General features: G+C 39.8%; 1 protein-coding gene and 1 long non-coding RNA gene across 2 annotated transcripts; one reads left to right on the forward strand and one right to left on the reverse strand.

Moving 5' to 3' along the window:
- Positions 1 to 13,059: 13,059 nt before the first annotated feature.
- Positions 13,060 to 36,624, reverse strand: LOC146372323 (uncharacterized). The gene is made up of 2 exons (XR_014802676.1): positions 36,542 to 36,624; positions 13,060 to 19,418 (listed from the first exon to the last, which is right to left on the reverse strand). It is a non-coding gene; the product is annotated as an uncharacterized LOC146372323 (long non-coding RNA).
- Positions 36,475 to 96,815, forward strand: ptchd4 (patched domain containing 4). Its single transcript, XM_084952525.1, has 3 exons — positions 36,475 to 37,528; positions 58,989 to 59,484; positions 84,788 to 96,815. The coding sequence occupies exons 1-3, from the start codon at positions 36,929 to 36,931 to the stop codon at positions 86,461 to 86,463; spliced, it is 2,772 nt and encodes a 923-aa protein (XP_084808651.1). The 5' UTR covers positions 36,475 to 36,928; the 3' UTR covers positions 86,464 to 96,815.
- The last annotated feature ends 29,504 nt before the right edge of the window (positions 96,816 to 126,319 follow it).

Below are 126,319 nucleotides of genomic sequence, written 5' to 3' on the forward strand. Positions count from 1 at the left end.
TGAATTTCCACATTCCACATTACTAAAACTTTATCCATGTTGCATAAATGATGATGTCAGGGCTCCAACTTCAGTGTTGACTCATGCCTCATGAATATCCGTGCTTCAGAGTAACCTGTGCATTTGTGCTGATGAAGGCATTTACAGAAAGCTTCTGGTGGTGTCAAGGTTGTTGGCAATGTACTGGCTGCATTGTGCTGATGCATACACTTAATGCACTACTATTATTGGCTCCTTGGGCATCACGACGAGTGAGTGAGCACATATGCACTGTTAAAGGGTACTATGCTTATGTTTAACGCATAATAAGACTATTCCAAAACCCTGATCAAAATTTGGAAGTCGAGTTGTATCAACAATCACTGGTACAATGTTGCCAAGCAGCATTCCAACTGTGTACCAAACCTGAAACCAGTAAGGTTATATGTCTGTCTGTCCATCCCTTATCTGAACCCCTTATTTAACTAAGGGTTGTGAGTTAAATATACTTGCAAATTTGAGGAGAATAGATTGCTTACATCATCATCTCCATCTACAGACTATTTGTTATTTGGACTCCACCACTTCTTCATTGACAGTCTGGACTTTCAGTATGGTGACTGGCACATTGCCTATAAACATTCCTTCAATATGAAGAGTGAAAATAAACTCATTTAATTAAAGATAATTATTTTTGAATGCTCGGGCACCATGTGAAGTTCTTGGAAAACATGCAAAAATGACATTATAGATAGTGAAGAAAATGACAAAGTCATTGTTTTTTATTACTGTATATACCATACAGTGCTTTTACTCTCACAAACATGCTACTGACTTGGCTGTAACAATGTATCTATGTATTTTTTTTTCCTAATATTATAGTTTTCTCCGTTTTTTGTAAAATATTCTGCTCTGCTGCCATGTTGGTGAGTCATCATATGCTGCCAACACCACCTCTTCTTATGTAAACATGCTTCTAAAATGGGAAAACACTGGGTTGACTTACTGAGTTGACAACACCTTCACATAGCATCAACTGTTTTCCCAAGTTTTGGCAATCAGGTCGCTCTATAATGACTTAGACATTACATAGTTAGTATGTCACAGTGTAGAGCACTCAAACAGCCATCTGTTGCCATATTTTGCCATATCTGACTTTTTAAACTTAATGCATCATATTCATACAGCCTTGAAAAAATAAACTGCGCTAGGCATTGTTTTAATTTATAGATGGGATGGTTTTGACATGTCTTATATTTGGAGAATATAATCACAGACAGATACACACTAAAGCAGACACACACACACACACACACACACACACAGTGCCTCTAAGGATGGTAGGAAACATGAAGCATCACGTCTGAGTCACAAACAAATCGATTACTGTGTCCTCTTCACTTTTCCTCACGGTGCTCAGGGGCCGGACGGCAGTGGGGAACCCTGTAGGAGTCAATAAGCTCAGATATCTGACACACACCGCTGACGACAACAATAGCAAGGCAAGCTGTGTGTGTGTTTTTAGGAAAGATGGAAATAAATAATAGTCAAGGAGTCAAATCCTTAACAGAGACCTCCAATAAACTGGTTTTAGGCTAGCACAGACTGTTTATGGGCTAATCTGAATATCAGTTAGGCCAATATTAGCTCAGTAAAATGGCCCTCAAATGACTTCACTTCCATCAAATGCCCCCCCGCCCCCCCTTTCTTTCCTCCATTGTTTTTCTCTCCCATTTACTCTCTAAGTGACTGCACCGCGACAAAATAAATGCTCTTCTGCAGACATAAAAAGTGACTTCATTTGCCCGAGTGATGTGCACATACTGCACTACAAGGCTTAATGGATACTCAGGGAATGACATACATTATACATTATGTGTGTGGTGAGGTTCATGTGAGGATCATGTGACCTGGGAATGTTTTTGAAACCTTGTTGGAGAAGGGTTTTAAAAACTGGAGCCAGATTTATGCACTGGAAGGGAAAATTATGTTGTGACACTTAAAATCAGAATCAGAATCAGAGAGACTTTATTTATCCCCAAGGGGCAATTAAGATATAACAGAGCAGCATGACGTTAAAAATAATATGTGACATAACCCTTAAGTGCGCCCATTAAAAGACATTTATTGGTGTTTAAACAGTGTAATTAAGGATTAAGCAATGCATTGTAATAAATTCTTATCTAAAACAGTGGCCAAGACCATCATTACACAAGTGAAGGCTATGGCTGGCCGCAAACACTTGACAGGGAGGTCAGTTTACCTGTAGGCATGTCCAGTGTCATTTCAGGGTCATATTCTCTTATTGTTTGTTCGTAATTTTTGCTTTAACATGTTTATAGTCTCATCCCAGTTATTTCTTCTTTGCCTCATATTTTACTGATGTTTGATGATCATCGAAATAAGGTTGCATTTCCTGTGGCCTGTTTCATATTAAAAGCTTTAAAAGGAATTCTGAGAAAAGTTTGAGTTTGTTAGGATGGTTGAAATAACTCAAAGTGAGCAGCAAAACTTTTTATTATGACTAGCAACCATAGACCGCATGTAAAAGATGGATGCCACAGTGACATCACCTAGTGGTTTTGTACCCTGGCTCTCACCCTATTGTAGCTAGGATAGGCTCCATCCCCCTGATAAGGATAAGCGGAAGAGAATGAATGAACTATTAAAAAAAAGGGTTACCAAAAGCAACCAAACTCAAGTGTCCAAGTTTGTGTATTCTTTAAATTCAATGTTATTTTGCTTGTTTTTTGAAAGGTCCATCCACAATTTGTCCGTAATTAATGCATGTAGGGTGTAAACTGTCTAGCAATATAAGCCACGTCACGAAAAGGAGTGTAATATCATGATTTATTGATGTATGAGGATCAGAAAAGGTTGTTTTTATTGCTTAAAGGGGAACACAGTACTTGTTTTTTGTTGTTGAATGAATTATTCATTTCCATAGTTCCACATAGTTCCATTTCCTACATTTAGGTACATTTACGTATTAGTACCACTTTGAGAGCAATGCATCACAGGCTGGACTTACTTGAAGCTTTTTGCTATTTTAGTCACTGCTTTTAGGCTATTCACTCATTCACATTTCACTATTACTTCTATTCATGACTCATGCAAAAGTCACTGAGCAAAAAGTCACCTTTCCCTACAGCTGTAGGGACGAGTAGGTGATGATGGCTTTTTGACTGGACCTTAATCTACCTTTGATTGGGTGGAGTGCACCATTAAGATAGGGGATTCCTGTTGATTTATTCCTCAACAGCAGTGTCCGTAAAAAACATCTGTCAGCACTATATTCCAAATGACCAGCCTATGAGACCAGGGAGAGACCAGCCAGCCTTTGAGGGAAGCTCATTCCTGTTGGTTTCTGCAGTGTCATTCTTTTTGTCACTACCCAGAGCTCATGGTCATAGCTGGTGCCCTCTGCTGGTCATTAGAAAGAATGGAGCACTTCAGTATCGTTGGGCTAACACATGAATTATACTCCTGCATTAGATCTGCGTCGTAACTTACACCATAACCGGAAAACAATTTTAGCACCACGCCGCAACCTTCTACGTAACCTGATGTGCATCTATGTGTCAGGTCAACACATACAACAATGACTTAAATGGTGTACAAGTTTCCAGTTACTACGTAAGTTAGGACATAAATTTCCCGCAAGTATAAATCAAGCTTAAATCAAGCATTAACACCAAGACTTAACACCCTTGTGAGATGTCCTACGAGATGTGTCCTCTTACACTTTGAGCTGGAATCCTATATTTGTTGACGCTGTTACCTACTGTCACAATATATGCTATATGATATAGCAGCAAGATGATTTCAGCTGTTTTAGCCTGCTTACACTTGTTGCAAGCTGTTTTACAACCCACCTCCATCACAGGTCTACCTTTCTGGCTTAATCAGTGTCATATCTGTTATCACTGATGCCTCCTCTATAATGTGATTTATTTAACATGTTTTTGGTAATATAGTGGCCTTGACTTAGCTTAAAAGCATTATGCAATAAACAAACAAACGAACAAAAGAACAACAAAATGACAGCAAAGACAACAATAACCTCAAGATAACAAAGAAAACAATACTTCTTTTAGATACACAAAAACTACAGAAAAATTTAGAGACCAGAAGAACAGGTTTAAAAAGAGAAGCAAAAACAGTTGCTTCAGTGTCTACAGTTTTCTTTGTTTTGTTTTTATTTTGGGTTTTCAAAATGAATGGAAAAAGGGATCAACATCGATACAACGAGACATAAATTAATCACTACCAAATACAAAGCAACCAATAAGTACTTCTTTTTAGTCATCATTTTTTATCATAATCATGTTACAGAAAAGATAACTGTTTGTATAAAGCCAGTGTGCTGCTAGATTCATGGTACAGATAAAAATACAGATCCTAAATGCAGATGACAATTATATTAAAGCAAGAATAAAAAAAATTAACAAAAAAACAAAAATGAGCTCTGTGTCAGCCTGGCATTCAGACTCTATGTCAGCATCACACGTTCTCAAATGTGCATCCGGTTGCAAATATCTAAACAGCCACCAACCACAAAAGGAGACATTTTTAGATATTTTTCAAGCTACGGTGCCATAATCAATTACCAGAGATATGAATGGTTGTCACGCACAGTCAAATTGCTGGTGACACATTGACAGCGTAGCTAGCAGCACCAACAGCAATTTTATCACATCCCTACTCCTCCCAATTACTCATTTTAAGCAACGACCCGCTCCCGGTAATCACAAGGTAGTTAGAAGGTACACTGTTATTTAATCTCAATGTGATCACATTAGTCCGTGCTTATCTGTGCTTGACACCATCCATCTTACCTAAATCCAACAAATTCTTACTGTGTTCTTTAAATATTGAGTGAATCTGACGTTAAGGCAATGGAACAGTGTGTTGTTACATTTGATACCTCAACATTTCTACGTATTATTCAGTTTAATGTGTCAAAACAGTGTTATGTCAGTAACTTTTGGCAGGCTGTAATAAAGTAATAAATCATACTTTCTGTCAAGGCGGTGTAGCTGACAGTTGGATTTATCACTGCACATGGTTCAACAATAAGACAAGGTCTTCTTGTGAGACACACATCTCTTTTGTATGGATGCTATTTAGCAATGATAGGTGGGTGCCTTGTTGATCTGGCCTGTGCAGCTGCAAATAAAGAAGGCTGGTAAATAAAAGATTTGCATGGGTGCAATGTAGGAATCCAAATCGTAACTAAATCTTTTCTTTATATTTTATAAAGTGTGTACTGAAACAAATAAAAAATCAGTTGCATGCAATAAAGTTTTATTTGCACAACATTCGTTTTCTAACTTATATGTACTGTGACGGAGTTACACTGTCCCAGGCCGCAGACAGCTGACCTGAGCGCATACACGCACCACCACCATTAGATTCTACACTGCAAAAATGACATTATAGATAGTGAAGAAAATGACAAAGTCATTGTTTTTTATTACTGTATATACCATACAGTGCTTTTACTGTGCTTTTACCCACCATATACATATATATATATATATATATATATATATATATATATATATATATATTAGGGGTGCAACAATACTCGTATCAATATTGAACCGTTCGATACAGTGCTTTCGGTTCGGTACGCATATGTATCGAACAATACAAAATTTTTAATTTATTTTATCAACTTTCCTTCTGATGATGCTGTCTGTGTTGAGCGCTCAGTGGATCTGCGCTCGACAGTGCAGCCTAGGCGGAGTAGTCGAACGCAGATTCACTGAGCGCAGGGCAAGCTAGCAAGACAGAAGTTAAGCTCTCGTTGCAACATGGCAAATTGAACCTCCCCCACCCTCATTCAGATGTGGCGTTTGGAACTATTTTGGTTTTCATGTAACGTATGACACTGAAGGTAAGCGCGTCATGGACAAAAGTAAAACAGTATGTTGGATGTGCCACGCAATGCTCAATTACATTGGTGGGAACTAGTGCGTTAGCTCGTTAACGTGTTGGCCGTCCAGCCCCACGCATGGGGCGATCCGCGGTAACTCGTTAACGGAGATTTGCCGTGTTGTGGCGTTAACGTCATTTCAACGAGATTAACGCTGACAGCACTAGTGGGAACACAACGAATATGACTGCACATTTACGCCAACATCATCCTAGTGCAAAGACAAGTGGAAGCAGACAAAAACAACAAGCACGCATGCTACAAACTTTACCCGAGTCATTTAGACAGCCGTTAGCACATGATTCTCCTTATGGGGACCTGATATGTTTAATATGCTGCTGAAAGTATAGCCCAGATGAGTGATTTCTCGATCAGATTTATTTATTTTTATTACTTTGTTGTTTCAGCAACATTAAATTTAAAAACTGTACTTTTGAGTTAAAATATATATTTATAATTTTAATAAATGACAAATTAAAAAGGCATGAAAATTTGTTTTTGTATCGAAAAAATATCGAACCGTGACACCAAAGTATCGAACCGAACCGAACCGTGAATTTTATGTATCGTTGCACCCCTAATATATATATATATATATATATATTGCTATATATATATATATAACATTTTTTCTCCTTCATTTCTGTCAAACAAAGGTGTATGTAACGTTTCCAGCGGTTAGTATCATGGTTGCTAGGCAACCTGAACAGCGCGACAAAGGCTAGACCGTCCCATTTCACAAGCCTCTCACTTCCGCACTTCTCGTACTTAGCGTGCAGACCCTGAATTGGGACACAGCCTGAGACCCCTGCCGTATGGTGTTCATGCAGTTTTCTACCCCACAGTTACAGCATGTCTGACTGCCTGTTCAGCATATGCAAAAATATATGAGGAGTTTAAGCATGTGATGACAAAGGCCTTCCATTATGGTGTTTGTCATCACATGTCACAGACATCTGGATGATCATTTGGAATAAACTAAAAACTTGTTACTTCATTTTTTATCTTTATTATTATTGTTGTTCTTATTTTACATTTTTCATTGTTAGGCATTAGCTTTATTTGTAGTAGTCCTTTCCAACTTCTTTCCCTCTTCCATGTTACTGTGACAGCTTGTCAGCATCTATTTGGGGTTGGGAGTGGAACAGAAAGTAAGGAAATCCAAAGTGCCATTAAAACCAGGAGAGATTCTTAATATTCAGAAGAAGGGATTAATTCAAAAGAAATGACCTCAATGCCATATTTTATTTAGGAACCCTATAGAGCACTTTGCAAAATAACACATTCTTATAATTTCACCCTCAGATGAGCCAAGCTACGACTGTCAGGGAAGGTGATGTAGGTACAGAGCATGTGAGAGTGGTTAAGTTAATGTCTCTTGTCTAGATGAAGGCACAAGAGGGATCAATGGCAAGGCGTAGAGATTCAGTATCTTCAGTCTTCAGTGGACACTCCATTTCTGGCACAAAACACCTGTAAAAGATGGTCGATTTAGGAGGTGACCTGACAACTTCAGCCTGTCAAACATAGCAATGGAGTAGTATGTTAAAAAAAAAAAATCTAATTAAGCATGCACTCAGTACCCCAAGAATTATTATGGTAGTTAAACACAGTGATAGTTATATATCATATTATATCACTTCAAACAGAGGTGATCCAGTAATGCTGTATTAATGAATTAGACTAACTATTCACTTTAGCTAAAGTTATTAAGTTAGCTAAAGAGTTGGGATGCTGTGTAAGACATAAATAAAGCTAAAATACAAAGGTTTGGACACTGTTTTGCATGTTTCCCTACTGTAGGGGTCTCTGCAAGCATACAGGGCTCTGAGAGGGTACAAGATGACAACTTTGGAATTCTACTAGAAACAGTCGATCGTATTTGTTTGTCAAAGCTGAATCCAGGGCAAACTACGCTAAATTAGCGTTTTCAGCTAACAGCTACAATAAGCATAAAAGTTACTGTACGGCTATCATTTGTTAACATGACGCTTGTTCTTATACATGTAATACATTTATTACCAACCTGAGAGTTCATCCGCTGGTCATTCGACATGACGAATGACTTCTGAAGTCTTAATTCAGCTCAAGATGCTGTAGATTCCCGTCAGTAACACTTTCGGTCCGCTAGTAAAACGTAGTTCTATTAATCTGCGCTTGAACCGGATGTAAGTCCCAAAAAACGGAATTTTGGAACTGAAATTGAATTGTAGAACTGAAACTGAATGGCGAGAAGTGAATCTGAAATCATTTGAGAGCTAAATTTTAAAGGATAAAATACGGTTTCAAAGCAAATTAATTCATTTTCAAAATATAAAATTCAATTTCAATTTAGTGATGATCATTTTCAAACCAGTAAATTGAATTTCAAATTAGGCTAATTCATATTCAGTTTGTAAAAGCATTTACTCAAGTTACAATTCAGATTCAATCCTAGTAATTCAAATTCGAATTTAACTTATTCAAATTCAGTTTCTGATGGCACCGATTTCTGCCCATATTTCAAGGCCTACCTGGGCATTCTGTGAGATGTTACAGTGAGAGTAACATGCAGACTGGCTCAGCCACTTCTGTTTTGTATATAGATTTTTGTGTTTTGTTTTGAATTAAGTCAGTTGTTTATTTTCTTTGTAAATAATCTTTTGTGCACCTGGGAGGCCGGGTGGGTGAAAACCTCTCTTCCCTTTTTGTTCAAACAAAAAGTGTACGTGGACTGACATATTAGTGGGATCATAAATTCCGCTTGAGTTGTCACACAATCAACATGAGCCATGTGAAAAAAGGAACAAGTTTTTACGTTAAGGGCCAAGGTCTGAAACTTCTGTAAGACAATGCCCAACCATCTGTCTTAGCTAATTATAGGCCAATCTCCAACCTTCCTTTCATTTCAGAAATCATTGAGAAAGTAGTTGTCAAACTGCCAGCAGATCATCAGCAGAGGAATGGCTTATTGCCTCTGACAGTGGACTCATCTCTGTGCTTGTCCTGCTAGACCTCAGTGCAGCGTTCGGTACTGTTGACCATGATATTCTATTAGAACGATTAGAGCACGCTGTAGGTATTACAGGTATTGCACTGCAGTGGTTTGTATCATATCTATCTAATAGATTCCAATTTGTTCATCTAAATGGAGAGTCCTCTTCACACACTATGGTCAATCATGGTGTTCCACAGGGTTCAGTGCTAGGACCAATTCTGTTTACATTATACATGCTTCCCTTAGGCAGTATCATTAGAAGACATAGTATACATTTTCACTGCTATGCAGATGACACCCAGCTCTATCTGTCCATGAAGCCAGATAACACACACCAATTAGTTAAACGGCAGGAATGTCTTAAAGATGTAAAGACCTGGATGGCCTCTAATTTTCTGCTTCTAAATTAAAATAAAGCTAAAGGTTATTGTACTCGGCCCTGAAAATTTTAGAAATATGGTATCTAACCAGATTCTTACTCTGGATGGCATTACCTTGGCCTCCAGTAACACTGTGAGGAACCTTGGAGTCATTTTTGACCAGGATATGTCCTTCAGTGCACATTAAACAAATATGTAAGACTGCTTTCTTCCATTTGCGTACTTACAGGGACTAGAAAGAGAGAGCAGATTTCTCCTGTTTTGGCTTCCCTTCATTGGCTTCCTGTTAAATCCAGAATTGAATTCAAAATCCTGCTCCTCACATACAAGGTCTTAAATAATCAGGCCCCATCTTATCTTAATGACCTTGTAGTACTATATCACCCTATTAGAGCACTTCGCTCTCGCACTGCAGGCTTACTTGTTGTTCCTAGAGTATTTAAAAATAGAATGGGAGGTAGAACCTTCAGTTTTCAGTCCCCTTTTCTGTGGAACCAGCTTCCAATTTGGATTCGGGAGACAGACACTATCTCTACTTTTAAAATTAGGCTTAAAACTTTCCTTTTTGGTAAAGCATATAGTTAGGGCTGGATCAGCTGACCCTGAATCCTCCCTTAGTTATGCTGCAATAGATGTAGGCTACCCGGGGATTCCCATGGTGCATTGAGTTTTTCTTTTCCAGTCACCTTTCTCACTCACTGTGTGTTTGTAGACCTCTCTGCACTGAATCATCCTTGTTATTAATCTCTGTCTCTCTTCCACAGCATGTCTTTCATCCTTTTTTCCTTCTCTTACCCCAACCGGTCGCAGCAGATGGCCGCCCCTCCCTGAGCCTGGTTCTGCCGGAGGTTTCTTCCTGTTAAAAGGGAGTTTTTCCTTCCCACTGTCGCCAAAGTGCTTGCTCATAGGGGGTCATATGACTGTTGGGGTTTTCTCTGTATGTATTATTGTAGGATCTACTGTACAATATAATGCGCCTTGAGGCGACTTTTGTTGTGATTTGGCGCTATATAAATAAAATTGAATTGAATTGAATTGAAATTGAATGTCAGCTTTTGAGGTTGCCTGACAGAAGGTATGAATGGGGATTCAAATTCAAATCCAATTTATTTATATCGCACGTTTAAAAACAGAAAGTTTAACCAAGGTACTGTACAGAAACAAAAACAAGGTATAAAACAAAAGATAAAACCACTCACATAAAATAAAACAAAGACAATAAAAAGAGCATATTAACTCACACCAGTCCAAATGCTATTGAAAAAAGACATGTTTTCAAAAGAGACTTAAAAACAGGAAGTGAAGATGCCTGTCGAATATTTAAAGGCAATGTATTCCAAAGTTTGTGAGTCACAATTGAAAAACCTTGTTCTCCTCTAAGCTTCTAGCAAAGTGGGTCTATTTTGCCAGTGATGCAGCAGCAGCTCATGAGTGAATGAACATGGTGCAATAAAAGTATTTTTAGAAGTACATTTTTCCAAACACTTACATTAACTTAAATTTACTTAAGTAGGGTTAGGGGTTGCCACTTCAGTATGCAGAGAAGTTATGTACTCTTGATAATGACCTACTAATTTTATTCAGGTGTGTTGCAACAGGGACACGTGGAAAAGTTTCAGGACACCGGCCCTCGAGGAGTTAAAGAGCCCTGATCTAGCAATCTATGCCATGATCAGGGGTTTTGTTGTTGGGCGATTGTGGCTCAAGAGTTGGGAGTTTGCTTTGTAAAAGGTTGCTGGTTCGAGCCCCGGCTTGGACAGTCTCGGTCGTTGTGTCCTTGGGCAGGACACTTCACCCATTGCCTACTGGTGGTGGTCAAAGGGCTCGGTGGCGCCAGTGTCCGGCAGCCTCGCCTCTGTCAGTGCACCCCAGGGTGGCTGTGGCTACAATGTAGCTTGCCAACACCAGTGTGTGAATGGGTGGGTGACTGGATGTGTGAAGTGCTTTGGGGTCCTTAGGGACTAGTAAAGCGCTATACAAATACAGGCCATTTACCATTTTGTTGTTTTTTGTACACAGGCTACTTTAAAATTTACAGCCATACCATAAATGTTGTCATATTTTTTGTAAACAGATGAAAAAAGTTTAGTTCATTATCTTAGATATCACAGAGCTGCACTGATGCTGCTTTCAAAGGCAGGTACTGAATAAAAAGTGCTGTTCTGCATAATTATAAGCATATTTTCATCAATACTAAGCTTTCATTTGTTTCATAATTCTCCATGTACTGCTTTCTGTTTCTGTGTCTGTTACCACACAAGCAATCAGCATGGTGCCGCTCACTGCTGCCAAACAGCCAGTGTCTGAGCAACACTATATTGATTCTCATCAAATTTCTATCTTTGCAGAGAGCTACCACGTCATTCTAAAGAACATGGGGGAAATGGGTGCAGGTTTAATGGAAAACCAGTCTGTCTTTGGCCAGAGCTTTTATGAAAAAGAAGTAATAATACTAATAATACTAATAATACTACTACTAATACTAATACTACTACTACTACTACTGATAATAATAATAATAATAATAATAATAATGTATACGTTATTGATCCCCGTGGGGAAATTCCTCTCTGCAAATAACCCATTCACTCAGTGAAGTTCATAAAATCACTGCTTCATGTGTCCTCAGACACATAAATTACCCTAAATGGGCAGTTTATTATACTTATATTAATCTTATCTAATAAAAACAAAAAATGAAAATCATTTTCTGGCTTGATATACTTCTATGTGGGTTTCACTTTTCAGACAAGCTACATCCATCTTTTATTCTATCTATGGCTATTATATGATTTGCTGATAGCTAAAATTTACAATATGCATAAGTGGGTATCATAAATCATGCTGGCTGGTTATATCATTCAGATAGTTAGCCAACTAGCTGTCACTTAGAATTAATATTGTTAGTGCACGATGTTAGCTGATGTATTGATGAATTTTATCTACCCAAGATTTTGTTATGTGTGATAGCTTGCTTTTGTACATGTAAGCAGACATGCTAGTTTAGAATGAGATTTGATCCCCAAATCCAAACAGTTGTTCCATATATCAAAAGGCTTGCTAATGTTGACTATTTTCCTCTGATGTCAAATTACATTTTGGCCAGACAAAGTATACAAAACTGTTATTCTTAATGTAAATGCCAGTAACACTGTGTTAAATTTAATTTTATATAGTGCTACTTTGGCAGCGTGGTGGCACGGTGGTTAGCACTATTGCCGCACAACAAGAAGGTCCCGAGTTCAATTCCACCATCAGGCTGGGGTCTTTCTATGTGTAGATTGCATGGGTTCTCCCCGGGTACTCTGCCTTCCTCCCCCAAAGACATCCAGTTAGTGGGAATAGATTAATTGATCAATCTAAATTGCCAATAGGTGCGAATGGTTGTCTGTCTCTGTGTGTTAGCCCTGTGACATACTGGTGATCTGTCCAGGGTGTACCCTGCCTCTGGCCCTATGACAGCTGGGATAAGCTCTGGCTTACGACTGAGTTAACATTAGCTAACATGGATAAATAAATCTAGTTGTTGTTGTTACAAGGAAAATATATCTGAATTTGTATCAGTATTCTTTTTGTTGTCCTTTTTTGTCTTCATGGTTGTTGTGCTAGAAGCTAGCAGTTTCCTAATCTTTGTAGTTAGCAGAATATACTCGCTATACCAACCAGCTATTATTGCTCATTGATAATAGTGAAGGTGGAAACAAGGAGAGAATCAAAAGTGAGCATAACTGGGATTGCCTTTTGATTTGTAATAGATCTCAAGCTGTTGGAGACACCCAAAATAACCTAAGAAAGTTTATTTTTGGAATTACATTCAAGTCATTTCACACATTGTTAATACAAAGTGCTAATACTTGAAAGGTTGCCTAATACATAGTTAAAATACTTAAAAATCATAATTATAATAAAAGAGTCACTGGCCTAATTTTAGAGCTTTACCTATCATTTCTGCCACTTTATTTCTCGGTTCATTTTCATGCATTCCCAGACGTTATATGCCCTACTTAACATTGCTGGTGAAGAGGCTCATTAGTAAAATTAGACTTGATTAGTTCCCCATCCAGTTCTTCATCAAAGCAGTCTTCTCTCAATTTGGTCAAATTTCATCTTCACTGCACAGAAAAGTTCCTGGCAGTTTCAACATCTGTGCGCAGTGCAGCTTCGCCATCAAGGCTGCCTCACATGTACCAATGGAACTGTAAAAGGCGGAAAACAGAAACAAAAAGTCAAGCAGAGAAACTAGGACAAAGCATGAAAACAGACAGACAGGGAGGGAGACATTATTCCCATATCTAGCATTTGAAAAGCTTTGATGAAATTCAATTCAATTCAATTCAATTCAATTCAATTCAATTCAATTTTATTTATATAGCGCCAAATCACAACAAAAGTCGCCTCAAGGCGCTTCATAGATACAGAGAAAAACCCAACAATCATATGACCCCCTATGAGCAAGCACTTTGGCGACAGTGGGAAGGAAAAACTCCCTTTTAACAGGAAGAAACCTCCGGCAGAACCAGGCTCAGGGAGGGGCGGCCATCTGCTGCGACCGGTTGGGGTGAGAGAAGGAAGACAGGATAAAAGACATGCTGTGGAAGACAGACAGAGGTTAATAACAGATATGATTCAATGCAGAGAGGTCTATTAATACATAGTGAGTGAGAAAGGTGACTGGAAAGGAAAAACTCAATGCATCTTGGGAATCCCCCGGCAGCCTACGTCTATTGCAGCATAACTAAGGGAGGATTCAGGGTCACCTGGTCCAGCCCTAACTATATGCTTTAGCAAAAAGGAAAGTTTTAAGCCTAATCTTAAAAGTAGAGATAGTTTCTGTCTCCCGAATCCAAACTGGAAGCTGGTTCCACAGAAGAGGGGCCTGAAAACTGAAGGCTCTGCCTCCCATTCTACTTTTAAATACTCTAGGAACAACAAGTAGGCCTGCAGAGCGAGAGCGAAGTGCTCTAATAGGGTGATATGGTACTACAAGGTCATTAAGATAAGATGGGGCCTGATTATTTAAGACCTTGTATGTGAGGAGCAGGATTTTGAATTCAATTCTGGATTTAACAGGAAGCCAATGAAGGGAAGCCAAAACAGGAGAAATATGCTCTCTCCTTCTAGTCCCTGTCAGTACTCTTGCTGCAGCATTTTGGATTAGCTGAAGGCTTTTCAGTGAGTGTTTTGGACATCCTGATAATAATTAATTACAGTAGTCCAGTCTGGAAGTAATAAATGCATGAACTAGTTTTTCAGCGTCACTCTGAGACAGGATATTTCTAATTTTAGAGATGTTGCGCAAATGGAAGAAAGCAGTCTTACATATTTGTTTAATATGTGCGTTGAAGGACATGTCCTGGTCAAAAATGACTCCAAGGTTCCTCACAGCGTTACTGGAGGCCAAGGTAATGCCATCCAGAGTATGAATCTGGTTAGATACCATATTTCTAAGATTTTCAGGGCCGAGTACAATAACCTCAGTTTTATCTGAATTAAGAAGCAGAAAGTTAGCGGCCATCCAGGTCTTTATGTCTTTAAGACATTCCTGCAGTTTAACTAATTGGTGTGTGTTATCTGGCTTCATGGACAGATAGAGCTGGGTGTCATCAGCATAGCAGTGAAAATGTATGCTATGTCTTCTAATGATGCTGCCTAAGGGAAGCATGTATAATGTAAACAGAATTGGTCCTAGCACTGAACCCTGTGGAACTCCATAATTAACCTCAGTGTGTGAAGAGGACTCTCCATTTACATGCACAAATTGGAGTCTATTAGATAGATATGATACAAACCACTGCAGTGCAGTACCTGTAATACCTACAGCATGTTCTAATCGCTCTAATAGGATATTATGGTCGACAGTATCGAACGCTGCACTGAGGTCTAGCAGGACAAGCACAGAGATGAGTCCACTGTCAGAGGCCATAAGAAGATCATTTGTAACCTTCACTAAAGCTGTTTCTGTGCTGTGATGAGCTCTGAAACCTGACTGAAACTCTTCAAATAAGCCATTCCTCTGCAGATGATCTGTTAGCTGTTTGACAACTACTCTTTCAAGGATTTTTGATATGAAAGGAAGGTTGGAGATTGGCCTATAATTAGCTAAGACTGCTGGGTCTAGAGATGGCTTTTTGAGTAAAGGTTTAACCACAGCCAGCTTGAAGGCCTGTGGTACATAGCCGACCATGATTACTGATATACAAGTCAAACGTGTCTGGGAAGGTTATTGATTTCACATCTGCTGTCAGACATTAAAAAGAGTCATAAAAAGCAGCTGCACAAACGTTTTGTCACTGAGTGGCATCATGAACAGAAAAATGTTTATTTATATAACCATGTTAAAAATGTATCAAAAAGTTTAGAAAGGTTATCAATCATATAAAAAGGAAATACTTATTCAGTAAATAAAATATAAATGAAGAAAAACAAAAGCCATGTCTAAATAAGAAGTTCTGTACTTCTATACTTCTGTACAGTGACCTTGCCCCCGGAGATAGGTGAGTCGTCTCCCTCATCCCCAGACTCTGTCTCCTCCACGGAAGATGTGCCAGTGGGATTAAGGAGCTTCTTGAAGTATTCCTTCCTATCAGCTGCCTCTGAAGTCCCACAGGTTAACTTCACCTCTGGTGTCCACCATTTGGTTCGGGGGTTACCACCACGACAGGCAGTACCTCGCAGCTGCAGCTGAGTGCAATGGCTTCGGCAATGGAGGTGCTGAACACAGTCCATTTGGACTCAGTGTCCCCAGTCTCCCTTGGAATGCTGTTGAAGCTCTGCTGGAGGTGTGCATTAAAGACCTCGTTGATCGGGGCCTCTGCTAGGCGTTCCCAGCACACCCTCACTATACATTTAGGTGTGCCAGGACCTGCTTTCTCCCATACTAATTAGAGGAAGAGAGGTGAGAGATACAGGTCTACCAATGATAATGATCTTTCAAAGGCATGTTAGGTTCCATTGGTTCACTGAAGGCCTTTCGGTGATTAAGGTCTATATGGCAGCCATTTAAGCCTGCCATGAGGACTACATAGATGGTTCAGTGAGTTAATACCTGCTAGTCTGTCATTTTATGAGAACAGTACATGGGCTCCTCCCAAGTTTCACAGTCACCATTTGAACCACTAAGTTAAGTGGTTGTAAAAAGTTGTCTTTAAAGATGGTCCTTTTCCTGGCTCTTACATAAGAAAAATACATCAGCAGTATTCAAGCACACAAATCACACAGGGTAATTCCAGGGTTACACTCAGGCCTTCAGGAGATCTAACCAGCTAACCACCATTTATTCCATGAGCTGATGTTTTCAGAGAACAGGGGTTATGAGATAAGTATTCTTAAGTTTTAATGACTTGTCACTAACACCAAGAATTTCTCCTCTACCACTTTTGACAGTGTTTATGTCCTAAAGCCCACCCAGTTTTGATTTTGACTGAGTGGTGAGAAAAGCAATAATGAAGAGTGCAGTGGTGTTCTATATGCTATATATATGCTTAATATTAAAAAGTGTTTTTATGTTTATTAAAAAGAAATCTAGGATAAGGCGGTACAGTTTCAATAATTGGCTGTTATCATCTGCAGCAACTTAAGGTTAGTAGTTTGCCCAGTATATTTGGCATGCGGACTGGAATAACCAGAGATCAAACAACCAAACCTCAAATAAGTAAATGACCACTTCTAAATGACAGCTTTACTAGAGCACATTCTGTGTGTTCTAGTAAACATACAGAACGTAGAACTGAATTGAATACATCAGCCTATTTCCAGTGATACCAATCTAGTTTTTCTAATCCAAAAATAGAATCTAGTCTTCCTAATCAAAGAGTGAAGTCAAGAGTGAAGTTAATATTGAGTCTGGTTTAGTGTTGTGATTTTATTATATTGCCCATAATATGACACTAAGACAATTAAACCATCAACCTTCCGATTAGTAACTGACCTGATCTACCTCCTGAAGTACAGCCACCCCTAAAAACTAATGCCACTTATTGTTTGCTAGAAGCGAACAAAACTGGCTCTTGCTTCCTGGCAATTTGATACCTATTACTCCGTGTCTTTCTGTCACTTTTGTTATTACATGTTACTTTTTTCATACAATTTGGTGTGAAGAAAAAGTGAAGTCCAAAGCAGGTCTACATGCTGACAACACTGTAGCTATACTTGAGTGTCTATAAAAACAATCATGTATATTTATTAGTATTTTTTTTCTGGTGTTCTGTAAAAGCCTCATTTACTGTGGTTTTGGTGTTTTGCTTGTGATTTTTGACACTTGACTAGTTTGTAATATGTATTTTTTTTTTCAAGCTCTGTAATCTGAGTTACTTTTGAAACCGTGGCGCTATAATTTAACTGTCTTGTCTTTGTCTCTGAATGCATGCATCAATGAGAGAATTCAGTCTGTGACTCTGGCAGGCACAGAACAGGAACTGAGTGGAAGAGTGTATGACAAACAATTTCAATTTATGAATGCAAATCACATCCCAGTTTCTCTGTCCTTGCTTATCGCTTCCTTTTTTGTGTATAAATATATGTTGCTTTGTGTATACACAATGCAGCTGTATTTTTTTTTTACTAAATTGGTGTCTTCATGCTTGTGTGCACAATCACACATACACATACAACAACCTGGGGAAACTGTGTGTTATTGCTCTCCCACAAGCTAAAAAGGGATTTGCACTGTTGATGACTTTAACAATTTAATCCAGAGCAGATGTAGGCTCAGTCTTCAAGTGCAGACACACACCTGTACATACAGTAGCTTGCAAAAGTATTCGGCCCCCTTGAACTTTTCCACATTTTGTCACATTACAGCCACAAACATGAATCAATTTTATTGGAATTCCACGTGAAAGACCAATACAAAGTGGTGTACACATGAGAAGTGGAACGAAAATCATACATGATTCCAAACATTTTTTACAAATAAATGACTGCAAAGTGGGGTGTGCATAATTATTCAGTCCCCCTGAGTAAATACTTTGTAGAACCACCTTTTGCTGCAATTACAGCTGCCAGTCTTTTAGGGTATGTCTCTTCCAGCTTTGCACATCTAGAGACTGAAATCCTTGCCCATTCTACTTTGCAAAACAGCTCCAGCTCAGTCACATTAGATGGACAGCGTTTGTGAACAGCAGTTTTCAGATCTTGCCACAGATTCTCGATTGGATTTAGATCTGGACTTTGACTGAGCCATTCTAACACATGGATATTTTTTGTTTTAAACCATTCCATTGTTAACATACAATTGTCCAGGTTACACCCTGGACATACACATTTCTATGTGAAAAAGTAATTGCCCCGCTAAATCTAAAAACTTGTATCACCCTTGCAGAACTGCTGCATTACAATTTGCAATAACTGGCAATGAGTCTTCACATTTGTGGAGGAATTTTGGCCCATTCTTCTTTGCAGAATTGTTTTACTTGAGCCGCATCAGAGGGTTTTCAAGCATGAACAGCCTGTTTAATGTCATGCCAAAGCCCCGAGATGCTTTAATGCTTTGGGATACACAGAAAAATGTGGGGACACAGGCAAATCAGTCTACAGGGGAACAGCCACAGAAAACACAAAAAGCTCAGGGCAAGAAGTCTCTGGGAGGACCCAGCAGAGAGAGGCAGACAGAGGCTTGGTGTTGTCAGATCCAGAGGTAGCTGCAGAGGTGGCTGGCAAGAAACCTGTTAGGTATTATAGTGAATAACAGCTTAAGAATTTAGATGTCTATATAGTGTTTAGTTAAAAATGGTGATAGTGTAGATGCTTCAAGGTGAAGGGACGCTAAGTCCTATGACAAGGTGGGTCATCGTGAGATAAAAACAGTATCCAGTCTCAACCAGGATTGCTCTCATGGTCACTAGAACAACAAGTTATCAGGCGAGAGACGTGAGAAAAGCAAAAGGATCTGATACACTTGTAGCAGTGTAGGAACCCCTTCTAGGTGCAGGTCAGCAGGATTGGATGAGATGGAGCGCTGAGAGGTTGGGACTAGCCTAAGTGCTAAAGAAGAGAGAAATTAGTTTAAACCATGGCTCCTCCCCACCTCTTTTAACCAATCAGATAGATGCACATTCTTATACACAAAACTCTGTGTAATGATAAGATAGTTACTTTCCTTTGGGAAGTTGGCTGCAGTTAACTGGTTACAGATTCCAGTTTTCTGAACAGAAGAGATCCATGTACATGTTAATTATTAATCATCCAATGTCTTGATAAATACACTAAATGAAGAAGAGTTTTGACTTGTGATTGCTTAAGGTGGATAAATAATAATGTTAACAAACCCTAAACCACAATACAAACCTTTCAGGATCTTCATTATAGCAAAGTTCTAGTTTTTAAAACATTTCAAATGGTTACACAATGTGAACAATTATAGCAGAGTAAATGAGGCAAAACTAATCAGAGGTCTGCAAAAGTCAACTCAGAATAAGTGATTTCACCTTAATTAAAAAGGTGTAACACAAAGAAGGTTTGAAGGGCACACTTAAATCAAAGTGTGAAGAAAAATGAAACGTTAATGGAAATAAAGGAGGAAGATGGAGGATGGTTAACCAGAGAAAGCCCTCTCAGCCTGGAGTGCGATATTTTCAGATATGCTGTGTCAGCATGGTAGTGGATCAACTTCCACAAGTGCTGATGATTAATGGGGTTAAGATAGACTGCTCCGATGCTGTCTAATAAGAAGCAATATATTTTCAAGAGCAGTTTACAGAGCATCCTGGAGGTGGATAGATATACATCCTCCAACATTTTCTCCAAAAAGACTGTTTTACCAAAACAGAGAGTTAGGGTTGAATTAGGGTTAGGGTGACATGAAAACATTAATACAATAAAATAAGGACTTGATTGAAAGTGAAAGTAGCAAGAGCAGTGTAGGACTGTTGGGATTTATTATATAAACATGTATAACTATTACAACTGTATAACATTGTCCTCACTGCTATATCATGAATGTTACTATACCATCTATAGTTACCAATATTAAATCAGCCTTATTCGCAATTAGTCTGGGCATTCAAAGCAGTGGTAGGAAACGTGGTGCATGGGGGCTTCGCACATCTGTTTCCTGGTGTTATTATTTACGGGTAATAACATAAAGCAAAGCACCTTTAACTGCAAGTCAAAATCGCACAATCATGCTGCACTTTAGAATTAACAGTTAGTCTAACATCAGAATCAGAATACTTTAATTAATCCCTAATGAAATTATGTAGTTACAGCTGCTCCAGTAACAGAATCAACTAATTAAAAAATACCATATATATTACAAAGTTTACTAAATATAACAAATGGATTAGCTCAATTATTAATATCCAGGATATTACAGAGATAAAATATATATGATTAACATTTTATTTCAACCTATAAAACTTTATTTTCATTGTAACATGCATGTTTTGGACTGTACAGGAAGGAACAAAAAATCTAAAGGGATCTCAAGCAGAACATGAAAACATCCCACAGAAAAGACTCTTACTAGGACTAGAACCTCCTTGCTGTGAGGCAACATTGCTGTCCACTGGACCACCATTTTGTTGTTTTTGGCTAGTGGTTTTTGTCTCTGTCAATCCACTCTCTGACCTCTGTGACATCCGTGGACCTTTGTGCTTGTGCAGTGATTGTACTGGGCAGTCTATAGATAAGAATTCAGTGGAAAAACTGGGAAGTGCAACAGATAATCTTAAAACAGATAATATTTTAGCAATTGGTCCCAAACTTGTCCACCCCAGTTTCTGCTCAGAAATTAGGAGCCATAAAGCAAGCTAATTAAAAAGGATGGACTGACAGATTTAAACGTGGCGTAAAACGGGTGAACACACCTACACGTGGGCGGTGTATGTGTGTGAGGAAGACAGGTGACATGCCTTCAGCTCGTAATAAACTAGGCAGAACAGACAGAGAGGACAAGTGGTGCTTGTCCAGTCCTTCAGGGGGTTGTTACACACTGCAGCTGCAGATTCACAAAACATGCTCTGCATCGACCTAAAGTAGAAGGACTGCCCCATTTTCTTAGGATTCCTGTGTCAATTATTAATGGCATGCATTTGTTTTTCCACAGTTCTTATTTAAAAGAAAACAACAAGAATAAAAGAAAAGTGAAGGAAGAAAGGAACACATGCTATACAGTTAAAAGACATATGGCACATCAGAAAACAAGAACAAAGCACTGGGAAAACAGACGCGTGAGTGTTTAACTGCTTGTAGTAAAAACACTAACGAGGCACTTTCAACAGTTCAGCATGTTAATAATCCTCTGATTTAAAAAAACAGACTTGTTATAATTGCTTTGTTTCCCTTTTTGCTTTTTCTGATGGAGGGCAGGACTGTTGGTTTTAGTCTTACCATGCATACTAAAAGTTGTGAAGTTTTGGATTTCTCCACATGTGGAGTGGGCTAAAGACTATAACAGACTACAAGGGGAGGAGCTGCAGCATGGGGGTGGTGACTGCTTCTGTACCTGAGGAGCTGAACTGCTTCTATGCCCGCTTTGAGAAGGACAGCAAGCCAGAGATTCTGTCAGAGGAGGACAGATGCGCAAATGCATGGAAAGCTCCCAGACTGGACAACATCCCAGGTCATGCCCTCAAAACACGCACTCACAAACTGGCAGATGCTTTTGTCTGTAATTCCCTCATGCTTCAAGAGGACCACCATCTTCCCTGTCCCCAAGAAACCTAATGTAAACCACCAGTTTCCTTATTTCTGTCTCCATGTTTAGTGTAAGACTTCTTTTCTACGTGTTCAGTATGTTTGTGTTGTTTCCCCAAGGCCTCACCCACCTGAGACTATCTAAATAAGGGAATTAATATCTAGTCCTGGCATGACTGATAAAGAGGAGAGTTCAGAAATATATGTATACAAGTGAGTGCACTGATGGTAATTTTGCTTGAAATGCAGTATTTAAAAATAATATATGTGCTAAAGGGACATCACTGTGACTCAGTGGATGGTACTGTTGCCTCACAAAGCATGAAGATTCTGGGTCACCATCTGGACCTTACTGTGTGGTTTGTAAGTTCTCTCCTGGTACTCGGACTCCCTCCCACAGTCAAAGACATGCAGCTAGTGGGGTTAGGTTAACTGGTGATTCTAAACTGCCCATCGCTGTGAATGTGAGTGTCAATGGTTGTCTCTCTGTGTTAGCCCTGACATACAGGTTACCTGTCCAGGATGTACCCCACCTGGGATAGGATCAAGCCCCTCTATGAAAGGATAAGCATAAGAAAATGGATGGATGTGATAAAATGAGTAAAAATAATCATTCTGTAATGATTGTGAATGACAGAATGGAACGATATTATGAATGGGAAGCCATCGGGGCCTGTAACCAGATATAACATTTGTGCAACTGGAATCCTATCAAACACCAGTAAGAACCATTTAAGCTTATGGATTAAAAAACTTACATTTTTTTAATGGTTCTTCAAGGTTATTCTTGCCTTCAAAATTAACAGATCCCTGAGCATTTTTTTCCCGCCAACCAAAGTAAATATCCAGGAAATCACAAAGTTCCCAAATCATTGAAGGAAGAGTTGTCAGGTGCGTCAACAGAGGTATGCAGGGTAGGCATGCCCACCACAAGCCCTTTGCAAATCCTTTTAGGGCATTATCTTTTAGGAGCAGAGACTCTTTGACCCTTTAGATGGCAACCTGGTCCAGACATCTTGTTCAGGGGTAACTGAAATGTAACACCATGCACATGGACATTTTTTTTTCTTTCAATCAGCAGAACTTTAAAGGAAACAGAGCGGTTTAATTCTATAAACCTAAGTAGCTTTCCCAAGGTCCCATGCAAAGCAAGCAGTCTCACTATACACCAAGTTGGACAGAAAATAAATGTTTGAAAATTTTAGACATAATTAGTTCTTTACTGTATTTTTTTTTTATTTTACTTTTTTTGAAATACCCAACAATTGAATGAGTAGTAAAAAAGGAATAACTACTCGTTTGTGGTGTGCAGCTGTGCACATGGATTCACAAGCGAGTATATTTTTGGCCTTAGGCTTGACCATCCAGGACCATACTTATCAGAGACACCTGAAAGAGGGCTGCTCTAATCTCAGAATGATGAAGGAAATAAGAAAAATGTTCTCAAACAAGTTGCTTGTTGGTGAGGAGTGGAGCTCTTTGTTTGAGTCTATCAGGATATGATGGCCAGTTAATGAGACCAAATTTGGGTTAAGTGTACTTACTACAAACAGCAGAAAGCTCATTAGAGTTTAGTCTGCAGGGAACAGTGGGTACAAGTAGAATCAGTCAGTGATATCCACTACTGAACCATTAAGCAAACCTTGTAGATTTTTTTTTGTTACATAAACAGGCAGCTGAAAAAGTCTTGTCTTATTAAGATTTATCGAGAATCAAGAGGATGCTAAATTTAGCTGCAACTGGATGATAAATGGTTTCTCTGGAAATTACTGATCAGTTTTGGCAGCAGTGCAAAGTTAGCTATGTTTCTATGACATACTGGGGAACAATCAGAAACATTTCACAAGTTTCAAAAGTTTTATAGGCAAATACATAATAATTTTGTTTTGCAGTGGTGCAAGTCCCAAACATTTTGGTCACAGTTTTTATCCATGTCCATCAACCAAGAGAGGAATAAATAATAACTGGTATGCACACCATATAGTGCTGCACTGGATGGATTCAGCACTTTTAGATGTGTGGTTATGAAACAGAGAACGAGCATTCATTAACAGTCATTGTTCCCTATGCTATTGATAGAGCCGAGACAAAAATAGCATCATAAAGGCTGTTATTTCCAGGTATTTTTAATTTTTTCTTCTTGTTCTGACAGCAGTTTTCCAACATACGGGTGTGTTTTTAATTCCAAAACCAGACCCTTTGAGGAAAGTAAATACACAATAAAAACCAATTATTTACATTCCCGATATATTATGAATGACTGTGGTAGGGTAGCATTTTGATGGCTCCAAGAACAAAACAGACTAGAAAGTAATTCTGGTTGAACTAGAAATGTATGGTTGCTCAGAAGTGAATCCTCTGGAGAAGCTTGGTAAGCTAATGAAGATTTTACAAAATAAATAAATAAAGAAATTAGTAGTGGGACCACTGGCACCATTGCCATGTATTATATCGCTATTCAAGCCATGGTAACTCCTAGCTCCAAGAACCTCATTAAAAGAAACCACATTCCTCAAGGTAGTTTCTATCTCCTGATTAGATCTATGCCTATCAGTTTGAAGTTGGACGTGGTTGACAAAATTGGAGCCCTCTGTCAGTTGCAATGTCTACTGAGATGCTTTGTAAATGGAACATGCATTGAACTTGGACAGGGGTCAGCAATCCGCGGCTCTGGATCCGGCTCTATTCATCTTTATACTGCGGCTCCGCGTGGCTTGGGAAAGTAAATAAGTACTTAGCCAAAGTGTATTTTTTTGTGTTAGTTTTTTTTAAACTTGTAGTTCTAAATTGGAAGATTATTGTGATCTTGAAATATTAAAATTAAATTATATTTTATTATTTTTCATCGCTCAAAAAAAGTGTCACACTCACAGAAGCCGGTATACTCGCCAAAACGCAATGCATTTATTGAGAATTTCAACCCCAAGTGGGCCAAGTATGGAGAAATGTAAGAAAAGAAAAATATCTGAAGAAAATAGAACATTTAATGACGCCTTGGCAGATTCATTTGCATTTACTTCTGATGAGAGTGGCCTACCAGTATGCCTAATTTGTGGATTGTCGATCTTCGGATCCACATACGTATGTGAGCAGCTGTTCTCCACCATGAACTATGTTAAAAACAAACACCGCTCATGCCTCACAGACTACAGCTTACAGTCCTGATTAAGATGAAAGTGACTTCGTACAATGCCAATTTGCAGAAGCTGTGTGCAGAGGTTCAGGAGCAGAAGTCCCATTGTAACCATATCTCGGGAAACCATGAACATGCTTTTCAGCATCTCTTTATTGACCACTTTTCACAAACGGTTGCTGTACACATACAGCCAGCTGTAGCTTTCCAGCTCACAGCCCAACACATACCAACACAAAAGCAGACAGAGCACAGACTATAAGCTGACAAGGCGTGATTGCGGATGCCACTCAGGTGCATCCACCTCCCCTGCACCAGCACCGCAGACCACGCCCCGCCACACACATTAACCGGGTAAAATAAATATTTATGCAGATATTTTGCAAATATTTTTTTTCATTGTTTAATGACGTAGTTGTAACCCACTCCTGGGTAAGCACACCTCTCTCTGGGTTCAGGGAGGAGCTGGACATGAGTGCGCATAATCATAACACCCAGGAACTTCAGTTAACTGTGACTTTAGTTTTAAAGAGGTAACAGTTTCACAACAAAAATAACAATCAGACCCCTTTACAAAATTGAATGAAAATAAAACACATTGTCCTTAATCATTTGAATTGTCCCTTTGAAGGTATTTTGTTAGGTTGCAACCTTATATTTTAGTTTGTTCCTCAAAGTTTTATAGAGTTGAGGGTTAGTCAAGTCAAAGCACAGATCAGGTGAGGGAATGATCTGTAATGATCTGTCAGTCAGCAACTCACAAGTCTAGTGAAGTTTCACGCTTGGTGTATTTATAGTCTAGAGCAGGGGTCGGCAACCCTGGGCACGTGTGCCACAGTTGGCACACGAAGGGTTAACTGATGGCATGACCATAGCTGGACTGGCCATCGGGCATACTGGGCATTTGCCCAGTGGGCCGATGGTGATTTTTCATTTTTATGAATTTTATTTTTTTTGTAACGGTATAAACAATGAAAGGTCTTGGATTGGCCAGATGCTGGCCGATGTATAAAAATAACCCAGTTGTTTGGTGGTGGCTATGGCGGAGCTGCCACAAGAGGCCAGGTGGATGAGGGAAAGGTGAGGCAGGAGGAGGAGAGGAGGAGAGACCAGGAGGAGAGACCAGGAGGAGAGGCGGCTGCCGGTCCGAGTGTCAGGTGAACTGAACTTCAGGTAAGAAGTTATAACCTGCAGTCTATCTGGGTCAGATATAAACCGATTTTAGGTGTAGTTTATTTTCATTGTGCTAACTTTTTACAGTCAGTTATAATAACTCGTACTGCGTACTAGCTAGCATGACAGAGTTTCTACAGCTGGGTGGGTGCTATGATGTTACTGATAGTGAACTTTATTTTATTCATAAGGTTAGTTAGTAGAGTTGCCAACCGCCCTTTAAAAAACAGAATCGTCCCGCATTCAGAGAAAATATTACATGTTTCGTATTGAGGTGAAAAGGAGCACAGTTTGTCCCGTACTTCAGCTAGAATGAAAAAAGACACAAAGCTGGAGTTATTCTGCGTCTTTACGCTGTCAGCTGCCTCTTCTTCTCTCATTCAATCATGAAACTGATAAATGATCAGCTGATCGGTATTTCTGACGCAAGTCCCGTCTCTCGTTTGTTTATCTCCCACTTTGCGCCAGAAAGAGGAAATCAGCGGATGTCGTGCTAAACAACATCAGCGCGTTTAAGCTTGATCAGCTGTTGTTAGAATTTATTTAATATTACTTTCTAGTATCAGCTGATGTTTGCTGGAGCCACAGCTGTAAAGCTGCTGGTCATGATGTCGGTTTGGATATCTGGGGAGAGGGAAACATGAAGATGAAACCAGGAGATGTCCTTACTGAATCATCAGAGCTGAACAGGTGATGGAGAAACAGGTTTACCTTTTAGGTGACATGAATGAGTTAAAGGGAAGTTATGAACTGTTTCTGAGAGACAAATAACACCAGGGTCATTTTTTTAGGTAGCTGACAGCTGGTAACTGTGCAGGGGCATTTGCTAGGGCATTGACAGGGAAAGTGGAGCAAATTTTTTATCTGATGTACAACATATAGAAATCATACATATACCAACAAGACAGTGTACATCACTGTCACAACAGCGTTTGTCTTCATTCAAAGACTTTATGGCTTTTCCTATAATACCTGGTGGGCCGGTCTCTAGTCAAAATGCCCGGGCCAATTTTTTGTCCCAGTCCAGCCCTGGGCACGACACGCAGTGAATTAATCTGAGAGGGTGCATTAAAAAATAAATGGCCGGGCCAGCGATGCACATCGCAAATTAGCTCGCATAGACACATTAGTTGTACCGCTTCTTAATGACGGTATCTTAGCTAACAACCGGGACATTGCTAGCTGTCAATTTTTTCAAGCGATGAAATTTCCACATTCCGACACTTGAAATGCTTCAGGAGCTCTCAGCTCAGCGCAGCAACTGTTAATATAGAGCGTAATTAAATTTATTGCTAATGCAATTATATGGCACATTGACTTCTGAGGAAATTTTAGATGGCACTCGTCATCAAAAAGGTTGCCTACCCCTGGTCTAGAGTGCACTCTTTTTGTCTGTTCACTGTTGCCAGTCGGGATGACTGGTGGAATCCTACCAGAAATCAGATAAACCATTGGCGGTCTAACTGGTTGTGCAGATCTGGATCCTGGAAATCGCACTAGGTAGATATGTAAATATCTGGTTTCAACTGTGAATATACTGCTGGGAATTGAAATTCCTCTTGTTTTGCATAGAAATATGTTGAACAACATACAAAGCATAATATATAAAATAACATTTACCTGAGTTTTTTCTTTGAAAGAAGCCCTTTATGCCCATTGTTGTGCACATCAGTACAAAAAAAACAGTATTGTTGTTTGGCTTTTCATTTCGCTATTTGTTGATTCACATGAAGAGCAAGTAACATAATATCGGTCAAGTGATCAGTTTGATATCAATCTTTTGTGATACACTGTCATATTTACATAATTTGTACAGTATGAATGATTTGCTTTGGTACCTGGTCAAACTTAAGCTCTCCTCTGTCTGCCTGTCTGCACTTCTCCTACAGCTAATTCGCGGGCAGCAGCTTCTTCCCCCTCGATCACATGTGTAAGTTCTGTGCTCAGTCGCCTAGTGCCCGAGCTCGGATCATACCAAAATTAGGGGGAATTTACGACTGTGCGCTATGTGCTTCAAATATTGTGTGTAGTAAATATATTGTGTGTAGTAAATATTGTGTTTTGTTTTATACAGTTGTCAATCAGGCATCTAACTATGAAACAAAATACACTCCAAAAGACCCTGGGCTTTTGAAACAACAACACCCCCCCCCGCTCTGCCGATGGTTTTAATGCTTTGTATCTTGTTCTATTTAATCTGAATAAGAACCTAAAAAAAGGCAGTGATCACTGCCGGGCTGTATGCGTCAATATTACCACTGTTCATCAGCAGAACGTTTTAAAGCTCGATTTTTAAAACCTTACGATGTAACTACAGCCCAGAGTATGCAGCGGTAAATTAATGACTAACCTCATATTGTGGATGGATTATCTCAGTTCTGACTGAAGTTTGGTCTTTTTACAACATCCTGCCATGCAATTTCATTTGTTCCTAACCATTGGGAACCCTCGCGTTAACTTTTAAAAAAAAGTTTGCGTTTATCCTCCAGCTTTGATGTGCTAATGTGTTTATATTGTGCTAACCATAGCTCTGTAGCTTTGCCACAAGTTATCAGTCAATATTTAATCAGCTTCCTTACTGATATAATCTGCAGTAATAATAACGAACATATTTCTAATATAATATATATGTATATATTAGGGGTGCAACGATACTCGTATCGATATTGAACCATTCGATACAGTGCTTTCGGTTCGATACGCATATGTATCGAACAATACAAAATTTATAATTTATTTTATCAACTTTTCTTCTGACGATGCTGTCTGTGTTGAGCGCTCAGTGGATCTGCGTTCGACTTATCCGCCTAGGCTGCACTGTCGAGCGCAGATCCACTGAGCGCACCGCAAGCTAGCAGAAGCAAAGCTAGTTGCAACATGGCAAATTGAATCTCCCCCACCCTCATTCAGATCTGGCCTTTGGAAGTATTTTGGTCTTCATGTGAAGTATGACCCTGAAGGTAAGCGCGTCATGGACAAAAGTAAAACAGTATGTCAGATATGCCACACAATGCTCAATTACATTAGTGGGAACTACTGCGTTAGCGCAGTTTGCTCGTTAACGTGTTGACGCCGTCCAGCCCCACGCACGGGGCGATCCGCAGTAGCTCGTTAACGGAGATTTGCCATGTTGTGGCGTTAACGTCATTTCAGAATCAGAATCAGAATCAGAAAGGGTTTTATTGCCAAATGTTGAGCAGGTTTACAACATTAGGAAATTGCTGCGGTGCTTAGTGCAAACATACTGTCATAAATAACGCTTAAATAGACATGAGAAAAAAAAAATAAGACTAAGAATTAAAAGTGCTAAGTAGATAGATATATACATGAGTGCAGGTGGTGATTAACGCTGACAGCACTAGTGGGAACACAACGAATATGACTGCACATTTATGCCGACATCACCCTAGTGCAAAGACAAGTGGAAGCAGACAAAAACAACAAGCACGCATGCTACAAACTTTACCCGAGTCATTTAGACAGCCGTTAGGCACATGATTCTCCTTATGGGGACCTGATATGTTTAATATGCTGCTGAGAGTATAGCCCAGAAGAAGCATATAGTATAGCTTTTATTTTGGAAAGAGCCATTTCTCTGTAATAAACTCTCTTTTCCAAAGATGAGTGATTCCTCGATCAGATAGATTTATTTATTTTTTATTATTTTGTTGTTTCAGCAACATTAAATTTAAAAACTGTACTTTTGAGTTAAAATATATATTTATAATTTTAATAAATGACAAACTAAAAAGGCATGAACATTTTTTGTATCGAAAAATATCGAACCGTGACACCAAAGTATCGAACCAAACCGAACCGTGAATTTTATGTATCGTTGCACCCCTAGTATATATATATATATTGGGGGTGCACGCGGTCCTGGCCCTGGTTTCCAGCCTATACTTTTGCTGTGTATTTGTGTGTGAGCGTGCTCTGTGAGAGCCACTCCTGGTGTATTAACTTAGTGCTTAGGCACCCTTAGGCTGAAGCGGAAGGGGTGAGCCGCCTTTTTCTTTGGAACAGTTTTCTCCTGTTTTCCGGGTTAGGGAGCGAGGGTTAGTACTGTCATTTGTTTGTTCTGTGTCTTTCTTAGGGTTTAGTTAGTTTTCTCTGGTGGGACTTAGTTGGTTTTGTTTATTATTTTGGCCTGGGTTCACCCTGGAGCTATGCCTCATTACTTTCAATAAAATCACCTTATTTGGTATTTGTCTCTCTCTCCTCCAACCTTATGTGCGTCTCTACACGCCTAGACTAGGGGCATAACATAAATGGGGGCTCGTCCCTTTTCGTTCGTGTGATTGGTTCGTTTCCTTTTTGCGTTTGCGGTGGGGGGGAAACGTCGTGGAGGGTGTGGGAAGACGGAGAGTTTCATTCGTCTATGCGGTAGGCGCGAGTTTTGCGGCTCTGGAGTGCGCGGATGCGGTTAGTTGTCTGCAGAGTTGTGTTTTTCTTTTTTGCTTTGCTCGTGATGTCGTTTGACATGGATGATTTTGCGCAACAGCCCTCCATTGACAAGTTGGAGCGGTGCACAAAAGCAGATTTGTTAGTAGTGTCTAATTTATTCAATGTGGATGTTTCGTTGCATTCTAAGAAGGCGGAAATTAAACAATGTTTGATAGAGAAACTGGTGGACAGGGGAGTGTTTGGGAGGCAGAAAACTTTGCCGAGTGGGTCTGGGAGTTAGGAGATGGCAGTGGGGGCGGAAGCTGCTGCGGCCGTCCCGAAACCTTCCAAGGGGCGGATGACGTCGGGGGTGGAAGCTCCTGTCGCCGTTCAATCTCCTAAATTTGACCCGACTGGCCAGGTTGCGGCGGGTTTGGTGACGGAAGATCTCAAGCTTGCCCTTCGCTTGAAGGAGGTGGAGCTGGAGGCTAAGGCTAAGGAAGTCGAGCTCATGCATCTCCGCATACGAACTATGGAGCTGGATCCTTCTCGAGCGAAAGACGCTGTTCCCGTCCCTGTAAGTACACTCCCCGACACTTCCATCGTAGACCAGTTTAACGCTAGCAAGCAGATTGTTTTGGTACCTCCTTTTAGGGAGGGAGAGGTTGATTCCTATTTCACTGCTTTTGAGCACATCGCAACCACTTTATAATGGCCAAAGGATGTCTGGAGTCTGTTGTTGCAATGCAAATTAGTAGGAAGAGCGCAGGAGGTTTGTGCGAGTTTTTCCATTGCTGACAGTCTAGATTATGAGATTGTCAAATCCACTATTTTGCGGGCTTATGAATTAGTCCCGGAGTCGTATCAGCAAAAGTTTCGTGCCTGTAGCAAGTTCGACAGTCAACCTTACGTGCGTCTCTACACGCCTAGACTAGGGGCGTAACAACCACCAAACCTGCAGCAGCATCGCAGAACATGCCCTGCCACATACCCCCCTCGCCCGCTTCACCTCACCCCGCGAGCAGGCGAGGGAATCGGAGTGGTCTTGTTGCTGAGGTTGGTGTCATCCTGTAATCTCTTATGGAGTACCTCCAACGCTTCCGTGACTGGGATGCAAGTGAAGAGAGATGTAACGTCATACGAGACCACTCTGCAGTCTATTTACACCTACAGACCAGTGGACTTGGGGATTGGGGAAACCTGCAGTCAGCTGAGACTGAAAAAGTCGCTTGGATGAGTGACAAAACGTTTCTCCCACAAAACGCTACGTCCAGATGAACAGAATCAACTTTTGGAGATGTGTCTTGTCATGTTTTCCTGTTTATTTTGAAAGTCCAGTTTTCATGTCGTTGTGTTTTAGTTTACATTTCCTGTGCATCGTTATGTTCATCCTAGTCAGCTGTTTCCTCATGTGTCTCCACTTCCCCTGATCACCTCATGTGTGTATTTAAGTCCTTTGTCTCTTACTGTTCATTGTCAGGACGTCTGCCAATTTCCCTCATGTCATCTAGTCACAGTCATAGTTCCTGTCACAGTCATAGTTTTACCTTTTGTTATCATGGTCAGTCATAGGTTCATCATAGTTTATCATAGTTATGCTTGGTGTTTCATAGTTTCATGTTTTCAGCCGAAATAAAGGCTCGCCTCCAGTGTCTGCTTTTGGGTCCGCTTGGGTCCGCTCCAACAAACACACCGGCGCACCCCGCCGTGACAAAGATAATTATAGTTATTAATATTTTAGTAGAAGTAGTGGTATTTGTTTCCTAATTAGAGGAAATGGTGTGAATTCCAGTCCATTTATAGATCTTTTGGGATGTTTTAGCATTATTTATACTCTTTGCTAGTGTTATTACATTCTGGAATTTATTATTTAAATTATGCTACTAGCAACCATTACTAGCCCCAATTTTGTATATCTGAGCTGAGTGTGTCACAATAGGATAGGTTGTTTATCTCATATTGCTAAGGTGTTATTGAAGCCCGGGTCACTTTTGATTTTTGGCTCCGATGTCCTTCTTCTGGACAATGCCCCACAGATTCTCTATGGGCTTCAGGTCATAGAGGCGGATTGGCTGGCCAGTCAAGCACTTGGTAGTAATTTTGACACATTTTTGTCTGTTTTATATTTGTCTGTGTTTTAAAATCTATCAGTTGAGCCCTTGGATCCAGGATTTGCTGAATCACATTATTTTCTGCTTCCACGATTACAACCATATTCTTCAAATTTGTCCCTTTGTTTCATGATGGTCCATCAGCCATCAGTGAATAACGGAAACATTTAATTATCCCAAACCGATGATCAGCATGCCAGTAGCAGAGTAGCAATTAAGTGGAGAAATACTAGATAGACTCTATAGAAATGTATTTCTATACCTTTGTTTCAGGGTTTGTCTAGTGTGCTCAAAGTGCCTTAGTTCCATCGTTTCTCATTGAGATGAATCCAGGTGTGGCATAACTTCAATGAACAAACATTTTAAGCATGGCACTAACAGCAGACACTAAAGTAGACTTTGGCTAGGATTTACTCAAGTTGCAAAACAAAAGGGAAAAAAAAAGAAAATTGTCCAGTGCATTATTCCCTGGGGTAAACTATTCTGCAAAAATCTTAACACTTTTGATTCTACAGATTTTGATTGATAATATAATTAAAAAATCACCTGAATTAAAAAGCTTGGCCAGTCTATGACATGGGTAATTGTCCATATCTACAGTGGGGATTAAAATATGAATGAAAAATAAAGGTGGAGTGTTGGAAAAATTGTTGGTTAAACATATTACATTAGGACAATTTTTTTTAATAGATCCTAATATGAAAAAAGCTTTGCACCTGATCAACTTGCCTGCTTTGATAGAATGGTCAGAGCTGCAATCATCTTTCTATTATTGTCACAGATTTTATTGCTAATGTATTATCTTAGTTAATAACAACTTTTTCAGACTCCATTCTCTACATCACACATGTTGTACAAGCTGTTCACGAAGATGAAGCTCCTCTGTTACAGTGATAAATCGCTAAAGCTCTTTCACTTGCTAATGCTAGCTGTGTTTCCACACAAAGGGCATAACGTAACTGACCTCAGAGCAATGAAAGCTGAGCCAGCAGCAGCTTGTCTTGCACACTGATCTCCCATCAATTAACCGTGAAAGACCAGAGGTTTATCCACAATGTACAAGTGCAATCACCAGAAAATGCTCCTGGACTCAGATTGTCCATAATTGAGACAGCTGCAGTTTCCTATGAACACAAAACAAGTGCAGCTTTCAGCGGCAATAGCCAACTGTGGCTACAAGATGGCAGTAATGTAAGAGATGCAAACAGGCGAGAAGTTTTATGACAACACTGTCCAAGATGAGGGAGCGATGGACTCCCACTGAAGCCCAAGAGTGCTTCAGTGGAGTAGAAAAGCCCTACACAGGAACCAATTCATTTACCAAGACAACCTGCCATTTGGTCTTGTTGGACCTTTGCTCCCTTTAGCATGTCTATACCAATTCTAAGAAAAGGATGAATCAAGGTCATTTCTGAGAACTCCATGTTAGTGTCCATCCAAATACAAAGATATATCAAGAAATATCTTTATGCACTTCTCGAATGTCCATTTAAATTGTCGAGGATTTTGGCAATATGAATGTGAATAACTGGACAACTTACAAAGACATGCTTTAAAAAAAAACATCAGGGAGGTCTGTGCTGAATGATCCATTTACACCACCATGCCTGGCCTGCACAAACCACTCAGCGTGAAGCACTGCACAAGTTGGGTTTTCCCCATTCATGAAGCTAACACTGACTCATGGATTTGCTTTGGTACCTTTTATTGATATCTATTTTTAGATTTGTCAAGCCTTTCTTGTCCTGACAGAACACCACTAGCTAGTGCTGTTCCCACAAATGGACAGAAATTATCCAGCCTTCTCTGAAACAAACGTCCTGATTAGAACTGGATTACAAAGTACTCTCACAACAGGTCTACACCTATTGTAGCCCATGTTACATATGCTGATCAGAAGTTCCTCTTTCTGCTATATTAATGGGTGTCTTAAAGCTTACCACTGTACATCTACATTAAGAGACTCCTTTACCAGCAAGTCAGACTCCACACAAAGTCACACTTGTCATTGAGTGGGGGGGTGTAGAACCCAATTTGGAATTGTTCCAGTGTGTCTATGGACATAAGCTTAAGTAAAAGGTGTTCTAAATTACCACAGATGTCATCTGCTCCACAGACATAGTGTTACTATTCTTCACACTGTCCATCAATCAGTTAATTAATATTCTCCAATTCAGGGATACTGGGTGGGGGAGGGGGAAGTGGAGCCTACGCTACTATATGTGGAGAACATGTGAACATCACACGGAAAAGCCCCAGTCAGATGGTGGATTCAAACCCAGGACCTTCTTGAAATAAGGCAACTGCACTAACCACCACACCACCATGCACATGAACTCTATGCTATGGGTTTGCTGTTACAGAAGTAGACATCTTATGCTAAGAGTCATTATCAACAGCCTCCTATTAGTATATATATTATTTTGTTAATAAATCACGATCACAACTCTGCTCAGGTTCCTGTTACTAGAACTCAAAGATTCATGTTTGTTTGAATTAAAAAAAACAAAAAAACACTTCATATTAATTTTCCCATTTTTGTAGTCTAAGTGCCAGTTGGTGCTGGTAAACTATATAATCCTTTTCTGGTTTGTGTACATTTTGTGGGGGGCATGATATATTGAAAAATAACTAATGTCACTAAGATCTCTGGACAAGTCCCAAGGGAAGGTTTGCAGTATATGCTGACTCATGAGTGCCCATATGCACTTGAAGACTTGAGAGTAGGACAGGCCCCATACATTTGGCAGGAATGAACCTCAGATTCTGTGAGTTTGCAGATTGGGATTGCGCCACTGAAGAGCAGGTGCATGCATTGAAATTTGCTGTGACGAGTTCTAATACTGCGCCAAAAATAAATAAATAATAATAATGCCATGGCACCTGCGTCTCATGATTATACACATGGTTTCCTTTGGCACAGATGTCTTGATGCACCAGCATCTACAATATTAAGTCCTTGAGAGATAACTGTCGCCCTAAGATCTGAGATGGCAGGAACTAGCGCAGGTTATTGGCTAGTTGGAAGGTTGGTGGTTTAATTCCTGGCTGTTGCTCCAGGATGCATGCCAAAGCATCCTTTGGCAAGATACTAAACCATAGATTGTAACTGTGTGTGAACGTTAAATATAAAGCACTTAGGCATAGAAAAAAGTGCTTTTGTGAATGAGGCATGTTGTTTAAAGAGTGCTTCAGTGGAGTAGAAAAGCCCTACACAGGAACCAATTCATTTACCAAGACAACCTGCCATTTGGTCTTGTTGGACCTTTGCTCCCTTTAGCATGTCTATACCAATTCTAAGAAAAGGATGAATCAAGGTCATTTCTGAGAACTCCATGTTAGTGTCCATCCAAATACAAAGATATATCAAGAAATATCTTTATGCACTTCTCGAATGTCCATTTAAATTGTCGAGGATTTTGGCAATATGAATGTGAATACTGGACAACTTACAAAGACATGCTTTAAAAAAAAAAAAACATCAGGGAGGTCTGTGCTGAATGATCCATTTACACCACCATGCCTGGCCTGCACAAACCACTCAGCGTGAAGCACTGCACACGTTGGGTTTTCCCCATTCATGAAGCTAACACTGACTCATTTCTCCAAGTGCTGCTGGTCATTCAGCCACCTGCAGGAGCATTTTACAACTATCATGTTGCCTCCCGCGGTTCCCAAAAATAACCACGGGTCACCCCTCTCCTCCCTCCCTCCACATCCATCCTTCCTCTTCAACCCCGCCACATGGTTACAGTTAAGTACATAAATCAGGCGCCACCGCTGGTGTGAGAGCTGTAGAGGCAGACAGAAGGCATACACACACATACTCACACACGCATGCACATCCTACTGCCGTGGCTCGTCGCTGCTACTGCAGCCGGTGCAGAGCAGGAGACGCGCAGCATTCTCTCCATCACACGCAGGCGGAATGGCTTGAGATCAGACGTCGTGGACTCGTCTCGTTCGGCTCACGCACTATGATTTTGTGACTGTCTGAGTATGCGTGCGTGTGTGTGCGTGTGTGCGCACGCGCGTGCACGCGCGTGCGTGTTAGCCCGCCTTGCCACGAATTGCTGCAGTGCTGTTTTCCAGGTGTGCGAGTGCGTGTGTGTGAGAGTGTGTAAGCGTGTGTGCGTGTAAGAGTGTGTGCATGGTGTTGTAGCCTGGTGTAATTCTCTTACGAATTGTACTAAGCCGGGGAACGGAGTCTGATGTCACATGTGCTTCATCGGAGGAGACGGGGCATCTGCAAGCTGGATTTTGTGGAGGATGCTGCGGCAAGTGATACACAGAGGGCTCAAGGCTTCGTTCTACTGGCTGGGCTTATTCGTTAGCAGACATCCCGTTTTCTTCCTCACCGTCCCTGCGGTGCTCACCATCATTTTCGGATCTACAGTGCTGAGCCGATTCAAGCCGGAGACGGACCTGGAGGTACTGGTCGCCCCGACTCACAGCCTCGCCAAGATCGAGCGGAGTCTCGCTAACAGCTTGTTTCAAATCGACCAGTCAAAGCACAAGCTGTACTCGGATTTGCACACCCCGGGCAGATATGGCAGGCTGATCCTGCTCGCCAAGTCCGGGGGGAACATCCTGGAGCTGGCCGATCAGGTCCTGCAGGTCCACAAGCAGGTGTTGGATTTGCGCGTCAATTACAAGGGATTCAATTTCACGTTCGCGCACCTCTGCGTCTTGAGCCACAGGGACAAGCGCTGCCTACTGGATGATATCATCACCATCTTCGAGGACATCAGGCAGGCTGTGCTTTCCAACAGCACTTTCCACAAGGTGCCCATTAGTTATCCGAACACAACATTAAAGGTGAGGGTTTTTTTTTTTCTCTCTCTTTCTCCCTCTCAGCCAGGCCCTTCACGTGCGCATACACGCTCCCCAAACCCATCTCCATCAGAGCAGCAGCCCCAGCATCAGCATGTGAAGCTCTGAGGCTGGCCCTCGGAGCTTGCTATAATTTCTGAATGAACAGAAAACACTTGTATACCAGACTGTAATTTGGGGCTGCACAGTGCATCATATATCAGCCAGCGAAGGGGAAGCCTCTCCATAACACACACACAGCCGGCTTTTCAGTTTTCACCCTCCCTTTTTGGTGCAGGTGAATTGATTGGCTGCATGCTGCTTGCCCTGATCTGCTCCTCCACCTTCACTCACATCACAAACGCACACACACACATACACACACACACACACACACACACACACACACAGGGATATCCTATGACTTTTTTTTTTTTGATGCAGTGTCTCCCTCCTGGCTGCACAATCATTGGCCACAGTAGCTATGGCCTTACAGGTATCCGATCTTGGTTGCCTGTAGCTTCATCTGTACTGGATCTGCAGCTGTATTTATTACAGGCCAACCACCACAACATAAAAAAAGAATTCTAGATGCAACATGTAGACATTAAGGTATATTGGAGCTCAGAAGGCTCACATATATATAAGCTGCAAATCTGCTGCACTCTTGCATGATTTTTCCAATAAGGAATATTCATTTCCATTTGTTGTTGATAGAGATTAGCACACTTTGCAGTATTGTCACTCCACAAGGCAGGCAGTGGAGTGCATTGTGGGTTCAAAGTATAGACTGGATATAAAAGATGGACAGATCACTCTGACACCATCCATTAGTTAGCAAATGACTTGTTGTAAACATTCAAGCTGAGCGTTTTGGTTGTCAACATTAGTGACATCTTAGTGTTTTGAAACTGGTAATGACAAGTCAGCATTAGTATTATGGCCACAACCATGCTAATCAGCTAATGCTAGTTTTGTTAGCAAGCCATATCAATAAACATAACTACTGCGATGCACAGACATAGAAAATGCTAATTAACACTAAATAATAGACTAATTCTGAGATTTCACTCATTAAAACTGAAGACTTTGGCTTTGAGTATTTGTCAGGTATTTCCAATAAAAATCTCTATAACAGCACAAACATGGTGGAGAGGTCTATCTCTGGTGAAGCATTCTCCCTAAATATTGGACTTCGAATAGATGTGCAGGTCATATCTATATTGGCTCTGTTGGTCCATGATCAATTCTGGACATCTATATGGCGTCCAAACTAGGTTCACAATTTGGATGTCCAACCATGGCCTATCTTGGACATGAATATGACATTCAGCATTTGAACTTTACAACTGGGTAATCTTTTTGGAGGTCATGGGGATGTCTATGGCAGGTGCAAGAAATTTACATTGTTAGTAAATGTTATATTTTTTTATTTACAAATATCAGTATTGTGTTATCAACATGGTATGCATGAATACAAATTATTTATAAACAAACACAATCTATTATGTGTTAGTCTATTGATTTATTCAGTACCTTTTTTTGTTATTTTACATATTCCTGTTTTTTTAACTGGTTTATCTGCTTCAATTAAACAATTTAATTGTTTGTAACCAGGTTAAATCTGTCATATCTGTGATTCCTGAGATTAGGGACTAAACAGGTTTTAATTTTCTAAAATATACTTTTTGATTTTTCAAAAACATATTTACATATAATTGTTACACAAAGTTTTGGCATGTTTTGGTACAATCTCCCAGGTGTAACATTTTTTAATAATTTATGTTTTTGCTGGAGAAGTGTAAGGTTTTTGTCAACACCGTCAGACACAAAGAAATGCAAAAATATATATTTTAAATTAAGTTGTTTCAGCTATTTTGACTATTAGCAGCTTCTCTGTTCTATTGTTTATGCACATATGTTTTCAAAGTAATTATACCACATTTAAAAGTAAGATTGTTTTGGCTTTTTATTATTAGAGTTACAGTCATACATATTTTCAGAAGCTTGTATTTAATCTGTATAAGAAATAATCATATTACGCAGCATGCAAATTACACATTTATTGAGAAAATTACGTATTTTTATTGGAAGATCATGAGGGAGGACTATATGGTTCTCCAAAAGAGAAAAATAAACAAAAACTCCATATTATGGAGTTGACAAGGTGCTGACGGTGGTGACACAAATCTGACGATGGTGACACACTAGTAGAAAACAAGATATTATTTCTTTCAAAATGACAATTAAACCTTAACAATCTTTGTAATATCACAAGACACATAATAACAATTCTGTTTTTGCACATGTCAAGTTCTACATCTTAATAGTTCACCAGCAAGTAGCTACCTACTACTCCTTGATTCCTAAAGTTCTCTGTGGTTGTGTGTTTAGACCCTGCTGGACTTTCTCTCCTTTTGACTCTCTGTGCTTGTTTCCAAAACCTTCTCTTCTGACTTTTTTCTCTTCCTTTCAGATCACTGGTGTTCTTTATTTTTCCCTCTTTCACTCTATTTCTCCATCTTTCCCTTTCCTTTATGAGAAACTCTTTCTTCAACTCAGGCTGGCTGTTAATTTTTTCTCTCCTTCTTTTTTGATCATCCCTGTTCCTTCTCTTTCGTTCCTCTGCTGACAGGTTCCCCTTTGCTATTCTAGCCTGAAATGTACCATTTTTTAAATTACTATAACTCTTCTGAACCTTAAGCTTTTTCACAGATTAAGGATGAATATTCACAACACAATTATGCATTAAGCAATAGAAATGCTATCCAGCCATTAAGTTTGATGTCATTAGCCATTTCCAGGTCCAAACTCCGCTGCAGATCCCAAAGTCAAAGGAACTCTGCGGCATCACTGAGAGTTACAAACTGTCTAAATTATTTCATCTTTAATAAAATGATCAGTGTGGCTGCTCTACCAGGTGTAACATCCAGGCATCCATGAAAACAGAATATATGAAATTTAACAGAGTTAAAGTTAGATTGCTTGTTTCCACCTGAACATGATATACCAGCTCTGCTACCACTTCCAACATAAATGGAGACAGAAAACTAAACAGCAGTGACTATTGTCAGGTTACTGAAGTTGGGCTAGCTGGTATATAGTGATGTGCTACGTGATCGCTAGCGACACAGCTGTGTTAGCATAATATAAACACAGTGAAGCTGGAGGATGAATGCTAACTTTTTTCCACTTGATAAAAGTTAACGTGAGGGTTCCCGATGGTTAGGCTGACAGTGATCACTGGCTGTTTTTAGGGGCTTGTTCAGATGTAATAGAACAAGATAAAAAGCATTAAAACATTTTAACAGCACAACAGGCTTAATAAACACAGAGTAGTTTGGACCCGGAAGCAGGATTCATACATCATCACTTAAAGAACAGCTCTCGGGGCACAACTAGCTCAGAAGATGCCACATGATCGAAAGGTTGGGCGTTCAAATCCAACGAACAGAGGCTATCCTGGATTAGTAGCTGCCCACTGCATCACTGAGTGAATGGGTTAAATGCAGAGGACTAAGCATTTTCCTACAGGATTAATAATGTATACATAAACAATGAGATTCAAGATGAGGCAAATTTGATAATATTTGACACATCCGTGAAGCAGAAATATCAGTAAAATACACAAGAAGTTATATGACTGAAATATTAGTAAAAAATAACTATAACTTAATATAAATGGTGAATAGCACACTTTTGTGACATTTGTCAACACCATTAGAAAAAGGGTCAACACACAGCAAATTTAAAGGTGTTAAATGTTTTGGTGTTAGTAGTCTTCTTGCAAAAGTAGAGTTAATTTTACTCTAAGTAGAGTCACATTCTTTTAATGTAACTCTGAGGTGTAAAATGATAGTAGTTAAAATCGAGTGTTAAAAATGAGTGTTTCTATGTCAAATCTGGAGGTGTTACAATGGAAACATTAACTCTTGACCTCTTAACTCTGAACTCCTACAGGGGCTATGACACCAATAGAGTAAATTCACAGACTCCGCCCCCAGCACCATAGGCTCCAATCGAAGCTGAAGTGAAGCCGTTTCAGAACATTTTGCTCTACATATTTGAGTTGTTTGCCATGCTTGGTAAGTCATTTTTTCAAAGATTGTTTCAATTATTATTATTAGCTTTTACTTCTGTGGCTCTTTGGAGTTGAGACAAAGCTGTGTGAAAGGCATTAGCCATGTTGCTCGGTGATAGCATAATACTCTGTTTTAGCTAGCTGAAAGGTATTGTTTACGGGCAAATACCACAGCCTTGAAAAAAAGCTTGCATGTGAATTTTCAGTCAAATTTTTGGTCAGATACACCTAAAACAATGTCTAGAATGTGAAATGTTGGTATAATGGTGCTATTGAAGCCTGAAAATGATCTCCCATAAAAAAAAACTGAGCAAACAGCAGTAGCAGATGTCCTGACTGGGTTCTACGTTAGCATTTAGATCCCTCCAGAGTTTTGTGCACACGGTTTAGGTAAAAATGAAAAAGGTTGAGGTTTTACATTTAGTTCAGTATTACCTGTTGCCTGTGTCCTTGTCTTTTGGGAAACTACTTTACACAAGTAATGGCTCAAAGAGGATTCCTTTTTTTTACTGTGCTGCAATTGATTACTGGATTATTTGTGCCATTAATTAGTGTCAACTAATTTTTATTCAATCTCCACATAGAATATGCTTGTGAAGATGGAATATGGGGGAGAGCAGAAGTGCGTTGAAGTTCCACAAAGTGATGAATGAAGGACATGCATATTGTATTGAAGAAATAAGTGATGAGAATGCTGTTATTTGCATTTACCAGCTCACCTATGTCAGACCTTTTGATAAACAAAATTCTAATGAAAGTGAGAACATGTACACTGTTACATCTTTCAGAAAATGTTTTGAAATTGTGGTGCACAGTTCAAAATAAATGTTTTTCAAAAACCATTGCGTCTTTTTAGTAAATGTTTATTTCCGAAAGAAATTTCTAGAAGTTCAGAACAGGAAAATTCCCGCTTTTTAGAATTAATTAGAAGATAACTCTTACGTAGTTAAACTAAAATACTCTTTGAGAGTTAATATATAAACTCTTAACACCTAGTTAGCATTAGTAAGTGTTAAATTATCAACTCCAGACAGATTTGGTGTTTAACACTAAATCAGAGTTAACGTACCAACTCTCCAAAAAGAGTTAAATTAACACTCTCTGGTGTGGACCCATATAGACACTTTAATAGTGTTGAAATCAAATCTCACAGTGTTAATTTGGACATGCTGGATTTGCTGTGCACCGTCAGACAAAAATCCTGATGGTGTTGACATCTGATGGTGTTGACAAAATACCCTACTTTCTCTCATAACACATGTTTTTCTGACAGAAGCCATCTTGTTTTTCATCATTTGCTTATGGCCACTACAATCTACCTAAATGAGGCTGTTTTTACAAAAAAAAATAATTAAATCTTGGATTACATCGACTTTGGTGTTGACGCACTATGGTGAGTTTTATCAGAAAGGTGTGCAATAAATGAAATAAAAACAAACAAATTATCACAGCAGTGACCTCATGGCATGTGTATCAAACAGGAAGTGGTAAAGGGGTCCTCAGAGTGTAAGCTACCCACAATAATTCCTGATTTTTTGTACTTTTAAAAAAATCTGACGGTGTTGACAAAAACTCTGGACACGATTTTAATCACTTAAAAAATATTTAAAAATAAATTTTCAATTGCATATTTTGATATTATATAAGGTATTGACTTAAATACTTAGTGACAAGAGCCATGATGTTTAATTTTACATTACTTTTAGTTTTTTTTCTGTATTTTAATATTATCACACCTGCTTCTGGACAATGGATTTTTAAGGTACTGGTAATGTATTGTACCATTTAAAATAAATATATATTTTTAAAAAATGCAAAATCATAGTTTTGTTGTATAAACATTGCCTTGGTTTGTCTTTTAGGCAGTTGGGTTAACACTTGTATGCATATTTTTAACCACAAAATTGGGTTTTATCTGCCGGACATGTTTTGTCCCTTATCTCAAGAATCACTGATTTATTAAAATGTGTTGAAATATTAAAAACATTGTTAAAATGTGAAAATAGCAATGGTTAAACTATTTAAAAAAATGGAATGTCTTTTTAAAAAAGTACAATGTGTTTAATGAGTTTAAAAGGGTATTAGTGTTATAAATGGTTAATTTTCACAAGTATCCTCTAAGAGGAAGTGAATGTGATTGTGATCGGTAGCAGGACTGACGGAAGTTGCGACGGAAAGTAGGAGAAGTTTATGCAAGTGTATATGTATGAACTGGACTATCTGCTCGACGGATTTTTCAATGAGCACATTTTGCAGACTGCCTGTGAGAAGCTCGGGACATTTGTGTTTGAAATCCACCGTGCAGCTGGTCACTTTTGTTTAAGCTCAAAAGCCTGCGCCATCTTGGAGATGTCTGCTGATCTCTGTACAGAAAACATGCCCTCCACCCTCTGGAAACATTAGACTGCAGATACTATAGAAGCAGTATAAAAATGATGTCTAAGTTGTTTGATATTAATAAGACATCCACAATGGCCACATTTGGACTATAGGTAGCCTGTAACAAAGAGGTCAGACAGATGGCAACATAACATTCGTAAACAATTCCTTCAGTGGACCAAAATTGTACATCCAAAAACAATTTATAAAAGATGTCACTCCAACGTCACTTTGCGCAGTGGGCATAGACTGCTTTGACTACCTAACTTGAAGTGCTACGAGTATATACCAGAGTCTATGAGGATTGACTTCCTGTTGGAGCCAGCCAAGTAGCTAGTAGAAGAACTAGAGTTTCGTGTCAGCTCTAAAGTTTGTTGCTTACAGTAGGTAAAGCATATGCTGCTTTACTGTCCTCCTGGACACTAATGTTATCCATAATTTACAAAATGTACTTACTATTGTGTTCAGCGTGGCTTGAAAAAGTGACTAGGCCTGAAATCTAACCAGAAGAGTATTTACAGAGGTAGGAAAGCAAAGAAGTTGAGGATCAGTTTCCCATAGAACCACAGGTCTTTTTCAACTACCGTTAACCAGTGATGGGAATAACGGCGTTACAAGTAACGGCTTTACTAACGGCAAGTAATCTAACTAATTACTCTTTCTATCATTACAATGCCGTTACCATTACTAACAAGAAAATGTGGTGCGGTCGCGTTAATATTTTTCAACAAACAGACGGTTGAAGCTGTGTTCAGCTTACCACATCTTATATCAGTTGCACGGAAGTAGCTGTCTAGTAGGTGACCTGCTCTACCTCCTGCTGTAGCTCAGGAGGTAGAGCAGGTCACCTACTGGTCGGAAGGTTGGAGGTTTGATCCCAGGCTCCTTCAGTCTGCATGCCAAGTATCCTTGGGCAAGATACTAACCCCAAGTTGCTCTCCGATGCATCCATCGGAGTATGAATGTGTGTGAGTGTAGTTAGAAAGCACTCAGTATAGAGGTAGTGCTTGTGAGAATGGGTGTGACTGGGTGAATGTGGCGTGTTGTATAGAGCGCTTTGAGTACTCCGGGAGAGTAGAAGCGCTATATAAGAATCAGTCCATTTACCATTTACATAAGTAATCTGGGCACTACAGCTTTAAGCAGCTGCGCACGCTCCAGCGGACGGGAATCACTTTCTGGCAGACGATCACTTTTTGGCACAACACCTGGTGCTAGGGGGCAAAGCAATCGCATGAGTGCTGCTGTTTGACTGAGGAAGAATAAAGTAGTCGTGGTAAGCCAATCACATGACCACTTCAAGATGACAAAGCAACAAGGTGATATATACCAGTTTTTAAATTGTGTTGATAGGCCACGTAAAACCAGAGTCATGATAAACAATACATACGCATGTTTTTTCCTTAATAGTTTCATCACATTTAATCTCTAAGGACAGCGCTAGCAAGCAGTCTCTGCTTATGACCAAAAAATGTAAAAAAACCCCAGCCCTTTCGTGTTGGTGGAAAAATGCACCATGTCGACCAATCAAAAAAAATGATATGGCAACATGAGATTTGGTTGTTTAGGAAAAGGGGAAAGTTTTAGGAGTGACGGCGAGAGGAAGAGAGAGAGAGAAAGAAAGACAGCAGAAAAAGAGAGAGAGCGAGTTTTGTGATGTGAGAGATTTGTGACGTTTAGCATGTTTGTAGTTAATGTGTTGTCTTGTGTAGTTAGTGTGTAGTTTTGTGGATAGTTTTGTGTTGTGTGACAAAGAGGTGACTGCTGTCTGCAGGTATCAGGCTTGTGATGTTCTCCTTTATAGTGGGCAGAAATAATTTTTTTGGAGTTGCACAAATAATTTGTGTGGCACCTTATTGAATGCAGAACACCTGATTGTTATGTAAATAGTTTGAAATGGTTATAAAAAAAAAGGATAAAAGGTAAATGGCTGCAAATAACATTGTTGTTTGCAAAACTTGTGCATATGATTTTCAAAATGACTATTTATATTTGCATTTAAAGTTATGAAATATGATTCAATAAACATGTTTGTGGTTGTTACAGTAAAAAATATCACTTTTTCTCCTTGGATTTTATGTTTTTTGTCTGATTCTAGATCAATTGTGTTAATACAGTATGTCAAAATGAAAACATAACTGTAAATTCAGACACGTGAGGTTGTGTTGAAAAGGATGATACCAAACAAGGCAAAGTAAATAGTTTTTAAAGGTGAAATGCAGAGGTAAAATCAAAAGTTGTGAAACTTGGCCAATTATACCCTGGACCCCAGAGGGTTAAACGTTTTTTTTAAAAGTAACGCAATAGTTACTTTTCAAGTAATTAATTAATTTTAGAATCTTGTAACTCAGTTACTAACTCAGTTACTTTTTTGAAGAAGTAACTAGTAACTATAATTAATTACTTTTTCAAAGTAACTTGCCCAACACTGCCGTAAACCCCTACCAGCATTAGAAGGAGTTCAGATTTAGGTCACTCTCACATTGGCTTTGGCTTTGACTGTGTCCATCTTTCATATACACTCTATTGTGGTAACTACATAACATATATGGTTTTTGAACCATATACATCTTTTTTGCACTCTTTATTGGCTGTGACAGAACACAGAAATAGTCACTCTAATATCCATTTTATACACCACTAGTTAATTTCATTGTGATGCACAGGCCACTTTACACTTTCTCTATCTGCAGCACATGTGCAGTGGGCTCAGACTGACATGAACACAAATTCAGAGTATCACATGCCTGGATTCCAGGATGGTGGGTTGTAACTTCCTCCGAGAGCTGCCACAGCAGAGCCATCCAAGCAGCATCAGTGTCTGAGCACAGTGATGAGGCCATCCATCGCGCTGTTAGAGACTTTTTGGCTCCTTATATTCAGTTAGATAGATAGACAGTGTATTCTTCTTTTGGATGTCAAGTTGTAGCCCAGCGTGGTTTTAGAATTTGTGTTTTCTCTTCATTGAGCCGTTTTATTCAGTTTCATGTCATTTCCCAAAAAGAATGATAAAGCACTCTTTTAGAAGATGGAAAACCATGTACCTGCCGATGTGGTACTTTAAAAAAGACATCATTTTGGCATTGAAGATCATCATAATTTGATGTCATTGCTTTGCTGTATTAGAATTTGTGTTGTAGATTGACATAGGCAAGTGCTAAATTATCACATAAAGCAACAAGTCATATTAGCAATATGTCACCACAAACCTCACGCAGACACTGATGCCTGCAAACTATTGTTTTGTCATATACAAATAAAGTAGTTGGAATTTCATTCACCAAAACTGAAACACAGACTTCTTTGACAGGCTGTTACAACAAATAATAATACATGAAGCAATTCTTCAGATAACTGCATCCAAAATGGTTTAAAAGGCACCAACAAGAGGCACGCAGTCAAAAAGTCAGGTTCACTTCAATTAGCAGGGGTGACACATAAGCAAACAGCTGCAGCCAGATGTTTCAGAACCCACCACAGATTCAATGTGACCATGTTTCTAATAATCCATAATTCTTCAAGCCTTAATACGATTAATACAAGTTGTTTTAAGTCTAAAAAAAATGGAAGAGAAAAACAAGTTTTAACAAATTTTAGTATCAGGCTGTTTGTTTTCTGCTTTAAAGTTTTCCAATCCCCATGAACTTAAAATTTGGCAGTCTATGGGGGTTGACTGTCTTTTTCAGTTAGACTCAAGTGGACACTTTAGGAACTGCACTGGCTTCAGTTTTTAGCCCTGGAGGCTGATTTTTGGACGTTCAATCCCTCTACCCCATGCTTTTCCCTTTGCTGGCCTTCATCTTTTTCCTATTATAGTTCCTACAGCCACAAGAATCTGCTGTTGCACAAAAGTAAATAGAAAAAAAAGATCTTTTGAGGCTGTTTTCTGAATGACAGCTACTGCTTTATGTAAATGATCAATGTAATGCTAAAAGAAAATAAATGGTAGTACTGAAGAGCCACTAAATTAGAATGAGTCATTTCACTGTCATTTGCCACTTCAGAGTGAGATAGTTTATTACATTCTTTATTACATACATTTTTTTTTCAGTGCCATTTCCTACCTTGCCATCGTGCTGTGCCACTTAATATAAACATGTGAACGTGTTAACGTGGGGTACAGCTTCAGTAAAACAGTAATTTAATGTTTTTGTACATTCCTATAGCTGCAAGTTTATACCTTATATGGACAAAAGTACTGGGGCACCTACACATTACACCTCAAGGAGATCCTCAGCCATTAAAGTCCCATGCTGTGAAGCTTCTGGCACACAGTTTTTGTGCTGATGTTAATGACAGAAGAGGTTTGGAACTGTTAATAACTGAACTGAGCTCTGGCAACTTTTATACACTACCACTCTCAGCACTCTGCCACCCTACTGTTTGGTGTATTGTGCTGTGATGGAGATACCACACTTCCTGGGGAGCTGAACAAGTTCTACACACGGTTTGATGCACTGAATAACACGCAAGTGAAGAAAGCCATGCCCCCCACCACCGACCAGACCATCTCTCTGCCTGCAGCCGACGTGAGGAGAACTTTCACCAAGGTCAACCCACGGAAAGCTGCTGGACCAGACAACATGGTCGACCAGGTCGTGTGCTGCGAGACTGCGCTGATCAGTTGGCTGATGTCTTCACAGACATCTTCAAGTCTTCACTGAGCCAGATGATCGTCCCAGCGTGCTTCAAGTCCACCACCATCATCCTGGTGCCAAAGAAATCCTCAGTACCCCAAAAACTGTTTGACAAACTCAGCAAGTTGGGACTGAGCACCTCTTTTTGAAACTGGATACTAGATTTCCTGTCAGAGAGGCCTCGGTCCGTCCGAATCTGCGACAATATCACCAGCACCATCAGGCTTAGCACAGGAGCTCCTCAGGGCTGTGTTCTCAGCCCACTTTTGTTCACCCTCCTGACACACGACTGCACCGCACTACACAGCTCTAACCACATCATCAAGTTCGTTGAAAACACAACCGTGGTTGGACTCATCAGCAGCAACGACAAGTCACCGTACAGAGATGAGATTCAACAGCTGGCGTCCAGGTGCTGCGAGAACAACGTGTCACTGAATGTGGAGAAAAACCAAGGAGATGATCGTTGACTCGGTCCACCCACACACCACCGCTCAGCATCCGCGGTTCCATGGTAGAGACCATTAACAGCATCAAGTTCCTGAGAGTTCACATCTCAGATGACCTCACCTGGACCACCAACACCTCCACCATCATCAAAAAGACCCAGCAGCGCCTCCACTTCCTGAGACGCCTGAAGCGGGCCAACCTGTCTCCTCCCATTCTCACCACATTCTACAGGGGCACCATAGAGAGCGTTCTGACCAGCTGCATCTCCGTGTGGTTCGGCAACTGCAATGTTGGCGATCTCAGCAAACTACAACGAATTGTTAAAGTAGCTGCCAAGATCATCGGAAATCTCTCCCTTTGCTAAAGGACATCTACCACAACCGCTGATATAATAATAAGGCCTCTGGCATCATGCTTGACCCCTCACACCCCTCACATGGACTCTTTTCTCTCCTTCCATCCAGCAGACGCTATCGCAGCATTGGGGCCCGATCCTCCAGACTGCGGAGTAGCTTTTTCCCCACAAGCCATCAGACTCCTGAACTCACTACCAGACCTCCCTCTCCCCCCCACCACACACACCCACACAAACTGTTAACCAACTCTTTTGCACTTTACATACCACTGCCTCTGTAAGACATGCTGCTCTATGGACAATTTTTTTTCACTCCATTTTATAAGCTGCTACACTGGTCACTTTAAACCACTCCAAACTGTAAATTGTAAATTCTAATTGTAACTTCTCTTGATCCCCTAAGACTTAAGTGTATATTTATTTTCCTCTCTTTTTATATCTATTTATTAGCTTTTTTTTTGCACTGATGTAACCGGAGACTTGTCGTCTCATCTCTCTGTATGCTGCAATGGATATAGCAGAGATGACATTAAAGTTTAGTTTGACTTTGGCTTTGACTTTGGTGGAATTACTGTGGCTCTTAAACATTTTTACTTTGCCTTAACACCACTTACAACCACTGAGTGTGGAATATCTTGGAGGGAAGAAATTTTACGAACTGAGATGGGTTGCAAAGCAGTTTGCAGAACAACAACTACACAACAACTTTGAGCAAGTTAAAACAGCTCAAATAAATAGTGTGCTCTATATGGCCAATTGGATCTGCAGAATGTTGGCTTACTCTACTATGTGGGCTGGGCACTGAGATAAGATAATCTGCTGGGATTGTGGTTGAATTTGACTTCATGCCCTCCTGAACTGTGCTGAATTTTTTCACTTTGTGCCAACTCTAGAAATTACTGCTGGTACAAATGAAGGAGAATCAGAGGCTGTTAAGATCATTGGAGGTACTTCCAGAAAAAAAGTGTATGTCGCCAGAGTAATGGATTACACACAGCATTTGAAAGATTTCAGCTTTCTTCAGTATCATAAAATACTTTCTTTAGAGAGCATCTTCAACTATTTGACTTTTGATAGGAACAACAAAACAATTCCAAATTCAGTGTCAATTATCAAATTTTCTCATCTTGAAAATTCACCATACCATCGTCCAGCCTTGTCTTCAGTCTTGTCTTTAGGTGAAAAGAATATGTAAATTACATACAAGTTTCCAAGTTTTCTTGAAAATAATATAATGAATTTAATGTAATATATTTTCATTCTTACTCACATCACTCTCTCGAACTAAAATATCGAACTACAATATTTCCGTCTTGAAGGTTTATGTGACCTCCAGCTCTCCCTGCACTGTGTCAGTCACTCTGCACTCTCCGTGTTCCTGAATCCTCCCCCTTGCTGTTTGCCAGTGTGACGAGCTGTCTGGGCTAATTCATTTTTCTGACTTCTAATGCCTTATCCTACTCTTTGATGTTACAACCAGGGTTATTTCTGTACATACTTGTATACAGAAATAACCTATGAAAAAAACTTTTTGCCAAGTTTTATTCCCAGGAGAAAAAGCTTAAAATAGATGTTGCTATTTTAATCTGTCTGCTATATTTTAATTCTCTAAATAAAAACACACAAAATATTATGAAAAAAATGTAGAAATGTAGCCACTGAAACAACAGGAGAAATGTTCATGATACTTAAGTCGTCTATAATAATGTCAGTAGAATTACACTCTCAGTACTTATTCTGATATTTAAAAAAATGATTTTCCCATGTAGTTAAACATAAACTGCTTTATTAGAAACTTGTACATAACATTCTACTTATTTAAAATGTTAAAATTCTATTTTGTTGACAGGACAGATTAAGATGTTGGGAAGGTTAGAAGGAACTAGGGATGGGAATTGAGAACGGGTTTTTGGAGAGAACCGAATCCTGGTAGTTCAGTTTGAATTGTTAATCTGCTTCAGAACAGCCACACTAGATGCCATCTTTCACGTTTGCTGTGCTTGTGGGCATCATTCTTCTTTTTTAGCCTAAACTAGAACACCTGTCAGCATATTGTAGCCTTGGCATATATGCTTCCTACGTGCCTGTGGTAAAGGAAAAAAAAGTTTGAAAAGTATTGTAAGTATTAGTTCCAGTGACATCCCTTGAAATACATACTTTTCTATTTAACCCCTAACCTTAAGCAATACACCATTACCCAAATACTTGGGTTTACCTAAAACTAAATTTTGTCCAAGGTCATACAGATATTAACTGCTGCTCTCTAGCTCATTAGTAATTATAGGTTAACACTTGTTTATTGGATAAGAAGCTTGGAGCAGTAATGACAGTAACAGATTTCACAACTTTTAGAGAAATTATCTTTTGCTCAAGGGTTTACATGGTTAATGTTTTTGAATTATGCACACAATAAAATCACTGCCTCAATGAATCAGTATTTTGTACTTGAAAAATGACCTTGGTATTTAATTATAAAACTGTCAATTTCCATACAATATTTCCCCAAATTCATTATCAAAATAAATAAATAATAGAAAAGAAAAAAAAAACTGTCAGAAAGTACTTTTCAATAATGCAATCTGTTGTTATAACAGCTTATGTATAAAATGAAGAATACATTTTATAAAATGAATATTAGCTTGTAGTGTTTGAGCAAATACTGACTTCTTCCTAGCAGCACGGTGGCACAGTGGTTAGCACTATTGCCGCACAGCAAGAAGGTCCTGAGTTCAATTCCACCACCAGGCCGGGGTCTTTCTGTGTGGAGTTTGCATGTTCTCCCCGTGTTTGTGTGGGTTCCCTCCGGGTACTCCGGCTTCCTCCCACCGTCCAAAGACATGCAACTTGTGGGGATAGGTTAATTGGATAATCCAAATTGCCACTAGGTGTGAATGTGAGTGCGAATGGTTGTCTGTCCCTGTGTGTTGGCCCTGCGACAGACTGGCGACCTGTCCAGGGTGTACCCAGCCTCTCGCCCTATGACAGCTGGGATAGGCTCCAGCGCCCCCCACGACCCTGATAAGCAGAAGTGAATGAATGGATGGACCTTTTTAAAATTATGTGAGAAAAAACTAACTTATGAAATCCTTATGATTTTTCATTATATCATAGGAACATGTAAAAAATAGTATAAATAAAAACTGAAGTGGTGAATTTGCTTGAAAAACAAACATGTCACAGCAGCTGCATTAGTCGCCCTCTTCCTGTGCAACCTAACATGATAAAATGATCAAAAGGCTAGAAATTAATCTGAGACATCAAATGTGTTGACTCCATAGTAACCTTTCTAGTAACCTAGAAAGCAGAAGATTGTATAAACAATAATAAATTATGACTTCTGTCAGTCTTTGAACAAAGAATGATTGCAATTTTTGCAGTTTTTAATGTAATTGAATTTAATTTTTTAATGCTCTTCCTGATGCAGCCCCAAAGGGATTTGTGTCTCAGGATTGAATGTATAAACCACTGAATTACATATACATATATCAGTATAGGGTTGCCTAGAAAACTGATACTAAGCTATTAATTAAGATTAAAATAATAATAATGGATTGCATTTATATAGCACTTTTCGGGGCCCTCAAAGCGCTTTACAATTCCACTATTCATTCACTCACTGGTGGAGGCTACAGTTGTAGCCACAGCTGCCCTGGGGCAGACTGACAGAAGCGAGGCTGCCACATTGCGCCATCGGCCCCTCTGGCCATCACCAGTAGGCGGTAGGTTAAGTGTCTTGCCCAAGGACACAACGACTGAGACTGTCCGAGCCAGGGCTCGAACCGGCAACCTTCCGGTTACGAAACGAACTGCCAACTCTTGAGCCATGAATAAATAATATTGATTTAGGCACTCATTTCAAAGAATATAATTACAGACAGGTCTGTCCTTGAGCTTATACATAACTTAACATAGCACTACTGTGGACAGACGGAAACACAGCTCCTCCTCTCACTGAAGTAGTTAATGTTCATAATGATTATTATGATGACGGTATCATATGAAGGTCAGTAGAGCTCCCATTTAAACCACAGTTATTATAATTTTTTATTTTCTAATTAGCTATTAATTTGTCTTGACATTCTGTTTTTATGTCACTTTAGTTTCCACAGTAGATTTTTTTTATTTCAGATTATTATTTTTTATCATTTGAAAATGTTTAGTTTTAATTTAGTTCAAGATTTTTTCAGTGTAAGTTTTATTCATTTCTTTTTTTAGTGACAGGCAAGATTTATGAAAATTAGTGCATGTGTTACAATAAAAACACAACTTTTTGGAAACAGTGGACTCACAGTCTTATAAGCATTCAGACTCAAAAAAGTCTATCAGTGACTCACTAATAGAGTTGTAATGTTTATTTATTTTTACATAGCTAACAGATACCAAAACTAGGGATACTTCCTCTACATTTGTATTTTATTTTGGTTAGTTTTAGAAGTGGACAAAATTGTTTCAGTTAGTTTCAAAAATATTGTAGAAGTATAGTTTTTATTTTAATTTGACTTAACCTCTAGTTCTAGTTTTGTTTTAGAAACTATACTAACCTAAGTTTGAGCAACATTTAAGTAATAAAAAACATCATAAATGTTAACCTTTCAGCTTAGACATTTACCATTTAACTGTTAGCATTTTCGTGATAGCCACATTACATTGGGTGACATTAACGTAGGAGCTAGCACATTACAGGCTGGGGATATAATATTAAGCTCAGTATTGTATAGTGATGCAATCTGAAAAGTCTTGTACATAATTATAAGCAGTCTTCTTCCCCTGATAGCCTTTTACCATATCTGCAAACATTCCTGTTTTGCTGTTTTCTACCAGAAAACTCTTGTAATTTATATGACTGTTAAATTTTATTATGAATAACTGTAGCATCTCCTGACGCTCGAACTGGGGTTCGAGCGTCAGGAGCAGCGCTCGTCACAGTTCTCTCCCTCGTGCACGAGATCACACAAAGAGCTCTGCCTGGTGTCCAGTGCTTTTTGCCATTGTAGTAGAATTGTCTCTAATTGTTCCAGCGAGGGGTTTGTGCTAGACAAACCTATCAACTACCTGTCTTAGGTGTAGGATTTGGTTTAGGTTACTATCTTAAAATCCACCCGGTCAGTGCCAAACCAGCTACAGTTTGGTTTGCCAACAAATATTCTGAATTTTATTCTGCAATCAAATATTTAAAACATTCGCTCGATCACAAAATTTGTGAGTGGGGTGTGGGGGTGATACCCTTGGCAGAACATAATGCAAATCTGGATTTTCACAACAAACGTTGTTAGAGACTGTGCTGCTGGGGAGCTAACAGAGTACTAGCCACCTTTACTTTTAATACCAGAATAGGTGTGTGGTGTAGGACAAGGTGTAGCTCTCACTGCACCAGTAAGAGGGAAAAGCGAGAGAGTGGTGAGTGATTACCATATCACCTAACACATAAGCTGTGAGAGACATAAGCTATAAGCTGATGTAAGCAGAACAACTGAAGGTAGATGGTTTTCAGTAATCTCATCTGTCTGAGTCTTTTAGAATACAAGTCTTTAGTTCTATTAACTCCTTTAGGCTGTATTTATCATTTATGTAAAACTATCCCAACGTAACAGGTGGCTAATAACAAACCTGGGCTAGCATAATGGTTGTAGCATATGTTTGAAAATTCAAACCTTCCTGATTCTTACTGTAGGTCTTCTTACCCATTTTTTTAACCTTTTGCTTATTTAATAATGTGTTGGTTTGAACCTAATGTGGACTTACTGAACATAATGAAAAATTAGGTATTTTAAAGAAAACTCCAATACTAGTAGTGGTTGAACCAGGAAAGCTCTTTCTCCACCTCTTCCACCATCACCACCTCCATCTCACCTCAGACAGCAGTGAGGTGTCACCTCCCTCTTTCACACATCACTCAGCACATTTATCACACACAGTTCCTTTTTTGTCTCTCTGTGCTCACCTGGCCTCACTCTCATACGCAACTATATTTTGTTTTATAAGGACTGCCACAAAGAAGAATAGAGAACAAAGCTGACAATTCTGCAGGCACAGAAATTGTTGCCCCGATTATGTCTCATTACTCACTTTCTTTAAAGCTTCAAAGGCACGCATGTTTAAGACTGCACACACTCTGAGCATGTATTGGCTCAGTGCAGATATTTATACATAAGTGTGCTGTGACTGTTGAGATTCATTTGAAATGCTTTAGTGAAACCAGGAAGTGAGTGTGATAGATTAATTTGAGCTTTGCGAAATTACACAAGGGAAATTGGAGCAAAAGCTTTTTGAGCTCCCTCAGCAATGTAATGTGATTACATTACATAAACATGTTCGTACACTGTCACGAAATGACAAATCTGAAGCACCGAGTTGGGATTGTTTTCGAAGAATGATAAAGCTAAAAAATAACATGCAGATCTCGCTCTTATAAATGGATCGATTTGAAGCAGACAGTAATAAAAGTCTCAGACTCTGACAGAAAACCTGACTCTTGAGTTATGGATGAGCTCAATCATGTGACTTCAAAATGCAGTGTCCATCACCAGTTTATTCTGCTGTTCACATAATCCCAGAGTGGAATAACTCCTTTCTCCTCACACTGAAGTAAATTGTTTACTGAAAATGAAGCAAACAATTGCAGGGATTTATTTATCTAGAAGCCTCAGATTTATATCAAGCTCCCTGCTGTGAAACAGTACATTGCGACTATTTGATTGTGCTGGATTATTGTGTTTGTGACAAGATAAAGCACATCTACAATAAGCTGCAAATTAAAACTGAAACTGTTCTGGTTGCGGCAACCAGGCAGGAGTTTCACAGTTTCACTGGTGCGTGTCTTGATTTAGTGATTAAATAGACCAATACAATATTTGCGCTGCAGCTTTAAATAATTGTATAATTACTTTTGATGCATAAGCTTATAGCTATAATATAATGTGTGCATTATTAGTTTAATTACTTTACCATACAGTCACAATAAATACACATATTTGGACGCATTACCTAAAAATCTAAACCAGGCAAGGGAAATAAATAAACAACAAAAACTATACTATTTTTTTTTATGTCTTTCATATATACTTTCAATGCAGGATCCTCATATAAAAAAGAAAGCCCACCCTCTTTTATGTATCAGGGAAAAATGAGAAATTATCTGGTTCTAAAACAATTTAAAGAGAACATCAGCTGAAGAATAACATGAAATATTTTACTATGTAATTATTGTGTTGTTTTTCAAAAACTAAACCAAAATCCAGAAACAGGGTGGGCAGTATAGTCTCAAAATTGGAGGAAGATATTTCAAGAAAATCTGCAATAACAATATTTCTGAAGATATAGAGAAAAAAATTGTGAACATTTTATGGACTCTTCGAGTTTATAGCCTTTATAAGTGCAAGTAAATGAAGACTATTTTCGATCCATCTTTCCCAAACATCTACTGTCACTGAGGACAGATTTCCTCATTTGAATTTGAATTTCCATTGAAATAAGGTCCCATTGTAGTGCAATATTAGTTGCATGTTTTAAATAAAAAATGTAGATGGATAACATGAGTGTGTGTAAAACTTTGGTTTAATAATAACTAAAGTAAATACTGTATCTCGTAACTCTGAGCCGACAATATTATGACAGAATAAAACTGAAAAATATTTTCTATTTTCTGCTTTTCCACCATTTAACTGCATTATTATTGTCCATCCAGCATTTGTTCTTCGTGTCATCTAGAGTGTAAGTAGCATGTGTAACCAGTGAGGCTGCTAGTTTTTTGTCCTTCACAGCCTGGTTCTATGCAGCAGTATGTTTTTGCCTCAAGTGATGAAACATGTTAGCTAAGTTGTGCTGCCGTGCTCTGTTTAAAGAAAGGACCTTTCAGACCCTTCCAAATAGACTCTACTTGTTCAGTCTTTTTCTAACTGTTCTTTAATCTCCTAGGACCTGGCGTCCACATATGTGGATATCACATTTTGGGTTGTCTAGACCAAAATAGTCAATTTTGCTCTACAAGCCCATATGGAAAAGAAATAGTAAAAACTTTTAAAAGACTTGCATAAGATGTGTCCTACTTCATATAGTGAATCATATAAGGCTTATATGATTTACTCATGAAAGTGGCCACTTTCTCATTAATTTCATATATTGTTTTAGTAAGTATCCAAAACATACAAGTTTCATTTATATAATTTTTCAAGGGATCTTATATCTGTTTTCACTCTTGTATGCTTTTCATACAAGTTTCACACAAGACAGATACAAACTTTATAAGATTTATATATATCTTTTCCATATGGGAGGGCCTGATATCCACTTACGAGGATGTTATACTGCCACTGTTCTGTCGAAATTTAAAGTGAATGTCCTCTTATGTGGATCTCGTTTTTTCTCAGAAATAAAATCAGGTAAAAAAAAATAAAATCACGTAATTCTTTGTTTTTACATTCATCAGGTCCCAATCAGCCCAAATAGCAAAGAGAAATTAAAAATGCATGCCATGAAAGAGTTTAGGTCTTAGGAGGTTAACAGTGAAGTTTAACATCTGAAAAGTAACTTTTGATTCATTTCCTTTATTTTATTTATTTTTGTGCTTTTTCTTTGATCATTGCACAATCTTACCTTGGGGTGAAAATGCCAGAACACCCTCTTCTGGGAAGATTAATAGCTGTGTTAAATGTTTTCCACTTGTGAATAATTAAATAATTAAAATAATTAATCTTAATGTTTTCTTAATGAATTTTGTTGTCATTGCCTTTTTCTCTCAGAATTGCTTTTAATTTCGTTTTTAGTTTGCTTGACTGGTGTGATAACTTTGACCTACCTCAGGATGCCTTCAGCAACCATTCCTGAAAAGAAAAAAAGTTATAATGTACCAGTGGCATTATAACTTTTTTTTTGATGTAGTCTGTGGCAGTAATGGCTAATATAACAGGAACAGGTTTAAGGTAATTGTGGAAACCCCATTACCCAGTGACACATCTTTTTATTTCTCATTTGGAACAGTTAAATTTTTCTCAACGAGTCACCTTTTACCTGGGTGAAGCCAGGAGATTGATGCATATTTTTCATGTTTCTGTTTGCATCAGACCCTTATAGCATGTAGCATTATTTGGTCATCCCTTGCCTTTGCTGGGCTGCACTGCTGTATCATTTGGCACCTTATACAGCAGTAGTTCTGCCAATACTTTCAACTTAATAATGAATGGTTGTGTAACAACAACCAACAGGCTTCTATTATAATCTGACTTCCGTGTGATAGACTAATGCTTACTCACTTTTATTGTTCCAGCAGGCTTATTGAATTCCTCCTGTGCAATTCTTCTTGGACTTATCTCCAAGCTCTTGTAACTGTGACGTCTTGTTTGTGCTGTACAATCTGATTAATGAAAAAATTAGTACAGAACAGCATCAGTCCTGTCCGCAGCTGTGAGGTGGGTAAAAGTAAAGCAAATAGAACAAAAATGAAAGCTGGTATCAAAGAACGTATAGTGAGAAGCAGGACATTTGCTTTGAAGTTACTGGACTCCTGTGCCTTCCATGGTATGCTACTTTAATTGCAGCTAATATCTAATACCTCTGAATTCTGTGCAGGATGGCCGTGTGGCCTTCATCGGGCACCAGCTGGGCGGTGTGTCCTTCTCACCCAACAGCCGTGACCAGCAGGTCAAGTTTGCTCGTGCTGTCCAAATCACATACTACCTCCGAAATCATGGACCCGTGGTGCAGGATGCTATTGCAGAGCGCTGGGAGAATGAGTTCTGTGCCCTGGCCAGTCGACTGTCCACAGCCGAGGTCCCCCATGCACCAGACCAGCTCCACATCCAGTCACTCACATCCTTCAGTCTGTGGCGGGACTTCCACCAGACAGGCCTGCTGGCCAAGGGTGAGGTGTTGGTCAGTCTGGTGCTGGTGCTCCTGGCCGCCACCATCTCCAGCTCTATGCGGGACTGCCTAAGGGGGAAACCTTTCCTGGGACTCCTGGGTGTGCTGACCATCTGCATTGCCAATGTGACGGCTGCAGGGATCTTCTTCATATCAGATGGGAAGTTCAACTCTACACTACTGGGGATACCATTCTTTGCAATGGGTGAGTGGCAATATGGGTCATAACAGAAAATGTGTGTTCATGTGTGTGTGTGTATATATAGTTGTTGGGTAAAAATGCTTATCTTAGGTTCACACTGATAGTGAGTTGATTGTGGTTTGCAAATTGTGATGGGCAACACTGCTGCAAAGTAATAAGCATGATATGTGTATGTTTGGCTGATCTTTATCACCACAACCTTTCTCAAGGCAATCCTATCCTTACTGAACAGAATTTCAGGTTGAACTCCATCAAAATCCAAACCAGAATTTACCATGAAGTCACGTCCAATATAATTAAAATCTAAATTTGAATTCAAAGTTATGTTTAACTCATGGCACATTTCAGTCATTTGATAGTCTTGATTCACTGCAGGAACTCCTTTTTGTGTTTTTTAAAACTTTTTTGTCTGAATCATGAATGCCCAAGTCATCAAAATTCACGAGTTTCTACTGCAGTGATGTTGTGGGGTTTTTTGAAGTGAAGTGAATGAGTTATTGTTTGCAAATGTATACATACCACCGTGTACAGTAAAAAAAAAAAAAATACATTTACTCTTTTCTCTGTAGAGATCACACTGAAGTCCCATCCAAACCAGAGGGCAAAGCAAGTTCACTGAAATACTGTGAAGGTGCATCCTTATCTGGTAGCACAAGACTAATTAACGCCTTAAAGCTTTTGTGTGATGAGACTCACTACCAATAAGTTATGCCCACGAGGTCCAAGTCATCCTTGGTGATGACTCTATCCTATGGGATTATGTCTTTATTTTAAAAATTGTGTTCCAGAGTCTTAGCAATGAGACAAAAAACATTCTAACATTCTAACTGAAAATCAAAAATGTATTTCCTTTTTTTTTTTTTTTTTTTTTTTACAAAAAAACCCTACAAAAATCAAGCAGTTTGCTAACATACTAGCTTGCTGTTCCTGTTAGCTAAGGCCATATACACCTTTCAAATAACAAACTATAGTATAGGATGCCAATGCAGTAAAATGTTAATGCAATGTAAATCTAAGATGTAATATTTTCAAAAAGGCTAAAAACATTTACTCAGTATTTCATGGCATCGTAAGTTACATGTTGTAGTGGAGAGTTTTCCCCTCCAGCAGGCTTGTTTTTGTTTTGTATTTTTTGTTTGTTTGTTGTTTTTTGTTTTTTAGAAAATTACAGAATATGTCTCGATTGCATAAAGTGTCATAAGATTTTTTTCCCCCTTTTCAATCCTTTCAATTTTATTAGAAAAATGGAAAGCAGTACAATACAATATCAGTATTTTAATCCTTGACATTGACAACTAAAAATGCAGGTACTGAACATTGTAAATTAACATAAATATTACTTCAAAAAGAGACCTGAATCACATTGTTTCTTAATAACCAGTTATCAGTATAAACCTTAAGCTACAGTCCCACACACCAACACAAATCCCTATCCTTATGAAGACACACATATGATCTTTGTTTTCAAACTTACCTATGAACATAAAGTCGACAGCACCAAGCAAAGATGAAAACCAGCACAAAGAGACTTCAAAGCGATTGCCACACTGACTCTACTTTAGAAATATGAACAGGTAGAATTGGAGGCTGCGGCCTGACTTCTAATCAGTCTGTTACCTGTTGAAGTTCACTCTGGCTGCTGGCTGTTGGGTATACACTTAGCTTTATCATCACTCATTTTTGGCTAGCTTTGCGTTGGTGTGCCGATAACTAAAGAAACTTTGTAACATGATTAATGATAGAAATGTAACTGTAATGTTATTAATTAATTTAGTTCAGTAATGGGTTGCTGTGTTATTGAAAAATGTAGTGTGATTACAATAACTCAACAGTGTTTGCCAGTAGAAAAACAGCTGAATCAGCAACATGCTAGCAGCGAGATGTGCATTTTTAGGCATTCTTGATGCCAAATTGGTTATCAGTTTTGGATGATGTGGCAAAGAAGAAAGATTCTTATTGGTTTGTAAAGGTAGGAGTAGGGCTGGGCAATATGGCCTAAAATCCATATCACGGTATAATTTGAAGCATGTATCAGGGTCATCAGCATCCTTATGTATGAATTCTGACCTCGAACCGATTTTATGTAGTACACGGCGCGCAGAAATCTGTCAAAAAATGTTTTAGTACAACTTTGGTAAGCTATGAAGGATGGATTGCCAGAGCATTACGGCTGCCGTAGTCAGAAGCCTTGCAGAGTAATCTGGGTCCAAAACTCCGTCTTCTTCAGGTCCCGAAGTCAAACGAACACTGCGGCATCACTGAGAGTTAAAAACTATCTAAATTCTTTCATCTTTATTAAAATAATCAGCGTTGCTGCTTTACCAGGTGTAACAATTAAGTTTAACATCCAGGCATCCATGAAAACAGAATTCATTAAATTCAACTTTGTTAGAAGTTAGCAGGAAGTTAGCTCGCTAGTTTCCACCTAAACATGATATGTCATGTTCTGACTGAGAGATTTCTGAAAAAATTAAACCATACAGCTCTGCTATCACTTCAAACATAAATGAAGACAGAAAACTAAACAGCAGTGACTTTTGTAGGGTTACTGAAGTTGGACTAGCTGGTATGTAATGATGTCCTATGTGATCGCTAGCAAAACAGCTATGTTAGCATAACATTAGCACATTGAAGCTGAAGGATGAACGCTAACTTTTTTCCACTCGATAAAAGTTTACGTGAGGGTTTCTGGTGGTTAGGGACAAATGCACTTGCATGGCAGGATGCTATAAACGGACCAAACTTCAGTTAGGAGAACAACTGAGCTAATCCATCCACAATATGAGGTTAGTCGTTAATATGCTGCAACAACATGGGAATAAAGCAGCTGCGAGAGAATTCAGCATTAAAGAATCAATGGTACGGAAGTGGAGGAAGTGCAGTTTTTGGCTTTCCCCATATTCCAAAAGTGCTTTGTCTCTTTGCTATTACTGTCGCCCGGCATAATTTGGAGATGATGTTGTTTGCAGCCGCTGCAATGCTTTCGACCAAAACAGGCGCAGCCTGATGATATGCGCTATCAACATGCACTATTGCGGTAGAACGATATAGTCAAAATCTCTACCGTTGGCCAAATTTATATAGTTTCTACCGTATACCGTTTATACCGCCCACCCCTAGGTGGGAGGTGGTCTAGATGTGTGGAGGTTAAAATGAAGGCTGGCAAAATAAGAACTGACTGAGAACTTATTTAAGGTAGTTTTCAGGATTACAAGCTTAATAAAAGGGTCACATTTAAACATACATTAAATGTACATTTTCCACATTTTCCTCCATCATATCCTCTCTTTCCTTATCGGTCTCCCTTTCGTTCTTTAAATATACCTTGTCTATTTACTCTACAGTATATCTTTCTTCTCTATGTATTACTAAGGTCACCAGATCCCCAAAGCTTTGGTAGAGCTTGGCTGCATGCCAGCTGACATAACTTAAGTTTAAGTAAGACTCAGGAACAAGAGACTGGCTCAGCTCCCTCCTTATGACCTAGAGGCAGAGGAGAAGGAGAGGAGAGGAGATGAAGGGCTAGAGGTGTGAAAGAAGCTAAAAAAAAATCAAAGAGGTAAAAAAGAATGTGATTTATTGGAAAGAAAAAGCTCCCTTTTTTCTTTCCAATAAATCACATTCTTTTTTTGTCTCTTTCCTTTTCCTATTTTACTCTGCAGAAAGGTAGGGCAGAGACTGAATATTAGGAGGGAGGAGAGAGGGGAAGAGGAGAAGGGAAGCTGAAGAGGAAGAGGTAGGAGGTGGAGACAGAAGAAGGAGATGGAGAGGACTTGATGAAGTCTGTAATTTCATGTGACAGGACCTCAGAGGTAGCAGATGTCCACCCTCCTTTTGGGAGGTTCTGACTGAGGCACACCCCTATCACTATATCAGTGCCACATCAGGACAGACACTGAGAACTGTAATAGAAACTGATACCAAATGTGTCATGCCAGTGTAGCACCCCCTGTGGACATATTTCAGTTAATTAAATTTTATTTATACAGCGTCAAATCAAAACAAGAGTATCTTATATTAGACCCTACAATAATACATACAGAGAAAAACCCAACAATCAAGTGAGCCCTGTGAGTAAGCACTCTGGTGACAGTGGGAAGGAAAAACTCTGTTTTCACAGGAAGAAACCTCCAGCAGAACCAGGCTCATGGAGGGACAGCCATCTACACACTGCTCCCGGGGCGCCCAGTGGCTGCCCACTGCTTCACAGAGTGAATGGGTTAAATGCTGAGAGGAATTTCCCCACGGAGGATCAATAAAGTATACCCAAAAAAAAGACAAATCAAAAGACAAAAAGATATCAAAAGAAGAAAACCTTTTTCCTGGATCATCATTAAATTTTAACTTATCCATCCCCTCATTTCTATTGAATTTGTGGTTATGTGATGTGCCCAAACAGAAAAGCTTTCAAAATGCATGTGGGAAACTTCATATGAAAGATAAGCATTTATAGTTTCTGAAAAAACTTCAGCATTTGGTTAAAACACAACAATAATTGGGAAAAAATAGGGCTTACCATTGTGCTGTTGAGTTTCTAAGCTACTACTGGGAGGTACCAGTCTGAGGTGTTTAACTGTGCCCCCTAGGCAAATTAGGGGCTTAATATGAGGGCCCAACTGAAATCAAAATGAGATATCCCCTTTTGCAGTCAAAAACTTTTGAAGAACCAGAAAGCATATATGATTTACATACAGGATTTACACATGTGGTTACACATGCATCTACAGAGAAACAGTCTGTGGTCCATGTGGTAATAGAGCTCCCAGAAAACTCTCTAATTGTCTGCGAATGACCAAAACTTCTATCTCTCTCTTTGTGCTGGTAGAGTGGCCAGATGAAAGCCATTCCTGCGTAAAAGCCAAAAATCTCTTCATCTGTCTGATGGGATGGAAATTGATCTCTGACCTACTATAAAGGCAGAATGCTATGCATGATGAGGCACCAATCTTCATTGTGAAACGTAGCAGTTACACATAGTAATGCAATTTGGAAACTTATCAGGGCTAGAAAACGCTAAGGTTTGAGAGAATGATGGTTAAGGCCAACTAAAAACTACATAAAGGAATTTAAGGTGACATAATTTGTAGTACAAGACGCGTGCAACAAGGGCAGCACTTTCTTTGGAAATGTAGTACTGTAACACTGGTAAAATAACATGGTATAAAATTAGCACAAAAGGCCCAATGATTATAACGCAAGACTATGAAGACAACAGCTGAATTTCACATAAATGTAGCAGAGAACAAAGTAAAGGATTTTTGAAATAGTGTCAAAAAAAGTCCCATCCTATCCAAATAATACAAAAGAGACGTCGCTCCTCTCTAAAGTTGTATTGGCTTGTTAAGTGTAAAGCTGTGTCATGGTTTCTCTTTATCTGCTTCATCAAAGCCTCCCTTCACACTGTAGTAAAATTAATCCATTATTCTCTCTCAAATGTCTAACTAATGTCATCTGTGGCCTTTGAATCATGTAGTGGAAGCAGATTTGCACAGGGCAGGTACCGTCAGATGTCTTTGGACCTTTGTTTAATATGGAGCACCCTCTCCTCTTGTCTGTCTCCCTTGTGCCTATCTGCCGTGTCATATGCGAGCTGGCCAATTACTGCTGAGTTGAGCTTGTCACTTTCTTCTCTCTCTGGATATGTGATGGCTGTTAGAAGTGTAAAAACAGGCAGGAGGAGAGAAAAGAAAGCAGAACAGCACTCATGAAACATACATGCTGGGACGTTGCAGAGGTAGTGCTGGCACTTTTTTCCTTTCTCTTACTGACAGGTTTATATAAATTCAGGATATCGACCATCCAGACCTGCATTTTATTTAGTTAATGCAACAGGCTGCTATTGTTTGTTCCTCTGGTGCATGATGAAGCTCCACAATGCCAGTCTGTATTCATCAGCCTTGTATGAGTCATAATGGAAGTATGTTGGAAGAATGTGTTCCTTTTAGGTCAACCGAGAAATCTCAAAACCAGCGAGACCAGTCACAATACTAAACTCTAATACTAAAATCCAGATAGCAATGAGGTCTTACTCTGTATACTATGGAGACCAACTGTGAGGTTGGAGTCGGTACTAACTTCAGCTGTGAGATCTTTGTTTTTCCTCTCATGGACACAGTGTTTATGTGGGATCTACTTGTTTAACAGTTCCTGCGTAAGTTCAGTCAGCGTAAGAGGCATCATAGAATGGAATAGAAAGTAGTGGGAGTGAAAGGAGACCTTACATTTAGAATGTTAAACAAGCAAGTGGTTCTTTTGTAGGCACAACAACATAAGCCATGGCTGTCCAAGAAGGTAAGAGGAATATTACAACCGTGTAGTTTTTTTTTTTTAATATTTATGCTTTTAATTGTCTGTAGGGTGAGCGGTGCTACCTCTGCTACTGCTCAAACAACATAACTGGTTAATGGTGTTAGCATTTAAAATAACATAATGATACAGTTCCAGTTTAGGAATCATAAGGTGTTACTCAGTAATTATAGACTTTTAAACCTCTTCTGGCATTAACATCAGCACAAAAGCTGTGCTGGTAGCGTCCAGATTTCCTGAAGCTCGTGTAGATTCAGATTTTACACTCCAAACAGCTGAGATGACTCTTTAAAATTCAGCAATTAAAGATTGTTGCGAGTTGTTGTGAGTTTCAGTGCTAATGGGCTGGTGTTATTACCTTCAACAGAACAAGGTTGGCTGCTTACCGGCTGTTTTCACCGTTGCTGTCTTGACTGAAGTTTTTGACTTAGAAACTGAGGGATAATTCATGTGCTCAAAAGCTATAGACTGATACTATAAAGTCTACAATGTTTTATCGACTTTTTTCCTCTAATTTGTACAAAATTTACAAATTTAACATCATGTTCTTTGCATTCTGACTTTAAAGTAGCAACTGATCTCATAATCCTAACAAGTGTTTACTAAGGTCATAGAGCAAAGAAGCTGAAGGGTCATGTTTTCCCTCGACTTTTATACAATCAGAGCAGTCTTCCCCTACTGGGCACAGAAATACAGATCTAAGGCAGTTCAGTAATGGCTTCACTACCTCGTATCTATGTCCAGTTTCGTCTATGGGTATAGTATTAGGATTACCTTGCTAATTACATTATTTTAACCTGATAAATAAGTTTTAAAAAGTGTCCACAAATCCATCAGATTATAATTTTAAAGTTTGCTGCTGAGGTTCTTATTTTGTAATCTTAAACTGACAATAAAGAAATTCTAGTTTCTGACCTATAAGGTCCCATGTAAGGAATATCAGCATATTCTGGCTTCACCTATGGGGAACTGTCATGTCATGTCTAGCCTGTGGTCTTTCCATCTGCCAATATGTCCATCTGCTTCCTCTCAGAATATGTATACAATAATGGATATAATGCGTTTACCTGAAAGTTATCTGGTTGCCAAACTGCTTTTGCAAGCTCGTCCAGAGCACTTGAGTGGGTGAAATACTGGTTATTAAAAAATTTTCATGAAAAGTTCTTAACCATGCTCTCAATCCTCATCAATCCAGGCAGTGATGTTCCTGTCAGCACCGCTGCATGATTTACAAGGTGGTTGGAGCTTTCTCTTTCTGGACCTTGATGCTTTTATGGACTGATATTTTCTTATCCTGTGAGGGCAAGATGGATAGTGACACTTAACATTCGCAGCCAGTCACGCGCCATGGCCGTCTCTGCTGATGGTGAAAAGCCTTCTAGGAATTCCTGCCTGTTTCTATAAGTAGGGCTGGATGACTGATGATCGATCTGTGGATGTTATTGCCATGAGTACCTCTGGGATGGTGGTAGCATGACAGCTTCAAGGTCGTTATTAAAGCCTGCACAAAGGAGTCATAAACCACTTCTGCACATCAATTAATACTCCTCCATGATGATATGACTTAATGGAAAAATACACTGTTTCTTGGAGAGCGAGCCATTTGGAGTCTATATAATATACTTCTTTATATGTTTCTAGCATAATTGGATCTTGCTTTGGGGAAAAGAAATTTCTACTTGGAGTTGTGTGTATTCCTTGTCTTTTCCTTGGATTTATCTTTAATACTTATCTTTAGGTTTTCAACTGATTGCTTCCCATTCTCATAACATCATCTGTTAGTATTCAGAACCACGAGCCTCTTTGTGTCCCTAAAAATTGGCTGTGTGAAATTTTACACCTTACTGCATTTACAGTGTAAGAAGCCTCCATGTTTCCTGCAGCTAAAACTGACTGCAATGGTAGCAGTGAGTGTTAAGTTGAAGTAGACAGCAAAAAGAATAATACAGTTCGTGACTGCAGCGTTTCTCCCTCTCCATACAATACATCATATCTACTCGGCTTCTTTGAAAAAATGCTTTGTATACACAAAACAGGCCAACTGTGAAATAGGTTATGGACAAGACACGAGAAAAAAGAAAAAACAATATATCAAGTAGTTTTTCTTCTTAAATAAAATGACAAGTTCTGCAATATGTTGAATTTTGTAAATTCTGTCACTATGCAAAACAGCTTGAGATGTTTTCAGAGACATTTGTTGTAAGTAAGTTAAAATTTGGTTGGAACAGATTTCCAGGGGTCTGAATGGCTAAAGGGAGCTGAATATATGTAACAGCGTGTTTGTGCAGATTTAAAGAGAGATGTTATGGTGCAGCTGCTCCTTTTGACGTCAAATAGTATTGATCTTCACATCACTGTCAGGGTAATGTCGTTTAGGAAATAGCAGACCTAGAAACACACAAACAGCACTTGTGTATTTAGCACTCATTACTCACCATTGCCATGAATACACCTGGTCAAAAAAAAATCAGGGAAGCAGGGGAGAGAGATACGAGATGGCACAGATACATAAGCATGTCAGCTGTGACATGGAAGTGATATGTGCATGTGGAATATCCATTTATAAACGTGCGTGCTCTTCAAACAGATTGGATGCTGCTCATGCTAACGTGTTAGAATTCAGAGTTGCGCATAAAAGATAGTTTCATCTATTGATTTACCAGCGTGCAGCAAAATGTGATGAGGAATGTGAACTCCTACCTGGATCGGTGACATGGTCTGGGGTTGGTGACCCATGATTTTGAGTTTTGGTTCTGGACTTATTTTATTTTAGTGTAGGATGATGATTTCTGGCTCCTTAATATGTTATTTTCTGAGGTTTGGGGTTGAGCTTCAGTCTTCTGTTTATGTCCGTTATCCCTGGTTTCTCAGAGTATTACCATCTTTCTGTACATAGAAAGCTATGTATAGTCCACCCGGTTGTGTTCCTGGTCTTGTTTGTGTGTCTGTCTGTTCTCTGCATTCTGTCTTCATACCTGTTTCTTCCTGGTTCCAATGTCAAGCCCCTGTGTCTTAGTTTGTTTCTCAGTGTGTGGGCTTTCGTGCTTTACTCTGACAGTCTCTTGTACTGTGTGCATCTTGTTCAGTTTAGCTTCCCCTGTCTCATCAGTTAGATTATGTCCAGCCGTGTTCCTCATGCGTTGCCTCTCTCTCCCCCGATTCCCTCTTGTGTATGTGGTTTGTGCCTCCTTCCATCTGGTGCTGGTCCTCAGCCACAGAGCTGTGTGCTCTGTGAGTTTGTGTTTCTTTAGGCAAGTTAGTTTCCGGTTTGAGTTGAACCTAGGTTTTTGTGTTTTGAGCTTTTGGGAGAGCCCAGCAATAAAGCTGTTTATGAGCTTACCTCTGTGCTCTTGGAGTCCTGTGTTTGGGTCCTAACCTGCCTGCCACACAGCGGATTATGACAACTGGAGCTATCTTTAATGTCGTCCTCATATTCCTCCAAGTTTAACATATTACCTACCACTAATTGGCCAGCCATATAATTCATTATTTATGAGTGTGACAGGGATTAAGGGAATCTGAAGCTTCTACTGCAGGCAGAAGCTGTATCAGACTTGCTTCAGGTTCTTAAGTTATCATGTGCCTTGTTTGAAGAACCTGTAGGAGGGAATGCAAAAGTGTGTTCATATACAAATGTATCATAAGAATTAATGTTTCTGTTTCTATGAAGGAAATCAATTGTGTTTGAAATTACTAGGCCGTCTTCAAGGTCAAACAAAGGCAAACAATTTATGTAAGTTATATGTCTATTAAGTAAATTATATACATTTATCTTGATTATTTTTATGATTAGTTAAACAATGTTAAACCTAAACAATGATATTTTAAGTATTCTCAAAGACAAAGTCTACGAAATGCAATAAGGTATCAACATTTTCATGGAGGCTTTAAGACATCCTCTTGTTTGATGTGAAAGATAAACCAAATACACCAAACAGTTGAATTAAAGGGCTCGAATAATGCGTGATATGGTTAACTGTTGATATCTATGGGGGATTAAACTATTCATGAAAAAAGGTTTTGTGTTGCTTGAACAGCTACTTGAACTTTGTACATTTAGTCAACTAATGTCTCAGATTTTATCATCTCTGCTCTGTACATGGATTTATATGCATATTCTATTTAAACACCTTTGTATATGTAGGAAATAAGTTCTTATTAAAAGACTCTTCTTTACACATACAGACAGCTCCATAAGTGTTATGGAGTTTTTCTATTTCCTAAATGTTGCATCCAGCACAGTGAATTTTAAATCAAAGTGAAGCACATATTTTCAGCTTTAATTTAGGGGTTTAACAAGAGTATTATATTAAATGCATCACATGAACTGTTTAGGAATTTCAGCCATTTGTGTACATAGAAGCTAAATAGTAACTGGACAAAGTAACTAGTGGCTGGCTCTCATTAATATGCCTTCAGAAACTTTTGGATTGCTTTTGTCGTGGTGTTTTGGATCATTGCCGATTTCCACTTTGAAGCATTTGCCAATCAATTTATTTTTTTGTGTGTAACCAGTGGTTTGAACCTTTTTGTAAACCTTCAGTATTTATGGTCATAAAGGCATGTCTCGATTGTAGACTTTCAAAAAAAACACACCTCAATCATCCAAAATGTTCTTTACTTGTAGATGTGATGGTTTTCTTAAACAAATAAGGATTTATGAGACCACCTAGTTGTTATCTGTAGTCTTTCAGGCCTTTTGCATTTGCTGAGCTGGCTTTTACGTTATATCCTTTCAAGAATTTACCAGATGGGTAGTGAGTTAGCTACTCCTGAAGTTTTCATTAACTCTCTGGTAGGTCTGTTTTTTTCAATAATGATTAATCATGACCTCCTTTATTTGTCTCAAGATCTTTTTGGACATCATATTGAGAGTTTCAGTGAACTAACAAATACAAGTTCAACAGCTGGAATCAACTCCAGATGTGTTTTCTGGAATAATTGGGTCTCACCTGGCATTGAAACAGTTTGTTAATAAATTGTTCAATTACTATTAATCATCTGGTGTACAGAGTCAAAAATAACATTAACTATCTACACACTTCTGTACCTGACTATAAGGCAAAGATGCTAAGACTTACAACACAGATTGAATAAGTTTTGAATCAGATCGTAATTAAAGTTATTACAAATTAATCACATGAAGAACTGATTTTTTTTTTTTTTTTTTTTTTTTTTTTTAGATAATAGAGAAAAACAGCCAACTTCACTATGTCACTATTGGTATAACAATCTTTATTCTTTAATAAAAGCACAAATTCAAATTTGGATGAAAATGTGTAATAAACAATTTTACATTTATATAGCCAATGCTGTTAATTGTCTATATGTCAGAAGTTATGTTGTCGATTTGATTTGATAACAGCATTTTTGGGGTTATTTATTTAGATTTATTGTCAGTGATTTATCGAGAGCTGTTCATTATGGATTTAATTTCCTGCATTTAAGCATTTAATACATATTACCTTTAGAAGACTGCATTCCCCCAAATCCCTTTCAGTAGAGATGGAGGGTACTCGTGTTTACCTAGGGGAAAAAAATCTTGTAGGAAGCCGTTATAAATCTTGCTTTGATGTTGGTCAGTTTTTTTGTGTTGTACACCCCTTTTTTGAAGTCTCATATAAAGACTATTGTTTCTATAATTGATGTCTGGTCCATTTTCCTGGCCTCAGTGAATTTGCCACAACAAGTTAACCTATTTTGCATGTTAGTATCTTACTGAGAATCTTCAAAGGCACTGAAAGTTGTATATTTCACTAAAACTAATTTTTATTGCAGTCCCTCCCATAGCTGGACTGGCCATTGGGCATACCGGGCATTTGCCCGGTGGGCCGATGTGTTACCCCCGAACCGTAGTAAGGAAACCTCTGGCAGTTACCTGAAGGTTCCGTAACTGGCTCGTAGCCGGCAACCAGCTTACTATACAGGTCAACTCCGCTAGCAAAAAGATCGAAGGAGGCGTAGGAAACTGCTTCACCGAACTTTATTTCTTCTCCAAGGCACGAACACCGCGTACAGTGGGCTGAAACAGTGGGCTGAAACAGTGGGCTGAAACAGTTTACTCACAGCGAGCATCGCCGACACAACTCTGGCTGTCGAGGGAGTATTATATTCCTTTTATTTCTTTTCTTTTCGTCTCTTCTGTAGCTAACCGTTACTTTTCCCCTTCTCCGCTCTCTCTCTACACACCCACACCAGGCAGTCCCGCTACACACATCCCGAATACATTTCCCATCAGGCTTCACCCTTAAAGGGCCATGCCTGTAACAGATGGTAATTTTTCGTTTTAAATGGGCCGATATTTTGTTGTTGTTGTCTTTTTTTCGTGAAAGGTGGCGGATTGGACAGATGCTGGCAGACGTGTAAAAATAACTCAATTGTTTGGTAGTGGCTATGGTGGAGCTTTCACAGATTCAGTAAAATTAGCAAGTGGTGGAGGCCAGCAGGTGGATGGGGCAAAGGGGAGGCGGAGGTGGAGAGACCCAAGGCGGCCGCTGGTCCGACTGTCAGGTGAAATGAGCTTCAGGTAAGAAATTATGACCTGCAGTCTATCTGGGTCAGATATAAACCAAGTTTAGGTGTAGTTTATTTTCGTTGTGCTAACTTTTTACAGTCAGTTACAATAACTCGTACTGTGTACTAGCTAGCATGACAGAGTTTCTATACAGTTGGGTGGGTGCTATAATGTTACTGGTGAACTTTATTTTATTCATATGGTTAGTTTGTAGAGTTGCCTACCGTCCCGTAAAAAATGGAATCCTCTGGTATTCAGCGTTAATATTATGCGTTTGGTATTAAGCTGAAAATAAACGCGATTTGTCCCGTACTTCAGCTGCAATACAAAAAAAGACAAAAAGCTGGAGTTATTCTGTGTCTTTACGCTGTCAGCTGCCTCTTCTTCTCTCATTCTCCCCCCTCCCTCTCCTGCTGCTACTTCAATCATGAAACTGATCAATGATCAGCTGATCGGCGTTTCTGCCGCAAGTCCCGTCTCTCTTGCTTGTTTATCTCCCGCTTTGCGCCAGAAAGAGGAAACTAGCGGAGGTCGCGTTAAGCAGCAGAAGTGCCTTTAAACTTGATAAGCTGTTGTTAGAATTTATTTAATATTACTTTCTAGTATCAGCTGATGTTTGTTGGAGCCACAGCCGTAAAAGCTGCTGGTCATGATATCGGTTTGGTTAACTGGTGAGAGGGAAACATGAAGATGAAACCAGGAGATGTCCTTACTGAATCACCAGAGCTGAACAGGTGATGGAGAAACAGGTTTACTTTTTAGGTGACATGAATGAGTTGAAGGAAAGCTATGAACTGTTTCTGAGAGACAACTTACACCAGGATCCTTTTCTATGTAGCTGACAGCAGGTAACTGTGCAGGGACGGGTCTAGCAAAGTTTTGCCATGGGGCCAGGTAGAGCATTAACAGGGAAAGGGGGGCACAAAGAAATACTTTTCTTTCTTATTCTCATTTAAAATTTCTAGATTTTAACAAATAATTATCCGAATCTTACAACCAAAGTTTTCATCTGATGTCAAAATTATAGAAATCCATTATTGTACATAGTAAGTTTTTTTCAGGGTCCCAACGTAATTTCTTCAGAAGAAAGTACTGTACATGATGCCAGTATTTTCCCACATTTTCTAGATACTGTACTAGTACTTTGTGTAAAATGCCATCAAAAAGTCAGTTAAGTTTTATTCTTTCTCACCTGTCTTTCTGTCTCCTTTCACTTTTAAAAGGTTGCCATGTTAGAAAAAATATTTTGCCCTGCCATGCTGTTTATTGATGTGGTAAATAAATAGTTTATGAAAATACCACTACATCTGTCATTTATTATTTTTAATATTCAGTAATGATCATGTCTCACCTCTAGTCTTCTCTGTCTTAATTTCAGGTTTCCACCATATGTTGTAGATAGTTCAGGAAGTTAACTCAACCAAGCAGTCTTTGGGTTTCGGCTAAGTACTGTTTAGAATACCAGAATAGGGAGGATGGTGTAGGTTTAAGTTTATTAGATTGATACATATGTACCAACAAGACAGTGTACATCACTGTCACAACGACGTTTGTTTTCATTCAAAGGCATTATGGTTTTTCCTATAATACCTGGTGGGCCGGTCTCTAGTCAAAATGCCCGGGCTGATTTTTTGTCCCAGTCCAGCCCTGGTCCCTCCTGCGATGGACCAAAAAATCAGTCAGACTCTGCCATTAGGTAAAGCCAAGCCAATGTAAATTGACTTGTTCAAGTTTATGACATTACAAATATGGCAGAGACTTAATCCTTGAACATTGACAGGCCTTAATATAGAAATAATAAAATAAATAAAAAAATATGAAGCTGTATTTTAAAAAATACCCAGCCCATTCTGAACTTAGAATGACACTGTCCCGTGTAATGAGAAAGTTTACATAGTTTCTTACCTCGTTTTCCTGTTATGTAGAAATTAGGGGGGTATACACTGAGTGTTTAAATAGCTACATTACTACAGTTCAGGACAACCAGTGTCCTGGAATCTGAGTAGGAGTATGGCACTGCTTTAAACACATCCTCCTGAGCTGCCCTGAGGTGTGAAATGGCAAATTTGGTCTTTTGCATTTTCAAAGCCCTCTCCTTCTCAGTGTGTTCCTGCTGCTTGACTGCTGCAAAATGTATCTGTGCATGTATATTTTATATGTATATGTGTTTGACAGCCTGTATTTGTTGAAGCCAATGAGAATAGGCACTTCACTGTGTGTGAGTGAGCTCCTTGCATCTATGTGCATGAATATCTGCATCTGACCATTTCTTTTATGTTGTGTTTGCATGAAAATAAATACAGTCGGGTAAAAAAAAAAGTCTCATCCAGGGTTGGAAGTCGTTGTCATTTCAGTGTTACACCAGGTAAAAATTCTATAAAGCCCTAACCCTAGATTGATCACCACTTACCTGATGTCAGCATGTTTTCCTAAGAAGACAACTGTGCTGTTGGATTGTTATTAGATTCTAAAAAATTTAATGAGGTGACTGTATATCATTATAACCAGTCTGAGTGATGCAGACACTGCTTGCAAGAAGAAATCCTTTGAATTTTGCTTCACGTTGACTCTTTCAGAAAGGTTTGTGATGTAATCACAGCGAGTGTATGTTTTTGTTGGTGTTGTGCTGAATTGTTAATCTGGCGAAGTGAAAATGAACTTTTGGGATTCATAAATTGAAGAAAGTGCTTTAATGTTTCTGAAAATGTCTGAAGTGATTATTTGTCAGAAACACCCATGTTTGAGTACCATTCCTAAAATAACATAAGAGAAAACAAATCCTATCACTCGCTCATCTTTGATGTGAAAAAATTTGACTTTTTTCCCTCTGTGCATTTTTAATAGATCAACAATCTTACGGCTCTTTGATGCTATATTTAGAACAGTTACGCGAGGTCCTTTCGAGACTCCACTTCCTGCTGAATATTGCATTAAAAATGGATTACCCCTACCTTTAAACACACCTGCTTATTGACTTGTATCTTTAAACGTGGCTCTCAACCCCCAACCGTCCTCACTATTCACAGTCACACAAATGAGAGAGTTGAATAAAGATGGTAATGTTGTGTCCCAATTATACACTACAGGATTGGAAATATAGGTACAAATATAAGAAAAACCACATACAATGTACCCTGCATCTCACCTTGATAAGTGCTGGGATATGTTATAGCACTGTTTGCCAAACTTTTGGAGCACCGATTTTCACATTTGAAAAATTACACGGCATACCACCAAACAAAAATGTCACAAAAAGCATATTGATAATTTTCCCCTGCGCACCAGGCATAGGTTGGTTCGGTTTGTCCCCAGTATACCTTTTTAGCTTTCTTCTCACCACTACTCATGCTAGGGCCTTTATCTGGGTCGGAATTTTCTCCACAACGCAAATCACACTGACTGCTTGTTCTTTTCAGATATTTATCTATTGCTATTACGTGCTGCCTCGTCTCACAGCATGACTATTATGTAAATTCTTCTTCGTCTTCTTCTGTTTTACTGCCAGTTGGCAACCCATTTAATTAGAGCGGGTAGTTGTACTGCCCTCTAGTGGAAAAGAATGTAATTGTTCTTCTCATTACTCACGTTGATAGCTTAGAGTACTAATCAGGTGGAACCAGATAATCTTCCATGGCACAGCTGATCATTGGGGTGCCACGGCACAGTGGTTAGGAAACACTAGGTTACAGCATCCTATTGACCGTGAACTGGATAAGTGGGGAAAAAAATGAGTGGATGGAATCAAATGCGACTGGCTTGCATTTGAAACCAAATAATTGTTCAGGAAAACTTTCGCAATTTCACAGAAACTGCTTTTTTTTTTTTTTAGAGGAAAACATTTCTCAGGGTGGTGAAATACATGTGTATTTGGGGGCAGGAGGTTTGAAAGTAGCCAATCCAAAAGTGTTATTTGTGTCTCCTTATTGCATCCCCGGCAGATGCAGTCCAGCATTCCCACATCATAACAGTTTACTGCGTGTACCTATCTCGAGTGTTTTTGTGTTTTTGGTTTTGTTGTTCTTAAAGCCCTAAGATGCCACCCAACAATAAGCATTTACAGGATTTTTTTTTTTTTGACCACATCAAAGATTTGCCGAACGCCCCAGGAATATTTTCACTTTTATCATTTGAACAGGGTTGAGCTCACATCTAAGTAAAACACAGCATGGGCAACCAGTTGCAATTAGCCAAGCAGGTACTATAGAGGTTAAACTTGGGACAAATTTACCTGTTGCTTGCAAAAAAAGCAAAGTGGTGTTTATCGGTATTGTCATCACCTAGATATTGATTTGGATGTGAAGATTGCCCCTGGGTTCCCCAGTGTTCGTCCTCACTTTCATTCCGCTCATCCGTTTTTATTGAGTTTGGGTCACTTTTCTGTTCTGAGACCTCCTCCTTGTGATATTGGCTCCTCTGTCATCTCCACCTGCGTGATAAGCCAGTACGTTTAACAGTCATCCTGACTGGGAGAATCCACGGTGGGCGGGAGCAGCTGGCATGCTCTCTCAGTATGTGATGGATGTGTTTTGGAAGTGTGTGTGCCCCAGCAGTAATTTAGTGTAATTACTCAGTAGCTTTTTGGTATGGGCCAGAGGAGGAGAGGGCAAATGCAGCCGAGACCTTCATTATAGGAGACCAATGGTCAGACTGTGGGACAATAGGACTGTTATTTTTTACCCTTCCGCCTCCCTTCTCAGCAGAAAATAGCCTGCTGGACAGCTGGTGACAAACTGCCCTCTTACAATCCATTAAGGATTGTACCTGGAGCCTGGGAGAGGCTTGAGATACAACACCACTCGCCTCTTCATCCTTTTATTCTGAGCTACAGCTTCTCATCTGTTGCCCTCTCTTTATCCCTCTCTGATTCCTGACTAACTGCTGTAGTGGTTGGCAGGCAGCACAGGCTGTACCACATTAGACAGAAAGGTAAAAGGTGAGTACATGCAAATGTTCAGAGGGTGTATAGATGTGTTGAAGCTGCTGTCTCAGTGCAAAAGATGATCAGTGTTGTCAAAACAAATTATTAAAGATGATCACATCACAAATTAGTAATTGTGACCAGAAAACGGCCCGAACGAAACAGCCAGTGCTAGAGACAGGAAGGTCATGAGTGTAAGTACCAGCTTACAGCAGATAAAAGCTTGCCTGACCTCTTTTGGTTCTACAAAAAATAAGATTATGACCTGATTTTCGTGATTTGCCTTAATTGAAACAAAAAAAGACTGCAATGCTTTAGTGACCTGAATGTCACACTAGTGCTCAGAATCAAAAATCTACAATATTACATGCTTCTCTTTTAAACAGAGCACCCAGACTAGACATTAGAAAATATTGCAGGTACTGCACACCAGTACATCTGTGCAATAACTGAGGACAAATACACACCCACCTTGAGTTATGCTGGCCAAGGGAATTATGTTTTTTGTAGGATTTGCGTTCGTGTATGCATGTCATGTTTTCTGTCTATGAACACAATGAATTATGATAACACTTTATAGGAGTGTGGACTGTAGTATTTTAATCATTCATTAAATTTTGGTTTATATCCACCAAGATCTTCAAGGTCAACTTAATTATTTTTTATAGAATCAACATAAAGCCTTATAACTTAGAAACTGTGATTCTTACAAGTTTGGTGTGTACTGTGATCATATAGAAAGTATTGTGTGAAGAATTAAAATATGATTTCACTCTTGACCTCTCCTTCAAGGTCAACAGGTTGATCTGAAGGTCAAAGTGACAATACTATATAGAGGAATTTTCAAACTTACCACCAGTGTTTGTATTGACATCATATAGACTAATAGGGAATGATAAATGTGGAATGGTTGTCCGTGTTAGCCCTGCGATGGACTGGTGATCTGTCCAGGATGTACCATGCCTTTCGCCCTGTGGTAGCTGGGATAGGCTCTGGCACCTCCCACGACCCTGATAAGGTTAAGCAGAAGAGAATAGATAGATGGATGGACATTACTTTAAACTGCTGACCTTTTCTGTAAGGTCACATAAGGTCACATTTTCATAAAATGTGCTATTTTAAAAACTATGATTAAAATTCTGCTGCCATTTAGGAAATTATATTGGTATATGGAGGATTCTAAATACTAGATTATAGTTTGCGTCCACACATCATGTCATATTTGAAATCTAAGAAAACAAAATGAATATATACAAAACACAAACTGCCTGAGTGGCGTGCCTTTATGAGTGCTTCTTGTTGCTGTCTGTTTCCCCATAAAAAAAAAATTGCATCTAGGTAGATATAAACTAACAAGGGATCTAGGATTAACCTCCTTGGTAACCCCACTATCCCAAAGGTCTAAGTTGTCATCAGTGACCATCCCTTCCTTAACTCTAACCCCAGGCAATCCAAACATTTAAATTTAGATTTTGATACACTGTTTCTCCAAGGAAAATAATCATGCTAACTCAGCGGTCCCCAACCCCCGGGCCTCGGACCGGTACCGGTCCGTGAGTCGTTTGGTACCGGGCCGCGAGAGTTGAGGCTCAGGTGTGAAATGTATGGTTTTCAGGGTTTTTATCGGTTTTCAGCATTATTTTGTTATCGTTTTTATCGTTAACTCGGTTTTCCTGGGTCTTTTCACGTGTGTTATGAATAAATCTTCTTTTTTTCGGTACCGGTACTAGTTTTATTTTGTTGTATTTATCCGCGACACCTTAAAGGCCGGTCCATGAAAATATTGTCGGGCATAAACCGGTCCGTGGCGCAAAAAAGGTTGGGGACCGCTGTGCTAACTGACTAAAAAAAAAATTCACATTTTTTTCCAAAGACGTCCATTATGCTCTATTTCATAATATAGGGTTGTATAGGGAACAGTTGGGGTTAGAGTTACCACCTATAATCATTTAGAACTCCGAAAGTTAATTGCCTTTGCTGGTTGAAATTGGTTCTAAGAAGCTGTTATTCTCCACCTTCAGTCAGTATACTTAGCTGTTCAGATACTGCACAAGAACCAAGTACTGAAGTTCCTCACTGTAGTTACCAAATGTATGTTAAACCACCTGCAGACTCTGAGAAAAGAGGGAGATGAAAAAAGCCAGAGTCACTTTATTTGCCATTTCTATTTGGCGTGCTTGTTCTGTAGTGCGTCTGTGTGTAGGTGTGTTTGTGTGTGGGTGAAGATGGCGAGAGCAAACAGCAAATGAGAGTGTGGTCTTTTCTGCAGACTTGCAGTCATAGCTCTAAAAAGATGGGAGTCACAGTGTTATTGTGTAGAGCAGCGGTCCGCCAACCCCGGGACATGGACCGATACCGGTCCGTGAGTCGTTTGGTACCGGGCCGTCAGAGTTGATGGCCCGGAGCTGTGAATTTTATGGTTTTCAGGGTTTTTATCATTAACTCTGTTTCCCTGGGTCTTTTCCCGTGTTATAGTTGTGTGTCTTATTTTGAAAGAAATATTTACGCGTTACAATAGCGACCAGAAGGCATTAAGGGGCAGAGAGGAGGATGTTACTCTCAATGTTGTTGGCACATTTTGGGAGGACGATGCTAATAAAGTTACACAATTACACAGTGAATTCATGTTTATTATTATATTTACAAAATAAAGTTTGAAAAGTTTTTGTCTTGGTTGTATCATTTTATTTTGTTGTATTTATCCGCGACACCTTAAAGGCCAGTCCCTGAAAATATTGTCTGACGTTAAACCGATCCATGGTGCAAAAAAGGTTGGGGACTGCTGGTGTAGAGGACATCACAGTAATGCAACCGGACCCTCTGTTCCTCTGCTGATGTGTTACCTCTCACCAATCAGCCTTTGTCATCCATTTGTATTAGCAGGGATGCACACATTAAAATTTGGACATTCAATTTTGCATAATTCACCATCGAGACAGTGAGAGAATTGTCAGTTTCCTTCAAAGATGATTAGCATTGAGCGACAGTCATGCTTCCAGCCACGTGCTATTCTCCCTCCTGCTTCTACACTCATTGAATAAATTCCCCCCGCTGCCTGCTCATAGAAAATCTCTAACCACAAAAAAGAAAGTTTGGAGTTTGAAAACAGTGGCTGGCTGGGGAAGTTTTCTGAATGGTATCTTGGATTTTCTCTCACAGTCCGAAGACATGGGCTTGTTGTTCATGAAATTGGAATGAGTAATGACTAACCCAATCCTATAGCTATACCTCCAAACCCTAAACAAAAAGAGAGAGAAGCAAAAGGGAATGTAGTGATAGTGTGAATATTGCTTCATGCAAATCAGTTAGATTAATTATTTTTTTCCCCACTGATCCTCAAGACTTTTTTGTTTTGTTTTGTTTTGTTTTTAACTCTCTGAGGTCTAAGTCATCAGTGGTGATGACCTCAACCCTAGGTCCAAACTCTAAACTGATGTTTTTGAGAAAGCAAATGGGAAAATTCTAGAATAGATAGAATTTATTGAGGGAATGGAGGCATAATATGGTTTGACATGATGACGAGTCGTAGTTACAGAGGACTCACAATTAAAGAACCATTAAAAAAACATTAAAATACAGTTTTCCCCCCTTATTGTAGTTTTACTTTCAGAAACAAACCAAAAGAAGCAACAGGACACATGCATGCAAAAAAACAGATTTGAAATGTAGCATCTTCTACTTTGTAAATGAGTCTTGCTGGCATGTGGCTATAACAAAAAACAACTTTAACTCTAAAGGCCTTTACACACTGAGCACACTGCAGAAAAAGTGACATGAAATTTTGAATTTTTCAAATGAAAACTTGTCATGTAAAGTATATACACATCAGAAGTATTTTGCGAAAATATATTCTCAAAACATAAACTACGAATAAAAAAGGAGCTGTAGCTGCTTTTAGAGATATTTCATAATGTCATTTGGGCAGTTTGAGCTCTTGTTGGCAGAGTTGGGACCACATCTGAAGAGGCAGAGAAAGGATTGACCCTGAGCAGCGTTTAGTGGTGTGTCTGAGGTAAAAACAGGATTATTTTATTGTTTCCATATCATTGTATATTCAGTAAAGTATTGAGCTATGAGTGCACTTGTTGCCAAATGAAGGGTGTCTGATTGGTCAGATCTGTTTATTTGCTTGCAAAATCAGGAAAATCGAGAAAATAAATGCTGCAAATTTGTCACGTGAAATTATGGTGTCTGTGTAAACGGCTGAAGAAAACGTGAGTCAGAAAAATACTTTTTTTCAAAGGCCTCAACCCATTACAAGTCTCTGCTAAGCCAGTAGCTGCTAGGAGTTTTACGAGTTCCTCAATAAATCCTGATCAATTTTCGTTGTGTTAAAAAAGCAGGTCTTCGGAGGTATTCATCAATGCAACTGTTTTATCACCTCTGAGATAAAGTCAGTGTAGAAAAAGAGTAGATAAAAGGCTTGCATTCGACCCAGATGTTCAAAGTCAAATGTCATGAGTTTGACATCATAGTTTTGTGCTGTGCAACTGTTATCAGAACATTCATGAGAAGAATTGTTACTCTTGGAGACGTACGATTTCAATGGACTGGACAGTTTTCAGGTGAAACCAGTACATCCCTGTTCACGCCACATGAAGCGTCTGACTTGGTTTGACATGGCTGTGAACACCTATCAGCGAGCATGTCACTGTTTTTGATCTTTCCATGCACTCTGCTACATCATTTCTACCTTCTAATTGGGATTCTTCTCACATTGGAGTGGCACAAGCTTTCAAAGACAAAGGCATTTTCACAGAGACAGGTGTGAAGACTCCCAAGTGTTTGTCAGTGATAAAATGAATTATACTCTTACTAGAAAGCAGCCTTGATCATAACACTGCCAAACTTACTGTCTTAATGCTTCTTAAATCTGAACTGTTTGAAGAGTCTTACCAGTATGCACTACATCAGAACACCACATGCTTTTTAGACTGTTATTTTAAGCAGACAGCTGCTGGTGTTTGACCATGTTGGTTTAGCATGAGATAAAATATGGGACTGAAACCAAGATTTTTGGTGTTGATGCTATTGTTGTTTACTCGTAAACTGTAGATGGATTTTGTCTTGTTGTGCTGATTTGGAAATAAAGGTTTAATCATATTTGTCTAATGTACATTGGAATTGACATTAGATTTAACAGATGATTCTAGATATACACAGTGTTAAAAGGAAGGTCTGGGGCACCAGTTCAGCTCAATGCGTTGAGCATGCGACCACATGCCATATGGCCGAGAGTGGTCGGCCTGGGTTCGTAGTCCGACCTGCAGCCCTTTGCTGCATGTCTGCCCCTGCTTTCCTATCCTCTCTTCACTGTATCTGTCAAATAAAGCTGAAGATATGGATCCCTGATTTTAATTAAGAGTAAATTTACTGTTAGGTACTTACAGTGCGTTCTACATATTCTCTCTCTCTCTTACTCATATGACAGTTTTGTTCTCTGCTTTTTTTTCTGATAAAATAAAATGATCCACCAGCAAAGATTATTCAAAACAAAAATGCAAATTTGTGCAGTCATGAAAATATCTTGGTTAGAAATGTTCTCTTTCGATGTTAGTACTGCTACTAACCAGGGACGCTTTACCAGATGGGCTCATTATTTTTATCCACTTCCACCTGCCAGCAATCAGTCACCGTAATGAATCCCAGAGCTTTTCCAATCATGTCTAGAAAATGACACAGTACTTAACATCCTATTTGGTAACTGGTGAGGGGTAACGCATGTGGACTCCCTCAGTTTAATGCTGTAAAAACCAAGGGAGTAAATTTGCTCTCTCTCTCTCCACCTCTAAACCAGCTGACACTAACTAATTGACTTGCTGTACGGCTTAATAATACTAAAAGCAGGAAGAGCCATCTAGCCAACTCATTACATAGGACTAATCCTTTATAGTTAATTAACTTTTATTTTTCCAGTGTGTCAAACAAGGGAAAATATATAATGCTGTCAAGGGTGGCAATCTTTCTTACTTCTATATCCACCTGCTACATGTGAGAGGGACATTTTAATGCCAATGTTGGCACAGAAATGTACGAATAGGCTAAATGCAGTATGCTGAGATATTTTCATGCTGGAAAAACACTAAGTTGATTCTCGTGTTCAGAAATTCATAACACATTTGCTTGTAGCATTCCAGCTCCAGCATCTTACAAATAAATGAACAGCGTGCGTGGGTGGGCGGGTGTTCCAGCGTGGGAGGTTTTGCACTGTGGCTTTTCTCATGCCTTTGAAGGTTGTGCATTCATGGCTGTATTTTTGACTGGTGAAAATCCCACAGATTTGACTCACATGAATGGGCCTGCTGCGGACATATGTGGATGCTGTTTAGTGATGCGTGGTAAAGAGGATGGTGTAAAACTCTATCTCATAAATGAAGAGAGATGGAAGAGCCATTACCATGTTCAGATTTGAATTTGAACTTTTATTCTGGTTTGTCATGGTGAGACTTCTCAGCAGTTTTGCTCACTAATAAAAAATAAGAGTGTACTAATAATCATGGTCTCTCTCTCTCTTTCACGAGGGCGGCATGGACACCCAAGTTTGTGTATGTAATCCTACGTCATTTCAGAATGAGGTGACTTAGAATTTTGAAATTGATACAATAGTACTACTAAAAATATCAAGTTTGAGGTTTTCGAAAAAGGGGGCAACACAGAGTTTTCAAATTGATACCATAGGTGCATCTATTCGAAGGCTGGCGCCTGTACATTATTTTAATACTGAGTTTAGGGATTATTGTTAATTGCTCTTATTTGGCTTTTTCAAACACTGACATGTTTAAGGAAGAAATACAGAAAAATGTTGACAACTGCAGACGTCTGTCCAATGCATGTGTATATAACCAAGTTCCAAGTCCCTCATTGCATATTTAAAGATTTTAAAGATTTAAAGTCCTTCCATCCTAGACCCCCGGTTTCGTGTCTGAAAATGTTTAAATAAAAGCTTTGTGAATATTCTGTCAAGTCATTACATCCAAAGCAGATGCTTCCATATATAGCTTTTGTGTGTTCAAAAATTAACAATGATTGCGATAACTGTCTTTTGTTGTTTATCTTTTTATCTATGAAGTTGGATTTTGCATTGGTGGTTGTTGGGAAAAAACACATACGTGAACATTCAACAAGTCCCATGCTAGAAGTACCAGTACATTGTGAGAATTTTCAAGGTCACCTTGATTGGATTATTCTTTGGTTCTTTGGTTCACATCAAAGAGAACTTGAATGAAAAATATTAATGAATACTTTCAAAAGCTCCTAATCTGTCACAAATCTTACTTGCTGTCAAGGTTTCACAGAAACACAGATAAATAAATAAACTGATGTAATCATTTCTGTGTATGTATTATTTCTGCAATATTTTTAGTTCTTCAAGTTAAATTTTTGTTGTGGGTTTGTTGTTTTTCAATTCGGTCTAATCACACAAATTACACCATTAACCACATTGCTTAGAGGTAAAAAAAAAAAAACGGTACTTTTAAAATCTTTATATAATGCAAGTAGAGCAGTCGTATCCTGCTTTGGTAGCATGTACATATTAGAATTTACACATTTCTCTTTCTTGCTTCTAGGTCATGGAACCAAAGGGGTGTTTGAGCTCCTGGCGGGCTGGAGGAGAACCAGGGAAAACCTCCCCTTCAAGGAGCGAGTTGCAGATGCGTTTGCCGACGTGATGGTGTGCTACACTATGACCAGTTCACTCTACATCATAACGTTTGGCATGGGAGCTAGCCCTTTTACTAACATCGAGTCAGTGAAAATCTTCTGCCAGAGCATGTGTGTGGCCATCCTGGTCAACTACTTCTATGTTTTCTCTTTCTATGGCTCCTGCCTGGTGTTTGCTGGACAGCTTGAGCAGAACCGCTACCACAGTGTTTTCTGCTGTAAAATCCCCTCAGTGGAGTACCTGGACCGCCAGCCCACATGGTTTAAAACCATGATGAGTGATGGCCACGACCTGTCCACACACCATGACAGTGTACCATACCAGAATCACTTCATCCAACACTTTCTGCGAGAGCACTACACAGAATGGATTACCAACACCTATGTCAAACCATTTGTGGTCATTCTCTATCTTATTTATGCTTCTTTCTCATTCATGGGATGTTTACAAATCAGTGATGGATCAAATATTGTGAACCTGTTGGCGAGTAACTCTCCAAGTGTTTCGTACGCTCTAACTCAGCAGAAGTACTTTAGTAACTACAGTCCAGTGATTGGATTTTATATTTATGAACCCATTGAGTACTGGAACTCCACAGTGCAGGAGCACTTGAAGACTTTGAGTCACGGTTTCAACAAGATCTCCTGGATGGACAACTTTTTCCACTACTTGCGGGTAGTGAATGTGAGTGCGTCAACTAAGAACGACTTCATCACCATCCTTAAAGGTTCCTTCTTGCGTAGCCCAGAGTACCAGCACTTCACAGAGGACATCATATTTTCCAAGAACAGCGAGACTGACGAATATGACATCATTGCTTCAAGGATGTACTTGGTAGCGCGAACCACTGAGAAGAAACGTGAGGAGGTGGTGGAGCTTTTGGAAAAGCTTCGGCCCTTGATGCTGATCAACAGCATCAAATTCATTGCCTTCAATCCAACGTTTGTGTTCATGGACCGGTATAGCTCCTCTGTCATCTCCCCCATTCTGACCTCAGGCTTCAGCGTACTCACCATCCTCATCCTCACTTTCTTCCTGGTCATCAACCCATTGGGAAACTTTTGGCTCATCCTCACAGTTACCTCCGTGGAGCTGGGTGTCTTGGGTTTGATGACTCTCTGGAATGTCGGCATGGACAGCATCTCAATCCTGTGCCTTATTTATACCCTCAACTTTGCCATGGATCACTGTGCACCACACCTGTACACTTTTGTGCTGGCCACCGAGCACACTAGGACGCAGTGCATCAAGTTGGCACTGGAGGAGCATGGGGCTGCCATCCTGCAGAACACATCCTGCTTTGTGATTGGGATCATGCCCCTGGTGTTTGTGCCTTCCAATCTGACCTACACACTGTTCAAGTGCTCCCTCCTCACCGCGGGCTGCACTGTGCTGCACTGCTTTGTCATTTTGCCTGTCTTCCTGACCTTCTTCCCGCCGTCCAAAAAGAGGCACAAGAAAAAGAAACGGGCCAAGCGGAAAGAGCGGGAGAGGGAGCGGGAAAGAGAAAGGGAAAGGGAAAGGGAGGAGATAGAGTGCATTGAAGTCAGGGAGAATCCGGATCACGTGACAAACGTCTGAACAGTTTGTAAGGATAGCAGTCAATAGTAGTGCTGGATGCTGAGGTACCTCTTGAGGTGCAGGGGAATATGACATTACCCCTGAGGAGTGAGAGGTCATCACTCCTAGCCAATAGCAGCTAAGCTGGCCAGAATCGAGTGCAGCCCTACTGGTCAGTCGTGTAGTCCTTCAGTCTGGACAGTGTATCTCATTTGCACAAACTGCAACACGGTCATGGTTCTAAGGCTCTTTTCCAACTCTTTGGTATATAGAAACAAGTTAGTTAGCAGAACACATGCTTGCTCAATCTGTAAGTAAATCTTGAACACACAGTATGTTATTCCATTTAAATATTAGTAATTATGTGTTTGTCTCCTGCAGCCCTCTTCTCAAAATGAGTGAGGATCATAGCAGTCTATTAAGCCAAGGACATTCAAACAAGTTGGCAAAAGCAGCAAGAGCGATAAAGAGTGTACAAATTAAAACTGTGCAAACAATGACTGTGCACACACATTACTCCTCACACCTTGATAAAGGTGAAAAGAAACAAAGCCAAATTGTGTGGAAAGAGAGAAACAGTGGGCTGAAAGCACACTGCATGCTTTTCTGTATCATTATAAATAACCGAACAGCTGAACTGGGCAGATGGCATACACTGTGTCCATTATGAAGAATTATCTTGCACATTGCAGTGTGTGATTAGAACTGTCAAGGTTTATATAAGCGGGAAGCAAATATTTCTGCTTTCATTCAGACGTTGTATCAGGTCTTAGGCAACAGCAGAAGGAACTGCAGTGGGCTGCAGCATATGAAGAGGAAGTGATAAGTGACAGTCGTGCAGGAGTCTTTGAGAAGGCAGTAAGCCTGATTCTTAGAGTATGACTTAACTAAATCCTAAACTGCTTTTGAACCCAAGCAGCAAAACCAAAAGTAAAGAGTGTTTCTGTGGCTTGAAACGTCGAACTTCCTACCAGAAAATGTTCCCCAAAAAAAGTGTGTGACTGTCCCCAAAAGCTTACTGTTACTGAAATTGGAAGGTCTGAATATGAGTCAGTACAGCGGTGGTGCCAAACAGTGTACAGAACAAAAGTCTTGGCAAGATTGAACATTTACATGAAGTCACAAGTTATTTGAGCTTATTTAAAGGATTGCTGGTTGATGTTGCCCAGGTTGTGATGTGAATTATAGCACAGGCTGTAAAGTATAGTGTCAGTGTTAAAAGAAGACAAAGGAATCTAGCTGTTGTTGCACAAGTAGGAAAACAGAAATCAGGAAAGCAAGAGTTATTCAGAGGTCAAGTTAAAGAAATCGTTAATGAGTTATTCCATCAAGGTTACAGAAAATAGCGGGCAACAGTTAGCATGGGAAGTGACAACAACACTGTAAAAGTGAGGGTGAAGACCATTACTGCCACCTGCAGGGTTGAAGCTGGTCTTGTCAATATAGTATCAGTGCATTTGGATCTAATCCTTCAAAATAAAATTCCATCAAAAACTTGAGTTGTCCTCTGCAAATACCCTTTTCAAAATTCACTTTTTGAAGTGCAAAAATGGCTCCCGTCTCCCCCAGAAGGTAAACAGAATTATCTACGTGTGCCAAGGCCCGATAAGGATCTCTGTTGCAGCCCCAAAACAAACACACCCAAGGTCAGCTGCCCTCAAAGATACCAATCACACTCTGACCTCTAGCAGGCAGGTCTTAGCTGGTGGCATGTGATAGAGAGACCCCATATGTGAGCAGATGTGGCTGATTAAAGGCCAATACCTTCTTAGGGGACGAGCTGCTTCTTACAGGGCTGTCATTGAGGGGACACTGCTGTTTCAACCCTTTGTGCTGCCATCAAGAAAGTGACTCACACAGGGAAAATAATCGGGCAGCTTGGGGGGTGGGGAGGTAAGAATGTTCATTTGGACCAAATGTCAGTGTGAAATATGTGCATATGTTCGCAAAATGAGTGCATACATCTGTGTGATGAATGGCTCGTTCTCAAAAACACTATTAAAATGACTTAATGTGTAAATCAGTGAACGAATGATAGACAATTGTGGAAAGGAGACTTCAGCCTGTATTACTTTACCATGAATGGATTATTTAAAGTTTCTGCTATTTGAAAATTGGTGTAGTTTCACTTTCATCAACCAGGCCCTACTAAGAAATGATGAGTTTTATACAAGCTACTTGCTGCAGCAGCTGCAGTCTTATGTAAAAGCCATGGTGTGTATGTATAGCAAGAAGGCATGAAACGTTGACAGAAATGCAAATGAAATGGGAAAGAAATGCAAATCCTAAACAATTTACTTCCCAGACTGGACTGTGTTTGCATGGCACTGTATTGTATGTATGCATGTATTTAATTTCTCTCTATGAAGACTATGTATTTTTTTTCTTTTTTCTATTATTTTGCTACACTGTAGTGACTTATGTTTGTTGTTTGGATGCATACTCTGTAACACCATGTGCTGCAAAAGAACAAAATGTGTCATACTTGTTTCAAAACAAAAGCCAGAGGATATTTGTGTAATATAGCTGTAAATTACTCTTTTCTATATTTTCTAAGAAAACAAATATACTATAGAAAGATTTTTAATGACAAATTTTCTTAAAAAAGCAAAAAAACAAAAATAAAAACAAAAAAGGGGAAAAAATGTTGAACACAGTAGGCCAGTAATAAACAGTGGAATGTTACCAGTATACTAGATCGTATTTCTTGCAAACTGCAGTGTCAATGTTGATGATTCACGTTTTTATATGGGAAACTGTGGCCACCATTTATTGTTTATGTGTCTTGACTCCATTATAATCTTTACTTGATACTCACATTTAAGGAAATAGAACCTTAAACAGCCCTTTGTCAGTCTTCTGAACAATCTATCAAGCTTTGTAATGATTACTTTGAACAGAAAACCTAGATTAGAAATTTACAGAATATTGGGAATAATGTTGTGATGAACATCTATTATAGTTTGCTATATGACAAGTCAAGCTTAGCAGCAAAAATATAAATATCTAGCTTACCTCTTCTGGAACTTTGGTCCTAAATATTAGTGTCCTCTTACTGTATGGAACCTGCCATCACTGCCTGACGAGCTGTTGTTTGCATCATATCCACATTCAACGCTTTTTGGCTTTTTTGCAATGACTTTAATACCTAGTGCCATCTGTTTCAGCTAAAGTCTGCTCAAAAGGGATACTAAAACATAAATAGAAATGAATCTTCTATGACAACATGTGGAGTCTTTCCAGTTGAATGCTGTATCTTAATAGTTTCGTTTTTGAAGAAGGAAACCTGAGAGGAGCCCTGCGTTATTTTGATAATGTAAAAAATCCTTTGAAAACCCCAAAGCAACAGTCTCTGATGTTCTTACACTATCTGGGCACATTCTCATATATACAGCCCCATTTATGAAATGCAAAATAATGACCTGTAAATATTTAGGGCTGGGTTTGGGTTTTGTTTTAGCAAAATGCTGAATAGACAAAATTTAAAATATATACATATAAATTAAATATATGCTAGATGAAAAAAAAAAAAAGCCAACCCCAGCCCTAATCATAAATGGGTCACAGGCTGACCACTTGGGGTTAGGTTCCATTTTAGTTGATGTTACAGTTCAAATAAATTCCCTTATTCTGGTATGAGAGCTCTATATGCCCAAAATAGTCTTGAAATATTTCTTTGCAAGCTCCTTTGACTACGATGACCTGGATGACTGAGAACCTTCACAGACGTCTTGAAATATTCCATTTAAGGGGTAGATGTGAACCTAAGTATAATCTTACTTGTAAACAGATTGTCAACAGCTTTGTGGATGCAGAAGGTCAGCATTCTGAAGTCTAAGCCATCATCAGTGATCACCCTAAATCTATACTATCAGAATGCCATTTTTGTTCTTTCAAAAAATTGTTCTCTCAAACTTGGCTATCAAAGGAACAACAACAAACTAAAAACTGTCTGATTCATATTTTTGCTTGTTCCCTAACTCCCAGGCTTGGGGGACAAGTTGATGATGGCTTGAACCTCAAAGGGTTATTGTGTGGCTCATTCAAGTTGTTGATAGTTTCTGGACATTGGTGGCGCTCAGTGGCACAGAAGAAATAAATGAATTAGTGCTTGGATACAATATATGGATTACTTATGTGGATTACTATAATTTTGGTTTGCATTGAGTTTGATTAGAAAAGATACAGAACTTTGCTAGTCTTGGTCTTTTATTAATAAACTCACACAGGATATGCTCTTAAAGGTAGTGCACACTATGTGTTTATTCACATTTTGATCTGAGCACATGTGTCTGCGTATATATAATTCATTTGTACTATTATTTAAAATACAGGAGTGTTGTGCATTTTCTAATATTCGCATCAGTGCTTTTCTATAAGCTTGTGCTATATGTGTGCTTTTGTCCATGTTGTCATTTACGTGATACTGTGACATTACAGGAAAATATAAATATGACAAATTAACCTCAAACACTTTATGTTAGAGGAATATGATGCACAAAAGCAATTCAAAAAGAAAAAAGTATTTGACAAAAATCTTTGATTATTTTAAGAGTCAGTATTTAGGCAGGTAGATGAGTCTACTGTAAGTCTCATGGAATCCCTTGACCATGCACCAGCACATTTTCAGTTTCTATAACCAGGGACAGCACAATATTTCCACAATACAGGGCAATAAAATTATGCAATCACCACTTTGCTTGCTGAATAATCTACATGGCAAATCTGTTTCAACCACAGCCTCAGAGGAAAAAAATTCCAATTTTACTGCAAGTCATTGATCTTGTACGTCAAGTAACTAAGTCACAAGAATAGGGTGTTGTTGGCCCCGTTCATCAAACCTGGTAATTCCAAGTTTCATATTTTATGTTAAACTTCAACATTTTGCAGGAAATCAAATGAAAGTGGGGTTATTTGGATAAATTGGGGCCCCTTAAGTTTCTTTTTGGGAAGTCTCTCTCTCTATCTATCTATCTATCTATCTATCTATCTATCTATCTATCTATCTATCTATCTATCTATCTATCTATCTATCAGAAAGCTATTTTTTGCTACTGTTTCTCTGTCCATATCCATACAGTGCTGTCGGCTGAGGGTGTATAACTTGCTTAAAATGTCTAGAACAAGGACCAATATTGAGTAGAATAATGCATACATTTGGCTGATTGTTAGAGTTAATATAAATGTGTAAGCAGAGGATTCTGGTTAGTTTTTACCAAAGTCTAAGCCTACTGTGTCTTAAAAGAGGACACCACTTAGATTAAGAAGGCATATATTCTTTAGATTGATGTGGGCTATGCAGTCATGATGTTAGCAGAATCAGATCTTCTTCAAATCAAAGACTATTTTAGATTTTTTTGTGTGCAGCTAGATCTACATTAAACTACTGTGTAAGACTTGCAGTAACAACCTAACTGCTTAAACAAAACTCTGTGAGTTACAATAACAGAATAAATGTAAAAACTAAAATCTAAAAGCTAAAAAAGTAGCTTATGAACAATTTTTCAAGTTATTAAACTGGTAACTTCAGCTATACAGAAAGCTTTGATCAGGAAACATTAGCTTGACTAATTTGTAAGAAGAAGAATGTGTTATTTGGCTTTAGAAATACGCATAGTATGTAAGGTTACATAACAATATCATGGTTTCCTTATCATCAGTGATGGCTTTCAATTTATGCTATCAGAGTATGATGTTTTTTCTTAAACTGGGTGGTGTTCTCTTTTAAGTGTTGTTAAGCGCCTGTTAGTGTTGTAAATCTGTGCTTTTTACATAGGGGGTGTCATTGCCTTACATATATTTTCTAATATTCGAGTGCAGATGTTGATGTTGTTAATGTGGAGTATTTTTCTTAGATTGAGACTGCATTTCATACATCTTTAGAACCAGGTGTAGTAAAGATACACTGTGATGAGATGGCAATGCTGTCAAGTAGATTTTAAAGTGCTTTTCGTTCTTATTGACCTTTCATACATCGGACATACAACAATCAAAGTAAGAGACAAAAATACACGTTTGTGCCCAAAAAGGCTGTAAGAATGGGCACAATCCCCTTGCCACCACCTGGAGTCACTGCTAAACATTTTCTATTTTATGTAAATGCTAACATCACCCAGATATTAGATCAGTGTACAGCTCTGCATGGCTTTACATTTTGGGTGCATTCCTTAAAAAAGACCAGGAAGTTACAAGCTCTAGCTTTATGTTGCTTGTTTTTCTTGTTGCCTTGCTAGGTGTTGGCAGAGCTTTAATTCTCTTTTGCTAATTTATGCCTCTTGCCAAGCAGCTGGAAGATTTTACTTCATTTGACTGCAGCAACAGAGAAAGAAATCAAGGGAGGAAAAGAGCAGAAGCAGGAATGAGGAAAATATTTGAGGGAGGAAGAGGTAGAGAAAAACAACGGATGCAGGCAAAACAGGAGGTAAGCTCTTATTTGAATTTGAGAAGATTTGAGCAGCAGGAATGATGGGAAGGTTTCCAGTGAAGGGAAATGTTATATGAATCCAGGGTGATTGCAGTGCTTTGAAAAATGTTCCCTTTGAGTGCTTTGCTGGTGTAATGAGACTTACCGGCTTAGTTTACTCACAGAGCTTCAAAAGTTCCTGCCTGCGGTGACAAATGCAGATTTTGCTTGCTTCAGAGGAAACTGATTCTATCTTGCGAACACAGATCTTTGTAAGTACTCTTTCCTGAGAAGAAAATGGTATTACAACATGGCGTCAGAATAGTCACATAAATAGTGGTCCATTTCATCGAAAGGAGAAAAGTTATGCTGGGACAAAGCACTCAGGAGACTTAAATCTCTGAACTTGCAACCAAAAACTTTATGTTCACTGTCAGATGGCATGACACTAAATAATTTATTAATTTTATCTCAGAATTAGATTGGGGTTTTACTTCAGTGACATGGTGGTGAAGCAAGAAGGTTTAGGATTCAAACCCATTGGCCAACCTGGGATTTTTTTCATGTTCTCCATGTTTTGTGCAGCCTCTCTGTTCCTTCGTACTTCCCACAATTTTTGTGTTTTAGATTAACTTTTCTATAATTGAATGGTTCTTCTCTGTGTTGGCTGTACTCGGTCCCTTGATACAAAATTAAGGGTAGTTAAACTATCAAAGAGCTGCAAGGAATTATCTTTTCATTCAGTGATTTGAAGCACCACTTTGGGCCAAACAGAAATACCTTAGCTATCGAATAGATTACTAATGTTGTGTTGAAGCAGTCCAGTTCCATAAAGGATGTACCCTACTGACGTGAGTGGCTCTCTAGCACCGGTCATCAAAGGATCATGCCACCAGGTCTTCAGTCATAAGACTCATATCATTTCCAGTAAAACTATATTAATGACTTTAGGTGATCAACAAATGTTTCAGTACATATGTGTATTATCATCTCTCAAACTCCACACTAGATATCTAAAGCTATCTAGCTTTAGATAATCAGCCATTACCACTGTTCACGTGCTGTCACGCTCATATTAGCAAAACACCATTGTGTTGCTGCCTGATGAATCTAGTAGCAGAATTTTCTTGTTTATTTTGCTCTGTGGACCTAACCACCACTGGAGCCACTGAGGGTATAGGACCCCAGGAAACCTCAATTCATTAACATCTTTCAGTAGATTGAATAGTAATTTGTTAACACTGTGATGTCTAAGTTAGTCATCAGTGGTAACCCTAAGCCAGTCTTGGCAGTCAGAAGACAAAGAATGTAATAATTAGTTCATCAAAAGTTATTTATATTAAGTCATTAAGTATTACATTAAGTAAGACAGTTAGAGCTGTCATTGATGATGACTTAGACCTCACAGGTGGTTATTTCACAAATTCTACCAAAAATAGATTGGATCTTTGCAAAGATATGTCAAAGGCAGCAGAATGCTACTTATTGACCTCGATATATCAAACTGCTGGAGTGCCCTTTTAAGGCTCATTAAATTACTTTTTTTTTTTTGCATTGGGATGTGAGGCTTCAGTTAGAGGGACAGTTTTTCTTCTAAATGTCTGTTATATACAGGCTGAAGAGAAAGTCTAGGCCTTATGTCAATTGATACTGGGGTTTTTACTGTATACGGCAACATCACAGTAGCATTTTGTAATCCCCTCCCATTTTACTTCCTGAGCTGACAGAGGCTGGCAGTAGGAGTGGCTGCTGTCGTGTTGTGCTCCATTGCAGCGTTGTTGCGCCAAGCTGCCTTGGCTGGGGTTATTTTTGGCTCACACCTAGTTTTAATCCTGTCGTGATTCTCCTACGGATTATTCCTGCTTCCTCTCCCCTCCACACCTTCTCCCGCTTCCACTTTCACCCCACCTCCTCTCTTTCTCACCTCCTCTTCTCCCTGTCTCTTTTGCACTTTCTCACCCTCTCCTCCTGTGTGTCTTCTTTTAACACCACCACCAGTCTTCCTCTGCATGTATCTGTGTCATCATTAATATAATATCTTCAGCCATGCTGCTGACCAGTCGCGTCAATGATTAATTCATTCATTAGGTTTTATACATGCTGTTGTCCCTATACACTCCAAATATACAAAGAAAAAACATTATCAGTAATCCTGTTAACACCACTCTTTGCTGTGTAGTGTGTCCCTTCACTCTCTCCTTTCTCCTATAGATGAATATATGTTTGACACAACAGAGACTGAAAGTCTGCTGGAGTAAGTGACTGCACTGTGAAATGAATTAGTGTTTTGGTGTGTTTGGGGTTGGCTGCAGTTTGTGACTATCACTGTGCAAAGTTGTTAACAACTGACAGACTGATAAAAGTGTTTCTCTTGTAGAAAAAGACTGTGAGGTTTTTTGTGGGTTTTTTTTAAACATAAATGAATGCTCCTTGAAACGTCCTGTTATGTTACCCGAGCATTAGTGCCTATGGAACCTGGTCTTTGGCGCTGCTGACACACACCAACAGTGGAAGCCAAAGCTGTTTTAACCCTCCGTGATGACTGCAATCCCAAAGAGTTTTGGGGGAAAAATTTTGGCCTTGGTTTTTACTCTTGAGCTCTGCTAGAATAGATTTGCACAATTCACAGTTCAAAATAATTATGTATTTTATGCTATAATCTGTCCTCAGTTCATCCTCTGTACAAGATAACTTAATTACTTACCTTAATCTGATTGGAGTTTTGAAACACATGTATGTAGGGCTTCTGTCCTCATGCCTCAGATGATCATGTGAACAAATCATCTCTGTTTGACAGCATTTAGATTTAGAGTATTTAGATAAGTCTGGGTTTTTGGTTCAGGCTGATATTCTCACACTGACCATGTCTTTAATGCGCATGTGACAGAAAAATAAAGATAAAGCATAATAGGGCCACTCTAAAAAAGCAGCACACATTATGAATCAGGTGCTATAGGCAAGGTGTTTGGATAAAATAACTGTGTTTCTGTTTAAAAACTTGTTTTGCTTGGTTACTCTTTAGCATGAAAGAGGGAATTACAAAGGAAATATCTGCTTTCAAAAATCTGGCTGACTTAGTTTTGATAGACCGGTTGTTGGAGTGGCTGGTAGGTAAATTTGGAGGTCTGCTATTTACAGAGTTTCGAGCTGAACCAATACTATCACACGTCATTTCAAAATGAATCTAAAATTTTGCCTAGGACATTTAGAAAGGAGTCTCAGTGACCTTTGCACCCATGTTTTGAGTCTCTGATAGAAGTAAATGTTCTTTGAACACGTTACCCAGTAAGCATTAAACTATGTACATTATATCAGCTTGCGTGTTTTCCGTGACTTGTGTGACTTAAATGCAGCTTACCTCTCAGATGTGAAATAACACAAACCTTCCCGGCAGCAGAAAAAGGAACAAGTAGTCTTCCATAAATGCAGACATCTAGGTGTTCCGCTGTCGACAAAACTCTAGTTAGCCATGTCAGCTGTGACTAAAAATAGACAGACAAACTTTTAATTTTTTTAAACTTTTTTGTGGTATGTCAAAATGATATTACCTGGGCCAAAATATTATCCTGAATCCTTTTCCAAAAGTCTTTCACACTAACTGATGGAGCGCACACACCACATTTGCAGCCCAGCTCTGGCACTGACAGACGATTTTAAAATGCTCTGGACATGAACAGAAGGATTTTGGATAGACTTTGAGCCCAGGCTTGCATACTGTACACGTGTCTCTTGTAGCTGAGGAGCTGAACAACACTGATCAGACCAGCTAAAACTACAACCGTTAGTAAGAGGACAATGTACGGGAATGTCTCAGTTTCAATTTATTAGAAGACATATGCTTTTGAATGCTCTGAATATTTTAAATGTAAACTCCTTTTCTACTGCCTGCTGTTGACGCTATAAATAGTATGCTTATGATGAACTTTTTTACTTGACAAAAAAAGATTTTCATTAAAAAAGCTTTTGTCTATGAGTAGCCTGCGTCTTTTTTGTTGTCTGCATTCAGTGGCGGAGCGGGGGGGTGGCTTACTGGGCTTAAGCCCGGGTTGTTTTTTCAGAAGCCCGGGGTCTTTTGGAGTGTAATTTTTTCATAGTTAGATGCCTGGCTGACAACTGTATAAAGCAAAAAACTACACACAATATTCGAAGCACATAGTGCACACTGTGGGAATTTACGACTGTGCGTAAATCCCCCCAAATATTGGTATGATCCGAGCTCAGGCACTAAGCGGGGCGGGGCAGCTGCTGCCTACGAGTGCGCTGTTGGAGAAACGGAGCGAGGTAGACAGAGGAGAACTGAAGCTTGACCAGGTACCAAAGAGAGACAGAGCTGTCTATTTTTTATCACTTTCATCAAATTTAGGAGTACATATACACTAAGTTTATTGTTAATTAATAAGAAAACTCCAGACGATTCCATTCTGAGCTGAAGAAGCTTCTGATAGGTTAGTAGAGTCCATGTGAGTAAATTGGTGGCACACCTGTGGATGCATATAAGGCAAAACACAGAGCCTGTTTCTTTAACATGGGAAAATCAAGAGATATCAACCAAAACACCAGAAAAAGAATCGTGGAGCTCCATAAGTGTGGCTCAATTTTGAATACAATTTGGTGCCATTTACAATTAAGAAATACAGATAGTTTCTCTCTTTACTCTTAAAGTTAACAAATATGTTTTTTATATTTATCAATCTAAAAAAAATAAACATTTAGTCTAATTTGATGTTACAATTAAAAAAGTGTTTGTGTTTTGATCTGAAGAGTATGTAAATATCTGGTTTCAACTGTATATTTGATGATGTTGGTGTTTGGCTTGATTGTCAGCACAAAGAGGGAGAGAGAGGAACAGAGAGGGAGCTGGAGAATGAGGACAGAACAGAGATGGAACAAGAGCAGGTGAGACACACATGTTAGTCAAATGGTTGTTTACCAAAAGTATCACCGTATCATAGGTACTCATGTATCTCGTACCTAGTGTTTCTTTTTAGGTTTGCTATTTTTCAAATTCTACATTTATTAAGTTATGCAGGCTTGTTTGCACAACAAGGCTAAATAATTATATAAACTTTTCTCAATCTAAATAGTGTACTTTGGTAGAATTAAAAAAATAAGTGTAGTGCAGGTCTATGATGATTTTTAGTGCTACTATCATCTAGTTCTGATTCTGGTTCTGTCTTGGTTAAATCCTCAGTAGTCCTGATTTTGAACTGTTGTAGTCCTGTTTTAATTCCGGATCAGTTCTGGGTCTGGTTGAATTGGGGTTTAGTCCTTGTGTCTTGATACAGCCCCGACTTTGTTCTGCCTTGCTGCTTAATTAAAAAACTAGTTTAAGGTGTCCTGCATATGTGATATATATTTTTCCCTATATGAAGTCATTCTTTTTTGAACAAAACTCGAAACAGAGCCAATTAATCTTTCAGTCATTTCTAACCCCCCCCCACACACACACACAAAAAAAAAAAAAATCCCACATGCATACTACCCTTTAGGGCTAAGCCCCGGGTGTTTCAAATGTCTGGCTCCGCCTCTGTCTGCATTATTTTTAAAGTCAAGGTCAGAAAAAAATGTCATACTTTAGTGTTTTTGTGGTTTATTCTTATGCTTAATTGTTAGAGAAGTCCAGTATTTTTATGTTTTTTCTTTTTTAATTTGATACAAAATGGAGAACTCATTTTGCTAATAATGTAAAAATACTTTTTTTTTTATTAGTTAGCCATAGCATTATAATTGTAGTCAGATTTTTCAGTCTTTGATGACACACTTAACTGCAACATTGGTCAATGAGTAAATGTTATAGATAATTAGATTAAAAAATAGATAGTAATAGGTGATTAATAATAATAAAAAAAAACATGCTGCTTAAATGGGGAGGTTGGTATCTTCCTGTGTGTCACGGCGGTGGATCGGACTCAGGCACAGACTGAGAAAGCAGGGTTCAAACAGTTCTTTATCAATCACACTGGTGCGCTATATACACGTGAAGGGGGGGAAACACCAGGGTCCCGGGATTCAACAAGTTGGGGAAACACACGCCTTCGTACTCGCTCTGCTCCTCGTCCAAACAATCTCCACACAAGCAGCTCCACTCTCACTCACGGGGTCCAGGGGTCACAAAGAGGGTAGATCCAGATAAACCTGTTTACAGAGACGAGGATTAATCCGAGGCAAGCACGGGAACAACAGAATCGTTATAGAGCCAGGCAGTACTAACGAGACTTACTCAATATTCCAGCGACGAGTAGCTTAGAGCCCCTGCCTTAAGAACAGCCAGCGATCAACTGCAAATCACCGGTGATCAGCTGCAGGTGCGTAGGCCAAGGGCGGGAGCCCAATCTGAGCTCCGCCCAGGCCAGGGGTTGGCAACCTGCGGATTTGCGGCTTTTGCATGGAAACCAGGTCCAAATGGCTCTTTGGGTCTTAAAGGTTGCTGACCCCTGGCCCAGGCAGACAGGCAAGAGAGAGAGAGCAAGGCGAGGAGAGCAGAGAGAGCAAAACAACAAACACTTGTGGCCACACTGGGCTGGCCGGGGAGGCACAGGGACCATGACACTGTGTGTTTTCGTGTTTTATGTGTGAACACTGTTGCTTGACTAATCTGTCTTTATTAGCAAGATAGGTCCTGAGTGGCTGGTGTCCTTTTGCCCTTTAGCTCGGTGTTGCAGTCTCAGAAGCAGAATAAACACCCCTGATAGCACTTCACAAAGAAACTGAGTTGAATTAGAAAGGTGAGTCAAAGTCAAACATGCACCAGCGGCCCTCGCCTACAGAAAAGATACTGGCCTGAACAAATTAGTCAGAAACAGGCTGTGTGCTGTGGGATAGCAGCGGTGGGGGGTGGTGAGGTGGGCTGGGGGGACAAACAGCAAAAGATACTTGGAAAGGAAAAGATAATATAAGCTTTTTAAAAAAGTATTTCGCTAAAAAAAGGACTGGCGGCAAAGACCACTTAAATAAATGAACCAAATTCCCCAGTGTGCCTTTAAGGGGGCAGGATGCCAAGCCTATTGTTACTGCTTTAATGCCGTTTATTGATTAGGTGCATATTTACATCAAGGTGAACTCTCGGAGAGATTACAAGCTGCTCTAAAGTGGACCTTACATTCAGTGCCTTTCTTCTCTTTTTGGTGGCAGTAAGAGGTTTCTGATGTCATGACAGGAAACTCTGAGATAATGAATAATACAGGTAAGCACGGGGGATGTGAAAGGTTTGGAAGCAGATGTGGCACAATTAGAGCAGAATATCGAGGGGACAAGAGAGTAATTGTAACTGTAAATGGCTACTCTGGAGACACATAACCTCAGTAGAGTTTTCTCTCTGTGTCTTTGAGCAAAATGCTGATGCAGCAAGGCTCTGCCCTGCACAGATTTGCCCTGATGCTAACTGCCACACTGAGAAAGACACTCTGAGAAAGACACTTTTCTTTGCTGCTACAATCCCGAAGGCTCAGAAACATTGCAGTCAACACTCATTGAGAAACACGCTCTGAACAAATAAAGCCACACTGACAGATATTCGGTCAAGTGCAAAAAATTGCAACGCCCGTCTCTGCATATTTCTCTCTGCTGGAGGGAGCATTGCTGTGACTTTGCAGCAAGGCTTGCTTGCTCGCTCAGGTGATGCTTCACAAGATCATTGCTTTCTCTTTGCCAGGTCCCTAATCGGGTTCTCTATAGTCTGTCATATTGTATACAAACAGCAATGCTGCAGGTGATACAGAAGCGATACAGAGATGCCACTAGTAAAACCACAGGAATTACCCGGTACAAAAACAGGATGTTGTAGCGTTAGGGGACATGTGGATATACATCTCCAGGTTCGACTCATTCTGGCAAATTTCTTTTTATTGTCCCATAAGAAATATTTATGAACTTTTTAACCCTCTGAGGTCTGAATCATTAGCAGCGATGGCTCCAACACAAAACCTAGTGTTGCCATTTTTGTTGTTGCACTTAACCATCTTAGATAGTTAAGTGCATGCTGATGCTTTGTGTTACAATAATTGTGAGGTCTGCATTTATTTGAGTGCTCATTAAAGTCTGGCAAAAAACACGAACCATCTTAACACATTGTTTGCACAGGGGAGAAGCAGATCCACACAAATACTTGGTAATGTCAGTGCCAACACTCCAGACTCAAGACATCTTGAATCTATACATGTCTGTGAGTGTGTCTCCTATGCCTGTCTCTACAGTCATTCATCCAATGGACTTTAGTCTGCAGCTGTACTGCCCAAGTAAGTGCACTTTCATCCTGAATTGATGTCTGTTTGCATAACTCTGTGGCTGTGCGTACAGAGAGACTGAGAATTCAACCATAAAGGAGGCTGCAGGGGATTCCATGCAGAATTGACTCTACTGGTTCAGTGGAGATGTAGCTGATGGATGTTTTTGACTCATGATTGTGTCAGTTTTCTGTGTAATTAGTACTAAATTAAATTTTAATTAATCACAACCACGTAACTGGGCAATAATTGGTTTTCACATGAAAACAGTGGGCCAGTTAAAATAAAATATTACTGTGTTTATATAAATTACACTGAAGGTACGTTGTCTTGCACAACGTGCTTTCCCTCTCTAAATATCTCTCTTTTTTTTAGCTTCTAAGCTTATTTCTTTCCCAAAAAGGCAAAGTAACAAATAAACTGAAAGGGAAAAAAAACATAAAAGTCCATCTTGGGTGTCAGATGTCACAGCCCCACAGTTTCTGCTTGCAGACAAAGAGCCAAAGAGGATGAACAACTCCAGGTTCAAACGACATTCTATTGATCAGTGATTCATCTTTAACACAGAGCAGTGTGGAATCCTTCATAGGCTTTTCTGCAATACATGCCTCTAGCAGGAGTACATTATATTATCCACTACTCTGTATCTGCATCTTTAGTATCAACTGGCAGGTTGTCTCTATATCTTATATGCTGGACAGTTCCCACAGGACACAGCTGATAGGAAGCTTGATAAGATAAAAAATGTTATGATAAATCCGTCAACCGTGAAAGCAAAGAAATTGAAGACTGCCATCTGGTGGTGAGGATGAAAATTAACCTGGGGTAAAAGGTTGAAAGCAATAATGAACATTTGCTTCGTTGGACAGCTAGGCTGCTTTCCACATGTTCAAATTTGTCTTTAGGATAAAACTGTATAAATAGCTGCTTCCGGATTCTTCCTGATTTAAACAGAACCGGTATCAAGAGGGAGCCCCACTGAAAGAAATCACAGGAAAATGTCTTTTTTTCTTTTTTTAGAAATGAGGATATATTTTAACTTTTTCTCCCACCAAGTCTCTTATGTTAATTTGACCTTTATATTGATCAAAATTTCAATTTAGCTTTACCCATGGGTCCAGACTTTGCATAAAGAGGTGGGTGTCAGGATAACCCTACTCTGAAACTTACCATTAGCATGTTAACTCTATGATGTGATGACCCAGCCCTATGGAATCATGTTAACAATGCATTAAAATTTAGTTTAAGGTCCTCAAAAAGAAATTAGTGATTTATTGGTTTAAAATTGACAAAAAGCCTTATAAGTTAAAAGTATGATTCGAGTGTGTGTGTGTACTGTCAACATATAGAAATAACTGTATAAAGATTTAAATATCATGTCACATTTGATCTCTGACCTCTCAACCATTTAGCCTTCAAGCTCAGGTCCTCTACCAGAGGCCTAGGAGCTTGAGGGTCCTGTGCAGTATCTTTGCTGTTCCTAGGGCCGCACTGTTCTGGCCAGAGATGTTGGATGTTGTTCCTGGGATCTGCTGAAGCCACTTGTCTATATATGCCTTTAGCTTGGGGGTCACTGCACAGAGTGCCCCTCCACATCTTCTCGAGTTCTTCTTCTCCCGCTTGTGTTCCTTCTTCCTGATGTTACTGTCACTCAGTATAGCTACATCTGTCACTACGGCCGCCTTCCTCTGCTTGTCGATTCCTCTACTTGTTCGTTAGCCATCACCATTTTGTCCATCTGTATCTGGAAGTCTCACAGGATCTTAGCTCGGTCATTCTCGACCACCCTAGGGGACGTCTCACATTGTGACCTCAGGATCCTGTATACTTAATGAGAAGGTGTGTCCAAATTTTTGGCTGGTATATAATCACCTTTTATGACTAATCACTGACTATCCATCCATCCATCCATCCATTTTCTTCTTCCCCGCTTATCCGGGGTCGGTTCGCAGGGGCAGCAGCCCAAGCAGACAAGCCCAGACCTCCTCTCCCCAGCCACCTCCTCCAGCTTATCCGGGGGAACACCAAGGCATTCCCAGGCCAGCCGAGAGATATAATCTCTCCAGCAGGTCCTGGGTCTGCCCCGGGGCCTCCTACCGGTGGAACATGCCCGGAAAACCTCGCCCAGGAGGCGCCCAGGGGGCATGCTTGTCAGATGCTCAAACCACCTCAACTGGCTCTACACTGAGCCCCTCCCGAATGGCCGAGCTTCTCACCCTATCTCTAAGGGAGAGGCCAGCTACTCTTCGGAGGAAACCCATTTCCACCACTTGTATTCGCGATCTCGTTCTTTCGGTCACTACCCACAGCTCCTGGCCATAGGTGAGGGTAGGGACGTAGATTGACCAGTAAATTCAGAGCTTCGCTTTTACACTCAGCTCTCTCTTCACCACAACAGACCGGTACAGCATCCGCATTACTGCAGCCGCTGCACCAATCCGTCTGTCGATCTCCCGCTCCCTTCTCCCATCACTCATGAACAAGACCCCCAAACTCCTCCACTTGGGGCAGGGTCTCGTCCCTGACCCGGAGTGGGTACTCCACCCTTTTCCGGTTGAGGACTATGGCCTCAAATTTGGAGGTGCTGATTCTCATTCCCACCGCTTCACACTCGGCTGCAAACCGTTCCAAGGCAAGCTGGAGGCCATCACCGGATGAAGCCAACAGGACCACATCATCTGCGAAAAGCAGAGATGAGATCCTGAGACCACCAAAGTGAAAGCATTCTGCCACTTGGCTACGCCTAGAAATTCTGTCCATAAAAATTATGAACAGAATCGGTGACAAAGGGCAGCCCATCACCCACCAGGAATGAGTCCGACTTACTGCTGGCTATGCGGACCAAACTCTTGCAACGGTCGTATAAGGACTGAATGGCCCGTAGCAATGGGCCAGACACCCCATACTCCCGGAGCTCCCCCCACAGGACCCTCCGAGGGACACGGTCGAATGCCTTCTCCAAGTCCACAAAACACATGTAGACTGGTTGGGCAAACTCCCATGCGCCCTCGAGTATCCTTGAGAGGATAAAGAGCTGGTCCAGTGTTCCACGACCAGGACGAAAACCGCATTGTTCCTCCTGTATCTGAGGTTCGACTAATGGACGAACTCTCCTCTCCAGCACCCTGGCATAGACTTTCCCAGGGAGGCTGAGGAGTGTGATTTCCCTGTAGTTGGAACACACCCTCCGGTCCCCTTTCTTAAAGATGGGGACCACCACCCCGGTCTGCCAGTCCAGGGGTACTGCCCCTGATCTCCACGCAACATTGCAGAGTGTCGAACTCAGTCGAACTCAGCAACACTCCACCCGCACTATACACAGTGCAGGTAGAACACTGCTTTCCCCTCCTGAGTCACCTGACGGTTTGCCAGAATCTCTTCGAAGCAGTCCGAAAGTCTTTTTCCATGGCCTCTCCGAACTCCTCCCACACCCGAGTTTTTGCTTCCGCCACCGCCTGCGCCGCATTCCGCTTGGCCTGACGGTACCTATCAGCTGCCTCGGGAGTCCCACAGGCTAACCAAGCCTGGTAGGACTCCTTCTTCAGCTTGGTGGCTCCCCTCACCTCAGGTGTCCACCATTTGGTTCGAGGGTTACCACCACGACAGGCACCAACTACTGTGCGGCTGCAGCTCTGTGCAGTGGGTTCGGCAATGGAGGTGCTGAACATGGTCCATTTGGACTCAATGTCCTCAGTCTCCCTCGGAATGCTGTTGAAGCTCTGCCGGAGATGTGCGTTGAAGATCTCGCGGTCTGGGGCCTCTGCTAGATGTTCCCAGCACACCCTCACTGTACGTTTGGGTGCGCCAGGTCTGTCCAGCATCCTCCCTCACCACCTGATCCAACTCAACACCAGGTGGTGTTCAGTTGACAGCTCAGCCCCTCTCTTTACCCGAGTGTCCAAAACATATGGCCTCAGGTCTGGTGATACGATTACAAAATCAATCATTGACCTGTGGCCTAGAATGTCCTGGTGCCACGTGCACTTATGGACACTCTTATGTTCGACCATGGTGTTCGTTTTGGCCAAACTGTGGTTTGCACAGAAGTCCAATAACAAAACACCACTCGGGTTCAGATCCGGGAGGGCGTTCCTCCACAATCACGCCCTTCAGTTCTCACTGTCGTTGCCCACGTGAGCATTGAAGTCTCCCAGTAGGAGAACAGAGTCCCCAGGAGGAGCATCCTCCAGTGCCCCACTCAGGGACTCCAAGAAGGCTGGGTACTCTTTACAGTAAATTTACCAATTTTACAGTAATCTGCTACAACACTTAACCCTTTAAAGCCGGCCGGAGCGGGCACGCTCCGTTTTGCGTAACTATTTTTAAATCCAGGTAGCACTGCAACCACGTAAGCTAGCGCAATAATTTTTTTTGCATATGAAACCGGAGTAGTTGTACTTGCATCTTATGCCATCAGCTTGCCCTAGGTCACAGTTTCCTTCCACATATGGCTTCGCAAAAATTGCATAAAAAGCACTTGCAGCAACAAAAACATAATATTCCAGAAACACGCTTTGCCGATCCGATCAGCTGTTCGTAACACTTCCTACGTCCATCAGCGCGAACTATCGCATGTCCGCCATGACCTGCCCGAAACGGGAAGTGACGTCATTTTGCGGAAATGTAGTTTTTTACCATTAGGGCCTTATGAGCCTATACTTGTGTTTTTAAAAGTTATGTTTGACTTTATGACTTTCTGTGTCGTTTCTGGGATACTTAGGACTCAAATTGCACTGCTGGAAATAGTTTATTTTGATGTATATGCTGTTTTTTTGCAAATTTGCATTATAATATTTACTTTCGTTTTTCCTGCAGTATATAAAAATTGGCGTATTTCAAAAATAAAAATATGAAGACACTCAAAATAAATTTCCCATGGTGGGAAACTATTTTGTGCAACTTTTTTGTATTTACAGTTTTGAGGGATAAGCCTCTTAAATTTCTCTAACGAGAAATATATGTTAAAAAACAAAACAAAAACAATTTTCAATTTTTTGGTAGTTTAGTGCACTTTTTGCAATTTATGTAATTACTATGCACTTAATGCATACATATTATTAAAATTTGGGCTATAATGGTTGTATTGATGTCAACTTGAAATGCTCCGAAAAATGGCACTACAGCATGTAAAAATATAATATAAGCTCTGGCAGACTTGGTTCTATGGTAGGTCTTAAAGGGTTAATAGATAATTATATTTCTTGGATAGGTACAGTATCATGTATTAATTTAGTTACTTGTTTTTAATTCAAGTGCTCTGTTAGTCCATTTGATTAGGTACCTACTGTAATGATAACAGCAAATCCTTATTTGCCTAGTATCATGTTTTATGTTGTTAATACTCCTAGACTCTAGGGGGAGCTAGAGAGCAGAGGGAGTTACCTGGGAGTAGACTGTGATGGTGAAGCTTTGTTTACATGTGAACCACAGTTCGATAAAATACCTTCTCTTCAAGTAATGGTGTCATTCTTAAGAACCCACAACAACATAAAGAAACAAGACATGGTGTCAGAAGATGGACTTGAAGAAAGGTAACGGACTACAATATAGCAGTACCGACGGATCAGCTTAGCAGTGAACGTAGTGTAGCTAACTCGCCGAGGGAGAGAAAAGAGACCTAGCGACGTAAGCATGGACGGCTTACACCCACCACCGATTCTTCAGTTGACTGGAAATGTGGCTGAAAATTGGAGAAGATTTAAGCAACGTTTCACGTTGTACCTATCAGCAATTGGACTTGACGAGGCAAGTGATAAAAAGCAAGCGTCAGTGTTTTTGCATATAGTGGGTGATGAGGCACTGGAAGTCTATAATAACTTCACGTTTACTGATGGTGACGGAATGAAGCTGAATAAAATAATGGAGAAGTTTGAGGCTTACTGCATACCTAAGAGAAATGTGACATTTGAGAGGCACAGATTCTTCACATGTGTACAGAAGACAGGGGAGACAATAGATCAGTATGTCACAGAGCTGCAGAACAGGAGTAAAACATGTGAATTTGGAGGACTGACAGACTCTTTGATAAAAGACAGGCTTGTGTGTGAGATTCCAGACAACGGTCTGAGAGAGAGACTACTGAGAGAGGAAAATCTTGACCTGGAAAAAGCATTAACACTGTGCAGAGCAGCTGAAACAGTGAGGGCACAAGCTAAAGAACTGCTTAGTGACAGCTGCAGAGTGGATGCTGTGAATAAGAACACACACAGAGTCAAAAAGGAGAGTGCTGCCGCTGAAATGAAACTGCAATTGAAATCGCCAGCAAACAAGGACAGAAAAGAAAAGACTTGTGGTCGCTGCGGAATGCAACATCCTCCTAAAAAATGTCCAGCATATGGGAAAAGATGTAATAATTGTAACAAAAATAACCATTATGCTAGGTGCTGCAAAGCTCAAACCCTGAAACAAAGTACAGTCCATACTGTGGATGAAGAAGACACAGAGGAACTCTATGTAGCTGCAGTGACAGACAATAAGACAGGTGAAAAGGACTGGATAATGACACTCAAAGTGAATGACACACTCATGAAAGTCAAGCTGGATACTGGAGCTCAAGTGAATGTCATATCAGAAGCAGAGTTCAAGAAAATCAGACCTATACCTAAAATGCATGCAACGAAGGTGAAAGTGAGTGGATACTCAGGTGCAGAAATACCCGTGAAAGGAAAATGCATGGTTAAAGTGACACACAAAGACAAAGAGCACACGCTAACATTCATTGTGGTGCCGAAGACTGTGCAGCCTATACTAGGGTTACATGCCTGTGAGAGTCTGAACCTAGTGAAAAGAGTGCTCGTTGTGGAAACTGATGAGGACATGGACTATAATGAGTTGATGAAGGAATATGGTGACCTATTTCAGGGACTTGGTTGCCTTGCTGGAGAACACACAATCAGAGTCGATGAAAGTGTAACACCAGTCATTCATCCATGCCGCAAAGTACCATTTGCTCTACAAAAGCCACTGAAAGCCGAGTTGGACAGGATGGAAAACCTGGAAGTGATTGAAAAGATTGATGAACCAACGGAGTGGGTGAGTTCTCTTGTTATTGTGGAGAAAAAGACTGGAAAGCTCAGAGTTTGCATGGATCCTAGAGATCTGAATAGAGCAATAAAGAGAGAACATTTCAAACTACCTACAAGAGAAGAGATAATGTCACAGTTTGCAAAAGCGAAGTACTTTAGCAAGCTAGATGCTTCATCAGGATTTTGGCAACTGAAGCTGGACGAAGCAAGTTCAAAACTGTGCACGTTCAACAGCCCATTTGGCAGGTACAGATTCCGGCAACTGCCGTTTGGCATTGCTTCAGCACCTGAGGTGTATCACAAGACAATACACATGATCTATGAACACCTGGAAGGAGTCGACACGTCAATGGATGACATCATTGTGTGGGGTAGCACAAAAGCTGAACATGACATGAGACTGAGAAATGTTCTTGAAGCAACCAGAAAAGCCAATCTGAAGCTGAACAAAGAGAAATGTAAGCTTGGGGCGCAGGAACTGACATTCGTTGGAGATATCCTGAGCAGTGAAGGCATCAGACCAGATCCTCAAAAGGTGTCTGCAATTGAAAACATGCCGAGGCCGCAATGCAAGAAAGATGTGCAGAGATTTAATGGCATGATAAACTACATGGGAAAATTCATACCCAATCTCTCAGAAAAAATGGCGCCACTGAGACAGCTAACTGAAAAGAGAATCGAATGGGAGTGGAATCATGAACATGAGAAAGCATGGCGTGACTTGAAAGATCTGCTTACAAAGGAACCAGTTCTGAAGTTTTATGATCCAATGAGACCTATTAAGATCTCATCAGATGCATCACAGAGTGGGCTTGGAGCTGTTCTTCTGCAGAAGTATGATGAGTGGCAGCCTGTTGCATATGCATCGCGATCCATGACAGACGCAGAGACAAGATATGCACAGATTGAAAAAGAACTGCTCAGCATAACATACGCCTGTGAGAGATTTCACCAGTTTGTGTCCGGGCAGGCCATCAGTGTTGAAACTGACCACAAGCCACTGATAGCATTGTTCCAAAAACCACTAAATGACTGTCCACTGAGAATCCAAAAAATGATGATCCGGCTGCAACGTTACACGCTTAACGTGATGTACACACCTGGCAAGCTGATGTACACAGCTGACACATTATCCAGAGCTGTTGATCCGAATGAGCCAGCAAACACCAAGATGGATGATGATGTAAGAGCATATGTGAGCATGGTCACAAGTGCACTTCCTGTTGCAGAAGGGAAGATGGAGCTCATAAGAACGGAGACAAGCAAAGATGGAACGTTAAAAGCACTGCGCAAAACCATCATAGATGGATGGCCCAGCTGTAAGCAAAACTGCTCACCTGTTATTCAAGAATATTGGAACTGCAGAGCAGAACTGTCTGTAGTGGATGACGTGGTGTTCAAAGGAAGTAAAATTGTCATCCCAAAGAGCCTGCGAGGAGAGATGCTCAAAAAGATACACGCAGGGCATCTAGGCATGGAAAAATGTAAAAGGAGAGCACGTGAGGTGATGTACTGGCCACGGATTAATCAGGATGTGACAAATGAAGTGTCGAACTGTTCAACATGTCTGACATATCAAGCAAGCAATCCTGCCGAGCCACTAAAGCCGCACCCAGTGCCAGACCGACCATATCAGAAAGTGGGGGCTGACCTCTTTGTGTCTGGAGGAAAGGACTATATTGTGGTCACAGACTACTACTCTTTGTATCCGGAAGTATGTAGACTGCAAACAACAACAGCAGAGGCTGTAATCGCCTCTATGAAAGCCGTATTTGCACGACACGGTGTGCCAAGTGAAGTGTTCACAGACAATGGACCACAATTCTCCAATATTAGGTTTGGACAGTTTGCCAAAGAATGGGACTTTGTTCACACAACATCAAGCCCGCACTACCCACAATCTAATGGACTAGTGGAAAAGTCCGTCCAAACAGTGAAGAGGCTGATGAGTAAGGCGAGAGACAGTGGTGCTGACTTCTACCAAAGCCTGCTAGTATACTGCACAACGCCACTTGAGTGTGGTATGTCACCAGCACAGCTTCTTATGGGACGACGCCTGAGATCAAACCTGCCCATTCAGGATAATCTGCTTAAAACAAAAGAGGGAAACAGCGTGAAGAAGTTTAAGGAGCAACAAAAAGCAAAGCAGAAGTTCTATTATGACAGAGGAACAAAAAACCTACCTGAACTGCATGCTGGGGATCAAGTGAGATTCAAAGACAAATCCAACGCATGGGCACAGAAAGCGACTGTTCTAAGGAAAGATCAACCATGATCATACATCATTCAGACAGAAGATGGAGCTATGCTGAGAAGAAATCGCCGAGATCTTCTTAAGGGACCAGTAGTAGTGGAGCAGAGGTTGGAGGCTGCTGAACAACCCCAACACACACATGAGACACTATCAACTGAAACACCTATGCATACACAAGAACAAACACTGAGAAGATCTGTAAGACAAGTAAAGCCACCTATGAGACTGATTGAACAGATGTAATGTGTTGACATGTTGTTTGGAAGATGATGTCATAGTATCTATGCAAGTTTCATTATGTTTGGTTACTAGTGTTGAATAGACCATAATTGTTGAAAACTAGTTGTGTTGTTAACGTTACTTTGATAAAGCCTGGTTTAACAAGTAAAAAACAAATAGAGACTGTTTATGTTTGTGAAAGTAGGTATGTTATTTTATTGTTGAAAAAAAAGGAAGATGTAATGATAACAGCAAATCCTTATTTGCCTAGTATCATGTTTTATGTTGTTAATACTCCTAGACTCTAGGGGGAGCTAGAGAGCAGAGGGAGTTACCTGGGAGTAGACTGTGATGGTGAAGCTTTGTTTACATGTGAACCACAGTTCGATAAAATACCTTCTCTTCAAGTAATGGTGTCATTCTTAAGAACCCACAACAACATAAAGAAACAAGACACCTACCAATGACAATAAAAACAAGAAGGTCATGGAAGCACTATTCGAAAACATATTCTCCTCTGTGAGCTTAGCCCTGAGTGTGGACTGCACTTTGTGTATTGGAGTTTCAGGTGACCACATTTGCAATGTGTTTCTTTGCGTGTCAGTTTATCCATGTCCCAGTTTAGTTTAGTTTTCCATGCCATTCTGCAATAAAGCAGCTTTTTGAGTTTAATTTTGTTGTCGTGAGTTTTGCGTTTGGGTCCTTCTCCTGCCTGTACACAGCCGAAACATGACAGTAAGTTGATTTGCTACACAACACTATAATTTGCATATCAATTTCCTCATAGTGAATACCACTTTTTATATCCACCATTAGGCCACAAATGCTATTATTTGTGATAATAGTTCTTGCATTGGAACAATAGCCATATGTAGGAGTAAAATTCTTGCTCATATACTGTAAGTGTGGACTTCCTGCTACAATGCATTCTTCCATGTAAAGTTTCTTCAGCTGATGTTTAAGCTTTCTCCTGCATCCACTACCTGTTTTAAAAACCTAGATCCTACTCTTTGATTTTTTTTTCCTTGTCTAAGCCTCTCGTGGGTGATTTTTACACTTAAAAGGTCATATGCAAATCATATTTATGCAGTCTATTTCTTTGAGTCCAAAAAGGTGGCACATAGGCTTTTTTTCAGGATAATAATTACACTCATGATGAAAAAGAAAAAGTTTCTTTTTCAAGCTAAACAGCTTAATATTGAGCCTCTCAGAATAATCACGTATTATCAAAAATTGGAAAGCCATTGAAATCAACAATAGTACGTATAATATCCAGCTGGATTTCCTCGCATTTCCACTGGTGTGCTATGAAAGGATGAGCAACAAGGTGTTTGAATTTTGGCTTATCAAGAAAGCCTGGGCTCTCTACTTGATTACCTCTGACTTGGTGTCCCTCTCTAATTCTATACAAATCCTTGGATTTGTTTGATATTTGCAAGCATTTAATGTGTGTCTTCCTGATGTTGCTAATGGGTGACTAAAAATATAAAAAATATATGTCCCATTTTCTGCTTTGTGACAGAAACCTAATTTGTAGACCCCTGGAGCAATAACACAAATTCAATTCAATGAATTTAATTCAATTTTGTTGAATGTGCCAAATCACAACAACAGTCGCCTCAAGCTGCTTTATATTGTAAGATAGACCCTACAATAATACATACAAAGTAAAACCCAACAATCAAATGACCCCCTATGAGCAAGCACTTTGGTAGATAGAAGACATGCTGTGGAAGAGAGACAGAGATTAATAACAAGTACGATTCAATGCAGAGAGGTCTATTAACACATAGTGAGTGAGAAAGGTGACTGAAAAGGAAAAACTCAATGCATCATTGGAATCCCCCAGCAGCCTATGCCTATTGCAGCATAACTAAGGGAGGATTCAGGGTCACCTGAATTCCAAGTATTAAAACAGTTGGTGAGCTTCTTCAAATGTATGTTATTTTTGTGCCACTTTTCTGAGCGCACGTAAAAAGATTTTGCAAGTACAAGTGTTGCATTTTGAGGAGAAATTTATTTTGAGCGAAGAAAAGCTAAATTTGAATGAACAAAATTCACTGCTGCATGCAAAAAATGTATTTCAGTGTTTGATATTATCCATATACACACACAATAACAGCGCCTCTCGCTCAGTTTTTGCATTTGCTCTTGCTCAGATCTCTGCGGACCTGCTCACAATGTGTTGCTCGCGCTCTCAACATCTCTGCCCCTGCGCGTTCAAGTCTTTCTGTACAGCGTTATATTTGTGCCACAAAACCAACCAATCACAGACTTGAATGTAAAAATTCTGATTGGCTGTTTTGGTCTCCAATCAGCTCGCTAGCTACTGTAGCCAAACCCAGGCAAATATCCCAGAATGCATTTCGTCCAAAACTCAAACGAGTCTTGTGTATTCTTTGTCCACCTGTTGACATTTTCATAGAAAATGAATGGAAAGACATTTGATGTTCTGATATTTATTAAGAACAAAGTGATGCCCAGACAAGAACCTCAAAAGATTACCTTTGAGAAATCAGCGATACAGAGCAAACCATTCTGCATACCAGTTTTGAAAAACAGCAAATATCATGGTAGACGGGTGTGGCGGGCATGGTTCGTGGTGCAGCAGCGGGGAAGGCTGACACACCTGAGCTGCATCAGCTCGTGATGCCTTCCCTGCCTATGAGAGCAAACAAGGTCCTTAATGTTGTTGTTGTCGTTGTGATGCCTCAAAGGCATTTATGTCATTTATCTTTAATGTTTGCTTTAAAATAATTCTTTTGCATGCATTAAAAATGTCAAGAAGCTTTAATTTTGAAGGTGAACTTGCTAATAACCTCACTTCCTGGTGGGTTACCTGTATTGCTTCATTTCCTGTTTAATTCCTCTTCCTGGTTCTCTAAGAGGGAGAGTGACATGCGGTCTTGCTCTGAGGCTTATCCACAGCCATCCACTTGGGAACATTGTTCAGGCAATGCCGTAAGTGTATATATTTCATGATGAAGGTGTTAAAAAGGCATAAATAGCGGTATTTGTTAAAAATTATATTTTATTTGTGATTCATGGAGGTTGATTTGTACATGTTAAAAAAGGCAGTTTTGATGATGATTACTGTTGCTAAAGCTAACACAAAGGTGTAAGGTCACATTTTGAGTTATTTCGTGATGCAATATTTATGTAAACAATCATTTTTTTCTATTCTGTATTTCTTTTCAACTACATTTTTCACCGCTTGTCAAATGAAGATTCTGAGTAAAAAGTCAACTCTACTCGGACTCGTGTATTCATTGACAGAGGTTTAGCTTGGTGTTTAATCAGAGTTGCTACACTCTGCAACAGAACACTACAGTCGTTGTTGTGTACATGTGGCTGCAAGCTGGAAAGCTGCAGCCAGGAGTGCTCGAACAAGCAACCTGGAATAAAAATGTTAAAAAGCATTGAATTGTGGTCTGTTCCATCCTTACTGCCACATTGGTGCCGAAACCACAGAGGCACAATGGCGGAACCATAACGGGGCCAGCCAGGGAAGGAGCTGGCCCAAATGGTGGCCGAGCTGGTCACACAGAGGCAGTACAGAGACCAGATCGAGCGCAGGATGCAGGTGATTGAGAATCTGGAAACTCGGATTTGGTCCTTGCCGCCACCCCCACCGGCGTTCCCCACCAGCGTGTTCCAGCACCCATGCGGATGGCTTGGGGATAGAAGCCCCTCTTGAGTCTCTCTGTCCTTGCCTGGATGGTGCGGAACCTTCTGCCGGATTGCAGAAGTTTTAACACTATTGTGTTAAACTCTGTACTGTAATCAACAAACAGCAGTCTCATATAGTTGTTTGATCGATCATACTTTATTCATCCCAAGGGAAATTGGGTTAAGGCTGCCAGCCGTGCCAGCGCCGTCTTACCCTTCCGACCATACATACATTACACAAACATCACATGGGGAAGACAGGTCAGAGGGGTATAACATGGAAAAATCACAACATGAGCAAAGATAAGGAGAAAAAAATACCCCCCCCCCCCCCCCCCCCAGACTGAGCTCCAACAGGGAGATCAGTTTAAGAACAGAAAAAAACACCTCTGCACATAGCACATGAAAAAACTCTTAATACACCAAAGAAACACATGACAAGCAACAGGGATGGGTAAAGGGTGAGAGACAGCCAGTGTAGATAGTGCATCCGGGCCTGCAGTATAAGCGCTGGTCTCCTTGATCCACCGTCAGCATCGGAGAGGAATAAGCATCGAAGGCATTTGGAGGGGGAAGGGGGATGAGTGTACATCTGCATGTGTGTATATATGCTTAGTAAACAGTCTTCCAGCCAACCCAGGTGGCCTTGCATAGAATGGGAAGAACAGTCTAAACACAGTCCGTATCAGGGTGTTGTTGTTCAGCTCCTGCCTTGAGACCGCAGCTGGCACCGAAGGGGTATCCGCATGAAGTAATGGTGGTTTTTACTTTAGTGCGAACAACTCATATGAATTTCAAAGCTGTTCTAACAGTCCGACACTGGTCTCTCAATCTCCCGTTGGAGAGCCGTGAGCTTCTCCATGATGTTATCAAACTTACGCTCCGTGATGTTGTCATTCTTGTGCTCAAAGAGCCGATTCTGAGAACTCACGACCTGGGTCCTCCAATCCTTCATTCTTGACCCTTGGATAATCTCCTCACAGGTCACAGTGTGATCTGTCGCCAGGAGGCAACCCTTGAGGGGGGAATCTGTCATGAGTATCATGAGTGCCCCATGGCAGGGTGTGAGGAATGGGGATGCTCCTGAGCCAGTCGTTTGCCGGATCTCTCCTTCTGGGGGTAGTCCTCTACCTTCCGGTCTTACCTGTCCCTGCCCTCCCCTCTCCCTCATACAACACCTTACTCACACACTAAGGGTCACCCATATGAGGGCTCCCTTCTTGTCCTGCTGGCATGGGCACGCACATGTCACTGAGATGTGTGGCCTCACGTCTTTAGTACTCATAGAAGCTGCGGACGGCGTGGTTGTCCTGGTTCTCTGTGTGCCTAACCCTGACCCTTACCCTAATCCTAACCATAACCAGATTGCAACCCCGACACTAAAACCACATTTTGAGACTCAAAAATGCCTTCAAACTCGTGGGGACCAGGATTTTGGTCCCCACAAGGGCTGCTGGTCTCCACAGCTATAGTAAATTCCAATTTTTGGTCACCACAAAGATGTTAATAACCGTCCACACACACTATAGGAAGATTGTTGATTTTTGTATCTGTATTTTTGTGTGTGTTTCGGGTGTTTAAGTGTGTTTGCTTTGTTTTGACTCTTACAGGTCAAGTTGAGGCAGCAGTTGGCGTTCTATTTGTTTTTTATTTAAAAAACTTTTAAAAAATCAAATAAAACTAATAATAAATAAAAAAACATATCACTTTCACATAGTTTGTGTTAAGGCCAGGAGGCTAGGATGTGTGACTCAACGTGCCCAGTCTTTGTAATCAAATTGTAATCTAATCAAAATATTGACGTTCTTATAGGTTTTAGCTTTTAAGTTCATCAACTTCAAAAACTTAAGGATCTTGGCTGCATAAATTTTTTTTTTTTCCAAACTTTTACTAACTTCTTTGGGTTTACAGTGCTGTGGGAGTCTGTGGGTACTGCCATGTTCAGAATTTTTGGAAGGAATCTCAGAAGAAAGGTTTGTCTTTTAAAAAAGGATTTGCTTTTGGCAGTTGAAATTACAAGTTTACACAGCGCTGTGGACCTCTATGTGAACCTGCAGCATGTTTCACAAAAAGGATGACCCTCAAGTGGGCTGTACAACATTATATAGTGAGACAAAAACAGATTATAACACTATTTTCTTCCCGCACAGACGTGGCAGTCTTAGTGTCTGCTCCGAAGGATCCTCATACCTCCATGACCTCATCTGGTATTCGCTCCCTCCTCTGTAAGAGACAGAAAAGCAAAACGCCTCTCTACCTAGCCTTGATAATCTTATGTTATTATCCATTGTTCTTCTAGTGATTCAAAGTTGGTTTAGAATATCATATTCGGAACTCTCTGACCCAGAGACTTATTCTAATTATTATCTATGTGTGTAAGCGTGTTTGCAATTACCCTTCTGCACTCTAAGTCATTTCTTACAATATATCAGTCCGGACAGTCACGCTGAACGAAGCTTATAACCTTCAGAAGACTGAGTGCCAACTCATTATGAGCACATTTGCAGTAAATGTATGAAAATGATTATAACCACTTATTTTAGTAAGAGAAATCAAACATTTTCAACCCTAACAGTACACAAGGTATCTGTCATGGCCAGGGTATTTTCTGTTCCTTGCTCTTTGTGGGTTTTTTTCTCCAGTTGGCAACGGTGGACATGTCTTTGGTTTGGTCGCATTTCGCACTCGGACACTTATCCTTGCACCTGATATGCAGTCTGTGGTTGAACTGTATTTAACTGTAGTGTGCACAACAGTTCACCCCTCTGGTGGTGATCAGACTCCTCCATTAGCAGGTATCCACAATCATAGCTTACTGTGTGAAGAAAGGCTGGTTCATAGAAAGTAGCAAAAGTTTAAAAATAAATTTTAAAAAAGCTGCTTACATATCATCTAAGATATACAGAAGATGTACCAGCAGCAGCAGGGTGTGTGATATTGAAACAGTAATTCTGCTTTATTCTGCTGGCCTGAGGGGCCTTGGGGCAAATTGATTAAATCATTATCACAACATTGGTCTGTTCAGATCAGTGAAACAGCCAGCATATAGCCAGCATAGGGTGCCTCGGTCCTGGTTATTGCTGTGACCATATATTATTAAAGGAGAGACTTGAATGGTATTGATCTGGCTTAAATGAATATAAAGCTGATCATTTAAAATGAATTACAATGAGCTACAATTACAGGCAGAGACAAAGAGCCTCTTTGGGCTAAGCAAAACTGCAAGTAGGTCAATAATGCTGACAAATTTCCCGATTAATGAGCTAAAAATGTAATCACTTTTATATTCTAGTATCTAAAAACATATACAAAACACCCCATTTATATCAGTCTATATGTATCTATAACTATTTTTCTATGTTTTCCTTTTGTCTAATAATTAACTAAAAATACAAGTGCATGGAGGTAGCGAGAAAGTGGGTGGACATTACAAAAGCATACAAAAAGAACAATTACACAATATTTATATTATCATTTGTGTATTACTGATTTGATGATATTATATCAGTGTTTCATTTTTAATTAAAGTTATTTCGAATACACATAATATTATGTTTTTTTGTTAATTGTTTTGGGAAACAATATTTGTAAATAACTCAAATAGATAAAATACAATTAACTACTTTGTGGTCAAATCTACTCAAAGAGCATATAGAGTTTTGTGTTTCATAATGACTCAGTGGCTTCTATTTTTTATATTATTGCTGTTGTTCTAAAAACATTATTTGTTATATGTAATAAATATGGAAAAACTCCTTGAATGTATGACCATATTAAAAAAAAAAAAAAAGCCAAATTGTTGAGGTACCCCTGAGCAAGCTACAGTCTCTGCACACTGCTCCCCTAGCGCTGGATTGGTGGCTGCCCACTGCTTCACTGAGTGAATGGGTTAAATGCAGAGGGCTCATTTCCTACGGGATTAATAAAGTATACGTTATTATTAATATGAATTGAACTCTGAATTGTTAAATATCAAAATTGAAATTTCTGTGTTTACAGATTATTTTTATATGGTAAATGGACTAGTACTCAGAAAGGCTCTATCCTTTGAAGCCCTATTCACCCAACCACACATACATTTAGCACTTTTTTTTGTATCTGTGTGTTATCTAACATTTACACAGACACTCATACTATTGTGGAGTCATTGAGCAAAACTCATGGTTTATTATGTTGTTCAAAGATACTTCCATTAAAAAGACTGGAGTAGCTGGGGAATCAGTCCAAATTTTCACAACACTTATGAGAGTAAAAAGAGAAAGAAACATGGATGTGCCCTTTGGGAAGATGTTTTGACCATTTTCTAATCTGATTACATCAAGAAGAACATCTGTGGCTCAGGTGGTAGAGCAGATCACCTACTAATTGGAAGGTTGGTGGTTCGATCCTTGGCTTCCCCGGTCTGCATGTCAAATATCCTTGAGCAAGATATTAACCCACGGGTTCACCGGAGTGTGAATGTGTATGAAGTGTTAGTTTGCACTTGTGTTTAGACGTAGATGGGTGAATGAGGCATGTTGTATACAGTGCTTTGAGTATTCTGGGAGAGTAGAAAAGCGCTATATAAGAATAAGATCATTTACCACTTTACAGCAACAGAAGACCACACTGGGTGACACTCCTCTGAACAATACAAAAGCGTGGATCCATTCTGCCTTATCATTACTTCAGGCTACTGGTGGTAGTGTAGCATTTAAACACCTCAGCCTACATGCCATCTCACAAAGTTCAGATCATCTCAAACTGGTTTCATGAATATAACAATACTGTACTCAAATAACCTTCACAGCTCAGGTGACAGTCACCTGAGCTCAATCCAATAGAGCCCCTTTTGAATTTGGCAGAATTTGCATCATGGATGTGCAGCTTACAATCTGCAATGACTGCATGATGTTATCAGGTCCAAAATATTTCTCCAGAATATTCAATTCAATTCAATTCAATTTTATTTATATAGTGCCAAATCACAACAAAAGTCACCTCAACGCGCTTTATACTGTACAGCAGATACAGAGAAAAACCCAACAATCATATGACCCCCTATGAGCAAGCACTTTGGCGACAGTGGGAAGGAAAAACTCCCGTTTAACAGGAAGAAACCTCCAGCAGAACCAGCCTCAGGGAGGGGCGGCCATCTGCTGCGACCGGTTGGGGTGAGAGAAGGAAAACAGGATGAAAGACATGCTGTGGAAGAGAGACAGAGATTAATAACAGATATGATTCAATGCAGAGAGGTCTATTAACACATAGTGAGTGAGAAAGGTGACTGGAAAGGAAAAACTCAATGCATCATGGGAATCCCCGGCAGCCTACGTCTATTGCAGCATAACTAAGGGAGGATTCAGGGTCACCTGGTCCAGCCCTAACTATATGCTTTAGCAAAAAGGAAAGTTTTAAGCCTAATCTTGAAAGTAGAGATAGTGTCTGTCTCCCGAATCCAAACTGGAAGCTGGTTCCACAGAAAACTGAAGGCTCTCTCTCCCATTCTACTTTTAAATACCCTAGGACAGGGGTCAGCAACCTTTAAGACCCAAAGAGCCATTTGGACCTGGTTTCCACGCAAAAGAAAACACTGGGAGCCGCAAATCCTTTTTGACATCTAAAATGAAGATAACACTGTATATATTGTTTTTTACCTTTATGCTTTGTGTGAACAACTAAGGTGTGTTGCTTATGAAATCCATGAAGTGTACAGAGAAAATTACATTTTATTTATGTAATTAACACATTTTGAACTCTTAAAGAAATATAACAAAAGGACAGACACCAACCTGAACTAAAATGATCCATGTAGCAAACAGAAACTGTTGTGAGCCGCGACCCTTATATCACCTTTGGGCTTTTGGAGCCTTGACCAGACTTTTAAAAATAATTGGGAAAAAAAGCACTATGCTGCTAAAAAATGAAAAACAGATATTTGCAAAATTCTGCCTAAATATGTATTTTACCAGGTTAATGTGTGTGGCGGGGCGTGGTCTGCAGCGCCGCTGCAGGTGAGGCGGACGCACCTGAGCGGCACCCGCAATCACGCCTCCCCGCCTTAACGTCTGTGCCATCTACGCTGTTGTTGGTATATGTCTGGCTGTGAGCTGAAAAGCTACAGCCGGCTGTATGCGTACAGCAACCGTGTGTGAAAAGTGGTCAATAAAGAGATGCTGAAAAGCATGTTCATGCAAACATCGTAGGGTCTGCCGTGATATGTTGACAATGGGACTTCTGCTCCTGAACCTCTGCGCATATCCCATATGCGCACATCGTCTGCAAATCGGGGCTGTACGAAGTCACTTTCATCTTTACCCAGGACTGTAAGCTGTCATCTGTGAGGCGTGAGCGGTGTTTGTTTTTAACATAGTTCACGTTGGAGAATAGCTGCTGACATAATGTGGATCCGGAGATCCATAATTGGCCTACCTGGGGTTGAAAGTCTCGATAAATGCACGGCGTTTCGCCGGGTATACCGGCTTCCGCGAGTGTGACGCTTATTTTGAGCGATGAAAAAATAATAAAATATAATTTTTTTTTCATATTTCAATATCACAATTTAGAACTACAAGTTTGGTTTTTTTTAAAAAAAGAACTAACATAAATAAAATACACTTCAGCTAAATACTTCTAATTTATTTTCCCAAACCACGCGGAGCCGCACTATAAGGACTAAAGAGCCGCATGCGGCTCCAGAGCCGCAGGTTGCCGACCCCTGCCCTAGGAACAACAAATAGGCCTGCAGAGCGAGAGCGAAGTGCTCTAATAGGGTGATATGGTACTACAAGGTCATTAAGATAAGATGGGGCCTGATTATTTAAGACCTTGTATGTGAGGAGCAGGATTTTGAATTAAATTCTGGATTTAACAGGAAGCCAGTTAAGGGAAGCCAATACAGGAGAAATATGCTCTCTCTTTCTAGTCCCTGTCAGTACTCTTGCTGCAGCATTTTGGATTAACTAAAGGCTTTTCAGCGAGTTTTTTGGACATCCTGATAATAATGAATTGCAGTAGTCCAGCCTGGAAGTAATAAATGCATGAACTAGTTTTTCAGGGTCACTCTGAAACAGGATATTTCTAACTTTAGAGATGTTGCGCAAATGGAAGAACGCAGTCTTACATATTTGTTTAATATGTGCATTGAAGGACATATCCTGGTCAAAAATGACTCCAAGGTTCCTCACAGCGTTACTGGAGGCCAAGGTAATGCCATCCAGAGTAAGAATCTGGTTAGATACCATATTTCTAAGATTTTCAGGGCCGAGTACAATAACCTCAGTTTTATCTGAATTAAGAAGCAGAAAGTTAGCGGCCATCCAGGTCTTTATGTCTTTAAGACATTCCTGCAGTTTAACTAATTGGTGTGTGCTATCTGGCTTTATGGATAGATAGAGCTGGGTGTCATCTGCATAGCAGTGAAAATGTATGCTATGTCTTCTAATGATACTGCCTTGGGGAAACATGTATAATGTAAACAGAATTGGTCCTAGCACCGAACCCTGTGGAACACCATAACTGACCTTAGTGTGTGAAGAGGACTCTCCATTTACATGTCCTTGTATGATGAACACAGTCAGGTCTCCTGCTCGTGAGGTGAAAGTGTTTCTGTCGGGTGGTTGTCTTGGGAATGTACTTACTGTAGCATCTCTTGTTTCCAGGAGGATTGCGGAAACATGTGGAGGGAGCTGGGCACTAATGTACATAGACACTGAAGGAGGCGGAACATTCACCACAGAGGAAAATCACTGCACAGGAATTGGGAACTGACACACAGAGAAACATGTGCACTGTGGATTACTGGCACCTTTGTTGTAATTTTAGCTGTAAATGCATTGTGTTCATACAGAAAGTCATGCATTTGGGTCCTGCTTGTGCCAAACCTGACAGTAAAGTGCATCTAACAAAGCAGTCAGTGAGTGTTAAGTGCTAGATCAGGTGCTAGACCAGCTACATTCTTACTCTGAATGGCATTACTTTGGCCTCCAGTAACACTGTGAGGAACCTTGGAGTCATTTTTGTCCAGGATATGTCCTTCAGTGTACATATTAAACAATGTAGGACTCCTTTCATACACTTGCGCAATATCTCTAAAATTAGAAATATCCTGTCTCAGAGTGATGCTGAAAAACTAGTTCATGCATTTATTACTTCTCGGCTGGACTACTGTAATTCATTATTATCAGGATGTCCTAAAAACTCCCTGAAAAGCCTTCAGTTAATCCAAAATGCTGCAGCAAGAGTACTGACAGGGACTAGAAAGAGAGAGCATATTTCTGTTATATTGGCTTAAAAATTTTCTTTTTGATAAAGCATATAGTTAGGGCTGGATCAGGTGACCCTGTATCCTTCCGTAGTTATACTGTAATAATGGCCATGATACATTGAGTATTTCTTCTTCAGTCACCTTTCTCACTCACTATGTGTTAATAGACCTCTCTGCACTGAATCATACTTGTTATTAATCTCTGGCTCTCTTCCACAGCATGTCTTTTATCCTGTCTTCCTCCTCTTACCCCTACCAGTCGTGGCAGATGGCCGCCCCTCCCTTAGCCTGCTTTTGCCGGAGGTTTCTTCCTGTAAAAAGGGAGTTTTCCCTTCCCACTGCTGCCAAAGTGCTTGCTCATAGGGGCTCGTAGGATTGTTGGGTTTTTCTCTGTATGTATTATTGTAGGGTCTACCTTACAATAAAAAGCACCTTGAGGTGACTGTTGTTGTGATTTGGCGCTGTATAAATAAATTGAATCAATCAGTCGATCATGTCAGCTGTTATTAACTGTTTCCTTTTATTGAAAGCATTTACTCATTAGATTTATTCCTTTTTTTCAATGCAATGGTAAAGGTTTTATTCTCTGACCAGGGCACCATCAATGAAAGGTTTTGCACTCATCCAGTTGTTTCACTCCTTCCTCAATATCGTCTTCTTTGTCCAGCAGTCTTGTTTTTCCTTTAAATAGTGAACAGACTGCAGAGGAAACAAAAAAAGAGATGGTGGATTCCTGTGGCTTAGCTTTTCTGTACAAAATAGCTGCATTCAGAAATACTTCTTCATTTGAGAATATATAATACATGAGTTTTCAACTCACTGTGTCTTCACAGAAGGGTTGAGAGTAATGATGGTATGTGTCCTTGTCTTAAAAAAAAAAAAAGAATAAATACTATCAGTTATCAAAGAAAAGTGGAGATTTTGAAATACTGAGATATGTAAAATCTGCCTTTCCCCCCAGTAGGAACAGAAATGGCTCCATCTGCTGGTAAAACATCTCATTCATCTCAATGCAAGCAGAAAAATGCAATATGGTTCCGAATTTGTAAGGCTGATAAAGCTTCTCCTGAGTGCAATGTAGCTCCCACTACAGCCCACAGTGGCATTGAAGATAGTGAAATACTAGTAAAGAAAACTGTCAAAATTTGGCTCAGCTACAAATAATCAGTCAAAAAAGAACAGCAAACAAATAAATAACAATGAAGAGTGTGTTTCATATACAAATTACTCAAACTGAAAATGTGAGAAGTCTGTGATGGTAGCCAGGAAAAATCTAATTCAGCATAAAGCATCTTATCCACTTGCAATGCTAATTAACCGCATACATCTGTCCAAAAAACGAAACCGTTTTATTGTATTTTCGTACCATATTAACATTTAATGTATTAAACACTTTCTTAAATACAAACAGGGTGTGTACCCTGTGTTAGCTGGGATGGGCTCCAGCCCCCCGGTGAACCTGATAAGGATAAGCAGAAGAGAATGGATGGATAGAAATATGCAACCTAAACTAAGGTATAAAATAAAATGCTCTTTACTCTAGTTTTATTTTGGGATGCTTTCTTACATTAAACGAGTTCTGAGAGTGTTTTATCTGCTCAGTGAAGTAGGTTTGGTGTGTGTTCATGTGAATGTGTATCTGTATCTGTATTTGAATGTGTGTTTAAGCGTGCTAGTGAATGAGTGACAGCATGTCGTTGTAAGCCTTTAAAAGAGCGTGTGGGTTTTACTGGCCTATGTGTATTTTTATTGGCCTGCAAAAAAGCTTTTATTTTAAGATTTTCAATAATTAATATGATTCAATGTATTTTTATATTATTTTACTTTAAATCTAAAAATAGGGTTACAAAAGCGTTTAAATAAATGTGATCTACTACACCCCATGCCCCCCTTTAGACTCAGCCCTGGTTATTGTGCTTGCAGGTATCACTGCAATTAAAAGCTGTCACCTTCAGCAAGCTGCCTAATTTTAGCACTGTATCAGACTAAGTTAACACCTCATCTGCTTATTATTTATGTGGCCTTGCTTCTGCAGCTTTACTTTTGCTGTATAAAACAAACGATGGATGCAGCAGCTAAAAAGTTCACTTTTCATCATGAATTTGTTGATCATGTGGTTTGATGCCAGAAAAAAACATTTTTCACTCCACCTGAGCTCACCTTTTCAGCAACAGCTCCGCCTCTTCACTCTTTGCAGGACATGCAGGCACCGCCTCCACGCTAAACCATGACAGCATCATTCTCACTGCTGATGTTGTGTTATCAGTGTTTTTGTTAAAAATGGAGGCTGCATTGTCTTAGTATTGTAGTACATTGTATTAACATGTGTGCTTCTAAACACATTTCTATTGCAGATCTACTTTTAGTCACACATATGGGTGAAGTGCTTGCATTTAAATGGTAACGTCAGAGAGCCACAGAGCATGCGTTAAACAAAGCATCAACGCAAAGAATTTGCACTGATGATTTTTTTTTAAATTAAAAGCTCGTCCCACATTTCATAAAAAGAACATCATGTCAAAAGTCAAAAATAGTGGTGATAGTATGATGGGGCTGTTTTGCTGCTTCAGGAATTGGATGGCCTTATGTCATTGATGGAATCATGAATCTGTCTGCCAAAAAATCCATCTCACTGATGCCTAGTGGTTGATAGGCTCAAGCTCAAGCACACTTATGCTTACACTTATGTAAGAAGACAACGGTCCAAAACACACTAGCAAATCCACCTGTGAATGGCACAAAACCAGCAAAATGAAGGTTCTGGTGTGGCCAAGTGCTCCAAAAGGCATCAAAGCCACAAACACAGAAGCAAGAGCTTTGCTAGAGTGGCCATTAGAGGAACTGGAGATTTTGGGACTCCCCATTTGGCTTCATTTTTCAGTTTATTTTTTTTAATGCTTGATTGGAACCTTTCAAACAAAGATGCCACAAAGACCCAAGGTTTCACAGCAGTACATTGCATTATAATGAGATCGTCTTTACCTATCGGTGATTTTAATGTTGTGGCTGATTGGCCGATGGCTCAGTCCACTGTATCACTGGCTGATGTGCAGACTTCTCTCGGTGCGCTGCCGCCTGTCTTTACCTGTCTGCCTCTCATCCTCACGGCCTCCTGTCTGTCTCTGCCTGACACTTTGACACATTCTCACAAAGTGGCCATCGGTGCTATCATATTGCCGCATTTGTTGGAGGAAGAATAACATTGTGACACCACAGTATCACAGCGACAAAGATGAGTCCTAAAAGCTTAGCAGAAGTGAGTGTGAATGCTTGTGTCTGTGTGTGTGATTAGGGTGAAGAGGATCATAGCTGCACTGCAGTCATTTTTTTGTAGCGTCACAGGAGAGCTGAGCGACTGACTACATGCTGATGAAAAGGAATAAGACAGCAATTTAGAGTTCTGCCTTCTTTTTAGTTTATTGAGCATTTTTCATGCTGCTGAGAAAACAGCATGAAAAATGCTCAGTAAATATTCAATAACATTGAAAAAAGGTTAAAAAAACACCAAAAACACCTCTTCAGTCAAATTAATCTCTACTACTTTTTATGCTTACTTATGCTACTAGGGCTTTCCCATGATGCACCAAGTGTTTCTTCTTCACCTACCTTTTTTCATTCACTATGTGTTCAAACGCAACTCTGCATTTAACAAATTAGTTATTATTCATCTCCGTCTCTCTTCGTCTTTTGTTCTCTCCCTCCCCTCACCCCTAACCAGTCGTGTCAGATGACTGTCCCTCCCTGAGCCTGGTTCCTGTTAAAAACGAGCTTTTCCTTCCCACTGCCACCATGTCCTTGCTCATGGAGGGTAAAATAATTGCTGGGGTTTTCTCTGTATTA

The sequence above is a fragment of the Perissodus microlepis genome, chromosome 15, assembly GCF_051167445.1.
Source record: "Perissodus microlepis isolate ML-2025 ecotype Zambia chromosome 15, ASM5116744v1, whole genome shotgun sequence".
Taxonomy (NCBI): Eukaryota; Metazoa; Chordata; class Actinopteri; order Cichliformes; family Cichlidae; genus Perissodus; species Perissodus microlepis.

Excerpts from the sequence above, each read along its gene's own strand:
- ptchd4 (XM_084952525.1), top strand. The coding sequence starts at position 36,929 with ATGTGCTTCATCGGAGGAGACGGGGCATCTGCAAGCTGGATTTTGTGG. Across the intron at positions 37,529-58,988 it reads ATCCGAACACAACATTAAAG|GATGGCCGTGTGGCCTTCAT; the intron begins GTGAGGGTTTTT and ends AATTCTGTGCAG. Across the intron at positions 59,485-84,787 it reads GATACCATTCTTTGCAATGG|GTCATGGAACCAAAGGGGTG; the intron begins GTGAGTGGCAAT and ends TCTTGCTTCTAG.